This window comes from Rhodamnia argentea, chromosome 9, assembly GCF_020921035.1.
Source record: "Rhodamnia argentea isolate NSW1041297 chromosome 9, ASM2092103v1, whole genome shotgun sequence".
Lineage (NCBI taxonomy): Eukaryota > Viridiplantae > Streptophyta > Magnoliopsida > Myrtales > Myrtaceae > Rhodamnia > Rhodamnia argentea.
The window spans coordinates 27,010,440-27,143,310 of record NC_063158.1 but is presented as its reverse complement, the minus strand read 5'-3'; the positions used below and the strand labels follow the sequence as shown (position 1 = coordinate 27,143,310).

Below are 132,871 nucleotides of genomic sequence, written 5' to 3'. Positions count from 1 at the left end.
GGAAAATCCGACTAAAACCAAAAAATAATCACTTTGTTGAAGGGAGAGTTGCTCCATGATCAGTTAAATACTATTTATAGAGTATATATATACACCTGTCTAAGGTAGTCTTTCTCTTCATAGTAAAACACCATAAATACAAAATGTAATCAAATCCTAAACCTTTTAGTTGACGTGATTAAGCCTTAAACTTTTTATAAAAAGTTATGGTCATTTTGGTCATCACTTCAGTGGATTCGCCTATGTTAGTTACTACTCACATGATCATTTCCCAGCTATAACCTAAACCATTTCAAGTGAAAGGATTAAATCGCACTTTTGAAATAGACTCAGGACTTCATTAAATCGGGTAGAATGATTGTATTCAATAAGTAAGGTTAAATAAACCTCTTCCCCTCTCGTACATCGGCCGTTGCATCACTACGCTAGCATCATCAAACTCCAATAGACATATGGCCATGAGCTCATTTTGTGTACGATAGTAAAGCTTGTGACAAAGCAGGGACTGAAATTGAAGGGAACCGTGTACTTTAATTTCTTTCCCTTTGCAATATTTTTTCCAGATCATCAAGCTGTTGATTGGGTACACGGCTGTAAAAGCGAAGAACTTCCGGGGGCAAGACCGCTCTGGACATCTTCCAAGAGAATCCTAGCGGCGATCAAGATCTAGCGAATAGGTCACGCCGTCTAGGACGTCGGGCAATTACTCCTACCCTCTCTCTATCACAGTTTTTTAGCAAGGAACTAACTTCCTTTGAGAAGTGCGCAAATTTTTCAGAATCCCAGATGAATCCGCCCGCAACATAATCCTCATAGTGTCTTCCTTAATCGCGGCTGCCACTTACCAAGCTGCTCTCACTCCTCCAGGAGGATACTTGCAGGATTCCTCTTCAAATCCCACAGCAAATTCCACTGTCATTAACGCCAATTCCAGCAGCATGGCTACCGGGAAAACACATGGAGCCAGAGATAGTATCCGGACAGGTTCAAGACTCTATGGGTACGCGATGCTCAATAGCCTGGCCTTTTTCACCTCCATCGCCACAATCTGGGCTACCACTTTTACTGTAGAGGCCAACGCTCTGTTTCACATCCCTATACCCCTTCTCTGCCTTGCTTACTCTGTTTCTCGTATTGTCCAAATTCCGCAAGACCGTGAGGTGGAAGCAATTTACCTACTTGTACTTGCTGTGTTCTGTTTGATCGCCGTGTTTTGTGTCCCCGTGCTCTGGAGGGTAGCGTACACAAGAGTTCGGCGACGAATCGATGCCACAAGGGGATGCGTCGCAACTTTCGACGATCGAAAGATTCAACGTACTTGGCAAGCATTACTTATTTTCATAATTCTTGTCACGCTAGTTGCTGTTTAGTTGCATGTAATGGACTGCTATATTAATTCCTTGGTCACCGAAGACCTTTAATCATGCTTGAATTCGATGCTTTCCGAATAGCCTTTTTCTTAATCCAGCTTGTGAAAACGAAAAGCACCGAGCCGCAACTCGCAAAGACGGACGCCAGAAGTGCGTACGCACCAAAACGCGAAGAGCGGAATCTCTCGATTTCCTGCATTTCTGCAAAAGACGCAAACTGAGTGACCTGACAAAACACAACAACTAAGCACAGTTGCAACCCTTTTCCAAAAATTTACAAATCAAAAGTAGAAATACTGAGAAAGACAAGACATCTTAACGCATTTAAAATGTTAAAACAATAGAAACAGATAATTCAAATATTCTATACCAAATGAATGCCCTAAATTTTATAAAATAAAAAATATCGAGATTCAAAATCCTATCTTCATCAAATGAAAGATGTAAATCCAAACTTGAGGTGCCCCCACATCATTCTCACATCATTGAAAAAAAAAAAAACCTCAACCTCGAGTTTTTGATTTTAGAATGTCGGGTTATTTGATAAAGCATATGTTTTAAAATCCTCTTGGAATTTGGAACCATATCTTTAAAATCAATCAATTTCTTGCTTTAAGAAAAGATCCCCACCAAACTTCAAGATCGATCTATCAATTGATTCTTTAAATAGCCATGATGCTAAAGTGCGTAAAAATGTAAGAGATCGAGTTTCCTCTACCAAAATTCATACCTTCCTAGATGAATGTTGTATTGGCTACTATATGGAGACTTCTTATCTCCATCTTTTCGAATTATTAGCTCCTTTTGTAATGCTAGGGATGCCCCTATACTGTTGTACTTCATCTGTTTTAGGTAAATTTCAAATATGGAGCTGAAGAGGAGTTGTTTTCTCAAAAGAAAATCCAAAATGGATGTTATCTCAAATAAGAACCTGAAGTGGTTAACTAAGTCGGAAAGAATTACTTGGAGAGGGGTCACTTAATTGCGACCACCACTTACCAAGCCACCCTCGGTCCTCCGAGAGTATATTGGCAAGACTCCTTTGCTAATCTCCCGGCGAATTCAACTGTAGTTACCGCCAATAATTCCAGCAACATTGCCATTGGGAGACCTCGTTAAGCCGAAACATGATCCCCGAACATTTGGGAGCTATTCGGGTTCACCATCCTCAACAACACCACTTTTTTACGCCTCCATCGGCACACCCGGGTCACCGCTCTTTCACTAATTCCCGACACTTTGATGGTTCACTTCTCTATATCATTTCTCAGCCTTGCCTACATTTTTTTCCCTTGCGATCGATTACCTGCAATCCAACCCGGCCAAGGAATTTTCCTAAGGTCATTTTGTTACTCCTCGGTGATAGTCGTGTTTTGTCTCCCCTTGTTCGTGGCTATATCATATGGTATCTTCCAATCAAAGATGAGATACCCTAGCACATATAAAAACAACTAGATCCTGTAAATAGCAGGAATATTAGCTCAATATAACTCTCAATAAGGTTTTACTTTTTCTTTTATGTTCATAAGCTAAAATATGCTTAAATGGAACTATCACAATATTAATAAAGATAAAAAAAAGGGTAATAAAGTAGTAAAAAGAATACATAATTGTTTTCATCTATGAAATAGGTTGAGATGAAAATATATTCACACATATGAACAACAAAGTGAAAAACTTGTGAATAGTAGTGGGGGCAGATTTGAGTTTGTTATGAAAAGTTAAGGAACTAAATTGAACAAATTGAAAGTTGATGGACTAGATTGAATATTTAGAAATAGTTAAAAGATTGTATTGAACATATCAAAAGTTCAAAATCACGTTACACGCTGCGCCAAAATTTATGAATTATTAGCATCGTTTTCTAAAAGGAAAATACTGAAGGGCCAATCTTCTTTTGGGTGTTGTTAATGAGGATAATATGAAACTAGCCTGTTGACACACCAGCTCCATCATCAGATCCACGAAAATCGCCGCCTTAATAGCTTTGGCCTTTTATGTTTACATGCTCTTTTCTGCTCAATTTGCACTTGATTCCACAAAAGAAAAACACAGCATCTCCCTACAATCCGCGAGCTAAGAAGAGATTTGCTTGACGATACTTGATATACGTGCAATGGAAGAGATGATCTACATCTGCAATAACATTTTTCAGGTTCAAACATTAATTTAAAACTGAAAACCTTGCAGCGAATTTATGTAACTCTCTCAGACAGCAACAATGGCCACAATTCTTGGCGGCAATCTACATGACATGCTCTAGCATGTCGACCATTCGCGTATCGTAATGATCGTCACGTGCAAATTAATCGAAATCCGAAATCTACCAATGATGGTAAATTTTCAAATTTTCCAATGACTACACCATATAGATTGGCATGAAAATTACGGGGTGGCCATGCACAATGCACAACTCTGCTGCTTCCAGTTTTTGCTTGTGAATGTTATGTCATCAACCGATTTTAGTATAGGTAGAGTCATTCTCTATGCATATCAATAGAGCGTGAACGACCGTCAGCATAGTGTGTACGTGGTGCGGAAATATACTATCCGGCTATTCAGTAGTTTTTGCCTTTTCTTTGGCATACGTAATGCACCTTTGATTGTTCTTAGCAATCCTATCTTTTGAAACTTTAAAATTCCATTTATTTCGCGAAAAATAAATAATCTAGAAAAGATTTTCCTCAAAATATTTACTTGCATCGTTTGACCTAATTAGCCAATAAAAATTTGTTAATTATTGCCAACAATTTCTATCTAAATATTTTCATGAACAATGAAAATATTTCTTTTTTGCACGTATTTTCATAAGCGATATAAGCGATTAATTCTAGAAGATTGTTGTCCAAATTATTGATCTCGTGACCTGTCTTTCTTGCCCGGTTGCATCTTGGAATCAGGCATAGTGTCATAGACTCCGGCAACCTCTTGAGTAGAATTTTCTTCTTACCTTGTTATTTCTCTTGCAGCATGTTTGTCAAAGATAATAAATGATGAGTACGGTGACGTCCTGCCTCCACCGTCATAGTGACGACCCGATTAAAAATGAAGGAAAAGTCCACTATTACGCACCCCAAAGAATGACTTTTCCACGTGGCGAGATATCATAAGCGAATCGAAAGATTCGGAATTGGTCCTGTTTTTCCGCTTATTTTTCGGAGACTGAGAAGGGATTTTGTTAGATTGAAAAAAAAAATCATTTTTTTATATGATTACCGTCAAGATTGTTGCGTATAATTAAGGGTGAGAGAGTTGCAGAAGGAAACAAAGCAAACTTGTAGGGTACAATCTTAAACAAAGTAAAAAAATTAAACCGCTAATGAACTCCATTGGCCTTGTCTAGTGAGAGAGAAGGCTCTGCTTTGAATTCGTCTTCCTCATTTTGAAACAGCAGCTCTGAGGAACAACCTGCGGGACGGAGGTGACCTCTGCATGCTTGGAGAACTACCAATAATTTATGGACCCAAAATATATTATGTATGAGCGTCACAATAGCTGTTCATGGGCTTCAGCTCAAACTACCAATAACATATGGACCCAAAATATATAAGTAGTAGAGGAGCAAGACTCTCGTACCTTCCTGTCGATGGAGAGAATGAACCGTACCCCAACACTGGTTCTATACCTAAGAGCTATCCTCTCCCAATTAAGATTTGGGAGTTCAATAATGTTCTAGGGATTCGATGCCCATATGCTCTGGCTTTGTTTTGTAATATTCTGTGTTTTGCTTCGCTTCAATTTGTTTTGCATGACGATGGAGAGACGATTTTGACACTTTTATAGTTCCCGTTGATAATGTTGTTGTTTAGCCTCGAGAGCAAGGAGTTTAAGTTTCTGAATTTCCTTTTCAAAATTGGAGGATTTTGAGCTTGAAGAAGAATACGAGGCTGAGCATGTTTTCCATGACGAGGGAGACTCTCCTGTTGATATGGATTTAGATGAGGAAAATTGTCAAAAAAAATCTAAATCTTTTGCATTTTCATCAATTCATTCTTAAACCTTTTAACTTTGTCTATTTAGTTATAAGATTTTTTCATTTTATGTCAATTCAGTCCTATTGTCTGGAAATCACTAATGTGGATGCCGATAATCCTACGTGGCACCCCTAGTGTTGACATGGATACTTTTTAATAATTTTACAAAAAAAATTGAATTCTTCTTAATCATTTTTCTTTCTATTTTTATTATTATTTTTGGGTTTAGAGGCCGGTAGCCCTTGCCCATGGAGGGGCGAGGGTTGCCTGCCCCCGCCCGCCTATAAAACCATGGCGAGGCCATCAATGACCAGATCTGGCTACAACAAGGGCCAAGCAAGGGCCGTGATCCCCTTGCTGTGGCCCGCAAGGGCTTCCCAACCCTTGCCCAATGTCCAGCAGGGCTCGCTGACTCATGCCTAGGGGCCGACGATACCTACCGGCGAGGCGTCGGCCTCCGCACCTAGAAATAAAAGAGCAAAAAAATATATAAAATAATAAATGAGAAAAAATCATTTAAAAAACTACAAATTGTCCATGTCAAGCTGGTGATGCCACATAGGATGGTTGGCATCCACATCAGCAATTTCCGACCAATAGAAATGAATCAACAAAAAATGAAAATGTTTAAGACTAAATCGGCAAACTTAAAAGGTATAAAATTGAATTGGCACAAGTGCAAAGTGTTTAAGACTTTTTGTGACAATTGTCCTGATTTAGATTCATATGAGAGTCGGTTGGAGACATTTGAAGCGATAGTAAAGGGAAAGAACAACGGGTAATCGAAAATAGATTTATTACACAAGGGAACTTAAACAATCAATCGATAGATCGGTCTTGAAGTTTGGTTGGAATATTTTCTTGATGCGAGAAATTGATTGCTTTTGCAGATGTGGTTCCAAATTCCAAAGAGGATTGTAGCACGTATTCTTTATCACATAACCCGACATTCGAAAAACTCGAGGCTGAGTTTTTTTTCTATTAGATGGCATGAGAATGATGTGTGGCACCTCAAGTTTGGATTTACATTTTTTTTTTTGTTGATGAATTCAGGATTTTAAAATTCGATATTCCCTTCTTCAACAAAATTTAGGACATTCGTTCATGTTATTTTGATCTAATTAAATGTGTTAAGATATGTTACCTTTGATATGAAGATGTCATAAGATGTAGCTGTTCTTTTACGTTTTAGATAGGCTATTCAAAGTCCCCGCATTCAAGCAAGATTAAAGTTCTTCTTCAGTGGCGAAGGAATTAATGGATAAATGCAGCTAATAAAAATGAGTTTGGTTCTCTTCTTGCGAGCCTTAAGACAAGAAACATAGATCAGATGCAGCCCCGATAACAATAGTTAAAAGTACATAAATAAAATGTGAGCCACATTGAGGCAATCGAGGCGAAAAAAGCCATGCTATTGCAGATCGTGTACACAACTAGAGCCAATCCGCTCAGGATGATGTTTCCGGCGCGATGTGGTTTTGCAAGAGCAATCGCGATTTAGTCCTTTCACCTAGAAATTATTTAACGTGCTAGCTAGAACTTGCGAATATGAGTCGTAACATAAGGGAATTCACAAAAGCAATGACCCAAATGACTATGATGTTTCACAAAAGTTAGGACTTAATCACATCAAATAGAAGGTTTAGGATTTAATCATATTTTGTATTTGTGGTTTTTTGCTATGAACATAAAGACTACATTAGACAGGTATGGAGTAATTTTCCCATCCAGAAAGTGATTATATTATGGTTGGGTCGGATCGTCCCTTGTTAGGATCCATTTCACTAACTTCCATCTCGCACGACATTGTTGTAGTTGTTGTTGTCGTTTTTTTTTTCTTTTGGGGGCAGCTGCTTGAGAAGTACTCTAGTAGCCCGACTGCAATAACCAGAGCCGAGCAGGTCTTGCCGGTCTCGAGCAAGGGCGAGGATCGCCTCACCGGCATGGAGTGAGGCCTCGCATTCCCTAGCCCGTGGCCGGCGACATGCAGAGAAAAACAGAAAAGAAAAAATGAAAAATATTATAAAAGAACATAAAATTCGTGAATTAAAACAAAGAAATAAAAAAAATGATGAAGAATAATTAAAAAAGAAAAGGGATGTGAAGGAGTGGAGGGAAAATATTTTCCTCTTTGAAAGAGGAAACCACATCTACCACAGTTTTGAATGAGCTCTTTTAATAGACTAAAAATATTTTCTTTGATTAACTTATTTTCCGTGAAATAAATGTCGGAAAATAAAAATAAAAAGGTTTTTCCCAAAAAAATATTTGCAGCGAAGAGAACGGAGCTTTAAACTAGAGAGTGACATCCCTTGTAAGTGTTGGGGATAGTATGGTTCAAATCATATTTTCAATTTTTTTATGAACTTTTTTTCTTTTCCATTTTTCCCCTTTGCCGGACCACCTCAAGCGAGGGCTGTCCTTGGGCGACCTCGTTGAGGACGGCGGTGGCCGGGCCAACGGGGCAGATGATTCCAACTTCAAGTAAGCCTATTAGAAAAGTTCAAGATTAAAAAAAATTAAAAAAATCGAAAAGTGCATCAAAGCGCCATGTGGAAAGGTCATGTACTATATTGCCCACTACTCGTTAACGTGGTCGATTCTCCATTATTTTGACCGGACAAATATGGACATATTTATATTGCTCATTATGTCACTCTCTGGTCATTAATGAGAGAGTGACATTCCTAATAACTGGAGCTGGGGATAGTATGGTCGGAGCCATATTTTCCAACTTTTTTTTATCAATTCTTTCCTTTTTTTTCTTCTTTTTTCCCTTCGCCCCATCGCCCACCTCGACAGAGGTCGACCATCTCAGGCGAGGGCTGTCCTCGCCTGCCTCGGGCTACCTTGTTGAGGAAGCCGGCGATGGCAATGGCAATGGCGATGACGAGGATGATGTTCTCATGCAAGGAGAAGAAACAGACAACGTAGGCGCAGCGGAGGACGATGAGAACAACACAGAAGAGGAGCGCCCCCACAAGGATGTTCCTGAGGAAGCTCGATTTGGCCTAAGATGGCTCCATCACCGGAGAGATTGCGATCTTAGAGCAGCCATCTTAGAGCTAGATCTGAGAGAGAGAGAGATGTGGAGATTATCGAGAGCAGAAGCGAGCGGAGGTGTGGTTGGTTTGGCTCCGACGACGGTTGCCACATCGTCACCAAGCATCAAACTGCTCTTTGAAATCAAACAGCAGAGTCAAAGACTTTGCATTGCAAAGCTCATTACATAGCTGGATGGTAACAAAAGGGAAAAAGATAACTGCTGGCCAGGAAAGGGCGGCTCGAACCAAAATTCGACCGTTGCCAAAGTTCATTACATTGCTCAAGGATAATAAAAAAGAAAATAAAAAAAAATACCTACTGGCCAGGAAAGCGGACGACTAAATTGACCTTGTCGAACCCAAATCCGACCGATTCCAGATAGGAAATTATCTTCTTGGCGGTACACTTGCTAACGTACGCTTCGATTTTCAAGCAATCCATATTGCCGCGATCAAGTAAGTGTGGATTCATCAACGCTGCCAACGTCTTCGCCTGCTCCAGCGAAGACAGCAGCAATACTTGACCATCCTTGATTAGATCGATGATCTCGATGAGTTCATCTAGGAATATATCTCGTGTGAGGAGATACTCGTCACGTTGGTCCTTACTGAAGACCCAAAAAAGAAAAAAGAAAAAAATTGAGAGCCCGGAAAATAAAAGAACAAAAAAGGAAAATTTGCGATAGAGTCACCTGATATTTGCCCTAGATCGATATTTCTGCCAATCCTGCTCCGCGGTTATGTAGGTATTGTATCTTTGACAGAGAAGCGCAGCGCTGCTCAATGGAGAAGACATTGCGAAGAAGAGATATGTCAGTGGTGTTCTACAAGAAAGAGAGAACAATTCTTATGGTGGTCTCTTTATGTGTGAGACACTCAACCAAATATTACAGAATCAATTACAATCGATTAGAATGATATCCAGACTATTATACGTCCTTAGAATATCATAATTTATCTAACATAATCTAAATATATCCAACATAATATCCTACTATCATAATATACGTAATATTATCGAAATTTATCTAGCAGAATATAAAAGCAATAAAATTTATCTAACGGAACAAGTCCTCAGAATATCATTGGATTGCTTCAGTCTCGGGTATGTCTTGCGTCCCATATGAGCATTGTTCAGATTACACATGGACCGTCTTTATACACGGCGTTTTCAAAGATGATGGAGAACATCAGTTCTCCCCAGTTCCATATTAATGTGATGAAAGCAACTTCAAAGTCCAGCTTTCCCCATCGAATGATAGAGATTTTTAAGTACATTGTAGTACTGAACAAACTTTATATGATCTAATATAGACTCCTTGTCTCTACTACCATAAGCATGTACTCTGTTATAATTTAAATCGGTACATTCATCTATAGAGAAAGCTATCGAGAATAATTCATTACAAATGGAGAATCGGATTTACAATCGCTCGTATGCTCTCGTGTTTCTCATGCCTAGATTATACCTAAGCTCAATATATTTACAAATAAAATAACTCGATCAGATATTAAAACTCACAGCTCAAATCAATGGTGTTCAAGTCCAGGCAAAGCTCGATGTACGGCTTCTTCTCGAAAACGTTACGTACGTTTTCTCCTCATACGACTTCTGCTCTTCGCTATGCGGCAATTTAGAACAAGAGAGGAGGGGGCCTACAAGTCTTCCTTCTCTTATGCGTCAGGCGGCTACTGCAGGGGATAGAAATAAAAAGCCAAAAACCCTAATCTAAGTCATTTGTTTCTTTCCTCGCGAAAGACTTCTCTACCCCCAAATAATGAATACATATATCTATAACATGTGCCTCTTAATTTGTCCTGTAGTGTCCAATATTCCCCTTCCGCTGAACAGTGAACACATCTTCCACTGTACGAGATTTAAAGAACTTATTTCTTGATCGGTCAAATTGTATGTATTTAACGAACCGATATATACCGGATTCAAACTTGAGACATAAATTTAACTTATTAAATATTAACTCCACAAAAATATTTGTGATTGGCGACGACCGACAAACAGAGGGCGGGGGTGGCGATTGGCGGGCTATGGCGGTTGGCAGGGGACGGTAGGCGGATGTCGGTGAGGGACGGCGGTTGACGACGACCGACAAAGGGAGGGTGACAGAGAGAGTGGGATGAGGACTTGAGAAAAAACAAAAGGCTTTGATGGATTATTTCTCATTTCTATTTCTAGAATAAAGAAGTTACAATTTTTAGTTTCTCATTTATCTTTCAAATCTATTTCTCAAACAAAAAATTGTTTTAGAAATAGAAAAAATAGAATCATGCCAAAGATTTAGAATTTTTTTGACAATTTTCCTCATCTAAATCCATATCAACAGGAAAGGGGCTTTTCCCCAAAATCATCTCTCAATAAGGTTTTACTTTTTCTGTTGTAAAAATCATAAGCTAAAATCGGCTTGAATGGAACTATCGCAATATTTAAAAAGATAAAAAAGGTAATAAAGAAAAAAAAGATTGCATTTTTTTTCATTTAGCAAATAGGTTGAAATTAATATATATATATATATATATATAATATGGACAACAATATAATTATAAAAACTTGTGAATAGTATTGGAGAACTTATTCGAGTTTGTTATGGAAAGTTGAGAGACTATATTTAAACAAATTGAAAGCTGATAGACTAGATTGAATATTTAAAAGTATTTTAAAGATCATATTAAACATATCAAAAATTCAAAATTATGTTACACATTAGATCAAAATTTACGAGGAAAAATTTACAAAAAAGGGGCCCGAAGTACCTTTATTTTCTCAAATAAGAGCCCGAAGTTGTCCTTGTTTCAAAGAAGGACCTAAAATGCCATCATTGTCTCAAATAAGGATCTAAAGAAGATATTGCTTCAAATAAGGATCCGAAGTGGTCATATAGTCTCAAAAAAGAGCTTGAGCTCACTAGTTGGTAGGTGCATTTTCGTAATTTAATTATTTTTTTAATTTTTATTATTTTTTTTCCTTTTTTATGTTTTTAAAAATTCAAAAAAAAAACTAAAAGTTAAAAAAAAATGACAAAAACCAAGCGGGAGGGCAGCCCTCCCGCTTGCGACTGCCGCCCCAACGCTAGTGGAGCAACGGCGATGGCTACCGGGGTCACCAACGCCTTGATGACCTCACCAACTAGAGCCGAGAGCGGGGAGAGGGTCGTTGGCCCTCACCCAAGTCCGGGGGGAGGGTCACGACCCTCTGCCGGATCAGGGCAATGGTCGCCGCCAAGATGCCAACGACCCAACCTGCCATCGCTACTGCCCCACCGGCAATGGGGCGACCATAGGCAACAGGCAGCCCCTCCGACTTGGATACACTTCTATTTTTTTTTTTCTTTTAGTTTTTTATTTTTAATTTAATTTAATTAAAAATTCGGTTAAAATTGTAAATTGACAACAACAAAAAAAGCCCTTGATAGGCCGAAGTATTAGGTCGGTTGGCCAGCCAGCAAATCAGTCCTTTATCTAAAACAATTACGATCACTTCAGGTCCTTATTTGAGACAATGAGGGAACTTCAGGTCCTTCTTTGAAACAAAGTCAACTTTAGGCCCATATTTGAAAAATTAAGAGCACTTGGGGCCTTTATATGGAATTTTCCCAATTTAGGAATTACTAGCATCATTTTTGCAAAAAGGAATTTCAAATTATTTGACTTCTTGCTCTTGAGGCGCATCAACTATCTTATGAAAGGAAACTATTAAAGCGTCAATCTTCTTTTGGGTGTTGTTACCAAGGATAATAAGAAACTTCAATTTTGGCACCTCAGCTCGATCATCAATCCACGAAAATCACGACCTTAATAGATTTGGCATTTTATGTTTATGACACGGGCTGAGGTTTTCATGCCCCAACCGGTCGAGTCGACCCTCAACTCTAGGCTCGTGACAATTACCTGCTATTTTCTGCTTAACTTGCACTTGATCCCACAAAAAACAGAGCATCTCCCTTCATCCTTAACAAGAAGAGATCCAAGCATTCCCTCTGGCGAGCCAATCCCATGCATTCAGTAAGGTTTAGAATGCTGTCGATGATTGTTCTCCACGGCCATCAATTTATCACATGAATCCCAGAAAGATATGTAATTCCATTCACCTTAGGAATCTGATCATGCAATGATTTTTTTTTATATTTTAAATAATTTTTATAAAAACCAAAAAATGCTTAAAAAATTATTTGAAATATTAGAATAATATGAAAAAATGTCCAAGTTAGCGTCAGCCTTGCCACGTAGGACAGTCGACGTTCATGTCAGCGATTTTCAGTCAAAATTGGCCGGATTAACTCAATTGGTATAAATGCAAAAGGTTTAAGACTTAATTAATACTAATACAATAAGTTTAGGACTTTTTTGACACTCCTCCCCGCACGGAAACCAGACTTATACTCCAAATTAGACAAGAACCGCCACCAATTGTACCAAATTCTAGCTACGGTCTCACAGTATGGAGTCTTCGCCGTAAGAAGACACCGAATTCCAATTTGCTCGCCCCTACTCGTGGCCCACCTCACCTTAAAAAGCCAAAAAACAGAAAAAGCAAAAGAGAAAAGAGAGCATTGTGAGGTATGAAAAGCCTATTTTCACTCCTCAAAAGCCAATCTCTCTTAAAGTCAGCGTTCAAGTGGCAGGAGTTCTTCAGCTTTCGAAGAAACCTTTCGAGGCTAAATAAAATCTTGACCTTACCACCCGCCACACTAGTGCTCCTCACACGCAGTCAGGGGATTATCCCGTAGATGGCGGAGGAAATTTAGTTCAGATGCCATTCCACGAGGAATTCGAAAACGAAATCAATGTAGAAAGCACCTCGGAGTGGAGAGGAGAGTGGCTAATCTCAATCGAAGTCGAGATCGAGCCGCTGAAAAGGAAGAGTGAGTAACTGAGAGAGAGAGAGTCGGCAAGGCATCTAATAAAAGTTAGAAAGTACCAACACTCTCCCGGGGTCAACGTATCGTGTCCGACACTCTTCGACATGTGACCAACATGTGGTCGGCACTCCGGACACGCTAACGACACGCGAGTCCAACATTCCGACACACCATTTCAACACGTAAGATGTCAATTTTAAACATTTTCATTAAGTTAAGGGTGAAAATGTAAATTTGTTAAAAATATATATATACTTAGGTCATATACCCAGCCATCCCCAACATTAATATACCCAGCTATCCCAATAAAACTTAATTGTGAATCCCTAATAAAAAAAGAATAAGAAGGAACTCACCATTTATTTTTTTATAAGTACATGTCGTGTTGCGCGTTGTGTGTCAGTGTCAATACTACTTAGGATAAAAGAGTAAAAAGATTACTTGGGATTAGTAGAAAACCCGTCTGCAAGGCCAATTTTTTCGGTAAAATCCATCGGATATAGAATCGGCCAATCTTTTTATCCAGAAATTGAACCGATTCCTGTGTGAACCGACTTGCCACCGCTAAGGCTGGCTTGGGCTGGTTCCTGGATTGAACAGATTTGATCGCTCACTCCTAATGGCATTCGTCTGATTTATGATTATTGAAAACTCTATTGCCAATAGCATTAAAGAGGAACAAGTGATGAAGAACCCACAAATGACTCATCAGGTTGTAGATATGGATTTTCTGACCAAAAGAAAAGTAGATATTGAGTTAATCTTCTTGACAATGGGGATAAGTTTGGACATTTAGTCAATTGAAGAGTTAAAGTTTTATTGAGAAGCTCTAATGAGATTATCGAGTTTGCCGTTAGTGGGATTCGAGCAATGAAGATTACACGGTTTTAAGCAGATACCATCTTTGCGATTCGTCAAGACAGCCTCGGCTGCTACTCGGTCCTCCCCACAACTTCCAAGTAGTTGCGGAGAAATGACACCCAACGACAAAAAAACAACAGGAAAAATCAGACTACAATATTAATTGCGAAACTTCGCATGTAAGTTCTCTAAAGAGAAATATCCCCCGACCAATTGACTGCGTTCACTATGGCCCTATTTATGACTTGGCATGCTCGCCACTCCTTCCATCCATCATCAAACCAGCAAAGCCCCTCTTCTCCTGCAATTTCCCTCCTCAAAACAATGAGCCTTCAAGAAGCAATAGCAGCTGATAGTGTCAATGAGCTCCATAGCTTAATTGAGGAGGACGAAAATCTCTTAGATCATGGATCCCAGGGCCCCTTCCCAAATACTCCATTACACGTTGCCGCAGAGCAGGGGAAAACTAAAGTGGCCATGGAGATAGCCACCTTGAAGCCGCCGTTCACTCGAAAGCTGAATCGAGGGGGTCACAGCCCCATGCACTTGGCTTTGCAAAAGAAGCATTATCGCATTGTGAGGGCACTGATGACCCTCAACCCTGAATTGGTTAGAGTCCGAGGAAGGGGCGGGATCACCCCTTTGCATTTTGTAGCCGGGGAAAAAGGAGACAATGGGTGGGACAGCGTGGAGCTTCTGGAACTCCTGGCCGAATTCTTGTCTGCTTGCAAATCATCCATCGAAGACTTGACGAACCAATGCGAGACTGCGGTTCATGTTGCCGCCAGGACCGGCAACAACGAAGCATTCAAGGTTTTGTTTGGATGGCTTAAGCGAGTCCATCTCACACGAATCTTGGAATGGAAAGACCAAAACGGTGACACCGTCTTACACATTGCTGCATCCGAAAAGCAGCCCGAGGTATAGTTTATCGGTTTTTTGGTTATTCGTGCTTTTGTTTTCAGATCCTTCAATTCAAGACAATCTTATCCAGGAACAATGTTTTGGTTGGAGGATATAGAGAAAAAGGAAGGAAAGAAAAGTAGTGTTGTAGAGAGATCCACCCTGTTCTAAGTTGAGAAAAAAGTTATGATCAAAATTGTTTCCCTTAGAACTCCTATAAAACTCAGTTTTTAGTGATCTCTAAATCTTTCTATGTTGGATGATTTCGGATAAATAATTTCCTTTCGACTCTTGACATCACAATCGCTTCCACAGGACACAACAATAGCTTAGTTTATTCTTTTCTATTCTTTCATTTTTGCCTATTGATTAGCAAAATCTCCTTCCTTCTTTCGATATCAGTCCATCCGAACATACTGTACGAGATAGAAGCTAGTCAATGGATGCTAACCAAGGACAATCCGACGAAAGCCATAAAATAATCAGTTTGTTAAAGGGAGAATTGCTCCATGATCAGTTGAATACTATGCATAGAGTATATATATACACCTGTCTTAGGTAGTCTTTCTCTTCATAGTAAAACACCATAAATACAAAATGTAATCAAATACTAAACCTTTTAGTTGACATGATTAAGTCCTAAATTTTTTTATAAAAAGTTATGGTCATTTCAGTCATCACTTCAACGCATTCGCCTATGTTATTTGCTACTCGCATGATCACTTCCTAGCTATCACCTAAACCATTTCAAGTGAAATGACTAAATCGCACTTTTTGAAATAGACTCAGGACTTCATTAAATCGGGTAGAATGATTGTATTTAATAAGTAAGGTTAAATAAACCTCTTCCCTCCGTACATCGGCCGTTGCATCGCTACACTAGCATCATCACACTAGCATCATCAAACTCCTATAGACATATGGCCATGAGCTCATTTTGTGTACGATAGTAAAGCTTGTGACAAAGCAGCGATTGAAATTGAAGGGAACCTTTGTTGACACCTGAATTTTTAGTCGGTTTTCCTTTAGTTTTATTTTCCAAAATTCATTAAAAAATTCACAAAAAATCAAAAAATTAAAAAAATCAACATTGGAAGCCTTGGCCAAGCTTAAGGAACCAATTTGGAACAAAAAATAATTTTTCATATTTTTCGCATTTTTTTTAATATTTTAGGAAAATAAGAAAATACTTGAAAAATCATAAAAAATACTTTTCGAGGTCACAAAAATACAGAAAAATGTCCAATATTTCTCTTTTAATTCCCTTTCTATATTGATCTCAAGAAAAATTGAAAATTGAGTTCAATTTTAGGTGTTTCTTCACAATGCCTAAGGTTGAATTTGCACAAAAAATACCAATTGAGTCTTTTTATTTGTAATTTTTGCACATTTTAAGTCTAGACATTCAATTGTGGTCCCTTTGAACTTCAATTTGATCAATTGCACCCTAAATTGCGCGAATTGCACAAATTAGGCAAAATCCCCAAATTATTTGCAATTAAGTCCCTCAACTTTGCAATTTTTGAAATTAATTTCAATTGAGCAATTTTCTATACACAATTGGATCACCCCTAGGGTTTTAACACATTCTGAATCTATTGGCATAGGTCTCATAGTCCAATTTTATCAATTAGACGTCCAATTGAGTTTTTCCCCAATTTGCCGATTTAGAAAAATTTGGGGATTTCATATAAATCGATGGGAAATTTTGGGCAAAATTGCATTTCCAGATAATATCTAGGCCCCTAAGTCCAATTTTGTGGTTTAATTGCAAAAATTCCCACTCAATTTCGTTTAATTTTGAAAATTGTAAAATTCCATTGTGCGAGCCTGGGTTCGGACCGGTCACCATTGGTCGGACCGGTCGAACCGGTCCAAACAAATGCCTTCTTCAACCTCTCGGCCGCGCCATTTTGCAGATTTGGAAGTGGATTTTGATCACCAAATTGAGAGCCAATTCGACTCTAGTTCGTTCAATTGATAGAGGGCTTTGGTTGTCCGGGTCGAAGAGCGTCGATTGGCGCCGGTGGCGAGCCAATCATCGCCGGAGCACGGCTGAATCTCCGGTCAAAGGTTCAGCGCCGGCGGAAAGTCAACATTTTGCAAAACGCCCAAATTGAAGCTCAATTCGCGCACGGAGTGTCAAACGGACTTGGACGGAACACTGCCCGTTCCGTCACCGTTCAACTCACTTCGCACGCGTGGGCACGTGCGAAGTGAGTCGGCGAAGCCTTCACCGTGCGCGCCAAACTTTGAAAATCGAGTATAAAAGCCAAGGAAGATTCCGGACTAGAGGGAGAGGTTCATTTGCTCGCCTAGGCAAACGAAATAGAGAGAGAAAGAGAGAGATTAAGAGAGAGAAGCTCTCGCGAGTGTTGAGTTGGCTTCGCTTGGAGCTCCGATCGTGAGTCACTCGTCCGGCCGATTCAGACCAACTCGAGCTGAGAAACCACTTCCCGAAGCTCACCTGAAGATCAAGGAAGTAATCGCGCCGCCTGGATTGACCTGCAACGTCCAAAAACGGTGAGTTCGACTTCAAGCTTTGTTCTTGTGCAACTATGGCATCACTCGCTCTCGAGTATAATCTTTGAAATTGATGTGTGCCTTTTACCTTCGAACCTCACTAACCACAATCGCATTGTTCTTTCGCATTGATTTTGCCCGATCGAGTCGAATCAAACCTCCAACCAACCTCGTCCCGGTCGGACTTCGGCCAGGCGTATCTAGCAACTCCGGGCTCGATCGGAGCCCGAGGTAAGTGTCCTTAACTCTATATTAACGTGTTTAAAGCTTGAATTCCATTGTTATGCTCTGTGTTGCTTGATTGAAGTACTTGTGTTGCCGTAATCGTGATTAGCTCGATTCTCACGTTTTAGCCGTTGAAATTGCTTGATCTTAGAGTATGTTAATCCGGATGTGAAAGCGAGTAAATTAGCGTTGGTTTGAGGTTGATCGGCCGAGGTTTCACCGTTGGATCTCGCCGGGAAACCTCGGCCGTTCGTCGCGTCGTCGTGAGGTTGAAGACGACAAGGCGACGTGTCGAGTCAAACAGGGTCAATGAGCTGACGTGGCGTCCTCCCCGGGTTGGACCAGGCTCACGTCCGAGTCGGCTCGGCCGTTGGCGCGAGCGAGCGACTCGGACTCGATCCGACGGCCGGGATTATTATATGAGTTTGATCTCGTGGCCGTCGGATCTTGCTTTTTGTATTTTCGGATATTAGATATATTAGGTAAATAATTCAATAAATCAAAACGGTGCCGTTTGTTAGAGTCTTGGCGACGTCGTTTAGAGTAGATAGGGAGTGGACGGCCAGGATTGCATCTAGGATTGATCGCAGCCGTTCAAGGTATTAAGGCGTGCGACGTCGTTTTGTCTAAGGGAGAGACGAACGGCTCGGATTAGATCTAGGTTAGATCGTGGCCGTCCGTCCATTTAACCGATTCGGCGTCGTTTAGAGCGTGTAGGGAACGAGCGGCTCGGATTCAATCTAGGTTAGATCGTGGCCGTCCGTTCGTTAGTCCGGCGGCGGCGTCGTTTTGTTTAATTGTGAGTTGACGGCCGAGATCGATTCACGGGATTGATCTCGGCCGTCCATTTATTTCTTAGATTTTCGAATATTAGAAATTAGTTTTAGAAAATCAAAAATAAATAGATAAATACGTATACGGTGTCGTATAGGTGTAGAGTAAGTTTACGGGCGGTCGGACCGGATTGACCGGCCGTTGACCGGGTTGACCCGGTCCGGTTCTTTAATAAAAAATAATAAAAAAATAAAAAGAAAATTTCCAAAAATCCAAAAAAAATTGTAAAAATACTTAGAAAATTCATAAAAATTCCCGGATTTTCATAAAAAAATTTCTAAAAATTTGTAGATCGATTCGGGACTCATAAAGTCTGGATCGAAAATTTTTGAGACTTCGAGGGTTGATTAATTTCGATCCGGAAAATTCCAAATATTTTTAGAAAATAAATGAAAATTCCAAAAAATAGAAAAAATTAGAAAAATTCCATAAAATCACAAAAAAATAGGAAATGGCCACATTCAACCGGCCCGACCCTAATTTTGTGATTTTTGGGTCCCGAACTCCCAAAAATGACCATTCTACCCTTACGGGCCTTCCGCCCCAAATTTTTACCAAATCACCCCGATACCCAAAATTGATTTTTGTGTGGGCCGATAGGGCCATTTTAGACATATTGAACTTTGATTGATTGATTTGATCGATTGTAATGATTTTGATTGCGTATTAATTCCTCTGATTGTGATTGATTAGGATAGAAAATTCCCATCCGCATGAATACTCGGATTTCTTTTAGGACCTACCTCATCCGATATCGCATCCGCACGAAATCTTAGGTTAGAAAAAAACAATCAACATCGGTAACCGAAAGGGCGTCAAATATGAAACTTGGCGTAACCAAATCCCCGGACCCAAAATCTACGGTTTTCGCGGAACCGAACGGTTTCTCCCGACCGCTCGGTAAGGTTTTCCGATCGTACCTTCCAATAAATCGATCGGTGGCGACTCCAAATTGCATGTACATCTCGCACATGCCACCCGACCACACAAGGTCAATTTCGATATTTGAAAAATTTTACCCGACATCGCGATTCGAGTAATGGGTCTTGGGAGAGACTCGCGATCCCCCATATATATATATGCCTATAAAAAGGAGGGATCGGCTCGTTAGCCCTATTCCACCCCCGGGAAATGAGGAAATTCCAGGAGGAGGGTCGCGACAGACCGGCGACTCCACTGGGGAATACTTTAAGAGGATTTAAGCCGATAAAAATGCTGATTGTTTTCTAACCTCGTTTTACGGAGATGCTCTTGAAGATGAGGTACGTCCACTAACAAAAAAAGTGTTAAATGTTGATGCGAGATGGGAGTTATAAGGGGTGGCGTACGTGCTAACCATTTTTGATGCGAGATATGGAGTTTTGGATTGTTTGTTTATTTATGCAAATTTTGAAGCGGTGTTTTGAATATAAATTGTGGTGCATGTCTTGCATATTTCGAGGATCACGACACTGCACACACAAGCGCCTAAACCCGAGCCGCGAAATCACCTTTTAGGTCGCCATAGATAGGGATCGGTATGCGAAGCTCTTGTGTTTGATTGCACTTGGGTTGACCATATTTGATCCCGCTCGCTATGCAAGATTGATGGTCCTACCCACTTGTTGTTTGATTGCGCTTGTGGGCGGCCCATCGATTTGTATAGCGGGAGCCTTTTGAGGTCCATACCCGAGCCTTTTTGATTTCTTTAGAGTTAAACCTCACTTGTCTCTCATGCGCATGTGAAATGGATGGTTGGTATACCTAAAACCAAAAACCAAAAAAAGAGTAACATCGGTTGGTAAGGCTTTCTACCCTTTTTATTTTGAACTTGTAAATTTAAATTTTGCATATCATACATTTCCACTACATATCATCACAATTTGTAAGATCGTTTAAGTGATCGGGGTTGAAAGTCAAATTTTCCTTTTTAGGATAGATGGCGCCCCAAAGTCGTGTTGATGCACCCGATGTATTCACATGGGAGCGGAGGACCATTCGACGCGAGGACCGAGTACCCGCTACATTCCGAGTTTTCGGATTTGTTCACGGACGAGAGCTCAACGGACGGAACCGCATCCGTAGCGAGAGTTGCGATTATACCCGATGTGGACGATATTTGGAGCTCGAGCGCGAGAAAGAAAGAATCGGGAATTGTACATGAAGTTGGCGAGGAAGCCTCATGCTACCAAGACGGCCCCAAAACATTCTCCGATTAAGAAGAAGGAAATTATCACCATATCCTCCGATAATGAAGAAGATATCAAGCTTCCCGAGATAGTAGAGATTTCATCGGACGAGGATACCATTCCCACCGTCTAGATTAGTACGACTTTGGGGCATTTTCTAGGTTTCATTATATTTTGAGTCTATTATGTACTTTCATCGACATTTATTGTCCGAACATCTCTGGATATTATCATGTTCTATCTTTTTTACTTTATTAGACTTGTAAATTTCATGAGTTGTCAATTTGTGAACGACCTTTTACCCCGATTACGCTTAAACGATCCTAATCAAATTACATGCCATCTTTGGGTGAGATTTGGTCCATAATTACCCTATTTGGCTTATTTGGGTCAAGTGGGAGTAGTTGACCCTCATGTTACCAAAAGATGACATGGAATTTGGTTAGCACATTTGCATCACATTACATGCATATGCATATTAAACTGTGGTAATTGACTTTAGGATCATCATTTTTGCATTCTTAGATCATGGGGAATGGAGACATCAAAGTCATCCCAATACCGCGCAAGGAACTCGCTATATGGTGGGATCGCCTCGACATCGTCAACAAAGCCTATGTGGAAGGACGTTTGGGACGACTTGTAGATTTGATCAAAGTGGAATACCAACCGGCGCTCATTCAAGCACTAGCCAAGGCATGGGACGCGCGAACAATGACGTTCAACTTTCGAGGATTGGAATTGACCCCTACGCTTGAGGAGTATACCGCTATTATCGGGGCCAAATTTGAAGAACGTATAGCTCAACCCCCTTTGGACATGGATTCCACTCGTTCGTTATCGAGTTTCCTTCGCCTTAAAACTTCCGAAATTGAAAAAGTTTACAAGTCCAATTCCAACAAGTTCACATTCTCGTTCCTTTTCGATAATTATTCCTCTCTACCCACCGAAACCGGTCATAAATCGGGAAAGGTGTTCATTTTGGCTTTCTTTGCATTCGTTCTATTCCCGACTTCTAGAACTACTTTTGACCCCTCCATAACCCATATAGCCAGACAAGCGTGTTGTCACCGGGATTATTCGTACATGATCTTAGCTGAGACTTTTCTCTCCCCGAATCGTTCCAAATCTTCAAAAAGGCTGTTTTCCAAGCGTCTAGCGGATTACTCCACTTGTGGTTCACCTCTCATATAAAGACTTTCCAACTCCGGGTGGGGTGTTATGAGATCAATGAGCACGTTCACCCCCTTAGATCCTTCCTTAAGTGTCAATCCCTTGTACCCAAATACTCATTCAAAAAGTGGGTTGAGCTATTGGACAATTTGAAACCCGAGCATATTAGATGGCGTTTGACTTGGCCCAAGATCGTAGAAGCTCGCATTTCGGGTATTGAAGATAACCCTATCCCCTTATTGGGATGTACCGGCGCTGTGGCATATTACCCCATTCGAGTGGTGAGGCAATTTGGAGTTCTACAAGAGATACCACCGGATGTTTGTCCCGGATCTTCTCATTCGATATGATACGAGGAAAGCTCACTAAGGAAACAAAGGAGTTGTATCGGGCCGGATCAAGCTTATTCTTCACGCTTTGAAGAATTCCCCACTGCAACAAGTTGAATGGCCGGACTATTTGGACGATGAGATGAACGTTCACGGGGCCTCCAAGGAGTATATCCGAGAAGTTTAAGGAGTATCGCCAATCAATGGTAGAGCCATATGTACCGAGTGCGTATCTCCTCGGATTGAAGAAGTAGAGTCATATGAGCCGGAGTACATAGTACCATATGTACCGGGAGTAGAACCGTACATTCCCGAAGATCCGGAGCAGTGGATATCGAAGAGGGAGGAGACCCATACTTATGGGATTCCGATGGATCGAAGAGCAAGAAGAGTGGAAGCGCCCCGACTTGGATAGATCCATTCCCCCATTTAGATTTTACATATTTGTTATCTTTTAGATACTTTTGAACAATTTGGTTTGTAATGAATACATACTATTTCTTTTATGAGCATTTCATGCATACATATAGAAAAGTCAATTACCACGGATCAATGTCTCCAATCCTTTAATATTTCCCATACTCGATTTGATATTCTGAAAATAGGTGAGTGATAAATACGAGGACTCGTAGTAAAACGCGCAAGTTAAGGATGGAACAAGAAGAGCTCGCACCTCGTGTGGGTAATCCGGAGAATCAAATGAATGTGATCGCCACAATGGTGGCGGAGATGAAGGCAATGATGATTGCAAGCCGGGGAGATACCCGTTGACCTTAATTCTCAAGCTCCGCGGGGCCATCCGATGGAGCAAACGCTAATCCGGCGCCCGCCGCTAATCCAACTCCGAATCCGGAAAGACCGCCTAAGGATCCTCCCATTGTGATTGACCCGGAGAAAAAGGAGAAGCAAGTCCTCAAAATGGAAGAGGAAATTAAGAGGCTCGCTAAGATCGAAGAGTGTTTGGCGAGTCAAGGTTATGAGCTCTCGAGATTCGACAAGGTTGCACCGTTCGAAAAGATAGAGGTTCTCGCTGATTACAAGGAGCCGGACTTTGTAAGAAGATATAATGGGACCGGGTGTCCCAAGGCGCACTTGAAGTATTACTTGCGTCGAATGTCGCAGTTCTCCGACAACATTCCACTCTTGGTTAACACTTTCCGGGAAAGCCTATCCCGGGGCAGCCCTAGCGTGGTTCATTGAATTGGAGCCGAGAGAGGCTCGCCGATTGGGATAAACGCGCGGACGAGTTCCTTCGGCAATACAAGTTTAACACTTTGACCGCCCTAACTAGAGAGGACCTTTTAAGGACAGGTAAAAGGAAAGAGCGAGGCCGTTCGCGCCTACGCCCGAGAGATGGAGAGCATTTGGCTGTGCAAGTAAAACCGCCCGTCCCGGAAGATGAACTAATAGATCTGTTTCTCAAGGCCCTTCCGTTTGAATTTTTCGACAAGTGAACACCTGCGGGTGTCGGACATTTGCACACCCAATCAAGGTGGCAGAGCGTCATGAGTGGGCACCAGAGAGAAGAAGATACCCGAGGCGCCTTTCAAACGCCAATACCCTTTGAGAAGGGATATTAGGGAGCAAACTGGAGAAGTAGCTTTTGTCCCTAATCCGCCAAAGCCCGAAATTTCTCGCCTTCAATTCCTACCCAAGGAACGTCCTCCTGGACCGCTTCCAAACCACCGGAATTCAGAAAGAAAAACCCAGTTGTTTTCACCCCACTACCCCGACCCTTATCCAAATTGTTACCCATGCTTTTGGAGAATCGTTTAGTTGCAAAAGAACCACCTCGAGCTCACCCGCCAAGATTTCCTGGGTATGATGAGACCCCGGACGTGCGTATACCATATGGGAGAAAGGGGGCATAACGCGGATAACTGTCTCGCTCCCGAAATTCAAGGTGCAAGCATTGATCGACGGAAAAGTTACGGAATTTGATAAAGCCGAACCGAATGTGCAGCGGAACCCGCTACACGAGCATCGTGAGGTGAACGCGATCTTTGGAGATGAAGAGGAAGAGGTTACGGAGTTCATAGTGAATATGGATAAAATGCGGGATGTCTTGACATTAGCCTCGCAATACCCGGAAGGAGAGAGTATTTCCCGAGAGCAAAAAGAGGCTTGCTTGGAAAAATTGATTAGCTTGGGTGTCATAGGAAGAATGGAAAATGTCGCTTTCAAGGGAACCTACGTGGCGGTAAACATGCTTTGTCGAGGAGTTCGCAATGAAACCTACGAGGGAGCTCTTTTGAAAATACCCTCGGGATATTTGATGAGCGTCAAAGATGGTCAAGAAATTGAAGAGATAGACGAATATGAAGTCCGTCTGGATAAGGCCCGCCGAGGCGACAGGAGATTTTTGCGAAAGCCCTAGAGAGGGGCGAAATAGTTGATAACACTGGGGAAGATAGTGGTGGGTACAACTTTAAAGTGCTATATTCGGCGCCCCAGAGTTTCTTTGTCAATTCTGGAGATGTAGTCCCCGATGGGTGGGGTGGAATGGATGACCCCACAAGTGACGAATTTGTGGGAACGATCGATGAAGTTAAGGACCAAGCGGCTCCTCGGAATGAACAGGAGAATCGAGAGGTCGATATGCGACTTTCTAATGCGGGAGACGCATATGTGTCATTTAACAACTATGGTAGCGAGATTTGTCGCAATCGACAACCAAAAGGAATACTATGGCGATAGAAGAAAGCATGCGGTTACGGAGATACGGCGGACCATGGAGACACGAGAATCGAAAGATCGCTCTACTTCAAGAGCAAGGAGATGACGTGTCGAGGAAAATGGATGAGTTGAAGGAGCTGATTACGCCACTTACTCAAGCAAGAAACGTCCCGCCTCAAGGTGTGAACCCGAGAGTGGTCTTCCGCACGAAGTATAATGGCGCCCGGGTGTCCTACGGCGCATGTCTCATACTATCTTCGCCAAATGGTTGGCCACCAAGAAGATGACGAAACAACGATTCGGAACTTTGGACAAAGTTTAACGGGCCTCGCTGGTATGGTTTCAATCAATCGATCTAGGCCGGGTCCCGAGTGGGAGGATTTATCGAAGCACTTCATACGACACTTTGAAGCTGGAATCGGAGGTTATTTCACTAAGGCTAATCTGTTGAATATCCGGAAAGGTGAAGATGAGAGTTTTGAGCTCTTTGCAAGAAGGTGGAAGAAACACGCCGTGATGGTGCAACCGCCGTTGTCGGAGAGAGAAATGCTGGAGTTTGTACTAAAGTCACTTCCGGCGGAATACTTTGATCGCATGTATGCATACACGTACTCATCGTTCCAACATCTGGTGGAGATTGGCATGAGGATTGAAGGGATCATCCCGAGAGTCGAAGAGAAAGGCGAGAGGGATTTCGATAAAGGAAATGCCACGCCGGTAAGGCCAGGTCTAGAACATAACCACGATGACGTTCATGAGGATGGGATGATTGGGATGATAGATGCCCCAATTCGTTTCGTGATTGATTTGAACAAAGTTGATAGGCGGGAGTTAGAAGCTTCTAGTTCGGAAAAACCATCAACATCCGAATCACTACCGAGAAAAGATCATACCGGTGAGGATTAAATTACCGCTTTGTGGAAGAGTACAACTCAAGGGCGGTTCATTGGGATTATGGAACGGGCGAGATTGACGCCATAATGAGATCCGGAAGATGTTATCCCCGAGAGAAGTGGATTACGAAAGAGAATCCCAAGCTGCGGAAGAGGTTGAGAAGTTGCAATCGGTCGTGAGGACCGGTGAATATGATGTCGTTGACCAAGCTGCGGAAGATGCCCGCATGATTTCCTTTCTTGGATCTCTTCAAAAATTCTGAAAAGCACAAAGACGCCCTTTTGAAGGTGCTTGGATGAGGTGCATGTTCCGAGAGACAATTAACGAAGTGCAATTGGGAGACTTTGTGGGTGCTATCCTTCGAAGGACGAGATATCCTTCTCGGACGAAGACTTCCCGAAAGAAGGGCGGGTCCACAACAAAGCCCTTTACATAGGCGTGAGGTGTCACGGAAAAGAGGTGCCTCACGTCTTAATTGATAATGGTTCCGCTTTCAACTTTGTGTCCACTAAGCACTTTGAGAAGCTTGGGGATCAATGAAGATTTTGTGAAGACATCCAAGGCCACCATCCGATCATTTGATGGAGTCTCCAAGAATGTTGTGGGAGAGATTGAGCTGGACATTGACATTGGACCGGTAACTTTCTCTATACCGTTCCAAGTGTTGGATATTCAAGCGCCTTCACCACTGCTCACGGGAAGACCGTGGATTCATGTGTGCGGAGCGGTACCTTCCTCTCTGCATCAAAAGTTAAAATTTGTGGTCAAGGGTCGAGTTGATCACCGTCCATGGCGAGACGGGACATCGAGCGACTTTAAAAGGGATGGTCCCTTACATTGAACCCTCAAAAGAGGAGGAGCTGAGTTATCACACCTTTGACATTGTATCTGTCATGCATGTGTCACCAAATGCAAAGGTGGCTATACCGAGCTTTCGAGACACGCAACTATGGCGGGAAAAGTGCTACTCTCGAATGGATTTATTCAGGTCTTTGGATTAGGGAAATATGGTCGGGGAATTCGTAACCCTTTGAATTTGGGCTCAAATGACCACAAGGTTGGTGCAGGTTATAGCGGAATAGCGGAAAATAACATAGGTCGAGGCCGAGGTCGAAACAATCGTTATGGAGACCGTGGACGCCGTGGGCGCCAAGGTGGCCGTTTCATAGGTACCGATGTATGGAAAGCTAGAGGAAAAATGCTCCTAAACCCTTTATTCGAGGTATTCTCTAAGGGAGGCAAATGGCTGGAAGATAAAGACATCTCCGAGGATGCGAGCCGGACTTATTCAACCCGTTCCTGGATAATCGGGTGAACGTGATAATTGAGTGGCTGGACGATGATTTCCCCACCCCCGAGTAAAAGGCTCTTTCCGAACTTTATCTTTTAATGCATTTTGATTACTGCACTTGCTTTAAAGCTTTTTGATGTTTTAGCACCCTTTGGGTCACATGCTTTGTGATCCGGAAGTGCGATCTTGTATTGTTCTTAGTTGCATTTATTAATGAAAAACATTTCAAATTTGATTACGAGACATGTGGAGCAACGGATTGGTCCGATGATGACAATTGATTCTACCATGAAACTTGAGGCACGATCCGCCATATGATCTAGGATTTTAAACGGCTTTTGAGAACCGGGATGTCCGGAAGATCGTGGACTAGTTCTCCTTTCCTTATCTAAGAAAATTGAAATTTGAAAAATGTTTTCATGATAGGAATCATGCACCCTTCAATTTTATCATCTTTGAATACTAACCTTTCATGGTGCATTTCGGGCATGTCATCCCACCCATACATAACAGGTTAATATGTGACTCATATCAGCTCGATGACTATGCATGCGAAGTTGATATAGACGAGGTTGATGTGAGCGATATCAAGAAAGAATGGGATTGTTTCGAAGAATCTAAGCCTCCTATTTCGAAGAACCTATCATCATTAATTTGGGAGATTCATTGCGTCAAGGAAGTGAAAATAGGAGGACACTGTCGGCGGCGGATATTTTAAGAATGACGGTGTTACTCAAGGAATATCAAGATATCTTCGCCCGGTCGTATCTTGACATGCCGGGTCTAGATCGTGAGATTGTGGAGCATGCTTTGCCCACAGATCCTTCTTGCACACCGATAAATCAATCACCCGAGGAAGAATGAATCTCGAGGCGGCGGATAAAATCAAGGAAGAGGTGATGAAGCTCCTTAAAGTTGGATTTATCGAGGCTGTCCCATATGCTGATTGGGTCGCCAATATCGTACCGATTAAGAAGAAGGATGGGAGAATTAGAATATGCGTGGATTATCGGGACTTGAACAAAGCTAGTCCCAAGGATGATTTTCCCCTACCGCACATTGATGTGCTCGTCGGCAAGTCTTGCGGGTTTTGAATTGTTCTCCTTTATGGATGGATTCTCGGGATATAATCGGATCATCTTTGAAGGAAAAAGATAAGATCAAGACCTCATTCACTACACAATGGGGAACTTTTTGTTACAAGGTGATGCCATTTGGGTTGAAAAATGCAGGTGCAACATATCGAGAGGGCTATGGTGACCCTTTTTCATGATATGATACATAAGGAGATCGAGGTCTATGTGGATGATATGATTGCCAAGTCCAAGCCCGGAGAAGACCATGTTAAAGTGCTTTGAAGAAGTTATTTGATCGATTGAGAAAGTATAAGCTCAAGTTGAATCCTGCGAAATGCGTATTTGGCGCAAGATCCGGAAAGGCTGCTAGGGTTTGTGGTGAGCAGCCGTGGTATTGAAATTGACCCTTCCAAGATTAAAGCCATATGGGAAATAGGAACTCCTATTCATGTTAAAGAAGTAAGGGGGTTTCTTGGGAAGATTGAATTATATATCGATTCATATCCCAACTATCGAAAACGGCAAAACCCTTCTTCAAGTTGCTAAAGAAAGGTACAAAGGTGAAATGGGATGCGGAATGCCAACAAGCATTTGAGAAGATCAAGGAATATCCGGTACAACCTCCGATATTGGTACCTCCTATCCACGACGTTCCTTTAACTCTATATCGATTGTTAATGATGAGTCCTTGGGAGCTTTACTTGCCCAAACTAACCCCAAGGATCGTAAAGAGCGGGCCATATATTATTTGAGCAAAAAGTTTACAACATCGAAGTCAAATACCCAACGTGGGAAAGGACTTGCGTAGCATTGGTTTGGGTCCTCCACAGATTGAGGCGATATACACTTGCATTATCATATAGAGCTGGTCATCGAAAATGATCCCATCAAATACCTTTTGGAGAAGCCAACATTGTTGGGAAAGATGGCTAAATGGCAAATACTTGCTTTCGAGTTCGATATCAAAACCTCTCCCCAAAAATCTGTCAAGGGAAGAGCGATTGCTGATATGCTAGGCGAGAACCCTCCTAAGGAGGTTTTGAGCAAAACAAGGGAGGTCAAATCCTCGAATATATCTCGAAGACAAATGGACAATGTACTTCGACGGCGCGGTGAACCTCATTGGATCGAGTGCTTGGGGCGATTTTGATATCCCCGAAGATCAACATTATCCAGTTTCAGCCAAGTTGGTATTCCCTGTACCAACAACATTTCGAATATGAAGCTTGCATACTAGGATTACAATTGGCCATCTCATTAAAGGTGAAGAAGCTACTGGTATATGGAGATTCCATGCTAATCATTTTACAAACTCAAGGGAGTGGAAGACAAAGGATCCCAAGCTTATTCCTTATCATAAATACCTCGAAGAGGCGATCCAACACTTTGAGGAGATTACTTTCGAATATCCGCGAGAACTCGAGAACCATTTTGCTGATGCTTTGGCCACATTATCAGCCATGTTACAAGTGCAAAATGGTCTTGAGATAGAACCGTTAAGGATTGACATCCTTGAGCAACCCGCATCTTGCATGGTCATTGAAGAAGAACCGATGAGGAACCGTGGTATCATGACATCAAGAATTACCTACTTGAAGGGCGAATTCCCTTGAGCAGAGTCAACCGAGAAGATAAAAAGTACATAAGCAAGATGGCATCTAAATTTTTCCTCGGCGGACGGATCCTATACAAGAGATCCTTTGACTCGATCCTGCTGAGGTGCGTGAATTCCAAAGAAGCAAATCTCATTATGAAAGAGATTCATGAAGGGGAATGTGGACCGCATATGAATGGCCACCTCCTCGCCAAGAAGATTATGAGACTCGGGTATTCTTGGTTGACTATCGAGTCGGATTGCAACCAGCATGTTAGATCCTGTCATCAATGCCGGGTATACGGCGACGGGATAAATGCGCCGCCAACCGAGCTACATCAAATGTCAGAGCCATGGCCATTCTGCATGTGGGGAATTGATATGATTGGCCCTATCAACCCAAAGGCCTCAAACGGACATCGCTTTATTTTGGTGGCTATTGACTACTTCACTAAATGGATTGAAGCCAGCTCATATGCCAATGTCACTGCGAATAGTGTGGCTAAGTTTATCAAGCGAGATATCATCTCAAGATATGGAGTGCCAAGAGCCATCATTACGAGACAATGGCTCAAATTTGAACAACAAGGTTGTCGATCAACTATTGGAACAATTTAAGGTACGACACCTTAATTCTTCGCCTTACCGCCCGCAAATGAATGGAGCTGTGGAAGCGGCAAACAAGAACATCAAGAAGATATTGGCCAAAACTGCTGAGAAATATCGAGATTGGCACGAAAGATTGCCATATGCTCTCATGGCCTACCGAACTTCAATTCGTACTTCAACCGGGGCAACTCCTTACTCTTTGGTATACGGTATGGAAGCAGTCCTACCGGTAGAGGTGGAAATCCCCTCTTTAAAGATTCTGTCTCAAGTAGGGCTCACGAGAAGATGAATGGAGTCGACGGAGACACGAACAATTGAATTTGATTGACGGAGCGATTAAGGGCTATCTGTCATGGTCAAAGTTATCGGAAGAAAGTGGCCGAGCTTTTAACAAGAAGGTTAAACCTAGAAGTTTTGAAGCGGGGGATGCTAGTTGTGAAGAAAATGCTCCCAAACGCACAACACCCGGGAGGCAAATTCATGCCAAATTATGAAGGCCCCTATGTGATTCGAAGGTCTTATCCGGGGGAGCTCTTATACTTGTAAACATGGATGGAGAAGAATTGGCAAGTCCAGGTGAATTCGGATGCCGTGAAGAGATATTTTCCTTGAAATAAATTGAGCTTCGGAGCGGTTGATGAGCGAGATATGAGTCACATGAAAATTTTGCATTTGCATGACATCTGCATACATGCATTTGCATACGTTTGTATTTTGTAGGTGGACCGGGAATCATGAAGAACTTTGCGAGCAACCGGTCAAAACAGGGAAGTTATACGTTACTTTGGATCACGGATTTTGAATATCTTGGACTAATTGTTTCCTTTGTTCTTTACGGGAAACGGAGTCGATACCCGAAAGAGGAGACAGGAGTCAACATCCGAAGGAGACAAGAAGAAATCACTTCGGGATTTGAAAATTTGAATATCTTGGACTGATTGTTTCCTTTTGTTTTTACGGGAGACAGGAGTCAACGTCCGAAGGAGACGAGAAGAAATCGCTTGAACTTAAAATTTTGAATACCTTGAGCTGATTGTTTCCTTTTGTTTTTACGGGGACGAAGCCAATATTTGAAGAAGACGAGGTTTGAGGTTCTCTTTCTTTACAAAAGAATTTTCATACGCCGTCGTGCTTGAAATTAAAAAAACTTGGAATTATAGAGCCACAAGGCCCTTTCAAAGAAATATTCCTTACAAATTACGAAACATCTTTTGAATATTATCTTTGATGAGAACATTTGGCAAACGATGAATTTTGATGACAAACGCCCGAGTTTCTATAAAAGGGCATGCTTTGAAAGCTTTTCAAAAGAATGATCCTTCAAATGAAAAGAGGCAAACTTTGTCCTTAAACACGTCCACGACACACTTGAGTGATGAGTGAGAGTGATAGAGCGAAAGAGCTTAATTTTGGGACGTAGGGATCATTCGCGGTGATTACATGGATTTAAATGATGAAAGGCATTTCCATTTCAAAATTATCCATACACATTTGTATCCCTTGATAACCACTACGAGCCGAAAGGGAGAATTTTATGAATATAACCCTGTCAAGAACCACCCCACAATGGGGCATATTTGGAGGTTCATTGGATGATTCCTTGGAGAAAAGGTCGGGTAAGACTTTATTGTCCTGACCTGCATCAATCTTTTAGTGATTAGCTTCAGGTGATTTACGGCAAAGACTTGGAACACCTCAAAGTGAAGAAAAGCATTTCATTTCTATATCCCAAACACTTACCCTTTGAAAAGCCAATTTGAGCCTTTGAATATTCATTTCTAAACCCTTGTTGGTGATCACCCCCCACACCTGGGGCAAAGCAAAGGAATTACCAACAATGAATCAAAAAGCATGATCGGAAGAATTTTGATACTTGGTCTCAAAAGAGCCGGTCAGTGCGAAAATGATGAAGAATGAAAGGGCTAGAAAAAGCAAAGTGCCTGGTAAAAGCAAGGCCAAAGCCCATGAAAAGAGCATCCCGAAAAGGGGCAAATCCTAAAGAAAAATCATTAAGATGAAAAGAGGAAAATCCTCAAAATCAATTGGAAAAAGAATGATTGTGAATTTTACGCAAAAGGCAAATGAAAGCTGGAGAAATGTCAAGGTGATCACCAAAGTTCACCCTCTTTTGAAAATATGGCCGTTCTTAAAGAGCCCACCTTAAACCAAAATACAACCTGTCACCAAAACTTTTCCGATCTAAGAGGTGTTTCAGTCGATGCAAGAAATCATACGGGAAGCTACCGCTTAAAGGGGTAAGTACAATCCTGTCTTATCATGACTTCAGGGTTCTTGACTTGTAGACCCGAAGAAACTATTGTTGATCAAAATTCATTTCTAAACTTCAAAATGAATATCCTTTGAAAAGCCTTTGACCCGGCCTGAATTACGGTCCCTTTTAAAATGCCTTCTCGATTAGTCGGATTGTATGAATCTCGAATGATCCCGAAACCTCGAGGTTAGGTTTCTGTGAGCAGATTTGAATTTTAAGAAAAAGCCTTTCCAAAACGGTGAGAAGCCCTCTTGGATGAAGGAAAATCCTTTTGAAAATTTTTTAAAACAACCTTTTTGAAGAACACTCGGGATGTGTCATTCAAAATCCATCCCAATGGAGATTTGAAATTGTGATTGGAGACATTTCCCTCACAAATACACTTTGAAAATTTGTCTAGAATTCTTGATTTTTTTTTCCAAGAACTTAAAGTTGTCATACTAATGATGTTTGATTGAACTTTCTGCGGGTTCCCTGGTGACCCCAAATCCTCGGAAAAGTTGCATTTTAAAGATTTGATTAACTTGGATTTTCTGCGGGTCTTTTGGCATCCCCGGGTCCTCGGATCCTCTGCTTATTTGAAAATTTGAAATAGGGTTTGAGCTCCGTAGGTACACTAGTCAACCTAGGTCCTCGAGATGGCACCCTCTCGGACGGTTAGTAGCTGGAGAGACGAAAACCGATCTGCTTATTTGAAAATTTGAAATAGGGTTTGAGCTCCGTAGGTACACTAGTCAACCTAGGTCCTCGGATGGCACCCTCTCGGACGGTTAGTAGCTTGGAGAGACGAAAACCGATCTGCTTATTTGAAAATTTGAAATAGGGTTTGAGCTCTGTAGGTACACTAGTCAACCTAGGTCCTCGAGATGGCACCCTCTCGGACGGTTAGTAGCTTTGGAGAGACGAAAACCGATCCGCTTATTTGAAAATTTGAAATAGGGTTTGAGCTCTGTAGGTACACTAGTCAACCTAGGTCCTCAGATGGCACCCTCTCGGACGGTTAGTAGCTGGAGAGACGAAAACCGATCTGCTTTTTAGATGGTGAGTCCCCGCATGGAGGATAGCCAATCTTTTTTAAATAGGTGAAACCCCTTTGTTACAAGGGTGAACCTCCCCCTTTCGGACGGTTAGTAGCTGGAGAGACGAAAGCCGATCCGCTTTTTAGATGGTGAATCCCCGCATGGAGGATAGCCAATCTCTTTTAAATAGGTGAAACCCCTTTGTTACAAGGGTGAACCTCCCCCTCGGACGGTTAGTAGACTGGAGAGACGAAAGCCGATCCGCTTTTTAGATGGTGAGTCCCCGCATGGAGGATAGCCAATCTTTTTAAATAGGTGAAACCCCTTTGTTACAAGGGTGAACCTCCCCTTTCGAGACGGTGAGTAGTTGGAGAGACGAAAGCCGATCTGCCCCCTTTTTAAATGATGAATCCCTAGTGGATAGTCAAACCCATTTTAAATAGGTGAAACCCCTTTGTTACAAGGGTGAACCTCCCTTTCAGACGGTGAGTAGCTGGAGAGACGAAAGCCGATCCGCCCCCCTTTTTAAATGATGAATCCCTAGTGGATAGTCAAACCCATTTTAAATAGGTGAAACCCCTTTGTTACAAGGGTGAACCTTCCTTCCAAATCTTCAAATCACCACTCGACACCGGACGGACGCCGACCATTGCAAAATCGCGCCAAACCGTCCACGAGTAATTCCATACACTGAATCTTTCAACCTCGGATCGACAAATCTCAAACCATAGACAGGTGAGCTACGGGTAAGTCTCTCTCTTCTCATTTCTCTTTCACATAAAATGAGCATGAACTGAAATAATTCCCCACGGAGTCAGAGCTTAAACTGCGAAGGTAAAGCAATCGAATGTCAAAGACTTATTTTCTTTAGATTTTTCCCCAACAGAGTCGATTAAGGATCCAGGTGTCACCTTGTCTTTGAAAGCAACCTCTAACCGAGATTACTTTCAAAGAGGGGCGGTATTGACACCCGAATTTTTAGTCGAGTTTTCCTTTAGTTTTATTTTCCAAAATTCATTAAAAAATTCACAAAAAATCAAAAAATTAAAAAAATCAACATTGGAAGCCTTGGCCAAGCTTAAGGAACCAATTTGGAACAAAAAATAATTTTTCATATTTTTCGCATTTTTTTTAATATTTTAGGAAAATAAGAAAATACTTGAAAAATCATAAAAAATACTTTTCGAGGTCACAAAAATACAGAAAAATGTCCAATATTTCTCTTTTAATTCCCTTTCTATATTGATCTCAAGAAAAATTGAAAATTGAGTTCAATTTTAGGTGTTTCTTCACAATGCCTAAGGTTGAATTTGCACAAAAAATACCAATTGAGTCTTTTTATTTGTAATTTTTGCACATTTTAAGTCTAGACATTCAATTGTGGTCCCTTTGAACTTCAATTTGATCAATTGCACCCTAAATTGCGCGAATTGCACAAATTAGGCAAAATCCCCAAATTATTTGCAATTAAGTCCCTCAACTTTGCAATTTTTGAAATTAATTTCAATTGAGCAATTTTCTATACACAATTGGATCACCCCTAGGGTTTTAACACATTCTGAATCTATTGGCATAGGTCTCATAGTCCAATTTTATCAATTAGACGTCCAATTGAGTTTTTCCCCAATTTGCCGATTTAGAAAAATTTGGGGATTTCATATAAATCGATGGGAAATTTTGGGCAAAATTGCATTTCCAGATAATATCTAGGCCCCTAAGTCCAATTTTGTGGTTTAATTGCAAAAATTCCCACTCAATTTCGTTTAATTTTGAAAATTGTAAAAATTCCACCGTTCGAACCGGTCCCGAAAGCTGCCTTCTTCAACCTCTCGGCCGCGCCATTTTGCAGATTTGGAAGTGGATTTTGATCACCAAATTGAGAGCCAATTCGACTCTAGTTCGTTCAATTGATAGAGGGCTTTGGTTGTCCAGGTCGAAGAGCGTCGATTGACGCCGGTGGCAGAGCCAATCATCGCCGAAGCACGGCTGAATCTCCGGTCAAAGGTTCAGCGCCGGCGGAAAGTCAACATTTTGCAAAACGCCCAAATTGAAGCTCAATTCGCGTACGCCGGAGTGTCAAACGGACTTGGACGGAACACTGTCCCGTTCCGTCACCGTTCAACTCACTTCGCACGCGTGGGCACGTGCGAAGTGAGTCGGCGAAGCCTTCACCGTGCGCGCCAAACTTTGAAAATCGAGTATAAAAGCCAAGGAAGATTCCAGACTAGAGGGAGAGGTTCATTTGCTCGCCTAGGCAACAGAATAGAGAGAGAAAGAGAGAGATTAAGAGAGAGAAGCTCTCGCGAGTGTTGAGTTGGCTTCGCCGGAGCTCCGACTGTGAGTCACTCGTCCGGCCGATTCGGACCAACTCGAGGCGAGAAACCACTTCCCGAAGCTCACCTGAAGATCAAGGAAGTAATCGCGCCGCCCGGATTGACTCGCAACGTCCAAAAACGGTGAGTTCGACTTCAAGCTTTGTTACTGTGCAACTATGGCATCACTCGCTCTCGAGTATAATCCGTGAAATTGATGTGTGCCTTTTACCTTCTGAACCTCACTAACCACAATCGCATTGTTCTTTCGCATTGATTTTGCCCGATCGAGTCGAATCAAACCTCCAACCAACCTCGTCCCGGTCGGACTTCGGCCAGGCGTATCTAGCAACTCCGGGCTCGATCGGAGCCCGAGGTAAGTGTCCTTAACTCTATATTAACGTGTTTAAAGCTTGAATTCCATTGTTATGCTCTGTGTTGCTTGATTGAAGTCCGTGTTGCCGTAATTGTGATTAGCTCGATTCTCACGTTTTAGCCGTTGAAATTGCTTGATCTTAGAGTATGTTAATCTGGATGTGAAAGCGAGTAAATTAGCGTTGGTTTGAGGTTGATCGGCCGAGGTTTCACCGTTGGATCTCGCCGGGAAACCTCGGCCGTTCGTCGCGTCGTCGTGAGGTTGAAGACGACAAGGCGACGTGTCGAGTCAAACAGGTCAATGAGCCGACGTGGCGTCCTCTGGTTGGACCAGCTCACGTCCGAGTCAGCTCGGCCGTTGGCGCGAGCGAGCCGACTCGGACTCGATCCGACGGCCAGGATTATTATATGAGTTTGATGCGTGGCCGTCGGATCTTGCTTTTTGTATTTTCGGATATTAGATATATTAGGTAAATAATTCAATAAATCAAAAACGGTGCCGTTTGTTAGAGTCTTGGCGACGTCGTTTAGAGTAGATAGGGAGTGGACGGCCAGGATTGCATCTAGGATTGATCGCAGCCGTTCAAGGTATTAAGGCGTGCGACGTCGTTTTGTCTAAGGGAGAGACGAACGGCTCAGATTAGATCTAGGTTAGATCGTGGCCGTCCGTCCATTTAACCGATTCGGCGTCGTTTAGAGCGTGTAGGGAACGAGCGGCTCAGATTCAATCTAGGTTAGATCGTGGCCGTCCGTTCGTTAGTCCGAAGCGGCGTCGTTTTGTTTAATTGTGAGTTGACGGCCGAGATCGATTCCAGGATTGATCTCAGCCGTCCATTTATTTCTTAGATTTCTGAATATTAGAAATTAGTTTTAGAAAATCAAAAATAAATAGATAAATACGTATACGGTGTCGTATAGGTGTAGAGTAAGTTTACGGGCGGTCGGACCGGATTGACCGGCCGTTGACCGGGTTGACCCGGTCCGGTTCTTTAATAAAAAATAATAAAAAAATAAAAAGAAAATTTCCAAAAATCCAAAAAAAATTGTAAAAATACTTAGAAAATTCATAAAAATTCCCAGATTTTCATAAAAAAATTTCTAAAAATTTGTAGATCGATTCGGGACTCATAAAGTCTGGATCGAAAATTTTTGAGACTTCGAGGGTTGATTAATTTCGATCCGGAAAATTCCAAATATTTTTAGAAAATAAATGAAAATTCAAAAAATAGAAAAAATTAGAAAAATTCCATAAAATCACAAAAAAATAGGAAATGGCCACATTCAACTCGGCCCGACCCTAATTTTGTGATTTTTGGGTCCCGAACTCCCAAAAAATGACCATTCTACCCTTCCGGGCCTTCCGCCCCAAATTTTTACCAAATCACCCCGATACCCAAAATTGATTTTTGTGTGGGCCGATAGGGCCATTTTAGACATATTGAACTTTGATTGATTGATTTGATCGATTGTAATGATTTTGATTGCGTATTAATTCCTCTGATTGTGATTGATTAGGATAGAAAATTCCCATCTGCATGAATACTCAGATTTCTTTTAGGACCTACCTCATCCGATATCGCATCCGCACGAAATCTTAGGTTAGAAAAAAACAATCAACATCGGTAACCGAAAGGGCGTCAAATATGAAACTTGGCGTAACCAAATCCCCGGACCCAAAATCTCCGGTTTTCGCGGAACCGAACGGTTTCTCCCGACCGCTCGGTAAGGTTTTCCGATCGTACCTTCCAATAAATCGATCGGTGGCGACTCCAAATTGCATGTACATCTCGCACATGCCACTCGACCACACAAGGTCAATTTCGATATTTGAAAAATTTTACCCGACATCGCGATTCGAGTAATGGGTCTTGGGAGAGACTCGCGATCCCCCATATATATATATGCCTATAAAAAGGAGGGATCGGCTCGTTAGCCCTATTCCACCCCCGGGAAATGAGGAAATTCCAGGAGGAGGGTCGCGACAACCTTGTGCTTTAATTTCTTTTCCTTTGCAATTTTTTTTCCAGATCATCAAGCTGTTGATTGGGTACACGGCTGTAAAAGCGAAGAACTTCCAAGGTAAGACGGCTCTGGACATCTTCCAAGAGAATCCTAGCGGCGATCAAGATCTAGCGAATTGGTCACGCTGTCTAGGACGTCGGGCAATTACTCCTACCCTCTCTCTATCACAGTTTTTTGGCGAGGAACTAACTTCCTTTGAGAAGTGCGCAAATTTTTTCAGAATTCCAGATGAATCCGCTCGCAACATAATCCTTGTAGTGTCTACCTTAATCGCGGCTGCCACTTACCAAGCCGCTCTCACTCCTCCAGGAGGATACTGGCAGGATTCCTCTTCAAATGCCACCACCAACTCCACTGTCGTTATCACCAATTCCAGCAGCATTGATTCCGGAAAAACACATCTAGCCGGAGATATTATCCTGAGAGGTTGGGGATTCACTGTGTACACGATCCACAATAGCATGGCCTTCTTCGCCTCCATCACCACAATCTGGGCTACCACTTTTACTGTAGAGGCCAACCCTTTGCTTCACATCCCTATACCCCTTCTCTGCCTCGCTTACTATTGCTCTCTTGGTATCCAAATTCCGCAAGACTGTGAGGTGGCAGGCTTTTACCTACTTGGACTTTTTGGGTTCTGTTTGATCGCCGTGTTTGTCGTCCCCGTCTTCTGGAGGACAAAGTACGCAAGAGCTCGACGACGAATCGATGCCACAAGGGGATGCGTCGCAACTTTCGACGATCGAAGGATTCAACGTACTTGGCAAGCATTACTTATTGTCACAATTCTTGTCGTGCTAACTTTTCGAATTTAAGGTTTTCAAGAAACTGACTCTTCATATTAGTTGCATGTAATGGACTGCTACATTAATTCCTTGGTCACCAAAGACCTTATAATCATGCTTGAATTCGAAACTTTCGAATAGCCTTTTTCTTAATTCCATCTTTACAAAATGAAGCACTGAAAACGAAAAGCTTTCCGAGTCGCAACTCGCAAAGACGAATGCTAGGAGTTTATATGCGACATCCCGAAAATTCAACATTTGTAAGATAAATGAATTCGATGGATTTTAACCACAAATTTCAGTCCGGTTGATAATATTGGATTTTCGAGAATTAAGGGACAATCGTTTGATGTTGATTTATTGAACTAAGAAGGGTATTGGGTAACCTTAAGGCATCCGTCAAAGAAAATCAAGTCCGGACAGTCGAACCATCGAACTAAAGTATCGAGACCATTCGCGCTCGAGCGTAGTCCCGGCCGAACTTTAGAAATGAATTTACCGTTTTGCCATTAAATGGTAAATTTACTGTTTTTTCCTTTAGCTTTGAAATGGCCATTCCATTCCTTTGCGAAATTACAATTTTACCTATGGTGAGAAATTACCTTACTGCCCTTTGCAAAAAGACTAACCTACCTTGCGTGTAAAATTACATTTTTACCCTTAGCATTTATGACAATGTGACAAAAGCCATTAATGCAATTAATGACTTGGACCCCACCTTTTCTTCTTCCTTCTCTTCTTTTCTTCCCCATTTGGCCGGCCATTTCCCCTCCTTCCCCACTTGGCCATCTCTTTTCCCTATCTCCATTGTCGTCGGCCACTTCAAGCTTCCTCGTCATCGTTCGCCATTCGTCGTTAGTTGTCGTCACCGTGCACCACCCTCCTACCGACCTGCTCGTGCGCCGCCCTGGAACTCCTGGCCGAATTCCTATCTGCTTGCAAATCGCCCATCGAAGACTTGACGAACCAATGTGAAACTGCGGTTCACGTCGCCGTCAGGACGGGCAACAGCAAAGCATTCAAGGTTTTGTTTGGATGGCTTAAGTGAGTCCATCCGACGTGAATCTTGGACTGGAAAGACCAACATGGTAACACCGTCTTACATATTGCTGCATCCGAAAAGCAGCCCGAGGTATAGTTCATAGGTGTCATGGTTATCCGCGCTTTTGTTTTGGGATCCTTCAATTCAAGCATAATATTATCCAGGAACAATGTTTTGGTTGGAGGATATAGAGAAAAAGGAAGGAAACAAAAGGAATGTTATAGGGAGATGCACCCTGTTCTAAGTTGAAAAAAAAGTCAAAATTGTTTCCCTCAGAACTCCTGCAAACTCAGTTTTCGACTCTTTACATCACAATCACTTCTACAGAACACAACAATAACTTAATTGATTCTTTTCTATTCTTTCATTTTTCCTTTTGATTAGCAAAATCTTTTTACTTCTTTCAATATCAGTCCATCCGAACATATTATACGAGATATAAGCAAGTCAAACGAATGCTGACAAAGGACAATCCGACAAAAATCATAAAATAATCACCTTGTGGAAGGGAGAATTGTTCCCGGATCAGTTGAACACTATGCATAGAGGATATATATATACACACCTGTCTTAGGTAGTCTTTCTCTTCATAGCAAAAGACCTAAGGTACAAAATATAATCAAATCCTAAACCTTTTAGTTGAAGTGATTAAGTCCTAAAATTTTTATAAAAAGTTATGATCATTTCGGTCATCACTTTAGTGGATTCGCCTATGTTATTTACTACTCGCATGGTCACTTACTAGGTATCACCTCGACCATTTCTAGTAAAAGGACTAAATCGCACTTGTTAAAATAGACTCGGGATTTCATTACATTGGGTGGAATGATTGTATTTAATAAGTAAGGTTAAATAAACTTATTCCCTTTGTACATCGGCCGTTGCATCACCACACTAGCATCATCAAACTCCAATAGACATATGGCCATGAGCTCATTTTGTGGACGATAGTAAAGGTTGTGACAAAGCAGCGATTGAAATTGAAGGGAACCGTGTACTTTAATTTCTTTTCCTTTGCAATTTTTTTTTCCAGATCATCAAGCTGTTGATTGGGTACACGGCTGTAAAAGCGAAGAACTTCCGGGGTAGGACGGCTCTGGACATCTTCCAAGAGAATCCTAGCGGCAACCAAGATCTAGCGAATAGGTCACGCCGTCTAGGACGTCGGGCAATTACTCCTACCCTCTCTCTATCACAGTTTTTTAGCAAGGAACTAACTTCCTTTGAGAAGTGCGCAAATTTTTTCAGAATCCCAGATGAATCCGCTCTCGACGTAATCCTCGTAGTGTCTACCTTAATCGCGGCTACCACTTACCAAGCTACTCTCACTCCTCCAGGAGGATACTGGCAGGATTCCTCTTCAAATCCCACAGCCAATTCCACTGTCGTTACCGCCAATTCCAGCAGCATTGCTACCGGAAAAACACATGAAGCCGGAGATATTATCCTGAGAGGTAAGGGATTCTATGCGTACGCGATGCACAATAGGATGGCCTTTTTTGCCTCGATCGCCACAATCTGGGCTACCACTTTTGCTGTAGAGGTCAACCCTCTGTTTCACATCCCTATACCCCTTCTCTGCCTTGCTTACACTTCTTTGCTCTTCATCCAAATTCCGCAAGACTGTGAGGCGGTAGCAATTTACGTATTTGTACTTGTTGTGTTCTGTTTGATCGCCGTGTTTTGTGTCCCCGTGCTCTGGAGGGTAGCGCATGCAAGAGCTCGGCGACGAATCGATGCCACAAGGGGATGCGTATCAACTTTCGACGATCGAAGGATTCAACGTACTTGGTAAGCATTACTTATTGTCACAACTCTTGTCGTGCTAGCTTTTGTAAGTAAAGGTTTGCAAGAAACAGACTCTTCATATTAGTTGCATGTAATAGACTGCTGCATTAATTCCTTGGTCACCGAAGACATTATTGCTGCATCCGAAAAGCAGCCCGAGGTATAGTTCATCGGTTTCATGGATATTTGTGCTTTTGTTTTTGGATCCTTCCATTCAACACAATCTTATCCGGGAGCAATGTTTTGGTTGGAGGATATAGAGAAAAAGTAAGGAAAGAAAAAGAGTGTTATAGAGAGATCACCTGTTCTAGGTGGATCCTATAAAACTCAGTTCTTAGTGAGCTCTAAAACTTTCTAAGTTGGATGATTTAGGATAAATAATTTCCTTTCGACTCTTTACATCACAATCACTTCCACAGAACACAACAATAACTTAGTTTATTCTTTTCTATTCTTTCATTTTTCCTATTGATTCCGAACATATTGTACGAGATAGAAGCTAGTCAAATGGATGCTAACAGAGGACAATCCGACAAAAACCATAAAATAATTACTTTGTGGAAGGGAGAATTGCTCCCTAATCAGTTGAATAATATGCATACAGGATTATATATACACCTGTCTAAGGTAGTCTTTCTCTTCGTAGCAAAAGACCATAAATACAAAATTTAATTAAATCCTAAACCTTTTAGTTGACGTGATTAAGTCATAAAACTTTTTATAAAAAAAATTAAGGTCATTTCGGTCATCACTTCAGTGGATTTGCCTATGTTACTACTTGCATGAGCAATTCCTAGCTATCATGTAAATTATTTCAAGGGAAATAACTAAATCGCACTTTTTGAAATAGACTCGGGATTTTCAAAAGTGCTTGTATGAGCATATATTGTATATCAAGTCAAGCACTAACGGTGACATCTTAATTGTGTGCATTTATGTTGATAACTTGACATTTACAGGAAGTGATGAAAAAATGTTTGCTGAATTCAAGGAGGCTATGACTAGCCAGTTCGAGATCAGAGATTTAGTATTGATGTCCTATTTTCTTGACCTTGAAGTGAAGTAAGCACGTGATGGCTTATTTATTTCACATCAAAAATATGCAAATGATATTTTGAAGCGGTTGAAAATGGAATCGCTTAAACCAATTCATACTCCCGTAGTAGAATGGTTGATGCTACAAAATGAAGGCACATGTGAACTGATAAATCCCATTTATTTCAAAAGCATTATTGGGAGTTTCAAATACTTGGCTTCTACTAGGCCAGATATTGCCTATGGAGTGAGAATTATTAGCAGGTTTATGGAAAAATCCTATCAATCACATTTGCATGCAATAAAAAGAATTTTACGGTATGCAGTTGGAACTTGTGACCACGAAATTTTATATTCTTGTACTGAAATTTCAGTTTATCGGAGTACACAGACAGTGATTGGTACCGAGAATCGGAAGAGTACTTTTTGATATGCTTTTTTCCTTGGATCAGGAGTGATTTATTGGTCTTCAAAAAAACAGCAAGTTGTTGCACTCTCGACAGCCCAAGCAAACTACATGACGTTAGCTTCAACGGCTTATTAGGCGATATGGCTTCATAGGATGCTGAATGAACTAATGCATGAACAAAAAGGTCCCCAAAAGCCATTGAATTTTTCATGGGAAGATACGCATGTTTTCTGATGGCTTGGATAGTGTTTTGGCCTTTTTTGGACTTCTATTGTGTGAAGGCTACGGATGGTTCAAGAGCATTAATTGTGTGGATTTTTGGTTGCTTTATGATTGTAAGAAGATATGGGCGATTGTTCAGCACTGTAATCAAGCCATAGAACTCCATGTGAGCTTCGAGTTGTAGAACGTAGTACGAGTATTTTGCATTCCAATGAAGAATTTCTCTCTCCGATTTGTTTTTGTTTCCTTCTTTTAAATTTCCAAAGTCACAATTATTGTTTTGGTTCCAACAGTTTTGAGCAGATACCATCTTTGCGAGCCGGGTGGGTGGGACACCCTCCGCTGCTACTCAGCACTCCCCACAACTCGCAAAGTAGTGGCTGAGAAATGGCACCCAACAATTAATTAAAAAAAAAAGGGAAAATTCAGACCACAATTAATTTCGGAACTTCGCATGTAAGTTCTCTAAAGAGAAAAATCCCCGACCGATTGAACCATGAACAATGACTGCGTTGACTTTGGCCCCATTTATGACTTCGCATGTCCGCCACTCCTGCTTCCATCCATCATCAACGAGCCAAGGCCCCTCTTCTCCTACATTTCCCTTCTCAAACAATGAGCCTTCAAGAAGCAATAGCAGCCGATAGTGTCAATGAGCTCTACAGCTCAATTGAGCAGGACGAAAACATCCTAGATCATGGATCCCAGAGCCCCTTCCCAAATACTCCACTGCACGTTGCCGCGGAGCAGGGGAAAACTAAAGTGGCCATGGAGATAGCCACCTTGAAGCCGCCGTTCGCTCGAAAGCTGAATCGAGGGGGTTACAGCCCCATGCACTTGGCTTTGCAAAAGAAGCATTATCGCACCGTGAGGACACTCATGACCCTCGACCCTGAATTGGTTCGAGTCCGAGGAAGAGGCGGGATCACCCCTTTGCATTTTGTAGCCGGGGAAAGAGGCGACAATGGGTGGGACAACGTGGAGCTCTTGGAACTCCTGGCCGAGTTTCTATCTGCTTGCAAATTGTCCATTGAAGACTTGACGAACCAATGCGAGACTGCGGTTCACGTCGCCGTCGGGACGGGCAACAGTGAAGCATTCAAGGTTTTGTTTGGATGGCTTAAGCGAGTCCATCTGACGCGAATCTTGGACTGGAAAGACCAACATGGTGACACCGTCTTACATATTGCTGCATCCGAAAAGCAGCCCGAGGTATACTTCATCGATTTCATGGTTATTCGTGCTTTTGTTTTGGAATCCTTCAATTCAAGCATAATCTTATCTAGGAACAATGTTTTGGTTGGAGGATACAGAGAAAAAGGAAGGAAAGAAAAGGAATGTTATAGAGAGATCCACCCTGTTCTAAGTTGAGAAAAAAAGTTATGATCAAAATTGTTTCCCTCGGAACTCCTACCAACTCAGTTTTCGACTCTTTACATCACCATCACTTCTACAGAACACAACAATAACTTAATTGATTCTTTTCTTTTCTTTCATTTTTCCTTTTGATTAGCAAAATCTCTTTCCTTCTTTCGATATCAGTCCATCCGAACATATCGTACGAGATATAAGCTAGTCAAACGGATGCTAACAAAGGACAATCCGACAAAAACCATAAAATAATCACGTTGTGGAAGGGAGAATTGCTCCCGGATCAGTTGAACACTATGCGTAGAGGATATATGTATATATACACACACCTGTCTTAGGTAGTCTTTCTCTTCATAGCAAAAGACCTAAGGTACAAAATGTAATTAAATCCTAAACATTTTAGTTGAAGTGATTAAGTCCTAAAATTTTTATAAAAAGTTTTGGTCATTTCGGTCATCACTTCAGTGGATTGGTCTATGTTATTTACTACTCGCATGATCACTTACTAGGTATCACCTCGACCATTTCTAATAAAAGGACTAAATCTCACTTTTTAAAATGGACTCGGGATTTCATTACATTGGGTGGAATGATTGTATTTAATAAGTAAGGTTAAATAAACTTATTCCCATTGTACAGCGGCCGTTGCATCACTACACTAGCATCATCGAACTCCAATAGACATATGGCCATGAGCTCATTTTGTGTACGATAGTAAAGCTTGTGACAAAGCAGTGATTGAAATTGACGGGAACCGTGTACTTTAATTTCTTTTCCTTTGCGATTTTTTTCCCAGATCATGAAGCTGTTGATTGGGTACACGGCTGTAAAAGCGAAGAACTTCCGGGGTAGGACGGCTCTGGACATCTTCCAAGAGAATCCTAGCGGCGACCAAGATCTAGCGAATAGGTCACGCTGTCTAGGACGTCGGGCAATTACTCCTACCCTCTCTCTATCACAGTTTTTTAGCAAGGAACTAACTTCCTTTGAGAAGTGCGCAAATTTTTTCAGAATCCCAGATGAATCCGCTCGCAACATAATCCTCTTAGTGTCTTCCTTAATCGCGGCTGCCACTTACCAAGCTGCTCTCACTCCTCCAGGAGGATACTTGCAGGATTCCTCTTCAAATCCCACAGCAAATTCCACCGTTGTTACCGCCAATTCCAGCAGCGTGGCTACCGGAAAAACACATGGAGCCAGAGATAGTATCCGGAGACGTTCGGGACTCTATGAGTACGCAATGCTCAATAGCCTGGCCTTTTTCGCCTCCATCGCCACAATCTGGGCTACCACTTTTACTGTAGAGGCCAACCCTCTGTTTCACATCCCTATACCCCTGCTCTGCCTTGCTTACTCTGTTTCTCTTATTGTCCAAACTCCGCAAGACCGTGAGGTGGTAGCAATTTACCTACTTGTACTTGCTGTGTTCTGTTTGATCGCCGTGTTTGGTGTCCCCGTGCTCTGGAGGGTAGCGTACACAAGAGTTCGGCGTCGAATTGATGCCACAAGGGGAGGCGTCGCAACTTTCGACGACCGAAAGATTCAACATACTTGGCAAGCATTACTTATTTTCATAATTCTTGTCACGCTAGTTTATTTTTAGTTGCATGTAATGGACTGCTGTATTAATTCCTTGGTCACCGAAGGCCCGTAATCATGCTTGAATTCGATGCTTTCCGAATAGCCTTTTTCCTAATCCAGCTTGTGAAAACGAAAAGCACTGAGCGGTAACTCGCAAAGACGGACGCCAGAAGTGCGTACGCACCAAAACGCGAAGAGTGGAATCTCTCGATTTCTTGTATTTCTGCAAAAGACGCAAACTGAGTGATCTGACAAAACACAACAACTAAGCACAGTTGCAATCCTAGATAAACGTAAAAGAACTACTGGATCTTATTATATCACCCAATCAAAGACAAGATATCTTAACGCATTTAAAATGTTAAAACAATAGAAACAGAAAATTCAAATGTTCTATACCAAATGAATGCCCTAAATTTTATAAAATAAAAAATATCGAGATTCAAAATCCTATCTTCATCAAAATGAAAGATGTAAATCCAAACTTGAGGTGCCCCCACATCGTTCTCACATCATTGGAAAAAAAAAACTCAGCCTCCAGTTTTTGATTTGAGAATGTCGGGTTATTTGATAAAGCATATGTTTTAAAATCCTCTTGGAATTTGGAACCATATCTCTAAAATCAATCAATTGCTTGCTTTAAGAAAAGATCCCCACCAAACTTCAAGATCGATCTATCAATTGATTCTTTAAATAGCCATGATGCTAAAATGCGTAAAAATGTAAGAGATTGAGTTTCCTCTATCAAAAATTCGTACCTTCCCAAACGAATGTTGTATTGGCTACTATATGAAGGCTTCCTATCTCCATCTTTTCGAATTATTAGCTCCTTTTGTAATGCTAGGGATGCCCCTATATTGTTGTACTTCATCTGTTTTAAGGTAAATTTCAAACAAGGAGCCAAAGAGGAATTGCTTTCTCAAAAGAGAACCCAAAATGTATATTTTCTCAAATAAGAACCTAAAGTAGTTAACTAAATCTTAAAGAAGGACTTGGAAAGGGGTCACTTAATCACGATCGCCACTTACCAAGCCACCCTCGATCCTCCGAGAGAATATTGGCGGGACTCCTCTGCAAATCTCCCGGCAAATTCAACTGTAGTTACCGCCAATAATTCCGGCAGCATTGCCATTGGGAGGCCTCATTAAGCCGGAAACATGATCCTGAACAGTTGGGAGCTATTCGGGTTCACCGTCCTCAACAGCACCACTTTTTTAAGCCTCCATCGGCACAATCTAGGTCACCGCTCTTTCACTAATTCCCGACACTTTGATGGTTCACTTCGCTATATCATTTCTCAGCCTTGCCTACATTTTTTTCCCTTGCGATCAATTACCCGCAATCCAACCCGGCCGCAGGAATTTTCCTAAGGTCTTTTTGTTACTCCTCGGTGATAGTCGTGTTTTGTCTCCCCTTGTTCGTGGCTATATCATATGGTATCTTCCAATCAAAGATGAGATACCCTAGCACATATAAAAACAACTAGATCCTGTAAATAGCAGGAATATTAGCTCAATATAACTCTCAATAAGGTTTTACTTTTTCTTTTATGTTCATAAGCTAAAATATGCTTAAATGGAACTATTGCAATATTAATAAAGATTAAAAAAAAAAGGTAATAAAGTAGTAAAAAGAATACATAATTGTTTTCATCTATGAAATAGGTTGAGATGAAAATATATTCACACATATGAACAATAAAGTGTAAAACTTGTGAATAGTAGTAGAGGGTTGATTTGAGTTTGTTATGAAAAGTTGATGAACTAAATTGAACAAATTGAAAGTTGATGGACTAGATTGAATATTTAGAAATAGTTAAAAGATTGTATTGAACATATCAAAAGTTCAAAATCACGCTGCGCCAAAATTTATGGATTATTAGCATCGTTTTCTAAAAGGAAAATACTAAAGGGTCAATCTTCTTTTGGGTGTTGTTAATGAGGATAATATGAAACTAGCCTGTTGACACACCAGCTCCATCATCAGATCCACGAAAATCGCCGCCTTAATAGCTTTGGCCTTTTATGTTTACATGCTCTTTTCTGCTCAATTTGCACTTGATTCCACAAAAGAAAAACACAGCATCTCCCTACAATCCGCAAGCTAAGAAGAGATTTGCTTGACGATACTTGATATATGTGGAATGGAAGAGATGATCTACATCTGCAATAACATCTTTCAGGTTCAAACATCAATTTAAAACTTCAAACCTTGCAGCGAATTTATGTAACTCTCTCTGACAGCGACAATGGCCACAATTCTTGGCGGCAATCTACATGACATGCTCTAGCATGTCGACCATTCAAGTATCGTAATGATCGTCATGTGCAAATTAATCGAAATCCGAAATCTACCAACGATGGTAAATTTTCAAATTTTCCAATGACTACACCATATAGATTGGCATGAAAATTACGTATGGCCATGCACAATACACAACTCTGCTGCTTGAAGTTTTTGCTTGTGAATGTTATGTCATCAACCGATTTTAGTATAGGTAGAGTCATTATCTATGCTACTATGCATATCAATAGAGCATGAATGACCCTCAGCATAGTGTGTACGTAGTGCGTAAATATACTATCCGGCTATTCAGTAGTTTTTGCCTTTTCTTTGGCATACAGAATGCACCTTTGATTGTTCTTAGCAATCCTATCTTTTGAAACTTTAAAATTTCATTTATTTCGCGAAAAATAAATAATCTAGAAAATATTTTCCTCAAAATATTTACTTGCATCGTTTGACCTAATTAGCCAATAAAAATTTGTTAATTATTGCCAACAATTTCTATCTAAATATTTTCATGAACAATGAAAATATTTCTTTTTTACACGTATTTTTGTAAGCGATATAAGCGATTAATTCTAGGAGAATGTTGTCCAAATTATTGATCTCGTGACCTGTCTTTCTTGCCCGGTTGCATCTTGGAATCAGGCATACTGTCATAGACTCCGGCAACCTCTTGACTAGGATTTTCTTCTTCCCTTGATAGTTCTCTTGCAGCATGTTTGTCAAAGATAATAAATGATGAGTACGGTGACGTCCTGCCTCCATCGTCATAGCGACGACCCGATTAAAAATGAAGGAAAAGTCCACTATTACCCACCCCAAAGAATGACATTTTCCATGTGGCGAGATATCATAAGCGAATCGAAAGATACGGAACTGGTCTTGTTTTTCCGCTTTTTTTTCGGCGACTGAGAAGGGATTTTGTTAGGTTGAAAAAAAAAATCATGTTCTTATATGATTAACGTCAAGATTGTTGCGTATAATTAAGGGTGAGAGAGTTGCAGAAGGAAGCAAAGCAAACTTGTAGTGTACAATCTTAAACAAAGTAAAAAAAAAATTAAACCGCTAATGAACTCCATTGGCCTTGTCTAGTGAGAGAGAAGGCTCTGCTTTGAATTCGTCTTCCTCATTTTGAAACAGCAGCTCTGAGGAACAACCTGCGGGAGGGAGGTGATCTCTGCATGCTTGGAGAACTGAGGTTGGATTTTTCGATTTTCACTCCCCCTCATCGTTTTATGCAATCAAGGCTCACCATGTTCTGATTTATGGATTGAATTTAGTTTTCGAAATTTCTCTTTTTGCCTGCTTCCCGTCAATCTTTTGGTCAACTAGTAGAACATCTGATGATTGTCTGCCAATAGGGTTTGCATTTTTTTTCTCAATCTCGTTGTTTCCTGGGAAGCTTACAGGGAAGCTGTTTGTGAAGTACAGAGCTTTTCAAGAGTCAAGCCTCTGACTTTTATTGGGTGCCTTCACCAGTTTTTCTCAAGAAATGGGTTTTTAATAATAGTATGGGCACAGCTTTTAGGTGGGGCGTTGTTGTCGACCGTAATTTCCGTGAAGAACTGATCAGCTCAAGGGGCGCTCCGCATCAGTTTTGAAGCTTCAACCCCTTCGTTTTTGCCTTAATTTTCTTTGTTGGTGATGGCGTTGACTTTATATTTTATCGAGAGTTCAAACACTCCTACATCCCTATATAGTATGGATGAAAACCTCTTCTTTCCTGCAGAGCATTTGTTCTGAGACCTTGTGATTGTGAGAGCCTCTTCTTTCTTTGCTTTTTGTTTTCACCTGGCATGGAGGTAAACAAAATCTGTTTGTGTTGTCTATGATGTCCAGAGAGTCATGATATGATCTCTGGTTTTAGTTTGTCTCTCTCAGATTGTATCTGTTGCTGAATTAGCTGGATCATGAATCCTCTGCGTGTTTCTGTGAAAGGATCGCAATTTTCAGGGAAAAGAGTGACAGAATTTGGTTGCATTTAGCATTTGTTTCCTCTGTTTTTCACCTGTTGCTCGAGTCACTGTGCTACTGGTAGAAGTGGATGAAAGCGATTTCGCAGCTTATGTAGAATACCCTTCAGGTCATGCACAATCCACCGTAATTTTTGAAAGTGGTGTGGTTAGGAAACTGTACAATGAAATGCCTTGTTTGATAGGGATCTGCATATGTTTTGTCTGTGGTTTTTTATCAAGCCAATGAGTTCATAGTATTACATGTTGCAACAATGTTCTATTTACTTAATTCTGTGTACTTGACATGCTTACAATTATGATGGTTTTGTTGGTTACAGAACACCTTGACATCCCCAAGGTGGAATCTTCTCCAAGTCTTCGTTGAACATTCCTCAATTCAAATCAAACTTCCATCAGAAGCTATCTTGACCGCCGCTTAGGATTTTGGTTTTACCTGCAAAGAAAAGAAAGAAACTTTTCTCTTCTCTTTTGTAAGCACCATGTAAGTACTTTCATTGAGATTGCTAGACTTTTTGCGGGGACTTGCCAAGAAACCTTCGTTGGAAATTACCTAGACGCCTGGATCTTCGTGCATGGTTGTTCAAAGTTCTTGACCCTATTGGTGAGGCGGTGGTCAAAAAGAAAGCCTCAGTCTTCTCCGTCTCTCTCACCTTTTTCACGCTTTCTCCACCTCCTGTCTTTTTCTATGGCCGTGAACCTGTATTGTGGCCGTCAGAATTCTCTCTAGCCGTGTATGACAATTGTGTGGCCTCCATTTTGTGAACCCTAGACATGCTTATTTATAGAGACAGATTTAGGATTACAAATTACCAAATTATTGCCCAAGTTTTCTTTTAATAAATCAATTTTCCTACTTGGCACTTTTATTTACAATTTTCGGCTCCCTATTGATAGTTATGGACTTTGTCCAAATTTGATGCTTTTGTGGGCTCAATCCAAATAATGCAATTGATTCAATTAAGCCCAAAATCTCGAAATAAGTCCATCAACTACCGATCCAATCAAATGCAAAATGTAATGCAATGGTTGCTAAAAATAAATATGAAAGATGATTTTGTTATTTTTATTTAGAACTAAAATCAGTTCTAATTTTTTATGCAGAAATGACTGAAAAAGATTAATCAAAATTTAGGTGTCAACGGGATACTGAATGAACTAATGCATGAACAAAAAGGTCCCCAAGAGCCATTGAATTTTTCATGGGAAGATACGCATGTTTTCTGATGGCTTGAATAGTGTTTTGGCCTTTTTTTAACTTTTATTGTGTGAAGGCTACGGATGGTTCAAGAGCAATAATTGTGTGGATTTTTTTGTTGCTTTATGAATGTAAGAAGATATGGGCGATTGTTCAGCACTGTAATCAAGCCATAGAACTCCAAGTGAGCTTCGAGTTGTAGTACGTAGTACGAGTATTTTGCATTCCGATGAAGAATTTCTCTCTCCGATTTGTATTTGTCTCCTTGTTTTAAATTTCCAAAGTCACAATTATTGTTTTGAGCAGATACCATCTTTGCGAGCCGCGTGGGTGGGACACCCTCCGCTGCTACTCAGTACTCCCCACAACTCGCAAGTAGTGGCTGAGAAATGGCACCCAACAATTAATTTAAAAAAAAAAAAAGAGGGAAAATTCAGACCACAATTAATTTCGGAACTTCGCATGTAAGTTCTCTAAAGAGAAAAATCCACCGACCGATTGAATGATGAACAATGACTGCGTTGACTATGGCCCTATTTATGACTTCTCATGTCCGCCACTCCGGCTTCCATCTATCATCAACGAGCCAAGGCCCCTCTTCTCCTACATTTCCCTCCTCAAACAATGAGCCTTCAAGAAGCAATAGCAGCCGATAGTGTCAATGAGCTCTACAGCTTAATTGAGAGGGACGAAAACATCTTAGATCATGGATCCCAGGGCCCCTTCCCCAATACTCCACTACACGTTGCCGCAGAGCAGGGGAAAACTAAAGTGGCCATGGAGATAGCCACCTTGAAGCCGCCGTTCGCTCGAAAGCTGAATCGAGGGGGTTACAGCCCCATGCACTTGGCTTTGCAAAAGAAGCATTATGGCACTGTGAGGGCACTGATGACCCTCAACCCCGAGTTGGTCCGAGTCCGAGGACGAGGCGGGATCACCCCTTTTCATTTCGTTGCCGGGGAAAAAGGAGACAACGCAAATGAGAATGTCGAGCTCCTAGAACTCCTGGCCGAATTCCTATGGGCTAAGTCGTCCATCGAAGACTTGACGAACCAATGCGAGATTGCGGTTCACGTTGCCCTCAAGAACCACAACCTCGAAGGATTCAAGGTTTTGTTTGGATGGCTTAAGCGAGTCAATCTAACAGAAATCTTAGACTGGAAAGACCAAGATGGTAACACTGTCTTACATATTGCTATTTTAAAAAGGCAGCCCGAGGTATGGTTCTTCAATTTCATGGATGTGTTTGCTTTTATTATTTGATCCTTCGATTTGACGTAATATACTCCTCGAACAAATGTTATGATAATGAAATACCGGGGATTGAAAGTACATGGATTGAGAAACATTGATAGAGAGGAGATTTGAACTAAGTTTTGGGTAACTTTATATTATTTAATATTATCACTTTACGTTGACATTTGACGCTTGACGATTGACGCTTGACGATTGACACTTGACGCTTGACGTTGTACGGCATGGTGTTGTAAACTGTAGTAATATCCATAATTTACATGCTAGGAGTGGTCCAATGGAAACACAAGAAAATCATCAACAAAAATGATTTATCAAATGACATGATATATTATTGGTGATTATTGTGATAATCGGACCATATTGAAGCCTCCACAAGTAAGAAATCTAACACATCCTATTATAAATCAATTGTGATCACTAATGATCTCTTTGTTAACGGGAGAATTTGATCCCTGATTAGATTGAATCTTATGCATAAAGGATATAAATATACCTGTCTAGGATAGTCCTCCTTTTCATAGCAAAAGAACTCACGTACAACATGTAATTGAATCCTAAACCTTTCGGTTGACTTGATCGGGTCCTAAACTTCTATGAGAAATCATAGTCATTCCGTTCAGTAGTTTTGCGAATTTGTCAAAATGCTACAACTCACACGCCTAGCTATCATTCATATAATTTCAGGTAAGATGACTATATATCACCTTTTGAATACATTTGGGATGTCATTACATGGGTTGAAATGATTGGATTTGACAAATAAGGTTTTAGTAAACTTTTTCCATGGTACATCGGTCCATGCATCACTAGTATGCCCAAACTCACATGGCATGAGCTCACTTTGTGCACGACAGTAAAAACGATTGGGATTGAAGGGATGGATACTTCATTTTGTTCCCTCTGCATTTCTTCCAGATCATCAACCTGTTGATTGGGCATGTCAAAGTAAATGTGAAGAACTTCCAGGGTGAGACGGCTCTAGATATCTTCCGAGCGAATCCTACCAGCGATCAAGATCTGGCGAAGAAGTTACAAGATCCTACTCTCAGTAAAAACATCTGTTTATCAGAGTTTTTAAGAAGTCGACTAACACCGTACGAGCGGATCGTATTTGAACTCGGCTTCAGAGATGAATCCGTTCGCGACATAGTCCTTATAGTGGCTGCCTTAATTACGACTGCCACATACCAAGCCATGCTCACTCCTCCAGGAGGATACTGGCAGGATGACTCTTCAAATCTCCCGGCCAATTCCAGCGGCATCCCCGCTGGAAAACCACATCGAGCTGGAAGCATTATCTTGAGCGGCGCATATCTGTACGCGTTCACGACCCTCAACAGTTTTGTTTTCTTTGCCTCCATTGGCACAATCTGTATGATGGCTTTTCCCCTACTACCCCACGCTTCCCTGGTTTACTCGTTAGCGGTTTATGTTGGTTTTGCCTACTTTGCTACCCTTATGATCGAATTCACGAGATCGGATGCGGTCGTGGGAATCGTCATAACGGCATGTGTTTTTAGCTTGCTGCTGGTCTTGTTGGCGGCCCAGTGGAAGGCGTGGTCAAAGCACAACCGGCTCCTATGCGGAATCGATGCCACAGGGAGACGCATCGGCCATTTCCCAAAACTGAAGCATGGAAAATAGTTTGCAAGTGTTCTTCTCGTGTGTGCAATATGATACCTATGTTTCTAGTCCCCAGGTTTGTAAAAGCTAAGACTCTTCTTATTACTGCAATATAGCGTTATTCTCACAGTCACCCAAAAACTGTTACACTAACAACGTCCTTCTCTAAAATATTATGACTGTGAAAAGTAGAGGGAGTGAAAAATCTTCTTTTTCTCTTTTCCTATTTCCATATTGTTAAAGATCTCTTCCATTTCACTCCCTCCGCTTTTCTCTTCCATCTATTTATTTCTATTGTACTATGTAGTTGTCCTTCTCAAATCCTTTTGAGTTCAAAGGTACCAGTTGTGTTCCTTCCATCTAGTTATTTCTATTGTACTATGCACTTTAAGGGTTAGTGTCATATTTTATTGAAGCTACAGTGTATCGTTAGATTTAGTCTACTTTTATTTTATTCATCGCAATCTAACATGCTTATCTATAAATTCGTATATATAAAATTTCTTTTTTTTAAAAAATTTCTTCATTAAAAATTCTTTTTTGTATTGATTCTCTTTCTCATCTTAATAATTTCGATTACATCCTACCTTGAAGCGATATGCTTCAATTTATTTATAAACTTACCGACTTATGATGAAGTAATGCCATTTCTTCTCTTAGATATATTCTATATCACGAAAAGTTAATTGCTAGTTAGATGCTAAGCGCGCCTCAACTTGATCAATGAGCGGGCACCAAACTTGTCCCAATGTGAACTTGCTTGGAATGAGACAGGTAAGACTTGTTCGGGTCGATTTTCGAGTTAAATGGGCTCCGTTGCTCACCTCTAAATTTGATTAGATAAATTGAAAACAAGGGGACCTAACTAGAAAAGCGATGAAAGGGTTGAAAAGTAAAACTTAACCTACTTTTTATGTGGGGATTACATTGGGGTTTTTATATTCGTTTTGAGTGGGGAGTTTAAAATGTGCACTACTAATTAAGAATCAGACTGCAAATAAAGAACTTTGGTTTTAGCTTTTTTCATATGCGAATTAGTTATAATCTATGCAACTTTAGCAGAGATGCGAAGATCAATCGTATATAAGCTTGTTGAGAACAAGCTTCTAAAAGGACATCATTAGTCAACCTGAAGATATGTGGACTGGCATTACAATTATGTTACTTAACAACTAGCCTTCACGATCTTCCTCCATGCACAGGTAGAATTACTGCTGGGTGTCGCAGACCACGATCATTTGATTTGCTTGATTTAAGATGATGCCATCCCTGTGACGTAGTTGGATTAATTCGTAGGCCAGTCAATCTGGACTCAATCGAGAGAGATTTCTAGAGTACATGACGTTTATGGAGAAAATGAAAAGGAGAAAAGGCTCGATTGAGAACAAATTCCTAAAGCATGCGACGTCTACTCAAAAAATCAAAAGTATAAGGGCTTGGCTAACCCAAAACAAAAGTTCGGTGGCTATATTGGACTTTTTCCCCCAATAATATCCACACGTAAGAAAATTACTGTTCCAATTTGGACTCAGGCACGCTAACATCTGAATTTTTGTCAACAATTCAAAGTCTTATTCTTAATAACAAAGCACGATATATAGTTAAGGACACACTCTCATCCCTCAATACAGATCTAACATCGTAAATATTCGGCGGCCAATCACCACTAGATTCAGTGATTAGCATAGCCGAGATTTCCCTCTCTATTTGCAATGACTTGCGGTGCGTGTCTAAGATCAATGTCCTAATTACCATCGCCATGCAGAATCACCAATAAATGTTGAAAGAACACGGATCAAATACGTGTAAGGAACTACCAAATATATATATATATATATATATATATATATATATATATATATATATATAAATCTAGTTTGAGAGAGTAAAACCCTCAAATTTGACCTAAATCTAAATCGAAGGGAGAGAGCGGACTAATCTCGGAAGCATTGTAGAGCCACATCATGAGCATCCTCCTCGGTAACTGCTCACTGGACGAATGGCCAAACTAGTCTCCACGTACATTCAAGATCACCTGCATAAATTTATTCGCGCACATAAACTCCCAGAACATATCAGAAAAGAAAAGAAAGACAAAAGGGAGAAAAGGGAGAGGGGTGAGGAGGGAGAGAAGGTCCTCTCTCTCCCTTAGTGTTGGCACTTCAGCGGTGGCTTCTGCTAGGGAAAAGGAGAGAAACCCTAAGGAGAACAGGGGAGATAGTCTATTTGGGATTTGCTAGACTTGAAAATTTTTTATGTATCTCAAGAACTCATTGAGTTTTATTCTAATATATGAATGAATTCTTTCCGACAAAAAAAAAAAGCAAAGAAAGAGATCTTATTCTTAATAAAAATTAGAAAATAGCTAAAAGAAGAAGAAGAAAGAAACACTAGCTGAAAACTAAAAAAAATAATAATAAAGAAAGAAAGAAAGAAAGAGTCGTTCAAATTTCTTAATAAAAAGGCCGGCCCAGATTGCGCAGCCCAATTTGGCCAACTCCCCATTTTTTTTTTTATTGATTTGGGCCTGGTTTGATGATATTGTGGATGTCTGGTTTTAAATTTCTCGATCACTAAACTGAGTTGCTTGTCATGTGTTCGTCGAAATGCCTGAGTGAAACTCGTGTGCAAATCTGAGGAGTGTTATCATGCTTGGCATCTGGATTGGTTGTTGTTCGGTACAGACGTTTAAAACTCCCGTCATGTGTAATGTTGTTTAACTGGGTATGTCATCGAAGCATGTTCCCGGGATTGAAGTTTGTTTCTGCTGGTTGTCGAAGAAGTTGAGAGAGGTCTTGAGTGAATTTACCTGTAAAAAGTTTTTTTGATGATTTTTTTTGTAGTAAGATGTATGAGCGTGAGGGCCCAAAACATTCTGCATTGCTTATTTCGCAACTTAAGGTTGAATTTGAAGTCGATTTCGATATTCGCTTGAAAAAGTGATCGGGATTGAAAACTATTTTTCACTGATAGGAATTAAACCTTTTCTAGAAGCCTCTGGATTAACATGTTGCATTATAGAGTCATTTTCCTAGATGCTCACCACTTGTTCGACGAAATGCATAAGTCAGATTCGTGATTGTTAGCTTGTGTTATGGATGGTTTGCAAAGCAATCCGTTATGTCTCAGATGGTTTTGTTCAAAAAAACTAACTAGTTGCGGTGTCTGCTAGTCCATTTCCTGTCAACCGAGATTTTCCTTCGCTTATTGATGGTCTGATTTTATTGTCTCTGAGTACTTTACTGACCGCCCCTTTCTGCTATCTTATGCATTCTATGTGACTCAATGGTGATTAGCAGAGGTTCCCGGTGAAAAATATGGTTTCAAATCACTGACGCACATGATGATTTTCCGGTAAATTTCACTAGCCGAATTCCAGTTTTACGCTATCTTCCTATGCATATTGGTACTGTTTGATTCATATTTGTGAAACCTTTAGTGGTTAGTGGTGGTGGAAGTGAGGGTTAACGGTAGTGGCCGAAGATGATAGTTCACTGGGGTTATCCGGTGACACAGGAACGTGCTATGGTCGGTTCACTATAAATATTAATTCGGACATAATGCTCCACATTGATGGGCCCAAAAGTTGCTGAAAATAAGCCTGACTTTTCTCGTCGTGATTTGAGGATCTCTGTGTGACAAAAACTTCATGCAAATATGATGCCACTTTGATATGTCTGCATATACTTTTGTATGCTGAGTCGAAAGACGAAATTCTTGTTAATAATGCTGTACTTGTTAGGAATTTGTTGGGATCATGGCTGTCAGAGCGGCGTATGTCTTGAATTCGCTTGTTTCATAGTTTAAAGTGTCATACATGATCAAGATCTGTTGGATACCTGACTGTAAACGTTACCATTGACTGAAATTTGCAGGAACTCCATTGGAATTTGATGGCTGTGACCCTCGAGCTTCAATTTAACCTCAATTTGATCCTAATTTGAGACTATACTCATCATAAGAGCTTACACACACGTGAGAAGATATTGCATCATTGCTGATTTGATTTTTGCCAAATGCTTGTATTTCGGGTCTTGTGTACTCTGTTTCAGTACTGATCGTAACTCGTAAGAGCTTACAACACGACGTTACGACTACCCTCTGCTTTTGTGCTTGATCACCTCCTATTGGGCTGGCAATCAAAGCTAGCAGGCCGCCCGGTTCCTCCTGATCAGCAACTCACATGTTTCTCCTTAAAAAGACAACTGACAAATCCTAAGTGAAATATCTGAACTGACTTTTGCTGATGTATTTTGCGTTTTGGAATTGCCGTTTTGTTGTGCTTTTCTTTGGCAAGCAGTGAACATGGTCGCCACTCAGATTGAGCAGCCAAAGCTCACAAACACAATCATAAGGTCAGTCTCACTGTTCTCCATCGGACTTCATGTATTAAGCTCGTTCTGCACTTCTCAGACTTTGCTGGTTTGTATCTGGTTTGATTTTCCGCTCGAATTTGGGAGTCCTATTTTCTTGGCCTTGAAGTGAAGCAAGCATATGATGGCATATTTATTTCACATCAAAAATATGGGAATGATATTTTGAAGTAATTGAAAATGGAATCACTCAAACCAATTCATACTCCCGTAGTAGAACGGTTGATGCTACGAATGAAGGCACAGGTGAACTGATAAATCCCATTTATTTCAAAAGCACTATTGGGAGTTTCATATATTTGGCTTCTACTTGGGCCGATATTGCCTATGGAGTGAGAATTATTAGCAGGTTTATGGGAAAACCCTATCAATCACATTTGCATGCAGTAAAAGAATTTTACGGTATGTCGATGGAACTTGTAACCACGAAATTCTACATTCTTGTACTGAAGATTTCAGTTTATCGGGGTACACAAACAGTGATTGGTACCGAGAATCGGAAGAGTACTTTTTGATATGCTTTTTTCCTCGGATCGGGAGTGATTTCTTGGTCCTAAAAAAAAAACAGCAAGTTGTTGCACTCTCGACAGCCGAAGCAAAATACATGACGTTAGCTTCAGCGGCTTATTAGGCGATATGGCTTCATAGGGTGCTGAATGAACTAATGCATGAACAAAAAGGTCCCCAAAAGCCATTGAATTTTTCATGGGAAGATACGCATGTTTTCTGATGGCTTGGACAGTGTTTTGGCCTTTTTTGGACTTTTATTGTGTGAAGGCTACGGATGGTTCAAGAGCAATAATCGTGTGGATTTTTTGTTGCTTTATGATTGTAAGAAGGTATGGGCGATTGTTCAGCACTGTAATCAAGCCATAGAACTCCAAGTGAGCTTCGAGTTGTAGTACGTAGTACGAGTATTTTGCATTCCAATGAAGAATTTCTCTCTCCGATTTGTTTTTGTTTCCTTCTTTTAAATTTCCAAAGTCACAATTATTGTTTTGGTTCCGACAGTTTTGAGCAGATACCATCTTTGGGAGCCGGGTGGGTGGGGACACCCTCCGCTGCTACTCAGTACTCCCCACAACATGCAAGTAGTGGCTGAGAAATGGCACCCAACAATTAATTTTTAAAAAAAAAAAGAGGGAAAATTCAGACCACAATTAGTTACGAAACTTCGCATGTAAGTTCTCTAAAGAGAAAAATTCCCCGACCGATTGAATCATGAACAATGACTGCGTCGACTATGGCCCTACTTATGACTTCGCATGTCCGCCACTCCTGCTTCCATCCATCATCAACGAGCCAAAGCCCCTCTACATTTCCCTCCTCAAAACAATGAGCCTTCAAGAAGCAATAGCAGCTGATAGTGTTAATGAGCTCTACAGCTCAATTGAGCAGGACGAAAACATCTTAGATCATGGATCCCAGGGCCCCTTCCCAAATACTCCACTACACGTTGCTGCGGAGCAAGGGAAAACTAAAGTGGCCATGGAGATAGCCACCTTGAAGCCGCAGTTCGCTCGGAAGCTGAATCGAGGGGGTTACAGCCCCATGCACTTGGCTTTGCAAAAGAAGCATTATCGCACCGTGAGGGCACCGATGACCCTCGACCCTGAATTGGTTCGAGTCCGAGGAAGAGGCGGGATCACCCCTTTGCATTTTGTAGCCGGGGAAAGAGGAGACAATGGGTGGGACAACGTGGAGCTCCTAGAACTCCTGGCTGAATTCCTATCTGCTTGCAAATTGTCCATTGAAGATTTGACGAACCAATGCGAGACTGCGGTTCATGTCGCCGTCGGGACGGGCAATAGCGAAGCATTCAAGGTTTTGTTTGGATGGCTTAAGCGAGTCCATCTGACGCGAATCTTGGACTGAAAAGACCAACATGGTGACACCGTCTTACATATTGCTGCATCAGAAAAGCAGCCCGAGGTATACTTCATCGGTTTCATGGTTATTCGCGCTTTTGTTTTGGGATCCTTCAATTCAAGCATAATCTTATCTAGGAACAATGTTTTGGTTGGAGGATACAGAGAAAAAGGAAGGAAAGAAAAGGAATGTTATAGAGAGATCCACCCTGTTCTAAGTTGAGAAAAAAAGTTATGATCAAAATTGTTTCCCTCGGAACTCCTACAAACTCAGCTTTCGACTCTTTACATCACCATCACTTCTACAGAACACAACAATAACTTAATGATTCTTTTCGTTTCTTTCATTTTTCCTTTTGATTAGCAAAATCTCTTTCCTTCTTTCGATATCAGTCCATCCGAACATATCGTACGAGATATAAGCTAGTCAAACGGATGCTAACAAAGGACAATCCGACAAAAACCATAAAATAATCACGTTGTGGAAGGGAGAATTGCTCCCGAATCAGTTGAACACCATGCATAGAGGATATATATATATATATATACACACACACACACCTGTCTTAGGTAGTCTTTCTCTTCATAGCAAAAGACCTAAGGTACAAAATGTAATTAAATCCTAAACATTTTAGTTGAAGTGATTAAGTCCTAAAATTTTTATAAAAACTTTTGGTCATTTCGGCCATCACTTCAGTGGATTGGCCAATGTTATTTACTACTCGCATGATCACTTACTAGGTATCACCTCGACCATTTCTAGTAAAAGGACTAAATCTCACTTTTTAAAATAGACTCGGGATTTCATTACATTGGGCGGAATGATTGTATTTAATAAGTAAGGTTAAATAAACTTATTCCCATTGTACAGCGGCCGTTGCATCACTACACTAGCATCATCGAACTCCAATAGACATATGGCCATGAGCTCATTTTGTGTACGATAGTAAAGCTTGTGACAAAGCAGTGATTGAAATTGACGGGAACCGTGTACTTTAATTTCTTTTCCTCCGCAATTTTTTTTCCAGATCATGAAGCTGTTGATTGGGTACACGGCTGTAAAAGCGAAGAACTTCCGGGGTAAGACGGCTCTGGACATCTTCCAAGAGAATCCTAGCGGCGACCAAGATCTAGCGAATAGGTCACGCCGTCTAGGACGTCGGGCAATTACTCCTACCCTCTCTCTATCACAGTTTTTTAGCAAGGAACTAACTTCCTTTGAGAAGTGCGCAAATTTTTTCAGAATCCCAGATGAATCCGCTCGCAACATAATCCTCTTAGTGTCTTCCTTAATCGCGGCTGCCACTTACCAAGCTGCTCTCACTCCTCCAGGAGGATACTTGCAGGATTCCTCTTCAAATCCCACAGCAAATTCCACCGTTGTTACCGCCAATTCCAGCAGCGTGGCTACCGGAAAAACACATGGAGCCAGAGATAGTATCCGGAGACGTTCGGGACTCTATGAGTACGCAATGCTCAATAGCCTGGCCTTTTTCGCCTCCATCGCCACAATCTGGGCTACCACTTTTACTGTAGAGGCCAACCCTCTGTTTCACATCCCTATACCCCTGCTCTGCCTTGCTTACTCTGTTTCTCTTATTGTCCAAACTCCGCAAGACCGTGAGGTGGTAGCAATTTACCTACTTGTACTTGCTGTGTTCTGTTTGATCGCCGTGTTTGGTGTCCCCGTGCTCTGGAGGGTAGCGTACACAAGAGTTCGGCGTCGAATCGATGCCACAAGGGGAGGCGTCGCAACTTTCGACGACCGAAAGATTCAACATACTTGGCAAGCATTACTTATTTTCATAATTCTTGTCACGCTAGTTTATTTTTAGTTGCATGTAATGGACTGCTGTATTAATTCCTTGGTCACCGAATGCCCGTAATCATGCTTGAATTCGATGCTTTCCGAATAGCCTTTTTCCTAATCCAGCTTGTGAAAACGAAAAGCACTGAGCGGTAACTCGCAAAGACGGACGCCAGAAGTGCGTACGCACCAAATCGCGAAGAGTGGAATCTCTCGATTTCTTGTATTTCTGCAAAAGACGCAAACTGAGTGATCTGACAAAACACAACAACTAAGCACAGTTGCAATCCTAGATAAACGTAAAAGAACTACTGGATCTTATTATATCACCCAATCAAAGACAAGATATCTTAACGCATTTAAAATGTTAAAACAATAGAAACAGAAAATTCAAATGTTCTATACCAAATGAATGCCCTAAATTTTATAAAATAAAAAATATCGAGATTCAAAATCCTATCTTCATCAAAATGAAAGATGTAAATCCAAACTTGAGGTGCCCCCACATCGTTCTCACATCATTGGAAAAAAAACTCAGCCTCCAGTTTTTGATTTAAGAATGTCGGGTTATTTGATAAAGCATATGTTTTAAAATCCTCTTGGAATTTGGAACCATATCTCTAAAATCAATCAATTGCTTGCTTTAAGAAAAGATCCCCACCAAACTTCAAGATCGATCTATCAATTGATTCTTTAAATAGCCATGATGCTAAAATGCGTAAAAATGTAAGAGATTGAGTTTCCTCTATCAAAAATTCGTACCTTCCTGTTGTATTGGCTACTATATGAAGGCTTCCTATCTCCATCTTTTCGAATTATTAGCTCCTTTTGTAATGCTAGGGATGCCTCTACATTGTTGTACTTCATCTATTTTAAGATAAATTTCAAACAAGGAGCCAAAGAGGAATTGCTTTCTCAAAAGAGAACCCAAAATGTATATTATCTCAAATAAGAACCCGAAGTAGTTAACTAAATCTTAAAGAAGGACTTGGAAAGGGGTCACTTAATCACGACTGCCACTTACCAAGCCACCCTCGGTCCTCCGAGAGAATATTGGCGGGACTCCTCCGCAAATCTCCCGGCAAATTCAACTATAGTTACCGCCAATAATTCCGGCAGCATTGCCATTGGGAGGCCTCATTAAGCCGGAAACATGATCCTGAATAGTTGGGAGCTATTCGGGTTCACCGTCCTCAACAGCACCACTTTTTACGCCTCCATCGGCACAACTGGGTCACCGCTCTTTCACTAATTCCCGACACTTTGATGGTTCACTTCTCTATATCATTTCTCAGCCTTGCCTACATTTTTTTCCCTTGCGATCGATTACCCGCAATACAACCCGGCCGCAGGAATTTTCTTAAGGTCTTTTTGTTACTCCTCGGTGATAGTCGTGTTTTGTCTCCCCTCGTTCGTGGCTATATCATATGGTATCTTCCAATCAAAGATGAGATACCCTAGCACATATAAAAACAACTAGATCCTGTAAATAGCAGGAATATTAGCTCAATATAACGCTCAATAAGGTTTTACTTTTTCTTTTACGTTCATACGCTAAAATATGCTTAAATGGAACTATCGCAATATTAATAAAGATAAAAAAAAAAAAAGGGGGTAATAAAGTAGTAAAAAGAATACATAATTGTTTTCATCTATGAAATAGGTTGAGATGAAAATATATTCACACATATGAACAATAAAGTGTAAAACTTGTGAATAGTAGTGGAGGGTTGATTTGAGTTTGTTATGAAAAGTTGATGAACTAAATTGAACAAATTGAAAGTTGATGGACTAGATTGAATATTTAGAAATAGTTAAAAGATTGTATTGAACATATCAAAAGTTCAAAATCACGCTGCGCCAAAATTTATGGATTATTAGCATCGTTTTCCGAAAGGAAAATACTAAAGGGTCAATCTTCTTTTGGGTGTTGTTAATGAGGATAATATGAAACTAGTCTGTTGACACACCAGCTCCATCATCAGATCCACGAAAATCGCCGCCTTAATAGCTTTGGCCTTTTATGTTTACATGCTCTTTTCTGCTCAATTTGCTCTTGATTCCACAAAAGAAAAACACAGCATCTCCCTACAATCCGCAAGCTAAGAAGAGATTTGCTTGACGATACTTGATATACGTGTAATGGAAGAGATGATCTACATCTGCAATAACATCTTTCAAGTTCAAACATCAATTTAAAACTGAAAACCTTGCAGCGAATTTATGTAACTCTCTCAGACAGCAACAATGGCCACAATTCTTGGCAGCAATCTACATGACATGCTCTAGCATGTCGACCATTCGCGTATCGTAATGATCGTCATGTGCAAATTAATCGAAATCCGAAATCCACCAACGATGGTAAATTTTCAAATTTTCCAATGACTACACCATATAGATTGGCATGAAAATTACGTATGGCCATGCACAATGCACAACTCTGCTGCTTCCAGTTTTTGCTTGTGAATGTTATGTCATCAACCGATGTTAGTATAGGTAAAGTCATTTTCTATGCATATCACTAGAGCGTGAACGACCCTCAGCATAGTGTGTACGTGGTGCGGAAATATACTATCCGGCTATTCAGTAGTTTTTGGCTTTTCTTTGGCATACAGAATGCACCTTTCATTGTTCTTAGCAATCCTATCTTTTGTAACTTTAAAATTCCATTTATTTCACAAAAAATAAATAATCTAGAAAATATTTCCTCAAAATATTTACTTGCATCGTTTGACCTAATTAGCCAATAAAAATTTGTTAATTACTGCCAACAATTTCTATCTAAATATTTTCATGAACAATGAAAATATTTCTTTTTTGCACGTATTTTCGTAAGCGATATAAGCGATTAATTCTAGAAGAATGTTGTCCAAATTATTGATCTCGTGACCTGTCTTTCTTGCCCGGTTGCATCTTGGAATCAGGCATAGTGTCACAGACTCCGGCAACCTCTTGACTAGAATTTTCTTCTTCCCTTGTTATTTCTCTTGCAGCATGTTTGTCAAAGATAATAAATGATGAGTACGGTGACGTCCTGCCTCCACCGTCACAGCGACGACCAGACTAAAAATGAAGGAAAAGTCCACTATTACGCACCCAAAGAATGACATTTTCCACGTGGCGAGATATCATAAGCGAATCGAAAGATACGAAACTGGTCTTGTTTTTCCGCTTATTTTTTGGCGACTGAGAAGGGATTTTGTTAGATTGAAAAAAAAAATCATGTTCTTATATGATTAACGTCAAGATTGTTGCGTATAATTAAGGGTGAGAGAGTTGCAGAAGGAAGCAAAGCAAACTTGTAGTGTACAATCTTAAACAAAGTAGAAAAAAAATTAAACCGCTAATGAACTCCATTGGCCTTGTCTAGTGAGAGAGAAGGCTCTGCTTTTAATTCGTCCTCCTCATTTTGAAACAGCAGCTCTGAGGAACAACCTGCGGGAGGGAGGTGATCTCTGCATGCTTGGAGAACTGAGGTTGGATTTTTCGATTTTCATTCCCCCTCATCGTTTTATGCAATCAAGGCTCACCATGTTCTGATTTATGGATTGAATTTAGTTTTCGAAATTTCTCTTTTTGCCTGCTTCCCGTCGCTCTTTGGTTAACTAGTAGAACATCTAATGATTGTCTGCCAAGAGGGTTAGCAGTTTTTTTGCTCAATCTCGTTGTTTCCTGGGAAGTTTACAGGGAAGCTGTTTGTGAAGTACAGAGCTTTTCAAGAGTCAAGTCTCTGACTTTTATTGGGTGCCTTCACCAGTTTTTCTCAAGAAATGGGTTTTTAATAATAGTATGAGCACAGCTTTTAGGTGGGGCGTTGTTGTCGACCGTAATTTCCGTGAAGAACTGATCAGCTCAAGTGGCGCTCCGCATCAGTTTTGAAGCTTCAACCCCTTCGCTTTTGCCTTAATTTTCTTTGTTGATGATGGCGTTGACTTTATATTTTATCGAGAGTTCAAACGCTCCTACATCCCTATATAGTCTGGATGAAAACCGCTTCTTTCCTGCAGCGCATTTGTTCTGAGACTTTGTGATTGTGATAGCCTTTTCTTTCTTTGCTTTTCGTTTTCACCTGTCTATGATGTCCAGAGAGTTATGATATGATCTCTGGTTTTAGTTTGTCTCTAGTAGATTGTATCTGTTGCTGAATTAGCTGGATCATGAATCCTCTGCGTGTTTCTGTGAAAGGATCGCATTTTCAGGGAAAAGAGTGACAGAATTTGGTTGCATTTAGCATTTGTTTCCTCTGTTTTTCACATGTTGCTTGAGTCACTGTGCTACTGGTAGAAGTGGATGAAAGCGATTTCGCAGCTTATGTAGAGTACCCTTCAAGTCATCCACAATCCACCGTAATTTTTGAAAGTGGTGTGGTTAGGAAACTGTACAATGAAATGCCTTGTTTGATAGTGATCTGCATATGTTTTGTCTGGTTTTTTATCAAGCCAATGAGTTCATATGTGTTGTCTGTGGTTTTTTATCAAGCCAATGAGTTCATAGTATTACATGTTGCGACAATGTTCTATTTACTTAATTCTGTGTACTTGACATGCTTACAATTATGATGGTATTGTTGGTTACAGAGCACTTTCTGGTAGCAGATTAGTGGTGTGAGGCTTGTAATCTTCGTTGAAAACGAGGCTATTGGCAACTGAGAAAGGCGGGACGTGAATATGGGGAATAAAGAATCGAGAAGTAACAGCGGCTACTACTATGATTCGCGCAGTTATGACTCCCGATCATTTCGAAGCTCATCCGATCGCTCTTCATTTTCTGAGAATTACCATGATCATGAAAGAAAAGGCGTGGTACAGTCAAAATACTCCAAAATCGGTGATGATTACAGCTCGCTGGAACAGGTATCTCAACTCTATGTTCTACCTTTCAAGCTTATTTACATTTTGAAAATTAAAGAACACTAGTTTCAGGCTTAATTCATTGAATAAATGCGGAAATACTTTGCATTTGTAGTCTGAGCTATTCCAAAAATATAAAGCACTAGGTTCAAGCTTAATTCACTGAATAAATGTGGAACTGCAGGTCACAAATGCTCTTGCTCAAGCTGGCCTCGAGTCTTCCAATCTTATTGTGGGTATCGATTTCACAAAAAGCAATGAATGGACAGGTGCGCGATCATTCAACCGCAAGAGCCTACATCACCTTGGGCATACCCCTAATCCGTATGAACAGGCAATATCTATAATTGGGAGGACGCTCTCAAGTTTCGATGAAGACAATCTCATTCCTTGTTTCGGTTTTGGCGATGGTCAGTACTTGCGGATGTTGTTACTAGAGGTAACACTAACTGAAAGAGTCGCTAATTACTGGATGGTTGGAATTCCATTGGTTTTGCAGCTACATCATGCGACGGATATATTTTAAAAAATATGACAATCAAGCAAAATAAAGAAAGTAAATATGCCAATCTATATCAATCAAGAAAGTGGATATATCAATCAATTTTTGAAAAGATTTCCTAAATATTTGAATCCACTTTTTAATTCGTAATCTTACGATTAACGATTGAACTCAAATCCTTGCCTAATCGAGTATTCCATCAATAATCCTAATTCTCGATTGTTTGGTAAGTTGCGGATTAGGAAAATTTCCTAATCAACCTGTATTTTAAAAGATATCCACTTTGATGCAAGATACAAGATATGCTCAAATATGCAAACATAAGATATGCAAATATATTCAAGATAGGCAATAAAAATATTTAAAATCATAATTTTACCTATCTTGCAGATATCTTTTCCAATTCGAATTGGATCGAATTGCTTGAGATCGCTTACGGATTGGACCGGCAGAGCTCACATGCACACGGATGATCACGGCGGAGGGACTTTCGATGGGACACTTTGGCAAGTACAACAACACCTGTAGATTTAATAACTTAAACCAGAGCCAAGCCAATAACTAGTGGACTCCTTGAATGTGGTCGCAAGTCAGAGGACTCCACCGAGAATTAAATAAACAATCAAGTAGATGACAAACGCTTGGGCATGATGAAGATGTCGTCTTTGCTCCCAATGAACGAAAGCAAACCTACATGAAAATAAAGTATCGATGCAACAAGGACTTGAACATCTCTGATGGGTTTTACTTGAAGACGACACGTCCACAACTGGGTGAGACCGAATGAGAACCTGCAACAAAAAGAAAGTGGGAAGCTTTCTGGTTCTGGAATTGATAGAACTTAATAACAATAAAAATCTAATGGAGTCAAACAGATTGTTAGAGAAAAAACTTCCCTTTTGATGTCTGAGACTTGAGTCGTTCAACACGTAAATACCTCGACTTATGTAAGTGAATGTCTCTCCATCCCCAAGGTGGAATCTTCTCCAAGTCTTCGTTGAACATTCCTCAATTCAAATCAAATTTCTATCAGAAGCTATCTTGGCCGCCGCTTAGGATTTTGGTTTTACCTGCAAAGAAAAGAAAGAAACTTTTCTCTTCTCTTTTGAAAGCTCTTTTTTTTAATGTGAATTTTCTGTCATGTATTCCTATGTGCGCTCCTTTTCTCCCTACAAGTTTTCTTCATGATTAGTGGGTAAACATGAGAAAACAATAAAGAATTCAAAGTAGAGGCATGAATCCGTAGTGTTTCATAAGATAACGATGGTGAATATCCGAAGGCAAGGATCTTGTCTGGAATTTGTCCACTGATTACGGTGTCTTCGGGAGCACCGTGTAAGTACTTTCATTGAGATTGCTAGACTTTTTGCAGGGACTTGCCAAGAAACCTTCATTGGAAATTACCTAGACGCCTGGATCTTCGTGGATGGTTGTTCAAAGTTCTTGACCCTATTGGTGAAGCCGTGGTCAAAAAGAAAGCCTCAGTCTTCTCCGTCTCTCTCACCTTTTTCACGCTTTCTCCACCTCCTGTCTTTTTCTATGGCCGTGAACCTGTATTGTGGCCGTCAGAATTCTCTCTAGCCGTGTATGACAATTGTGTGGCCTCCATTTTGTGAACCCTAGACATGCTTATTTATAGAGACAGATTTAGGATTACAAATTACCAAATTATTGCCCAAGTTTTCTTTTAATAAATCAATTTTCCTACTTAGCACTTTTATTACCAATTTTCGGCTCCCTATTGATAGTTATGAACTTTGCCCGAATTTGATGCTTTTGTGGGCTCAATCCAAATAATGCAATTGATTCAATTAAGCCCAAAATCTCAAAATAAGTCCATCCACTACCGATCCAATTAAATGCAAAATGTAATGCAATGGATGCTAAAAATAAATATAAAAGATGATTTTGTTATTTTTATTTAGAACTAAAATCAGTTCTAATTTTTTATGCAGAAATTACTGAAAAAGATTAATCAAAATTTAGGTGTCAACGGGATACTGAATGAACTAATGCATGAACAAAAAGGTCCCCAAGAGCCATTGAATTTTTCATGGGAAGATACGCATGTTTTCTGATGGCTTGAATAGTGTTTTGGCCTTTTTTTAACTTTTATTGTGTGAAGGCTACGGATGGTTCAAGAGCAATAATTGTGTGGATTTTTTTGTTGCTTTATGAATGTAAGAAGATATGGGCGATTGTTCAGCACTGTAATCAAGCCATAGAACTCCAAGTGAGCTTCGAGTTGTAGTACGTAGTACGAGTATTTTGCATTCCAATGAAGAATTTCTCTCTCCGATTTGTATTTGTTTCCTTGTTTTAAATTTCCAAAGTCACAATTATTGTTTTGGTTCCAACAGTTTTGAGCAGATACCATCTTTGCGAGCCGGGTGGGTGGGACACCCTCCGCTGCTACTCAGTACTCCCCACAACTCGCAAGTAGTGGCTGAGAAATGGCACCCAACAATTAATTAAAAAAAAAGAGGGAAAATTCAGACCACAATCAATTACGGAACTTCGCATGTAAGTTCTCTAAAGAGAAAAATCCCCCGACCGATTGAATGATTAACAATGACTCCGTTGACTATGGCCCTATTTATGACTTCGCGTGTCCGCCGCTCCTGCTTCCATCCATCATCAACGAGCCAAGGCCCCTCTTCTCCTACATTTCCCTCCTCAAACAATGAGCCTTCAAGAAGCAATAGCAGCTGATAGTGTCAATGAGCTCTACAGCTTAATTGAGCGGCACGAAAACATCTTAGATCATGGATCCCAAGGCCCCTTCCCAAATACTCCACTACACGTTGCCGCGGAGTAGGGGAAAACTAAAGTGGCCATGGAGATAGCCACCTTGAAGCCACAGTTCGCTCGAAAGCTGAATCGAGGGGGTTACAGTCCCATGCACTTGGCTTTGCAAAAGAAGCATTATCGCACCGTGAGGGCACTGATGACCCTCGACCCTGAATTGGTTCGAGTCCGAGGAAGAGGCGGGATCACCCCTTTGCATTTTGGAGCCGGGGAAAGAGGAGACAATGGGTGGGACAACATGGAGCTCCTGGAACTCCTGGCCGAGTTTCTATCTGCTTGCAAATCGTCCATTGAAGACTTGACGAACCAATGCGAGACTGCGGTTCATGTCGCCATTAGGACGGGCAACAGCGAAGCATTCAAGGTTTTGTTTGGATGGCTTAAGCGAGTCCATCTGACGCGAATCTTGGACTGGAAAGACCAAAACGGTGACACCGTCCTACACATTGCTGCAGCCGAAAAGCAACCCGAGGTATAGTTCATTGGTTTTTCAGTTATTCGCACTTTTGTTTTTGGATCCTTCAATTCAAGACAATCTTATCCAGGAACAATGTTTTGGTTGGAGGACACAGAGAAAAAGGAAGGAAAGAAAAGTAATGTTGTAGAGAGATCCACCCTGTTCTAAGTTGAGAAAAAAGTTATGATCAAAATTGTTTCCCACAGAATTCCTATAAAACTCAGTTTTTAGTGAGCTCTAAATCTTTCTATGTTGGATTATTTCGGATAAATAATTTCTTTTCGACTCTTGACATCACAATCGCTTCCACAGAACACAACAATAGCTTAGTTTATTCTTTTCTATTCTTTCATTTTTGCCTATTGATTAGCAGAATCTCTTTCCTTCTTTCGATATCAGTCCATCCGAACATACTGTACGAGATAGAAGCTAGTCAAATGGATGCTAACAAAGGACAATCTGACAAAAGCCATAAAATAATCAGTTTGTTGAAGGGAGAATTGCTCCATGATCAGTTGAATACTATGCATAGAGTATATATATACACCTGTCTAAAGGTAGACTTTCTCTTCAAGTAAAACACCGTAAATACAAAATGTAATCAAATCCTAAATCTTTTAGTTAATGTGATTAAGTCTTAAACTTTTTTATAAAAAGTTATGGTCATTTCGGTCATCATTTCGGTGGATTGGCCTATGTTATTTACCACTCGCATGATCATTTCTCAGCTATCATCTAAACCATTTCAAGTGAAAGGACTAAATTGCACTTTTTGAAATTGACTCGGGACTTCATTAAATCGGGTAGAATGATTGTATTCAATAAGTAAGGTTAAATAAACCTCTTCCCTCTGTACATCGGCCGTTGCATCACTACACTAGCATCATCAAACTCCAATAGACATAAGGCCATGAGCTCATTTTGTGTACGATAGTAAAGCTTGTGACAAAGCAGTGGTTGAAATTGAAGGGAACCGTGTACTTTAATTTCTTTTCCTTTGCAATTTTTTTTCCAGATCATCAAGCGGTTGATTGGGTACACAGCTGCAAAAGCGAAGAACTTCCGGGGCAAGACCGCTCTGGACATCTTCCAAGAGAATCCTAGCGGCGATCAAGATCTAGTGAATAGGTCACGCCGTCTAGGACGTCGGGCAATTACTCCTACCCTCTCTCTATCACAGTTTTTTAGCAAGGAACTAACTTACTTTGAGAAGTGCGCAAATTTTTTCAGAATCCCAGATGAATCCGCTCGCAACATAATCCTTGTAGTGTCTACCTTAATCGCGGCTGCCACTTACCAAGCCGCTCTCACTCCCCCAGGAGGATACTGGCAGGATTCCTCTTCAAATGCCACCACCAATTCTACTGTCGTTATCACCAATTCCAGCAGCATTGATTCCGGAAAAACACATCGAGCCGGAGATACTATCCTGAGAGGTTGGGGATTCACTGTGTACACGATCCACAATAGCATGGCCTTCTTCGCCTCCATCACCACAATCTGGGCTACCACTTTTACTGTAGAGGCCAACCCTTTGCTTCACATCCCAATACCCCTTCTCTGCCTTGCTTACTATTGGTCTCTTGGTATCCAAATTCCGCAAGACTGTGAGGCGGCAGACTTTTACCTACTTGGACTTTTTGGGTTCTGTTTGATCGCCGTGTTTGGTGCTCCCGTGCTCTGGAAGATAAAGTACGAAAGAGCTCGACGACGAATCGATGCCACAAGGGGATGCGTCGTAACTTTTGACGATCGAAGGATTCGATGTGCTTGGCAAGCATTCCTTATTGTCATAATTCTTGTCATGCTAGCTTTTTTAAATTAAGGTTTGCAAGAAACGCTCTTCATGTAATGAACTGCTACATTAATTCCTTGGTCACCAAAGACCTTATAATCATGCTTGAATTCGAAACTTTCGAATAGCCTTTTTCTTAATTCCAGCTTTACAAAATGAAGCACTGAAAACGAAAAGCTTTCCGAGTCGCAACTCGCAAAGACTAACGCTAGAAGTTTATACGCCCAAAATGCGAACAAAGAGTGGAATCTCTTGATTTTCTGTATTGTCGCAAACTGAGTGATCTGATAAAATACAACAAATATGCACAGTTGCAACCCTTTTTCCTGAAAAACACAACTCAAAAGTAGAAACACTGAGAATGTAACCAAATCCTAGCTAAACGTAAAAGAACTACTAGAACTTTTTATTAATTATTATTGATGTTTGTCGAGGATAACCTGAATTTGGCTTGCCGGCACATTAGCGCTATCATCAATCCAAGAAAATGCAGGCGAGGAAACTTTTGATGATTTCCCGAAGGAAGTCAAATTACCATGCCACTTTTTAAACCAATTTTATCAATCAATCTCGACATGAAATCCTGAATGACATGAATGAATCGAGAAACCTCCTGCACCGATCAGGTTTAACATTCTGAATCGATCAAAACACCGCCAAGGCAGTGCAAACAAAAGACTTCCAACTTTCTCACTCTTTTCTTGACTAACATTCAATGCCATCACTGATCACGAATAAAACAAACCAGCAGTGGAATTCCAGAAATCACGCCTTCAAACATCACAGGAAGTTGAAACAGCATCCTGACCTTCTACTATGTTTGCTCGATCGATGTCGTGTCTAGAAATCTAGACGACCAAACGCAGCCAGTGTCTACCTTAATCGCGACCGCCACTTACAAAGCCACCCTCAGTCCTCCGAGAGGATATTGGCAGGACTTTTCGTCAAATCTCCCAGCCAATTCAACTGTCCTTACCGCCAATAATTCCTGAAGCATTGCTGTTGGGAGACCTCATCAAGCCGGAAACATGATCCTGGACGGTTGGGAGCTATTCGGATTCATCGTCCTCAACAGCACCACCTCTTTTATGCCTCCATCAGTACAATCTGGGTCACCGCTCTTAAACTAATTCCCGACAATTTGATGGTTCACTTCTCTATATCATTTTTCAGCCTTGCCTACATTTTTTTTCCCTTGCAATCGATTACCCACAATCCAGCCCGGCCGCAGGAATTTTCCTAGGGTCATTTTGTTACTCCTCTGTCGTCGTCGTGTTTTGTCTCCCCTTGTTTGTGGCTATATCATGTGGTATCTTCCATTCAAAGATGAGATATCTTCCATTCAAAGATGAGATACCCTAACTCATATAAAAACGACTAGGTCCTGTAGATAGCAAGAATATTAGCTCAATATAACTCTCAATTTATGTTCATAAGCTAAAAAATGCTTAAATGGAACTATCAATTAGGTTGAAATGAAAATATATTCACACATATGATGAGCAATAGAGCGAAAAACTTGTGAATAGTCGTGGAGGACTGATTTCAGTTTGTTATAAAAAGTTGAGGAACTGAATTGAACAAATTGAAAGTCAATGGACTAGATTAAATATTTAGCAATAGTTAAAAGATTGTATTAAACATATCAAAAGTTCAAAATCACATTACACACTAAGCCAAAATCTATGGATTATTAACATCGTTTTATCAAAGAGAAATTCGAAAACTTTGACTTTTTGCTCTTGAGGCTCAGCAACTATCTTTATCAAAGGAAAATACTAAAGTGTCAATCTTCTTTTGGGTGTTGTTATTGAGGATAATAGGAAACTAGCCTGTTGACACATCAGCTCTATCATCAAATCCACGAAAATTGCCGCCTTGATAGATTTGGCCTTTTATGTTTACCTGCTCTTTTCTGTTCAACTTGTACATGATTCCACCAAAAAAAAAAAAATAATAATAATAATAATAGCATCTCCCTACAATCTACAAGCTAAGAAGGGATTTGCTTGATGATACTTGATGTACGTGCAATGGAAGAGATGATCTATACCTGCAATAACATCTTTCAGGTTCAAATATCAATTTAAAACTGAAAACTTTACAGCGAATTCATGTAACTCTCTCAAACAGCCGCGATGGGCATAATTCTTGGCAGCGATCTACATGACACGCTCCACCATGTCGACCATCCGCGTATCGTAATGATCGACTTGTACAAATTACCCTTCATCCGACGAAATCCAAAATCTACCGATGATGGTAAATTTTCAAATTTTCCAATGCCTACACCATATAGATTCGCATGAAAATTACGTATGGCCATACACAACTCTGCTGCTTCAAGTTGTTGCTTCTGAATATTATGACATCAACCGATTTTAGTGTAGGTAGAACCATTCCCTAGGCATATCAATAGAGCGTGAACGACCTTCAGCATAGTGTGTACGTAGGGCGGAAATATACTATCCAGCTACTCAATAGTTTTGCCTTTTCTTTGGTATACATAATGCATTTTTCTTATTGTTCTTAGCAATTCTATCTTTTGAAATTTTAAGGCTCTATTTGTTTCGCAAAAAATGAATGACTCAGAAAATATTTTCCTCAAAATATTTACTTACATCGTTTGACCTAAATAGCCAATAAAAATTTGTTAATTACTGTCAATAATTTATATTTAAATATTTTCATGAACGATAAAAATATTTTTTTACACGTGTTTTCATAAATGATAAAAGCGATTAATTCTAGAAGAATATTATCCAAATTATTGATCTCGTGACCTGTCTTTCTTGCCCGGTTGCATCTTGGAATCAGGCATAGTGTCATAGACTCCGGCAACCTCTTGACTAGAATTTTCTTCTTACCTTGTTATTTCTCTTGCAGCATGTTTGTCAAAGATAATAAATGATGAGTACGGTGACGTCCTGCCTCCACCGTCATAGCGACGACCCGATTAAAAATGAAGGAAAAGTCCACTATTACGCACCCCAAAGAATGACATTTTCCACGTGGCGAGATACCATAAGCGTATCGAAAGATACGAAACTGGTCTTGTTTTTCCGCTTTTTTTTCGGCGACTGAGAAGGGATTTTGTTAGATTGAAAAAAAAAATCATCTTTTTATATGATTAACGTCAAGATTGTTGCGTATAATTAAGGGTGAGAGAGTTGCAGAAGGAAGCAAAGCAAACTTGTAGTGTACAATCTTAAACAAAGTAAAAAAAAAATTAAACCGCTAATGAACTCCATTGGCCTTGTCTAGTGAGAGAGAAGGCTCTGCTTTGAATTCGTCTTCCTCATTTTGAAACAGCAGCTCTGAGGAACAACCTGCGGGAGGGAGGTGATCTCTGCATGCTTGGAGAACTGAGGTTGGATTTTTCGATTTTCATTCCCCCTCATCGTTTTATGCAATCAAGGCTCACCATGTTCTGATTTATGGATTGAATTTAGTTTTCGAAATTTCTCTTTTTGCCTGCTTCCCGTCGCTCTTTTGGCCAACTAGTAGAACATCTAATGATTGTCTGCCAAGAGGGTTAGCAGTTTTTTTGCTCAATCTCGTTGTTTCCTGGGAAGTTTACAGGGAAGCTGTTTGTGAAGTACAGAGCTTTTCAAGAGTCAAGTCTCTGACTTTTATTGGGTGCCTTCACCAGTTTTTCTCAAGAAATGGGTTTTTAATAATAGTATGAGCACAGCTTTTAGGTGGGGCGTTGTTGTCGACCGTAATTTCCGTGAAGAACTGATCAGCTCAAGTGGCGCTCCGCATCAGTTTTGAAGCTTCAACCCCTTCGCTTTTGCCTTAATTTTCTTTGTTGATGATGGCGTTGACTTTATATTTTATCGAGAGTTCAAACGCTCCTACATCCCTATATAGTCTGGATGAAAACCGCTTCTTTCCTGCAGCGCATTTGTTCTGAGACTTTGTGATTGTGATAGCCTTTTCTTTCTTTGCTTTTCGTTTTCACCTGTCTATGATGTCCAGAGAGTTATGATATGATCTCTGGTTTTAGTTTGTCTCTAGTAGATTGTATCTGTTGCTGAATTAGCTGGATCATGAATCCTCTGCGTGTTTCTGTGAAAGGATCGCATTTTCAGGGAAAAGAGTGACAGAATTTGGTTGCATTTAGCATTTGTTTCCTCTGTTTTTCACATGTTGCTTGAGTCACTGTGCTACTGGTAGAAGTGGATGAAAGCGATTTCGCAGCTTATGTAGAGTACCCTTCAAGTCATCCACAATCCACCGTAATTTTTGAAAGTGGTGTGGTTAGGAAACTGTACAATGAAATGCCTTGTTTGATAGTGATCTGCATATGTTTTGTCTGGTTTTTTATCAAGCCAATGAGTTCATATGTGTTGTCTGTGGTTTTTTATCAAGCCAATGAGTTCATAGTATTACATGTTGCGACAATGTTCTATTTACTTAATTCTGTGTACTTGACATGCTTACAATTATGATGGTATTGTTGGTTACAGAGCACTTTCTGGTAGCAGATTAGTGGTGTGAGGCTTGTAATCTTCGTTGAAAACGAGGCTATTGGCAACTGAGAAAGGCGGGACGTGAATATGGGGAATAAAGAATCGAGAAGTAACAGCGGCTACTACTATGATTCGCGCAGTTATGACTCCCGATCATTTCGAAGCTCATCCGATCGCTCTTCATTTTCTGAGAATTACCATGATCATGAAAGAAAAGGCGTGGTACAGTCAAAATACTCCAAAATCGGTGATGATTACAGCTCGCTGGAACAGGTATCTCAACTCTATGTTCTACCTTTCAAGCTTATTTACATTTTGAAAATTAAAGAACACTAGTTTCAGGCTTAATTCATTGAATAAATGCGGAAATACTTTGCATTTGTAGTCTGAGCTATTCCAAAAATATAAAGCACTAGGTTCAAGCTTAATTCACTGAATAAATGTGGAACTGCAGGTCACAAATGCTCTTGCTCAAGCTGGCCTCGAGTCTTCCAATCTTATTGTGGGTATCGATTTCACAAAAAGCAATGAATGGACAGGTGCGCGATCATTCAACCGCAAGAGCCTACATCACCTTGGGCATACCCCTAATCCGTATGAACAGGCAATATCTATAATTGGGAGGACGCTCTCAAGTTTCGATGAAGACAATCTCATTCCTTGTTTCGGTTTTGGCGATGGTCAGTACTTGCGGATGTTGTTACTAGAGGTAACACTAACTGAAAGAGTCGCTAATTACTGGATGGTTGGAATTCCATTGGTTTTGCAGCTACATCATGCGACGGATATATTTTAAAAAATATGACAATCAAGCAAAATAAAGAAAGTAAATATGCCAATCTATATCAATCAAGAAAGTGGATATATCAATCAATTTTTGAAAAGATTTCCTAAATATTTGAATCCACTTTTTAATTCGTAATCTTACGATTAACGATTGAACTCAAATCCTTGCCTAATCGAGTATTCCATCAATAATCCTAATTCTCGATTGTTTGGTAAGTTGCGGATTAGGAAAATTTCCTAATCAACCTGTATTTTAAAAGATATCCACTTTGATGCAAGATACAAGATATGCTCAAATATGCAAACATAAGATATGCAAATATATTCAAGATAGGCAATAAAAATATTTAAAATCATAATTTTACCTATCTTGCAGATATCTTTTCCAATTCGAATTGGATCGAATTGCTTGAGATCGCTTACGGATTGGACCGGCAGAGCTCACATGCACACGGATGATCACGGCGGAGGGACTTTCGATGGGACACTTTGGCAAGTACAACAACACCTGTAGATTTAATAACTTAAACCAGAGCCAAGCCAATAACTAGTGGACTCCTTGAATGTGGTCGCAAGTCAGAGGACTCCACCGAGAATTAAATAAACAATCAAGTAGATGACAAACGCTTGGGCATGATGAAGATGTCGTCTTTGCTCCCAATGAACGAAAGCAAACCTACATGAAAATAAAGTATCGATGCAACAAGGACTTGAACATCTCTGATGGGTTTTACTTGAAGACGACACGTCCACAACTGGGTGAGACCGAATGAGAACCTGCAACAAAAAGAAAGTGGGAAGCTTTCTGGTTCTGGAATTGATAGAACTTAATAACAATAAAAATCTAATGGAGTCAAACAGATTGTTAGAGAAAAAACTTCCCTTTTGATGTCTGAGACTTGAGTCGTTCAACACGTAAATACCTCGACTTATGTAAGTGAATGTCTCTCCATCCCCAAGGTGGAATCTTCTCCAAGTCTTCGTTGAACATTCCTCAATTCAAATCAAATTTCTATCAGAAGCTATCTTGGCCGCCGCTTAGGATTTTGGTTTTACCTGCAAAGAAAAGAAAGAAACTTTTCTCTTCTCTTTTGAAAGCTCTTTTTTTTAATGTGAATTTTCTGTCATGTATTCCTATGTGCGCTCCTTTTCTCCCTACAAGTTTTCTTCATGATTAGTGGGTAAACATGAGAAAACAATAAAGAATTCAAAGTAGAGGCATGAATCCGTAGTGTTTCATAAGATAACGATGGTGAATATCCGAAGGCAAGGGTCTTGTCTGGAATTTGTCCACTGATTACGGTGTCTTCGGGAGCACCATGTAAGTACTTTCATTGAGATTGCTAGACTTTTTGCAGGGACTTGCCAAGAAACCTTCGTTGGAAATTACCTAGACGCCTGGATCTTCGTGGATGGTTGTTCAAAGTTCTTGACCCTATTGGTGAAGCGGTGGTAAAAAAGAAAGCCTCAGTCTTCTCCGTCTCTCTCACGCTTTCTCCACCTCCTGTCTTTCTCTATGGCCGTGAGCATGTGTTGTGGCCGTCAAAATTCTCTCTAGCCGTGAATGACAATTGTGTGGCCTCCATTTTGCGAACCCTAGGCATGCTTATTTATAGAGACAGATTTAGGGTTTCAAATTACCAAATTATTGCCCAAGTTTTCTTTTAATAAATCAAATTTCCTACTTGGCACTTTTATTTACAATTTTCGGCTCCCTATTGATAGTTATGGACTTTGCCCCAATTTGGTGCTCTTGTGGGCTCAATCCAAATAATTCAATTGATTCAATTAAGCCCAAAATCTCGAAATAAGTTCATCCACTGCCGATCCAATCAAATGCAAAATGTAATGTAATGAATGCTAAAAATAAATATGAAAGATGATTTTGTTATTTTTATTTAGAACTAAAATCAGTTCTAATTTTTATGCGAGAAATGACTAAAAAGGATTAATCAAAATTTAGGTATCAACAGGATGCTGAATGAACAAATGCATGAACAAAAAGGTCCCCAAGAGCCATTGCATTTTTCATGGAAAGATAAGCATGTTTTCTGATGTCTTGGATAGTGTTTTGGCCTTTTTTTTACTTTTATTGTGTGAAGGCTAGGGATGGTTCAAGAGCAATAATTGTGTGGACTTTTTGTTGCTTTATGATTGTAAGAAGGTATGGGCGATTGTTCAGCACTGTAATCAAGCCATAGAACTCCAAGTGAGCTTCGAGTTGTAGTACGTAGTACGAGTATTTTGCATTCCAATGAAGAATTTCTCTCTCCGATTTGTATTTGTTTCCTTGTTTTAAATTTCCAAAGTCACAATTATTGTTTTGGTTCCAACAGTATCGAGCAGATACCATCTTTGCGAGCCGGGTGGGTGGGACACCCTCCGCTACTACTCAGTACTCCCCACAACTCGCAAAGTAGTGGCGGAGAAATGGCACCCAACAATTAATTAAAAAAAAAAAAGAGAGAGGGAAAATTCAGACCACAATTAATTACGGAACTTCGCATGTAAGTTCTCTAAAGAGAAAAATCCCCCGACCGATTGAATCATGAACAATGACTGCGTTGGCTATGGCCCTGTTTATGACTTCGCATGTCCGCCACTCCTGCTTCCATCCATCATCAACGAGCCGAAGCCCCCCTTCTCCTACATCTCCCTCCTCAAAACAATGAGCCTTCAAGAAGCAATAGCAGCTGATAGTGTCAATGAGCTCTACAGCTTAATTGAGCAGGACGAAAACATCTTAGATCATGGATCCGAGGGACCCTTCCCAAATACTCCACTACACGTTGCCGCAGGGCAGGGGAAAACTAAAGTGGCCACGGAGATAGCCACCTTGAAGCCGCCATTCGCTCGGAAGCTGAATCGAGGGGGTTATAGCCCCATACACTTGGCTTTGCAAAAGAAGCATTATCGCACTGTGAGGGCACTGATGACCCTCAACCCTGAATTGGTTCGAGTCCGAGGAAGAGGCGGGATCACCCCTTTGCATTTTGTAGCCGGGGAAAGAGGAGACAATGGGTGGGACAACGTGGAGCTCTTGGAACTCCTGGCCGAGTTTCTATCTGCTTGCAAATCGTCCATTGAAGACTTGACGAACCAATGCGAGACTGCGGTTCATGTCGCCGTTAGGACGGGCAACAGCGAAGCATTCAAGGTTTTGTTTGGATGGCTTAAGCGAGTCCATCTGACGCGAATCTTGGACTGGAAAGACCAAAACGGTGACACCGTCCTACACATTGCTGCAGCCGAAAGGCAACCCGAGGTATAGTTCATCGATTTTTCAGTTATTCGCACTTTTGTTTTTGGATCCTTCGATTCAAGACAATCTTATCCAAGAACAACGTTTTGGTTGGAGGATACAGAGAAAAAGGAAGGAAAGAAAAGTAGTGCTGTAGAGAGATCCACCCTGTTCTAAGTTGAGAAAAAAGTTATGATCAAAATTGTTTCCCTTAGAATTCCTATAAAACTCAGTTTTTAGTGAGCTCTAAATCTTTCTATGTTGGATTATTTTGGATAAATAATTTCTTTTCGACTCTTGACATCACAATCGCTTCCACAGAACGCAACAATAGCTTAGTTTATTCTTTTCTTTTCTTTCATTTTTGCCTATTGATTAGCAGAATCTCTTTCCTTCTTTCGATATCAGTCCATCCGAACATACTGTACGAGATAGAAGCTAGTCAAATGGATGCTAACAAAGGACAATCCGACAAAAGCCATAAAATAATCAGTTTGTTGAAGGGAGAATTGCTCCATGATCAGTTGAATACTATGCATAGAGTATATATATACACCTGTCTAAAGGTAGACTTTCTCTTCAAGTAAAACACCGTAAATACAAAATGTAATCAAATCCTAAATCTTTTAGTTAATGTGATTAAGTCTTCAACTTTTTTATAAAAAGTTATGGTCATTTCGGTCATCACTTCGGTGGATTGGCTTATGTTATTTACTACTCGCATGATCATTTCTCAGCTATCATCTAAACCATTTCAAGTGAAAGGACTAAATTGCACTTTTTGAAATTGACTCGGGACTTCATTAAATCGGGTAGAATGATTGTATTCAATAAGTAAGGTTAAATAAACCTCTTCCCTCTGTACATCGGCCGTTGCATCACTACACTAGCATCATCAAACTCCAATAGACATATGGCCATGAGCTCATTTTGTGTACGATAGTAAAGCTTGTGACAAAGCAGTGATCGAAATTGAAGGGAACCGTGTACTTTAATTTCTTTTCCTTTGCAATTTTTTTTCCAGATCATCAAGCGGTTGATTGGGTACACAGCTGTAAAAGCGAAGAACTTCCAGGGCAAGACCGCTCTGGACATCTTCCAAGAGAATCCTAGCGGCGATCAAGATCTAGCGAATAGGTCACGCCGTCTAGGACGTCGGGCAATTACTCCTACCCTCTCTCTATCACAGTTTTTTAGCAAGGAACTAACTTACTTTGAGAAGTGCGCAAATTTTTTCAGAATCCCAGATGAATCCGCTCGCAACATAATCCTCATAGTGTCTTCCTTAATCGCGGCTGCCACTTACCAAGCTGCTCTCACTCCTCCAGGAGGATACTTGCAGGATTCCCCTTCAAATCCCACAGCAAATTCCACCTTCGTTACCGCCAATTCCAGCAGCATGGCTACCGGAAAAACACATGGAGCCAGAGATAGTATCCGGAGAGGTTCGGGACTCTATGAGTACGCGATGCTCAATAGCCTGACCTTTTTCGCCTCCATCGCCACAATCTGGGCCACCACTTTCACTGCGGAGGCCAACCCTCTGTTTCACATCCCTATACCCCTTCTCTGCCTTGCTTACTCTGTTTCTCTTATTGTCCAAACTCCGCAACACCCTGAGGTGGTAGCAATTTACCTACGTGTACTTGCTGGGTTCTGTTTGATCGCCGTGTTTTGTGTCCCCGTGCTCTGGAGGGTAGCGTACACAAGAGTTCGGCGACGAATCGATGCCACAAGGGGATGCGTCGCAACTTTCGACGATCGAATGACTCAACGTACTTGGCTAGCATTACTTATTTTCATAATTCTTGTCACGATATATTAATTCCTTGGTCACCGGAGACCTTTAATCATGCTTGAATTCGGTGCTTTCCGAACAGCTTTTTCTTAATCCAGCTTGTGAAAACGAAAAGCACCGAGCTGCAACTCGCAAAGACGGACGCCAGAAGTGCGTGCGCCCCAAAACGCGAAATGTGGAATCTCTTGATTTCCTGGATTTCTGCAAAGACGCAAACTGAGTGATCTGACAAAACACAACAACTAAGCACAGCTGCAACCCTTTTCCAAAAATTTACAAATCAAAAGTAGAAATACTGAGAAAGACAAGATATCTTAACGCATTTAAAATGTTAAAACAATAGAAACAGAAAATTCAAATATTCTATACCAATTGAATGCTCTAAATTTTATTAAATAAGAAAATATCGAACTTCAAAAGCCTATCTTTATCAAATGAAAGATGTAAATCCAAGCTTGAGGTGCCCCACATCGTTCTCACATCATTGGAAAAAAAAAAAAAACAACAACTCGACCTCGAGTTTTTGATTTTAGAATGTCGGGTTATTTGATAAAGCATATGTTTTAAAATCCTCTTGGAATTTGGAACCATATCTCTAAAATCAATCAATTTCTTGCTTAAGAAAAGATCCCCACCAAACTTCAAGATCGATCTATCAATTGATTCTTTAAATAGCGATGATGCTAAAGTGCGTAAAAATGTAAGACATCAAGTTTCCTCTATCAAAAATTCGTACCTTCCCAAACGAATGTTGTATTGGCTACTATATGGAGGCTTTCTATCTCCATCTTTTCGCATTATTAGCTCCTTTTGTAATGCTAGGGATGCCCCTATACTGTTGTACTTCATCTGTTTTAGGGTAAATTTCAAATAAGGAACCGAAGAGGAGTTGCTTTCTCAAAAGAGAACCCAAAATGGACATTATATCAAATAAGAACCCGAAGTGGTTAACTAAGTCTCAAAGAAGGATTTGGAGAGGGGTCACTTAATCGCGACCGCCACTTACCAAGCCACCCTCAATCCTCCGAGAGAATATTGGCGGGACTCCTCTGCAAATCTCCCGACGAATTCAACCGTAGTTACCGCCAATAATTCTAGCAGCATTGCCATTGGGAGGCCTCGTTAAGCCGGAAACATGATCCTCAATAATTGGGAGCTATTCGGGTTCACCGTCCTCAACAACACCACTTTTTTACGCCTCCATCGGCACAATCTGGGTCACCGCTCTTTCACTAATTCCCGACACTTTGATGGTTCACTTCTCTCTATCATTTCTCAGCCTTGCCCACATTTTTTCCCCTTGCGATCGATTACCTGCAATCCAACCCGGCCGCAGGAATTTTCCCAAGGTCATTTTGTTACTCCTCGGTGATAGTCGTGTTTTGTCTCCCCTTGTTCGTGGCTATATCATATGGTATCTTCCAATCAAAGATGAGATACCCTAGCACATATAAAAACAACTAGATCCTGTAAATAGCAGGAATATTAGCTCAATATAACTCTCAATAAGGTTTTACTTTTTCTTTTATGTTCATAAGCTAAAATATGCTTAAATGGAACTATCACAATATTAATAAAGATAAAAAAAAAAAAAGGGTAATAAAGTAGTAAAAAGAATACATAATTGTTTTCATCTATGAAATAGGTTGAGATGAAAATATATTCACACATATGAACAACAAAGTGAAAAACTTGTGAATAGTAGTGGAGGGCTGATTTGAGTGTTATGAAAAGTGAATGAACTAAATTGAACAAATTGAAAGTTGATGGACTAGATTGAATATTTAGAAATAGTTAAAAGATTGTATTGAACATATCAAAAGTTCAAAATCACGTTACACGCTGCGCCAAAATTTATGAATTATTAGCATCGTTTTCCGAAAGGAAAATACTAAAGGGTCAATCTTCTTTTGGGTGTTGTTAATGAGGATAATATGAAACTAGCCTATTGACACACCAGCTCCATCATCAGATCCACGAAAATTGCCGCCTTAATAGCTTTGGCCTTTTATGTTTACATGCTCTTTTCTGCTCAATTTGCACTTGATTCCACAAAAGAAAAACACAGCATCTCCCTACAATCCGCAAGCTAAGAAGAGATTTGCTTGACGATACTTGATATACGTGCAATGGAAGAGATGATCTACATCTGCAATAACATCTTTCAGGTTCAAACATCAATTTAAAACTAAAAACCTTGTAGCGAATTTATGTAACTCTCTCAGACAACAACAATGGCCACAATTCTTGGCGGCAATCTACATGACATGCTCTAGCATGTCGACCATTCGCATATCGTAATGATTGTCATGTGCAAATTAATCGAAATCCGAAATCTACCATCGATGGTAAATTTTCAAATTTTCCAATGACTACACGATATAGATTCGCATGAAAATTACGTATGGCCATGCACAATGCACAACTCTGCTAGGGGTGAGCAAAAAAGACTGCCCGGACCGGGACCGCCCGGACCGGACCGGGACCGATGGTCCGGTTCCCGGTTTTAGGGGGATCCGGTCCGGTTCCCGGTTCCTAAAATTGGAACCGGTGACCGGGCGGTCCGGTTCCCGGTTCCAAGGCCTAGGACCGGACCGGTCCTCTTTTTGAAATTTTTTTTAAAAGATAAACTTAACGTTTACTTGTTGTTTAGGTTTAGGTCCTTTAGGATTTCTTTGCTTTACTTTAATGTAGTGACGCAAACATTTTTTCTTACCTTTCCACTGTCCAATCTCCACTTATTTCGTTACACACGACGAGTTTTGAGTCATCCTACCGTTTGTCTCCTCTCAAACTTCATTGGCACCGCCTACAAAGTGTGCATCTATTTTTCGGAACCGCGGACCGGAAATTCTTGGAACCGCCTAGGAACCGGACCGGACCGACGGTCCGGTCCGGTTCCCGGTTCCAAGGTTGGCCGGTCCGGTCCGCGGTTCCGAAAAGTGGGAACAGGGAACACCGGTCCGGTTCCCGGTTTTTGATGGGAACCGGACCGGACCGGAGACCGCTCACCCCTAAACTCTGCTGCTTCAAGTTTTTGCTTGTGAATGTTATGTCATAAATCGATTTTAGTACAGGTAGAGTCATTCTCTATGCATATCAATAGAGCGTGAACGACCCTTAGCATAGTGTGTACGTAGTGCGGAAACATACTATCCGGCTATTCAGTAGTTTTTGCCTTTTCTTTGGCATACGTAATGCATCTTTAATTGTTCTTAGCAATCCTATCTTTTGAAACTTTAAGGCTCCATTTGTTTCGCGAAAAATAAATAATTTAGAAAATATTTTCTTCAAAATATTTACTTGCATCGTTTGACCTAATTAGCCAATAAAAATTTATTAATTACTACCAATAATTTATGTCTAAATATTTTCATGAACGATGAAAATATTTCTTTTTTGCACGTATTTTTGTAGGCGATATAAGCTATTAATTCTAGAAGAATATTGTCCAAATTATTGATCTCGTGACCTGTCTTTCTTGCCCGGTTGCACCTTGGAATCAGGCATAGTGTCGTAGACTCCGGCAACCTCTTAACTAGAATTTTCTTCTTCCCTTGATAGTTCTCTTGCAGCATGTTTGTCAAAGATAATAAATGATGAGTACGGTGACGTCCTGCCTCCACCGTCATAGCGACGACCCGATTAAAAATGAAGGAAAAGTCCGCTATTACACACCCCAAAGAATGACATTTTCCACGTGGCGAGATATCATAAGCGAATCGAAAGATTCGGAATTGGTCTTGTTTTTCCGCTTTTTTTTCGGCGACTGAGAAGGGATTTTGTTAGATTGAAAAAAAAAATCATCTTTTTATATGATTAACGTCAAGATTGTTGCGTATAATTAAGGGTGAGAGAGATGCAGAAGGAAACAAAGCAAACTTGTAGTGTATAATCTTAAACAAAGTAAAAAAAAATTAAACCGCTAATGAACTCCATTGGCCTTGTCTAGCGAGAGAGAAGGCTCTGCTTTGAATTCGTCTTCCTCATTTTGAAACAGCAGCTCTGAGGAACAACCTGCGGGAGGGAGGTGATCTCTGCATGCTTGGAGAACTGAGGTTGGATTTTTCGATTTTCACTCCCCCTCATCGTTTTATGCAATCAAGGCTCACCATGTTCTGATTTATGGATTGAATTTAGTTTTCGCAATTTCTCTTTTTGCCTGCTTCCCGTCAATCTTTTGGTCAACTAGTAGAACATCTGATGATTGTCTGCCAATAGGGTTTGCATTTTTTTTCTCAATCTCGTTGTTTCCTGGGAAGTTTGCAGGGAAGCTGTTTGTGAAGTACAGAGCTTTTCAAGAGTCAAGCCTCTGACTTTTATTGGGTGCCTTCACCAGTTTTTCTCAAGAAATGGGTTTTTAATAATAGTATGAGCACAGCTTTTAGGTGGGGCGTTGTTGTCGACCGTAATTTCCGTGAAGAACTGATCAGCTCAAGTGGCGCTCCGCATCAGTTTTGAAGCTTCAACCCCTTCGTTTTTGCCTTAATTTTCTTTGTTGATGATGGCGTTGACTTTATATTTTATCGAGAGTTCCAACACTCCTACATCCCTATATAGTCTGGATGAAAACCTCTTCTTTCCTGCAGAGCATTTGTTCTGAGACCTTGTGATTGTGAGAGCCTTTTCTTTCTTTGCTTTTTGTTTTCACCTGGCATGGAGGTAAACAAAATCTGTTTGTGTTGTCTATGATGTCCAGAGAGTTATGATATGATCTCTGGTATTAGTTTGTCTCTCTCAGTTTGTATCTGTTGCTGAATTAGCTGGAATCCAATCATGAATCCTCTACGTGTTTCTGTGAAAGGATCGCAATTTTCAGTGAAAATAGTGACAGAATCTGGTTGCATTTAGCATTTGTTTCCTCTGTTTTTCGCATGTTGCTCGAGTCACTGTGCTACTGGTAGAAGTGGATGAAAGCGATTTCGCAGCTTATGTAGAATACCCTTCAGGTCATGCACAATCCACCATAATTTTTTAAAGTGGTGTGGTTAGGAAACTGTACAATGAAATGCCTTGTTTGATAGTGATCTGCATATGTTTTGTCTGTGGTTTTTTATCAAGCCAATGAGTTCATAGTATTACATGTTGCGACAATGTTCTACTTACTTAATTCTGTGTACTTGACATGCTTACAATTATGATGGTATTGTTGGTTACAGAGCACTTTCTGGTAGCAGATTAGTGGTGTGAGGCTTGTAATCTTCGGTGAAAACGAGGCTATTGGCAACTGAGAAAGGCGGGACGTGAATATGGGGAATAAAGAATCGAGAAGTAACAGCGGCTACTACTATGATTCGCGCAGTTATGACTCCCGATCATTTCGAAGCTCATCCAATCGCTCTTCATTTTCTGAGAATTACCATGATCATGAAAGAAAAGGCAAGGTACAGTCAAAATACTCCAAAATCGGTGATGATTACAGCTCGCTGGAACAGGTATCTCAACTCTATGTTCTACCTTTCAAGCTTATTTACATTTCGCAAATTAAAGAACACTAGTTTCAAGCTTAATTCACTGAATAAATGCGGAAATGCAGGTCACAAATGCTCTTGCTCAAGCTGGCCTCGAGTCTTCCAATCTTATTGTGGGTATCGATTTCACAAAAAGCAATGAATGGACAGGTGCGCGATCATTCAACCGCAAGAGCCTACATCACCTTGCGGATACCCCTAATCCGTATGAACAGGCAATATCTATAATTGGGAGGACGCTCTCAAGTTTCGATGAAGACAATCTCATTCCTTGTTTCGGTTTTGGCGATGGTCAGTACTTGCAGATGTTGTTACTAGAGGTAACACTAACTGAAAGAGTTGCTAATTACTGGATGGTTGGAATTCCATTGGTTTTGCAGCTACAACGCATGATCAGGAAGTCTTTAGCTTTTATGCCGACAATAGACCATGCGAGGGCTTTGAGGAAGTTCTTTCCCGTTACAGAGATCTAGTTCCGGATGTACACTTGTCTGGTTAGTTTTAAACAATTAGCAAATATGTTACAGATTTTGTTTATGGAACTATTGAAATGACAAAGTACCTATGTTTACCAAAATAACAGGACCGACATCATTTGCTCCGATAATTGACACTGCCATTGAAATAGTGGATAGCAGTGGTGGACAGTATCATGTCCTTGTGATCATCGCCGATGGACAGGTCAGTTTATAAAGAGCTCTTGTTTATGCAGTAACTGCAGCCCTAATCTTTTTATGTCTCTCCCATATGAGGAATTTCTCAGCATAAATTATTCGGTTTAACTTCATTTGCAAGGTTACAAGAAGCGTTGACACGGGTCATGGCCATTTGAGCCCCCAAGAGCAGAACACAATAGATGCTATCGTGAAAGCAAGGTTTGGATATCCATTTTACTAGATCTGATGCATCTACTGCATAAATCACAATCCTGAACCTACATTTCCATTTTTTCAGCGAGTATCCATTGTCCATCGTGTTGGTTGGAGTCGGGGATGGACCGTGGGATATGATGCACAAGTTTGATGACAACATTCCTTACCGAGCTTTTGACAACTTCCAGGTTAACAGACTGAGCTACAATGATTATAGAACTTGCTTGTATAATGAGACTTCGACTTGGTGTGACCGAACTCTTTTTCTGTCTTGTAGTTTGTAAATTTTACCGACATTATGTTGAAGTACATGCCCACATCCAAGAAGGAGACAGAGTTCGCCCTTGCGGCATTGATGGAAATACCAACACAATACAAAGCTACACTCGATCTCCAACTTCTTGGGTAACACTTGAGTATACACTTTAAAGTGTAGTTTAAATTAGCAATTTATAAACATAGGATTTGTACTTATAATTTCAGATGTCGAAGAGGAACTCCAGGAAGGTTTCCTCTACCTCCACCAAAGCAGATCCGTTCTGCAAAATCTTACCCGAAGCGCATGCCCTCAAGCACTAACGAACACAGGAGTGGTTTCTCTTACGCTTCTACTCCTACTGAAAGTCCTTCTCACAAGGTGACTTTTTTTCCTCAAATGCAGAGCTCAACTCAAGTAAATGTCGTGACCGATACAGAAATGAATGTTCGCTAGCTTGATGTACTTTCATGTGATGTCCCATTCCTTGATCTTTAACACAAGTCTCCGATCACTTGTAAACCTCGGTGGTTCTTGTTTTCTTTTTCCAGAATTGTCCCGTGTGCTTGTGGAGTAAGAAGGATCTTGCATTTGGATGCGGGCATCAGGTAAAAGAACACCAGATTTATTTGCTGTTACGTCTCTACAGGATCCGTTACATCTCAGTGTCACTTTTGCAGACCTGCTATGAGTGCGGAACGGACTTGACCTCGTGTCCAATCTGTCGCACATTCATAACTACCAGGATAAAGCTTTACGACTGAACATCGGAACCAAGTAGATGGATAAAGCGGTAGATGAGTTTCGTGATTTACTGGTGGATTCTTTTGGCTCCGGTGCGGGTCTCTTCGAGTTTGTGAGCCTTTGCGGACATGTAGTTGACATATGTTGTTTGCTGTAACCAGTTCTGTTTTCGGTTTCTTCGCTCTTTGTTTTGCTATTTGCCGTTGATGTAAATTCTACCTCTGTTCTGCCTTGTTTACATCATACTCCAACATTCTACAACACCATCTAATTACTTACAGGTTCTTTTTGGCACGAAAGGTTGGATGCAATCACTCCATAATTTTACTTTGAATCTTACTGCATTGTGCAATCGCCCCACAATTTCGCACATGGAGATGTTCTTTTTATTGAAAGCACGATGTTCAAGCAAATTTCTGGTACGGAAATCTTAAGGACATAATCATAAGATATACTATGCCAATGTCAATGTAATAATCAATGGTTCTCAACTCACTACATAACTTCACTCTCTCTGACAACTACAAAGGGCCTACATATGCTAAGATAATCCTGCGTATGTCTAAGTATAGTGACCTGACTTCTATGACTATCGGTTTCACTTTCAGAAGAGGGGAGCAACAAAAACCCCAAGTAAGAAATTTCACACTTCAAACACCCAGACACCCCACAAAACCAAAACCCAAACAAGGACCCCTCTCCAATGTGTCCCAATTGCAGCAGAACTAGCATCAGTTACCCCGACCAGAAACCTACATTCACCGACCGACGGATCCAGGAAAGTAACCATCCCTAGCCCATCGAATTCACAGCTCTGTGATTTCTGCTTCTGCAATTGATAGTAACTGTTGAATGCATATGAGATGTTTCCCTTTGCTCCTAGACTGTTGCACGATCCACCGTAGTTGAGCGTAGTGCAATCCGCAACACTACAAGCAAGCTTCATGTGATTCGTGACGGCTGAAAGATCCTTTGATGGGTCCACCACACACCACCTAGACGGGAGATACTGCACACTCCTCGCGTTCCTTAGCAACCTGTTGCCCATACCGAGATTCAAGGCATATTTAGCCTGGCCGTCAAAAGAGAAAATTCCCCAGTGCCTCTCAAAGTTCCCAGGAAGTACACTCTTGGCGCCTTCATCGAGTAGACTGAAGAGATACACATCCATTGGAGGGACTCCAGGTCTCAACGGAGTTCCTCTGTTGCTAAGTACATGATTAATAAGGCCTTGATTAAATGCCCGAGCAGCAGTGAGATTCGCACTCACAGCTCCGTCTGTTGGCCAGCCCACCTCCCCGATAACTATGGGCATCTGACCATAACCTAATTTGGTAAGTGCTGCAACTAAAGTATCAAAATTCCCATCGAATGCATTAGTGTATACATTGACCCCATCTGTCACAGCATGAGTAGTTCCCTCAAAAAATGCATAGTCTTGAGGAAAATCCGAGCTCCCATACAGGCTTAGGAATGGATAAATGTTCACTACAAAAGGGGAACCATTCGAATTCAGGAAAGAGACGAGTTGCGTCATGATTTCTGTAAGTTCAGGACGAAATGCCCCTTGAGAAGGAAGGTCCGCTTCATATGCATCAGCATTGCAAGGGACCACCAGCTTCACGTAGCCAGCAAGATTGGCTTTGGCCAATGACTGCTGCAGATTGAGGAGGGCTGGCATAACATAGTTCTGAAACTGACCCGCATAGCTTGAGAGGAAGGGCTCATTGCCTACCGCAACATACCTGTCATTTTGTCATTTGATAGTCAAGAAGAATTGAATCTACACATCGACACGTTAAAGTTCATTGCCATGTCATAACCCACAGATGCAGAATGAAGAAACTTCTTGGGAAGCAGGCATAATGATATTTAAGCAGGAAAGGACACTGGCAGGGCCTTAGGAGTTAACCGTTACGCATATATCTTCCGTTGCTAGATATATACTAAAGAAACATCGAGTCTAGACTAGTTTTGGTCCTTCTGATTACTAGAGACAGGTTTAAGTAAGCCATAAACTTCCCTCTCACCCGCTGTATTGAGATGAGAAGAGATCCTCCACCCTGTGTAAGACTATAATCGGCCATACAACCACCTCCCCACCATCTCAAACCAATGACTTGGGACGATTCAATTAAAAGGTGCTACATTTAAGTTACTCTCTCTACTTCAAATATAATGTGAAGGAGGGAATGCCAGAAAAAAGGCCGTATCTCCACTCTTCCACTTTAGAGAAGTGTCCAACTTAATCTCACTAGCCCCCACTTTAGATTCATCTAACAACCAAAGATTATCATCCGACAAGAAAGCAAAATTTAGCTCTCAATCAAGCAATTAATCAATCAATCGTGCACAAACCAAACCCCAGACAAAGGGAAAAAAAATGCAAAAACAAGAACCTGTTACATCATACCTGATGGCAACACCGCCTTTACCCACAAAACTAGACACATTCTGGCGAACCCAGAGATCAGAGGCAACACTCGAAGATCCCAACACGGCCAGCATCTCATTGGGTATCCCCAACATCACCTCAATCCCGCTCCCTTCGAGAGCCCTGAGCGAGCCCGGGTCCGCATCGAACAGCTTCACCTTCTGTACCTTGTTCTGCTGCAAGAGATCCACCACCGCGGATGGCCTCAGCCTGTGGAAGGAGATAGTGCCCCAGTTCACTCCAATGGCGGATTCCGTGGCCGGGAGCGAGGGCGAGAGCACCAAGAAGAGCGAAAAGATTGCAACATTGGTCCTGGGTTGCAACATTTCCGGGTTTCAAGATTGGTCATTCAGGTGAGAGATGGGTAGGAGCTCCTGATCGCATAAAGGAGTGATTTTTAGTGCTCTGGAGGGGCAAGGCGGTGGTGGGTCGATTCGGATTGGAGCTGCCAAGGAGCAGCAGTGTGTGTAACCGTCTATAAAGAAGAAGGGCCGACGAAAGAAGAGAGGTTGCAGAAGCTGCCAGTGCCAGTGACGGAGATCTTTTGGTTCATTTTTGCTTATTCTTTTGAGCTGCTTATTAGCGCGTGGCAAGTGGAGATTATCGAGTCCCGCTTGGTAATCTTGCTGGGGCCCTCCTCTTAGACGTCCATAATTTAGTTCGACAGACAGAAGGAAAGAACGGAAGGAAAACCATCCTTCTGTCATTATTTGGAGGATGGAGGCCATGGGGGTCCTTCTGCAAATGATGTGACCGAACAACTAAGATCATGATTAGAATGTATGAAAATACTCTACAAGCTCATGAAATTATACGTATTTCGTTTACCCTTTAATCCAACAATCATGTGCCATTAGCAGCGTTTGTGAGTTTATTTCAAAGGGTTTAATATCATGAATGATGCATTTGATAAATTTATCTCGAATTAATTTTTTTACCACAAAAAATCCCAAACTGATGAGACTTGGGATAAATTTACCTCAAAATAATTTTTTGACACCAAAAACCTCAAATTGATACAATTGTGACGAATTTACCTTCCGTTAAACTAAATTAATAATACGAAAAATCCAAAATCGATACACATGTGACAAACGAAGGGTAAAAATTTAAACTTGTACACACGTCGGCTACCATATGACATCTCTTCTCAATACATGGGAATACAACCTTTTTTATGTCTAAAGTGGGAGCTGGTGAGATTAAGTTGGACACAGAACTACGATTTTACCTAATTGGCTATGTAATCTCCCAAAAACTCTTTGGATTCAAGTCCTTTGTATTCGAACTCTTTGAGTTAGTTTATGAATATCATACTTTTCCGACAAAAAAAAAACTATCACGTAACATCCAAGAGTAAAAATTAACATAAATTAACAGAGGGTTGATTTGTCACAAACGTATTAGCTTTGAATTTTTTTATGATTAAAAATTAATTCGAGATAAATTTATCATATTTGTACTAGTTTAAAATTTTCATGATATTAATCCTATTTCAAAATGAAAAGCTTTACACCGGTCATTTAAACGATACTCCAATGTATGCAGAAAACCTTTGTCATGAGTGTCAGAAAACGAACTGGAGAACATTAATGAGAGAGATGAAGCCTTTGCAGAGGCCGTGTGTGGCTGCAGACACCAACGAGTGGCGCCTGATAAAACTCAATTGGTTAGAAGCCCTGAGTCCTGATGTTGTCCTTTTGCTTGAGCAGTTTTGATAGCACTACCGAGTTTCACGTGAAGATGAGATTTCTTGTCCTATCCATCTCATCGCAATGCGTCTATTTTATTAGGAAAGGAAAAACTGACAAGAAAAATACTCTTATGCCCCAGGCAGATTCTGCCATTGATCTTTCGGCAGCTTAGCCCTGAAAAATTCAAACTTTGCTGCACATAAACCAGGACAGGGACATAACTATTTTGTGACTGAACCGAGCCTGAGTTCGAGCGTTTCTTTCATGAGCCTTTTCAGATGAGTATTTGAATAACCACCATTCGATTTCGGAAATATAGGTTATGTTCGCCCATCCTACTAATCTCCATATTCGACCAAACATATTCTTCATAATTTTTTCAAATTGTTCAATCTCGTCTCCGTCCTTTTTTTTTTTTTTAGCAAACATGATCCTTGAACCATGCTTCTTTTTATTTAAGTTAGTCTTCTGTCAACAATGCAAACGAAAGCATTAATGCTTCTTCTTCTTTTTTTTTTTTTGGTTAGTGACCTCGACAAGTCTTCACCGGGGTCAACTCGGCCCCGATCGCCGCCAAACTGTGGCCGTCGCTGCAGAAAGTAGCATTGATGCTTATAGGGTTGCAATCTATTTTTTTTTTCAAACCGGTGCCATTATCCTGAAAATCCATCATTCAGACAAAATTCCTAAGTTGTTCAAAATAGGAACTCAAATCTCTTTTCAATCGGCTGCATATACAATTCTGATCAACTATTGTCGGTTGCTATGGAGTAGAGACCAAAAAAGGAGAAAGTTTTACCATGGTAATTCTTCATAAGAAGCAATCACGCGATCTTGAACACCGATTAAAACATGCCATTCTAACTTGTCTGGAATCTACTGAATGATTTAAAAAGAACACCCCAGAAAAATGAGCACCAACCAGGGTACTACTTTTTGGGTATTTTCCCATTTCAAACATCGGATGAAAGCTGACAAAGTATTCCCTCAGGACATATGCTCGACTCAAAGTGACTGGCAAACGACAAAATTCACATGCGACGAAGCAGACTAGGACAGTTGTAACATTCCAAGCACTTCTTTTTCCGATGGTAACATGTGTGGGAAGCTGGTTTGGCACCTAAATTGCACAAAAAAAAGTCCACCTTATGATTCCATGGGCTCGGTTCATGAGCTTTTGCGTTTTTCCTTAAATCTGTCTTTGGGCAGTCGTTCCCCTTGGAGACTTTGCTTTGTATGCTGATAAGGTTTTGTAGCTTTCGGGAAAGTTGCATTCCACAAAAGTTGCAATTCTCATTCTCATCTTTTACTTTTGAGAAAAGAACCACGAAAGCATCGCCAATTCTCTCCCGAAACAAAGAAAAATTGGCTATTTAGGGACCCCAAAACAGAGCTTGTCTGAAACTTTTCATGTGAACATTACATCTTCAGTGCTCAATCATAACGCATCTTTTCACTTTGCGGTTTTGCAAAGATTTCACAAAGGCCAGATGAGACATATTGGCCCCACATTCCATTCCCGCATTCCAAAGCAAAAGACCAAAGAAAGAAAACACACGATTGTCCACAAATAATTGCACCTAAACTTTGTCAAACAACAAAGAAAGTAGAGAAAGGGGAAACCCACGACCGACATAAATTTCACAACACCATCAAAGCTAAGACAACTTCGAATACCATGAAATATGTATCAGCTGATTTATGTTTCCAAGTTCTTGTTCTGGCAAAAAAACAAAAAATGTGTGTACTTCAACTGATTATAAAGCACATTAATCAGCGCTTTTATTCACTACCATATCGGGCGACTCCGACGTTTCCAATCACCCCGGAATGCGGAGCTGATAGGATCACAGCATGCTCATAAAACGAGCACCGCAAAATTTGGCATCGGACATCTAGCTCCTCACAAAATCAGGCTGATTGGTTACTGACCTGACCCACGCCCACTTATGGTCCTGCGTGTTGACCACGTTCTTGGCCTTGGCCACATCGTCGAGAGGTATGTACGCGTAGGTTCCATTTATAGGACCACAGACGAAGCCAGTATAACCAGCCATGAGTCCATGAATTCCTGAGTGAGCCAAAAGAGTGCAGTACAGATTGTCGGTGGCGTTCGCCGGGACTGCCCGGATCATATAGGTAGGATCGATGTACTTGACTGTGAACAGCTCGTTCGGATGATCCCGGTCCCACCATTTCTTCAGCTCTGACTTCAACCACCCACCAACGTCCAAGAACACGGGATTTCCCGATTCATCCCTCTCTTCCTTCTGTGATTCGGTTCGCGGTATAATAGACTGTCCCGCGCCCTCAGCAACCACTAGCACCGCATGTCCATTCTCTTTCAGTCTCCTGTCAAGAAACTCGAGCAGTCCACCTTTCCCTTCCAAGAAGAACTCGACTTCAGGAATCAAGCAGCAGTCGACATCACGATTACTGAGCGTTGCATGAAGAGCAATGTGGCCCGTACTTCGGCCCATCAGTTTCACAAGCCCAATTCCATTAACTGCACTTTCAGCCTCCACATGCGCAGCATTGATTGCTTGTTGCGCCATTTCGACCGCCGTCTGGAAGCCAAATGACCTATCAATAATGCCAATGTCGTTATCAACAGTTTTGGGAATTCCAACTACAGCTATTTTTAATTTCCGGCGACGTATTTCCTCAAATATCTTTACTGCGCCCCTCATTGTGCCGTCGCCACCAATGATGTACACCTGCACTGTACTAAAATTAGATATCGAACAAACAGTATAAAATTAGCAGCAATCTTCAAACTAGAATGGTGATGGCAGAAAAGGTCCCAACAAAAAAAAAATGCACATTATAATAACCACTCTTTGAATCCATGGCCTAAGTCCATGGTATTTAATATTGGACTTGAATGGTCAAGTTCTTCAAGATCAATAAACTTCTCCTCTCTCTCTCTCCATCACTTCATACAAGCTCTCCTTTATGAACATCTTACCTGAGCTTATCAGATCCAAAATTTTTGGAAACAACTTCCTCACTGTATGTTAGTAAAGGCGTGCCGACGAGTAGTCAGTCCATATACCTGTAATTACCCCCATTATTGTGCTTGCTTAGCTCCTCAAGCAAGTCTCGAGAATAAGGTCATTTTTCCCATAATTACACCATTCAGATGTTCACCTCATACCTAAAGCAAGTCCAAGATAAGATCACAGTTTCAAACTTGACAATTGCAAACGAAAACTCCATAAACAATGAAGGATGCTCACGACCCTGTCCCTGTACTCCATGACAAACATCACCCCAATCTTCTTTGGCTAGTAAAAAACTCAACATCATAACAGAGAGAAAAGCACATGTACTTGCTAAAGTGCTTCAGACTGTGGTTTTCTAGAGATAGGTTACTGAATGCCAATTTGGTAATACAGCACAAACTTTAGATGAACATAATAGGTTAAGCTATCTAGATAAAACAGAAAATTCATTTGCAGTAGCAAAGGAAAACGCAGGACTCATCTTAAGCCAATAAACATTTACAAGTATGCTAAGCTAAGAAATCGGTCTTCGAATGACGTTTTTTTGGCTTACCGGATCTCAGAAACAGGAAGAAATTCCTCTTTTCAGCTCAGATTCTTATCAAGAAAAGTTCAAAGTTCATCAAGCAGCATTGAGTTTTTGAAAAGATTAACCACGTTGAAATTGACTATTAGCAGAACTTCTATTTAAAACCAACTCTGCAACCCAAATTTCCCAAAGATAAAGTGTAGTCAAGTAGTATGTCCCATATTAATATGGTTAAGCCCAGAGTTCATGCATGATTTCATTGAACAAACTGCATGGTGGGGACAGCCCCAGAAATTGATAACTCTCGTCATACCATAAAATGACCAGGTTGTGTGAATGTACAAACTATTAAGAAGCATGGGCAACACAACTAAGACTCCATATGAAATCATAGGCAAAGACCAGCACCACCTCATCCAATTGAGAGCCACTTCAACCAACAACAGCTGACCTTTCAGCAACATGAGGACAGTCAGCCGTAAATCAAACTCATATTGACATATCACAGATGAAAAGTTAAGGTAAAATTAATGTTAAACCAGATCCAGTCAGAACTCCACTAGTAATATGGCAAATTAGTGCATCCTAAGTAAAAGAGACCAAGATTGGACTATATCTGGTTCATCACCGACTTGCTAGAAAATGAGCAAGCTAATGTCCTGCTCACAATCTAATCCCCAACGCTACAACAGAAGAGAATCGCTAAAATACGAACCTGATTAAACCCCTTCTCTTCAATAGCATTGACAATCTTTTCGAGATCAAAGCCACCCCTTGAGGTCTCGAGTGCGGTGCCGCCCCTCTTGTGCCACCCGTGCACCATCTTGGGACTCAACTTCACTGGCTCACACGAGTAAAACCCTCTGTACCCTGCCGTAATCCCATATATCTCACGGACGTCATACAACTCCCACAGCCCCACTACAAGCTCTCTGATCACTGTGTTCAGCCCCGGGCACAGCCCTCCGCATGTGACGATTGCCGCCCGTACTTCAGAGGGCTCAAAGAACACGCGCTCGCGCGGGCCTGCCCTGTGGTAGGCCAGGTGTGGCGCCGGCGGAGAAAACATACCTGTCCCAAAAGATTACATACCCAAAAGCTCGAATTAACATACTGTTAACAGACAGTGTCACGATTTCACAACTTTGGAAGGCACCTATTATAATATCCATTCCACGAGAGCTCAAAATACGAAGTTACTAGCTTAGAAAGTAACATAATACTAGATTAACAGAATAAGACTGCTAAATTTAAGCTGAATTTCAAGGAGAATCACCAAACTCGCATTGATCAGTATTCAAGAAACCAGTAATCATGCACTGCCCACATGTAAAAAAAAAAAGAGAGAACTTTCAGACATGAATAAGACTAAGGAGTACCAGAGAGATCATAGACGATCTGACGGAGGATGACGTCGCAGGGGTAGATGTAGAAGCCGTCGATCGGATGGAAGAAGCGGTTGCTATCGAGCGGGTTGGGCAGAGTTTGGAGGTTCTGGAGGTAATCGGCGAGGTGGGGGAGTCTCTGGAGGCTCACTGGAGCGAATGAGAAGGTGTCGAGCGACTGATCTTGCCGCTGCCGTTGCTGTTCGCTCGGTGACTGTGTGTCGGCAGAAGTGGTGAGGTTGGCGGTGACTTCTGGGCATGAGACCGCCATCTCCGACGACGAAGAGGACGGTGAGGTGATGATACGAGCGAGAGGGACGAGGGGTTTCTGCTCCGGGCAAGAACTTTCCCGGGAAGGGAGGGAGTTGCAGAGGATTGTGGGTTCCTCGAGAGCTCTTGGATGCTGACACGATTGACGAGTTACGTGGGTGAAGCAGAGGATCTGTGGAAGACGACACGTGTGCTTGGACGACTGCCTGCTTGGGAGCACAAGATGATGAAACTTCACGCAACCATTTGTCCACCGGACCGCTCTGTTTTTTGCGGTTCTTTCGCAGTTAATAACCATGGAATCGTCGAAACTGTCGTAAAATAATTTTATGTGTTGCGATATGCCTTAATATTGTACGATATATTTAAGATACTGTAGAAAATGCCAAGAGAATATAGGTCTAGTAGAGAGCCCCGGGATTCAAAGTGAATTTTTTTTTTAAATCCGACAAAATATGACAACTTTAATGGTCAATGGAGAACAAGCAAACAAGGATAAATTTTTTATATCGGCTTGTGCACTGATAACGGGTGTGATCTACAAAAATCGTATTTTGAAAGCGCTCAAAAATCTTTGTACGCATAAAAATCATCTCCTTCAAATTTAAAGGGTCTGATAGAAAAATTGGCATCGATCGGATGGTTTTGAAATTAGCATATTAAAGTCAATATCCTTCGGTTATTCTTTGTTCTGGAAGAAAAAAAGAAAGGAACTATTCTTTGTTCATTCTTTGACTTTTTGAGAAAATGTAGACTCCAGCCTATCAAGGCCAAGAATCAAAGACATCAATCAGAACAGACTTTAAGTGAAAATGTAAAACACTATTAGGTAAAGTTTAATGTTTGACTGGTCCTGAAACACGGATGTTCAGGGATGATTTCGACCGGAAAAAAAACACAGAGCTTTCTAGCATTTGACCGGTCCCGGAACACGAATGTTCAGGAATGCTCGATATAGGCAGGATGAAGTCAAAGGTGAGAAAAAAGAAAAACCAGATCGCAAAATGTCTGGATGCGGAAGGTCGCAAGGCGGCCTTTTTATGGGACTTGAGACCTGTACACGTACGCATCGCACACTTGTACTCCCGCGCATGTCCGCACCCCGAACAAAGACGCGCTGAGTGGACCGCGTGATATAACCTTTCCCCTTTGCTAGATCGCGGAAGAGAGAGAAGGACGCAGAGGACACACCTTTGACTCTCTTCCCCTTCTTTCCCTTGTGAAGGCGAAAGCCTCCCTCTCTTTTTGAGATTTCGATCGGTTTCTGTCCGATTTCGTCGGGGAGTTCTTTGCTTAGGGACGAACCGAATCGGAACCGGATCGAATCTCTGTCCCGTCGTGTCCAGTTTCGATCGGAGGATGTCGTACGCTTACCTCTTCAAGTACATCATCATCGGCGATACAGGTACTCCTCCTGAATACCCAATTGGTTTTGCGCTGTTGGGCAGCTTGGATTCTGGCACCCCTTTTCGAGTCTTGGGAAATAGTTGTTGATATGATCACCTTCCTTGTTTTGTCGATTCGGATGATTGATCTTTTCGAGGAGCTTACGGCTCGGGTTGGGTGATTCGTTATTGGAATTTCATTGTCCCAACTTGCTTTTTTCGATGTGTTTGTCGCGTGCTGAGGCTTGAACGAGCTTTTCAATGGCGCCTCCGATGCATCGATCCTCAAAATGAGTCGCCCGAGTTCTAAATTTTGGATTTTTAGTTTTCGGTTTTATGGAAATTGGTGCTGTTGATGTGAGCTTGGGATGAGCTATCGGCAATGTTTCGCGAATTGGACGTAACGAGTGTGACCTGAGCTTGGCTGCTCTTCCTCTGTAGGAGTTGGAAAATCATGTCTTCTTCTTCAATTCACCGACAAGAGGTTCCAGCCGGTGCATGACTTGACAATTGGTGTTGAATTCGGGGCCAGGATGATCACCATTGACAACAAGCCAATCAAGCTTCAGATTTGGGACACGGTTTGTGTTCTCTCCTCAAACTTGTGTAACAGACAGCCCTATGTGGATTGGACATCCTTAGCTTTATGAGTCTTTTCTCTTAGTATATGAGGAAACTGGTTGGACTTTGCTGGAGCATTGGTATTTCGTAGTTTAAATATGACAATTCTCTTGTTCTTTGTGGCACCTTTTGAAGCTGAAGTTTGTGTTATATATGCCAGGCTGGTCAAGAATCCTTCAGATCCATCACTAGGTCTTACTACAGAGGAGCTGCTGGTGCATTGCTTGTTTATGATATTACAAGGTACATTTTCCCCTGCTGTTGTATATGTTGTTTCAATCATGAGGCGGTTTGCTTTTGAATTCAGAGGCTTCTTTTTAATCCTTAAAGCGAGTAGCTGATGTTCTCCAATCAGATGTCTCCATATGGCAGTGTGGAAAGTACAGTATTCACTTATTGCTATTGTTGCATCTGAAAGTTGCTACATAGACCAAGTCCGGTCTTGATGGTTTAATGTGGAGATATGGTGTTTTTTAGATCATTTGAATAGTAAACCATGATGTCATGAAGCAACTTAACCTTTTAGAATAGTTGACAATGGTCTACAAAATTTTACATGGTACAAAGCAGGAGTTCAAATTTTTCCGGGCCCTTTTTTGCCTTTATTTCCCACCTACACGTGAGAGAAAATGTTAGAATATTCTAACACTCAACCACACCTCATCTAACAGTTTAAACTTTTAAAATAGTTATCGGTGGTCCCTTGAACTTTCGCAAATGTTCAATTCAGATTTTACATGGTTGGCTCTTCTTTTTCTAGGAGAGAGACTTTTAATCATCTGGCTAGCTGGCTAGAAGACGCAAGACAGCATGCAAACGCAAACATGACTATTATGCTCATTGGCAATAAGTGTGATCTTGCTCATAGAAGAGCTGTAAGCACAGAGGAAGGGGAGCAGTTTGCAAAGGAGCATGGTTTAATCTTCATGGAGGCTTCTGCAAAGACTGCTCAGAATGTGGAAGAGGTGACGAATCTAAGATTTAAGATGAAGATTTCTTGTAATGCAATTACTTCTTGGCCCTCATAGTTTCCTTGGATTTATCTTAACTGATGGAAGAAGCTCTCCTGACAGGCATTTATCAAGACAGCGGCAACTATATACAAGAAAATTCAGGATGGAGTATTTGATGTGTCAAATGAGGTAGGTTCTGGGTTTTGTCATTCCTTGACATTTATTTTCTGCAGATGGGATTATATGATGTATGTTAGGTGTTTGGGATCAGAGACTGGTACAAAGATATTCTGTTATTATGCTTAAGTCCGTTTCTTTCAATTTGCTTATAATTAAGTTTGAGAATAGTTCCCATTTTGCATGTGGTCTTTTGTTGGAGGCGATCATGTCTTCTTGCAGTTACCCTTAGAATTTAGTTATTCTGTAAGACAGGCGCATGTTTGTAAATGTGGTAGTTTCTTTTTTCCAGGCTCACGTTTTAAAGTGATAATATAGGACAAGATAAGTAGGTAAGTGATCTGTATAGTGATGTCCCGTTGTATTGTTCACCTTTGTTAATAGGATCACCGTTGAATCGATTGAGTCCATATTAGTAGATGGTCGTATCGAGTATCTGTTTCATTGACCGATATGATCAGGGTTTACATACTAGAATATGGTTAGCATTGTTTACACTTTTCTAACGTATGTCCGGGGCCGTCTGTTGCAGTCTTACGGAATAAAAGTGGGATACGGTGGAATTCCTGGTCCGTCAGGAGGCAGAGATGGCGGTGCTTCTCAATCAGGAGGATGTTGCAGCTAGACCTGAAGTGGATCTTCACTTCCCTCAAGATACTTTGACTTTGCTTTATCTCTTATTTGCAGTCTGAATTGTGAGTTATTATTTGTAAGTGAAAAAATTCTACACTTGACATGCCTGGACTTCTTTTGGTGATCTTGATTGTAAAGTCAGCAGTGTGTTCAGTTTCATCTGTAAGTGGTCTGGGAACAATCACAAGTTGTTGGAATACAAGGAAAAGAGGCCATTCTTTTTGTATGTCCTATTGACTTTTTCTGTACTCAAAAGTCCATCCTGTCTCTGGATGACTCGGGCCAATTCAAGATGGTTGAACTAGATATAAGTTCATTGTACCTCGTCAGCCTATGTAGACACGCACCGTCATATTATGGGAATCTAATGAGAAGTTGTTAGCAGATTTCTTGCGAATGTTTCTTCTGTGTTCATCGAACTTAGTTGGCACTATATGTCAGGCAATGGTTTTTCCTGTTCTTGGTATTAGGGAACATCAGTAGTACTTCAGAGTTTCAGCTACGTTATGAAAGGAAGCGTAGAAATCTGATTTCTGGTTAGAACCGCCGCCCTGCTCTGAAACTTGGAAAATCAGATTGGACAACCACTTACAAAACAATGATGAGCCAAAAAAGAAAACATGGTTTTGATGTCCATACTGTCGTAGCTACCAGCATTGATCTGTTTCCCATCTTCTGTTTGACCGGGGCGCCATGCTCGAGCATCTAGAACTACAATGTAACCGCATGGACAGATCATAGCGAGCTCTGGCTGTTGGATCAGATAACATGGCGTAGGCATTATGAATTTCGATGAAGTCGCCCTCGTCTCCATTTGTCAAAGCCGAGTCCGGGTGGTAGAGCTTCGCCAATCTACGGTAAGCGGCCTTGATCTCTGCCTGCGAAGCGGAAGGCTTGACGCGGAGCACTTGGTACGGCGTGGCTGACGAGTCTCTGACAATCGGGACAGCCTCAACAGTAGCCGTGGCAGCTGCCGAGATAACATTGAACTTCTTGGGATGTGATTTTCCGAAACTGGAAGGAAGATGTGGGAGCGGAAGAGACAGGAGTTTCGACATATCGCGGAAGAGAGACAATACAAAGGTGAGTTGAAAGGCAAAGAGCTTCTCAGCTGTCAAGGACTGATCGTGTGGGAAGAGAGGAATTGTGTGCGGAGGATGGAGGATGTGGCGATGGGTGTTAAATGAGTTGCAGGAGAAGGGATGCAGTGGGCGCCAACCATTTTCTTGAAATGGTGTGTTTCGGCAGTTTTTTTTTGCTGTTCCTGGTTTGTTTTTGCACATGGTTCGATGAAAGTGTCTTTTGCTTCATTTGGAGATCATCAACGGCCAGCCAGCAATCCACGTCACGCTCTTGTATTCCAGGAAAACGGCTTGTGTTAACTTAGAAAAAAGGGGATCGTCACGTGGACGATGCCACCTTAAGCATTCCTGATCACAGACAAAGTAGTGGCATCACGCACAAAGCGGAAACTGCCGAGGCCTGTCCGGAAGAGCTGAGTTTTCTATGGACGCGTCAAACTGCGGCTCGGACGTCACTGCTCATCGCGTCATGGAGCCGAGGGCTAGAGGTCAATTGAAGTGGGAATTAGACACGGTGATGAACCCGACCGTCCGGGTACACAGTGTAACAGACCAAATATATTCGGACAAACGGATTGGAATTCGGTATAACATGATTGACTTGCCGTGGCACATCCTTTCGAATGCCAAAAACACGCTGATTAGAGATTAGTGATTTCAAGTTCCATACATGTTCCACCTAAAACTTGAAACTTACTTGTCGGAACAGATTTCTTATTTTTTGGAATTTAGAACCTATGTAGGTTCCAAGGTCAATACGAAGGTCTACCCAGGTTCTATTGTTTTGGCTAAGCCTAATACATATAGGGAGCGAATAGGTGTTTTTAATTTAACTCAGATAAATAATGCATAATTAAAATAATCAAGAATCTTGTAATGCTTATACTAAATAGTAAATATAGGTGAGTAGATAGTAGAAGACAATGCACAAGAAATTATAGTGGTTTGGCTTTTAGTAAGCCTACGTCCACTCTCCCACACTAGCAACCTACTAGTTGTATTCTATTAAGTAATCGGATGAGAGATTACGGAAAAATGTGATCGCTTAATCATAAACACTTCCAACAGAAGGGAGTTGTCTTGGTCATCTCACTCTACACACTTAATCCTGTATCATACCTCTCATAAGATTTCAAGTAAACGCTTAAGTAGACAATTTTATCAAATAAAACTCTCTTGGAATAAGGATAATGAATTCTTGATCTCTCTTCTTGGTTTTCGAGCTTTGTGCTCTTTACACTCCTCATCTTTCATAGCTCCCGCTGGACGGAACCACTCCGAGGATCAACATCCAAAAACTAGCCGTTGGTTGATTGATAAAAATCACGAACCGTTAAGGTGAGAACAATCGAAATTTTGAGATGATTTGTTCACCCATACAAATAAATCCTAGAATCCTTAAACTAAGCATCTAATAAATATAATTGTCTAACAAGTGGTTGCCAATCAATCAAGACTCATTGAATGGATAGTCTCAAGAATATCTTTGAGATTGATTAGTCAATCAATTTAACTTAGGAACGCAATCCTAACTAGATAATTGACCATTAGCGGGGAAATTTAATCTGCTAAAATAAGCAAGAATAAGATTGATTAAACAATGAGGATAAAATTAGGGATCAAAATATATCTCGTCATGATTCTCGTATCAGTCTGCATCAGCCACAAATCCCGCTTCTATCAGAATAGAAGCATTAGGCAAATTAAGTCTTTAAAGACGTTGAGATATATTCAAAGAGAATCCTAAAAGCATAAATCAAAATCTTTTCAACAGAGTGTGGTAGTTTTGTTTCCTTCAAAATTAAACTTCCCGATAGGTTTGTCCTATATTTTTAATTGAACGATTGTAGTGAATTATCACTTTTAATGACCATCAATGGTCATTACAATCTATTGATCATAATTCATATTTAAACACATGAATAAATATGAAATATTAATAAAGTAAAAGTCGCTATCATAAATATCGCTAGAAAAGGAAGCTCAAATTAGTGGTATCGAATCATGCACTCATCATCGGACATCATGGAATACGGCAAGATTGTCGGAAATGGAACTTGAAACCTATTTGTGGAAACAGATTCCTCAATTTTTGAAATATAAAACTACCTTATATATCTTGAAACCTATAACCGGACCGATTCTCCATCGGCCCGATTCCAGGTTCCAGGGGTTATTAGAGCCATGCTCACACCTAACACTAATATTTTTGTTGTGCGATAGCCCGCAGAAATGTAAGGGTAAACGTTACATTTAGGAAAAAGCATTCAGGGAATTACCTTGGAAAGCACCATAGTATGAAGGTCGCCAACCATGGTGAGGGGCTCACCCAGATCCGGGGGAGGGTGTTGACCCTCTCCTGCCATAGCTATAAAAAAAAAGGGGGGGAAAAGCCACTAAAAACCCTAAACTATGCTTTTTGTGACACATTTACCCCAAACTTTTCTTTGTGACGCAAAAAACCTTAAACTTATATGCATGTGACACATTTACCTCAAACTTATGCTCGTGTGACACATTTACCCCAAACTTTTTGTTGTGACATTAAAAACTCCAAACTTATATTAGTGTGACACATTTACCTCAAAATTTTGAGGTAAATGTGTTACACGAATATAAGTTTAGGATTTTTTATGTCACAAAAAAATATTTTGGGGTAAATATATCACACGGGTATAAGTTTAGGGTTTTCAATGTCACAAGAAAAAGTTTGGGGTAAATGTGTCTCATGAGTAAAAATTTGGGATTTTTGGTGTCACAAAAAAAAGTTTAGGGTAAATGTGTCACGATTGGCATAGTTAAGGGTTTTTGGTAGTTTTTCCCCCAAAAAAAAAGGAAAAAACAAAATAGAAAATTTCAAAAAATTGTTAATTTTTTTTTTAAAAAAAATTGCTCACTCGAGCATTGGTCGTGCCACGAAGAATGACCAACATCTACAACAAGAATTTCAGGCCAAAATTAACCGAATGGACTCAATTGGTAAAACGTGAAAATGTTTAAAACTCAATTGTCACAATTAAAAGATTTAGGACTAAATTAACAAAATTGCAATAGATTTACGACTTTTTAGACATTTTTTCCATTTATTCTTTATATGTTCTTCCCTAATTAGTTCAAGAACTAATTCTTCTAAATAATCAATCAGGAGAAATTGCATGGCCTTGAGAAATTAGTTAAATCATCGCTTAAAAGAATTCATGTATTTCGATTTCTTTTTCTTTCTTTTTTTGGGTCAAAATATTTAGATTTCTTCAATTTGCATTACTTTTTGGAGTCTACAGAATTAGTTGACCCATAAATGTCAACGTTATGGTGATATAATTCTTGTAGCCTGCGCAATCAAACAGAAACTGGGCAAGACATAAAGCCGAGCCGACGCCATATCGGGTTGATACGGTCGCATCCAATTCCATGTTCCCTCGGTGCGTTCTTTGCCTTCTCGTGATGAAGATGCAAACTTGGTGTCGCAAAACTGTTTCCTTCGCTTGTAACAAGTACGTGATTGCTGGATCAGTCGTCTCAAGGCCCGTTACCTCCTCCGCGACTCATGCAGCCGTCTCGGACCCAGATGCGTCAGAACCTGAGAGCTCGAATGAACCTTGTGTCATACAATCCAAGGACCTTCTTCGCAGAAGCTCAGGTCCTGGGACTGGGCTTCACGTCCTCGACTTATTCGATCGCGGTATGTTGCAGCCTGATCGAGCTCTTTACAACAGCATGCTCAGGAGATGTACCCAGTTGAAGAAGCTCAAAGAGGGGAAGTTGGTCAGTGCCCACGTTCTCAAGTCGATATTCAAGCATGATAGGCTGCTCCATAATACAATCCTCAATATGTATGCCAAGTGCGGCCTCATGGATGAAGCTCGGCAGTTGTTCGATGAAATGCCCGTGAGGGATGTGGTTACTTGGACTACTATGATAACTGGGTATTCCCAGAACAACCAGTCTGATGGGGCGGTTGCTTTGTTTCCGCAGATGCTTTGGATGGGTTTGCAGCCAAATGAGTTTACATTGTCAAGCCTTCTCAAGGCTCTTGGGTTCTGGCCTAGCGATGAGTGCGGTAGGCAGCTTCATGCCTATTGTTTGAAATATGGATATTGCTCGAATCTTTATGTTGGTAGTGCTTTGGTTGACATGTATGTTAGGCATGACCGGATTGACAAAGCCCAGTCAATTTTCTGTCTGCTAGTGAACAAGAATGAGGTATCGTGGAATGCTTTGATTGCTGGATATGCTAGGAAAGGCGAGGGCGAGCGCGCTCTTTTTATGCTCCAGGAGATGCTGAGGGCTGGTTTCGAACCCACTCATTTCACGTACTCCAGTGCGTTTGGTGCCTTATCGGCTACCGGATCTTTGGAGCAGGGAAAATGGGTTCATGCACATATGATCAAATCAGGGGGTCAGCTTATTGAATTTGTGGGAAATGCTCTCCTCGACATGTATGCGAAGTCCGGTAGCATTGAGGATGCTGAAAAAGTTTTTTATAGGTTGTTGAGACAGGATTTAGTTTCTTGGAATTCACTGCTCACTGGATATGCTAAACATGGGCGTGGGAGGGAATGTGTGAGCAAATTTGAAGAAATGCGGAGGATAGGAATTCAACCGAATAACATAACCTTCCTCTGTGTTCTGAATGCTTGTAGTCATGCTGGACTTTTGGACGAAGGGCAGTACTATTTCCATTTGATGAAGAAATATAATGTGGAGGCACGCATTGTGCATCATGTGACGATAGTTGATCTTCTGGGTCGAGCGGGTCTTTTGGATCGAGCGAAAAAGTTCATAGAGGAGATGCCTATTGAACCTACTGCGGAAATTTGGGGGGCATTGCTTGGTGCTTGTAGGATGCATAAAGACATGAAGTTGGGTGCATATGCGGCGGAGCGGGTTTTCGAGCTCAATCCCAATGATTCGGGGCCCCTCGTGTTGTTGTCTAACATATATGCCTCAGCGGGTAGATGGGGCGATGTGGTTAAAGTGAGAAGGATGATGCAGAAGAGTGGGGTGAAAAAGGAGCCCGCATGTAGTTGGGTGGATATTGAGAACAAGGTCCATATGTTTGTGGCTAATGATGATTCTCATCCACATGGAAAAGAAATCCGAAAGATGTGGGAAGAAGTCAGTGCAAAGATCAAGGAGATGGGTTATGTTCCAGACACTAGCCATGTGCTTTTCTTTGCGGACGAACAAGAGAGGGAATCGAGATTGCAACACCATAGTGAGAAGCTTGCTCTGGCATTTGCAATTCTAAGTACACCCCCTGGATCTACCATCCGGATCAAGAAGAACATCAGAGTTTGTGGTGATTGTCACTCAGCATTTAAGTTGGCATCTAAGGTGTTGGATAGAGAAATCATCCTTAGAGATACCAATAGATTTCATCATTTCCATGATGGCTCCTGTTCTTGTGGGGACTATTGGTAATGCAAGCTAGAATGCATAACCCTATAAGGTTGACTGGTTATTAGTGATTCTATTGCTTACTTACCTGCTGCTTTCATCGGCCATAAATTCGAATCAATGGCTTCGCCTGCTTGGCGCGCCCCCAAGCAGGTGTTTTGCCCTGCAATAGTTGTAATGAAGGGTCTGGGGAGTTGGTGGAATAAGAGAGCCCCCTTAGGCAGCTCCAAAAAAGAAGGTCGGCATGTGGAAATGTTGGATTTTTTAAGGACCAAGGCTATGGTGAATCTTGGAAAGCCAGAGAGTAGAGTTTTTGCGATTGTGGTAATCAATCAGCCCACCAACTATTTATTGAGCTTTGTGATATGGCAGCAAAGAAAAGGATTATCAGCCTGGTTGCATGGTATGTTGATTGTCATCTTGGATCAAGCGATAGTCCATTTTGCATCAATATCTAAGGGATTCTTTGGTTTGGGCCGATGAAGCTTCAACAGGAAACACACAAGGTTAGGATGGTATCCCGATTGATGGTTTGCATGCTCATTGCAGATACAAAAGTTATAGCTTGTGCATGCTCATACCGAACTTAGATTTTATACGTCTGGATTGACTTGAATCTCAGTTGAGAGCCTATTCTTTTGTTAATTTTTGTTCACTCAGACAAGGCGATCAAGTGGTGAAGCTTGATATGAAGCAGAAGACGATTCTCATGCTAGAAAAGCATGGTCTTTTCTATCAAAGGCATGAATCAATCCAAAGGAAATCATAAGTGAAGATTGGGTTGAAAGCGGATAACAAGGAAGCAAGGAGCAACCTTCTGAGGTTGGCCAGACGTATGCCCATTTAGTTGCCATTAGAATTAGCAACTCTTTTTTGTTAATTGCCCATGTCAAATGGACAGCTTTCCCATGTCAATGGACAGTGTTCACGCATATCACAGAGTAGGCATTCAAATGTCGAATTTGACGGAACTGAGGCCTCGCAAGCTGCATGTTGTTTCAAGGTTCAAGGTTGAACGGTACTGAATCTCCCTAGGTCAAATTTAGGTGCCCGATAGGAAATGTGTCTTCTGCATCATGTGAGACAGTGGGTGATGTATCTTGTATCTCGTTCAGTTTCAATTTTGATCCGCTTCATTGTTCAGCAGTGTAAAACCATAGAATCAATTATTTGCAATTTCGTATCTCTCCTCCTCCCTCCCTGATCTCTTCATTTAAGCATAGCTTCCCTGTGTTTCACCATGGTTTCATTTACATAGGCTTGGTACCGAGGGCCGAATGGCGGCAAAATGAGGGTGAATTTAAAGAGGTAAAATTCACATCATTTAGTTCTTGATTCTCATCTTTCTGTCTTTTACTGGAGTCATTTTCAAGGGTCTTGGACATTGTCCGTATAGTTGCCCAAATTCGGACATTTCATAACAATTAAAACGCATACACAGTAGTATGTTTCATGCCTTGCTGTTGCATGAAAAGTGCCAGATACAGGGTTTGTTGGTAAATCGGCTTTTTCTCCTTTCTCCCTCTTACAAAGTGAAGAAAAAGACAAATGGACAAAGGCGGTTTCGCACCCGAAAAAGCTCGTCTCTCGCTCATCATCCGGCCATGAATTAACAATGAATTGACAGAGAGATTAAGGACAAAAGGTTGAGCTTTAAACTAGGGCTTTTCGAGTGATGGTTACGTTGGATTTACCTAGACAAGTCAATCATCAAGCTCTTTCTTAGCCCCCCAAAACTGTTCCGAAGGCTGTGCTCTCAAGGCATGCCTTTCCTCCAACGGCTAACTCGACGGGGACTTGCTTTCCTAAAGAGATTTCTTTTGATATAAATTCCGTGAAAGCTCTCGTACCATATCGATCGGTCAGGCTACGAAAACATGCACCTGACATTACATAGCATGTTAGAAGATTGAATCTTGCATTGGAATGTTCAAATTTACATTCATCCTAGGGAAATGAAGGGTTATGGTTGACGATGAAAAAAATATAGGAAAATACGAAAGGAAGTTTCAGGTGAGGTTGTGTGTGGGTGTGGCTGTAGGGGAGAGAGAGAGAGGGAGAGAGAGAGAAGAAGGAGGTGACCCTTGGCAACTGCGTGGCAAGAAAAGAGCAGAAGGTGTGCCTTGGTGGACTGCGAGGCAACCAAGGGAACGAGAAACGCTCTTGCATGGTGGTGTCTTCACCTTCACTAATTTTAGTCCCCCCCTCGCAAAAAACACCAACACCAACAAAAAAAGAAAGATTTAAGCAGCGTCAGGCGTTTCAAATCCCCCCCGCAAAAACAGCAACCACCTTCACCTTCTCCTTCATCCTTCCTTGCTGCACCCAAAAAAAAAAAAAAGGAAAAAAAAAGTTTATATAAAGGTACGTGTGTTAGCTGTACATCTATGTCTCTCTGTTGAGATAACAATTCAAGTTGGAGCTGGTGACGAAGGAAGAGCAACTGCTGCATTGACAGGTTTGGCTACAAAAAAGCCTGAATCTTGTTCATCTGAATTCTGGGTCTTGATTGTTTATCCATCTTTTTTCTGCCCACTCGAGTAATGTTGTCCACTGGTTTGAAGTTGTGTAAATTCTTTCTTTTGCCATTCATGGTTGTGCAAGAATCATGTTTTGGCTTGCAATGATTTGCTTTCTACCTTCACAAATTTCACTGCCAACTCATTCTATGCATATCCATACCAGATCAATGTTCTTTTGATGGGTCTCATCTTGCATGGATTTTGATTGGGTGCCGGTAAATTGTTTTCTTGACAGAAAGCTGAGTGAAAATGATGGAGCCGCAGAGCAGGAAAAGAGGGAGGGAAGGAGATATGGAAGACAAGAAGATTGACACCTCAGACAACTCCTCGAGGAGGCAATTAGGTGGTGTTAGTTATGAGCACAGCAACAATCACGAGGATCACAGAGACAAAAAGCTAGAGGATAAGAGTAATTGCCATGATGAAGCTTTGGACGAGTGGGATTATTGCATGTCCTCCTTGGGAGTGTTTGATTTCCCATGGCTGAGGGAAGGCGATGGCATGATCTTCGGGTCGGAGGAGGACGGCGAGAGCAGAGTCGAGGACGCGTTCGCGTTCTCGCTCTCGCTGTCTTTGACGGCTGACCATGGCATGGAGTTCTGCGAGCCATTGTCGTGCCAGAACTCGGCCTTTTTGCTAGATTCACCTGGCGACTCACCGGGCGACGATCATGACATGTCATCCCCGGAACAACAACAGATATCGGCGCAAGGCGGTGATGATTTGGAGGGGCTGGATTGCATTTGGAGCTCCGTCCTCAATCAGCCGCTTCAAGGAGGGTTCTGAATCAACTCGACATTGCAATCCTCGACATATATCATCCAATTTTCACTTTTCATATAGTCTTCTTTTTCCCTTTGTTTGCTTGTTCTTGTTTACATTAATACTCCATCTGCATAGTTAACAAATGGACTTTTCAATAGTTCTTCAAGAAAAAACGTGACAATTCTCAAATTTGTCAGAAGTTAAATCAGTTTTGAGAGGAGTCTAATTGACAGTCTTCAATATGGACCGACAATTCATGTTGTGAATCTCACCAGAGAAGGAAGCCAATTAATGCTTGATATAGTTCCAAGGACAATGACTATGAGCAACTACATCTGGAGTAGAACTTTATTCAGGCTCCATTTATTTCATAAAAAATATTTTTTTGAGAATATATTTTTATTTTTCGGCATTTGTATCGATGGAATTTTTTTTTTAGTGAATATTAAAATTTTTCCTACCAAAGCTTAAATTTTGACAAATAATTTTCTCTTTAAAAAATCGGAAATCATTCTTTAGACTTAAACTAAAAACCCCGCGTTTGAGCACGGAAACCTCAACGCTCATTCTTGAGCTCTTGGCAACGGGGCTGATTTCTCGTCACTTGGGCTCGGGTCTATCGAGGCTGGGCCCGGGACTTTGGCACCCTAGTTCGGGTCCATCTAGGCTACTGTCGAGACCCCGGCCATCGCACCTTGGGTCCATTGAGGTCAAGCCCAAGAAACTAGTGTCCATACTAGAGACGCTAGACCTGATAATATCGAGACCAAGCCCTAGTCCTCGAGCTCATTCCCAGATCCATTGAGGTCAAATTTTTTGTAAATTGTTTAAATTTTTGAATGGTTTATTTTTATTTTCTTTATTTCTTTTCCTTTTTCATTCTTCCTCACCCGATTGCTGAGCTTAGCAACCAACCACAAACACAAGCCGGAGAGCTCGAGCTCGCGAGATCCCGATGAGGTCGGCCCTCGCCTATGGCCTATCACCTGCCGTCGCCAAGGCCGATGACCAATGGAGGAAAGAGGAAAAGGGAAAAAAAAGGAAAAGAAATTTCAAAAACCTCAATTTAAAAAAAAATTAGAAAATTATTCACATTAGCGCTGGTTGTGCCATGTAAGAATGCTAGGTCAATATCAGCGATTTCCGACCAAACCACAAAGAAAAAAATTAAATGAGATTTTTCTTATCAAATGATAAAAAAATATTTTTCTCTTCATTTTCAAATCTTAGCCAAATATTGAAAAATATTATCATTTTTCTGAAAAATAATTTTCAAAAATAATTTCCAAAAAAGTCATAATTTTCACAAAATAAATGGAGCCTAAAGATTACATGAGCATATGATTAAATGTAAAGTCATTTTCCTAAAACTTTGTGTATAGAGTGAGGGTTTTTTTTTTTTTTTTTTCTATAGACTGAGCTTGCTAGTCCCAACGTATACCGATTTAAGATTTTGGGCCTCCTTGTCAAGTTGGGCTCGATTTAGGCCTCCAAGCTTAAAAGGCCAACCTTACCTACTATAAAGATTTTGATCTACTGTTACCATCTATGTTTTGATTTTCTTGGAGATGCTATTTGTGACTGAAATTTTTAAGAATCTTCATCCCTATTATGTTTTTGTACTGGTGATTACATTAGCATATGATTGGGATTTGCAGGTTTTGATTTTAAAAGTAAGATATATCACTTAATTTAGGAGGCGAATCTTTTGTTTGAAAACTCGACCCGAACCAAACCAAACCAAACGGAACAATTTTCCCATGATCCGGACCGAGCTTCCTCATCAAGTTCCGAGGCTTTGGATCCACTAAATTTGGGCTGGGCCTAAACTTTGAACTTGCCTGTCTCATGGTTCCTGTTTAGATCCCAATCACACGGCATTTCTCAGCAAAAGACTTCAAACCAACTAAACTAAACATCTCCTCCATGTGTCCCACCCCCACATGTTGAAAATGCCATTTGCAGATACCATAATGCTGATGACATCCATTCTGGTTTGCAAACTTGATTTTTAAAGTAATATATCTGACCAAAAAAAAAAAAACTTGATTTTTTAAGTAACATGACGAGTTCTTATTCAGTATCGCATATGACTTCAGGATTCGACTAACAGTTACGATAAACTGAATTTGTAAACGTGCAAAATAAAGTGAGAAAAAGAAAAGGGAACGACGAGGTGAATATAGTCCGATGCGTTGAATACTGAACTTGTGTTGGTTTCGAGAAAAATTTCACAATAAAGGAAAATACTTTTCAAAAAAAATATTTTTTAGGAAAATGTTTTTGCTTCTTAAAGTTTGGGAATTCTTTTTTTTCTTTCACTGTGAATAATTTTTAGTTGACTGATCATTTTTAACAAACCAAATATGTCAAAATTAAGAGTGAGCATGGTTCTATGATAGCACCGTGAACCGAAGAATCGAACAAGTAGAAACAAGATAGGTTTCGGGTTCGAAATATTGGGGAATCAATTTTAATAGGCGGGTTACTAGATTTCGGATCGAAACCTAGAACAAGTCTTTATGTTTTTTTCTTATTTAGGAAAATGCTTCATTGACGATCTTGTCAATTATTTCCGACCATAGATCCACACATCATCACCGCGTATTTTGCATAAAACACTCACTAATTGAAAGATCGCAGGATTAGAAATAATGACAGTACTATCATATTATCGGTGAATCATTAGTCCGAGCTTTTATTTACGGCGATATTCATAGCTAAGACTTTTACTTTGCTAATGTTTCATATTCTTCGTGTATCTAAATATGAGTTGCGGTAAGTGGATTGCAACATCAAACGATAGTCATTAAAGGTGATACTTCGCTGCAATCGTTCAATTAAAAAAACACGTGAAACCTAGATAGACTTTGGAATCAACCTTAAAACCTGTGATACGATAGGTTCATAATTCCAATAAACGGGGAACCACTTCCGACCGATAAGTTTCATGTTCCGGGTGAAATCTAAAAAAAAAAACAAAAAACCTGAAATCGTTCTCCCTCGGTGAAAGTTCATGGTACTATTTCGCAGAGGATTCTTTCATTCAAATAAGACCCCTGGAAACAATTCTCGCTAAAGGACATGAGTAATATAGGCACAGAGGAGAGCAACTCCAATGGTGACTGACTGCTCAGTGCTCACCCTAAGAGAGAGAGAGAGAGAGAGAGAGAGAGAGAGAACTAACAAGCATGATGTGATTTAATGTTTGTGGGGTTTTGGTTTTGGGGGGTGGGCTTTTCCTCAACGGCATTGCACGAACAGACAGCCTCTGCCACACAGCCGTTGTGCCGACACTATCGGTCCTAGCGCCCTTCTCCTTCATTATCATTCCCTATTCCTTCTCAACAATTATTTTATTCTTCATTTTTTAAATAATAATTTATTAGTTTAATTTTTTTGCTAAAAGAGGGTGTCAATTTAGAAAAAAAAAGAAGAAGAAAAAAAAAGAAACGGGGTCTTGTCCTATAAACGACTGGTCGTTTTCTAATTATGCAGGCTTCCAATCCAGATGCCTAGGGTTGGTTGGGAGAATGCATGCATGCATTAGTCCCTATCTTAGTTGCCATATACTCGACAAATATAATAATGTAGTTCGTTAAAATTTTTATTTTTGTCTCTATAGAGTGCTAGTTTCAGCTTTGCCTATGTCCTAAGTTAACACTAATATGGCTGTTGGACCATGTGGGGATACATCATTTGAGCACTTAGTTCAGGTGCCCTAGGCTTTTGAATTGATCTCTTGCCCTCGCCACATTCAAAGATTGACGTGAATGTTACCAAGACGGTGCCGTTTTGAGTCTTAATAAAAACCACAATGCCTATGATCTGATATACATCAATTGCCACAGTGCTTTTTTTTTTTTTTTTTAAGTTTTAGGAGTTAAATAATCGCTCAAGAAGTTATCTGATCAAACTCTACTGGAATAATATGAAAAATATAATATGTGTAAAAGAACAAATATTTTCAAATGGACACGAAACACGGCGCGTCGGTACGCTCTAAGCTAACGTTGGAAGACAATAAGAAATTTCATAATGCTTGTGTTGTTATACAATGATTGAATTGCTCATTTATCTTTTGGATCGAGAAACTAAAAACCTTAAATTCCTTAGTTCATTTACCTGTTCACAAATAGGCATTTATCACGATCGCTATCTTTCATTTGTATTATGGGAAAATTACCAAAAAAAAGTTATAAGCTTATTAGACTCGTACCAATTCAATCATAAACCTTTTAATTGTGCCAATTTTTCTTGATCGAAAATTGTGTCAATTGAACTACAAGCGTTTTCACATTTTTTTCAATTGAGTTAATCTGACCAATTTTGATCGAAAATCACCGACGTGAAAAACGTTGTAAATGAACAATTAGCATAATTAAAAGGTATAAGATCAAATTGGACTTCTTTAGTAATTGTCCCTCTATATTAGGGGCAAGAAATTTTTTAAGTTGGCAGCTGGTGAGCAATTTCACTGTAGCAGAAAACCCTGTAAAATGAACCCTTTGCAAAGCATGGAAAGATAGGAGTTCCGTTGCTGCTATTCTAGAAAGAGACCCAAACAAAATAGACCGCTTGCAAAAGAAGAAAAGCTCCAAACGCCACAAGCCACTTGGGCATTGGCAGCAAGTAAAAAAAAAATAATGCTGGGGATTAGTTACAAGGGTTAACATTATTAGAAATCTTAAATCGATATCTTATCACACATTTTCTCAAAATCAATATTCGTCTCATAAAAAATCCCAAATCAGTACTCTTACGACACATTTATCTCCGAATAACATTTCGTCTGTTTCTTCGAAAAATTTTAAACCGGTGCTTCATAAAATGTTTATCACTAATTAACACTGAAATTCTCAACTGGAGGTGGATTCCTACATGATAGATAGATTATGAAATAAAGTGACAACCTTTTATTACTCATAAGATAGATTTCGCTAGTGTTATGGTGATATTTTTCCTTTCTAAGCAAAAATAAAATAAAATGAAATCACAAAATGACAAACTTTCCATTTTTCATTTTTGAGCAGTGTGTTCATTCAACGCGCGTGCTTCTCACTCGTGAACTTATCGCGTCTTTTCCGCGTAATATTCCTTTCCCGTTTTTCATTTTCTTTATCCCTTTTGGTGGTTCATCGAAAGAGATGATAATATCAGCAACACGAAAAGCTTTGAAAATGGTGGAATATTGAAAAACCCACAATCAAGAATCCATCTCTCTCTCTCTCTCTCTTCCTAGCCATTATCAACGCCTCGCTTTACTTTCCCAGTTACATAAAGCAGAGAACCAGACACGCCCTCTCGCGCGAGAATTCTCGATCCCAACAGCAAGCCAGTGCTTTTTACATGGCGTTTCTTCAATGTGACTTCAGATTCGAGTTTTCAAGAGCTTAGCTTCGAGAAGCCGTCATCTGGGTCTTTGCGCTAGACCTCAAGGAAGGAGCTTTTTGGGTTTTTTCCTTCCTTTCCTTTTCGTTTGCGATTCTGGGTTTGGAAAATTCTTGGGTTGCGAAAGGGACGAAAGGGAAAGATGTTGGTGAGGAATGTGGTGGTGTTGATGCTGTTGGTGACGGTTGTTGCTCCGATTATTCTCTACACTGATAGAATCGGCACTTTCAAATCTGCCTCTTGTAAGTTTCCTTTTAGCTTTTTATGATTTCTTACGCAAGTTCTTTCAAGAAATGAATCTTGCCTCGAAATGTCAGATTGATTGATTCCTCTCTCTCTCCATCTCTCTCACTCTCTGTCTTACGTGTATTGGTTTTTTGCCTCTTTGTCTATTTCTTGCAGCTAGGAATGAATTCATAGAGGAAGGCACATCCTTTGTACGTTTTTTCCACTTATAGATTTATTTCACGAGCACCCAAGACGATTAATTACTGATTTTTGGTGATTTTGCTTGGTGTTGATACTCAGACTTTTAGTGGTGATACAGGGCGTTTGAACGTGCTTCCACAGGTATGTTTAGTCCTGGGTTTTAATTGTTTCTTCTATTGCTTTTTTTTTTCTCTTTTTCTGTGGTTGTTTTTGCTGTTAACTGAGATCTCGCTCTCACCCCCCTTGTTTTGAATGCAGGAATCATCAGCAACTCTTAAAGAGCCGATTGGATTAGTGTACACAGATAATACAACTAAAGGTGCTCTTTTTGGATCGATTTATCTGTTTGATTTGTTTTTGGATTTGCTTTTGCTGTTTCCGCTCCACATCAAATTGTACGGTACAAGTCGTGAATCTCATCCCAGAAAAAAATGGTCAATCGGTGGAAATTTTTGTTGATTTTTTTTTTTGTAATTTATTCAATTTTTATTTTGTTGATATTGTAAATTAGATTTGCAAAAACAAGAGGGAATAGAGCATAAATCTGCAAGAGTATTGTCAGCAACGGCTGATGACGGTCAAGCTCAAAAGGAGAACCCCATCAGACAGGTAACTGATGGGAAAAATCAAGAAATGCAGAGTGGAATTTCGGGAAAGTCTACTGTGGCAGGGGACAATGAAGTTAGGAGAGAAGGGAAAATTCCCAAGGACAAGGATGGGAAAGCTAAAGTTTCCAGGCGGTCATCATCAGATAATGTTGCACAGAATGTGGTAAATTCATCTCGACCTTGACTAGTTTTCATGTGGCGGGTTGGCTTATTAAATCTCTTAGTTGTTGGAAATATGGTGCAGTAAAGGCTTGTTTCGTGCTTTTGTTCTTGGTCCTAAATTAATACAACTTGCAGGCAGGTCTTGTGTTGAAATTGATGGTAAGGAGTTCCTTTAGTTGCTTTTAGTGATTTTTTACAAGGGTCGGAGTAATTTTCATAATGCATATAGAGTTGGGTATTGGTTGTGACTTTAGAATTTGACAATCAAACTTAATTGCTTATGAGAATCTTCTTTTGTCCTTCCTTTCTTATTTGTCAAGGTAGAGAACACAGTCGACTGATTGATTTTATCCATCAGTTGTGTTGTTTAGGTCCCCAACTTGTATGCACATTTTTTGGTTGATTTCTTGAATGTTTCAATTGAATTTGACAATCCATGAGAAATGAATGAACTTTTAGGTCTCAGAGAGTGTAATTCGACTCCATATAATTAGGATTTCACAATTCTTCTTCAGGAAGTGAAAGCCGAAGACCGGTCTCCTAAGACTCCTGTCATCCGTGGAAAACAAGAGACTGCAAAATCTGTGGAGGGACAGAATGAGCAAACGGCAATGCCCGATGCTCGTGTCCGGCAGCTTAAAGATCAGTTGATCAGGGCCAAAGTTTACTTATCTCTACCAGCCACTAAGAACAATCCTCATTTTACTAGAGAGCTTCGACAGCGGATCAAGGAAGTTCAACGAGTGGTTGGGGCAGCAGTTAAAGATTCCGATCTGCCGAGGAAGTAAGTTCATGTGTCTCTACTGCTAAGATCACAAGTTGCATACTCTCATATGCATGTGAGTCTATATTAATATCTTGATTGGCACATACAGACGTATGGTCGTAAATGTGATTCATTTTCTCATCTTGTTTAGCTATGAGAACTGACAGAGAGTGCCATAAAATGTGCAGCTCAAATGACCGGTTGAAAGCTATGGAGCAAACATTGGCCAAAGGCAAGCAAATTCAAGATGACTGCGCTGCTATTGTACGGAAACTTAGGGCTATGCTCCATTCGACAGAAGAGCAGCTTCGAGTGCACAAGAAGCAGACGCTGTTCTTGACACAGTTGACTGCAAAAACCCTTCCAAAGGGTCTTCATTGTCTTCCTTTACGCCTTACTAGCGAGTACTATGCCCTGAATTCTACCCAACAGCACTTCCCAAACCAAGAGAAATTGGAGGACCCCCGGCTGTTCCATTATGCACTGTTCTCTGACAACGTGTTGGCAGCAGCTGTTGTCGTGAACTCAACAATCACCCATGCGAAGGTATCTTTGTTTGCCTGTAAAGATTAACTCTATTGAGATTGGCTTCTAAGAAGAAAGTAAATGGTCGAAAACTTAGTGACTAGGGAAAATGATAATGTTGTGATGCTTCTGCTTTTCTTTTTGGCTTGACTTCTTGTTTATTTCTTTCGGGATCATGGACAGGAACCCTCGAAACACGTCTTCCACGTTGTTACAGACCGGCTCAACTATGCAGCAATGAGGATGTGGTTCTTAGTAAATCCTCTGGGGAAAGCCACTATTCAAGTTCAGAACATAGAAGAATATACCTGGTTAAACTCGAGTTACAGTCCAGTGCTCAAGCAGTTGGGTTCTCCATCCATGATTGATTATTACTTCAGGACTCATCGTGCGAATTCTGATTCAAGTCTGAAGTACAGGAACCCTAAGTACTTATCTATTTTGAACCATCTTCGATTTTACCTACCGGAGATCTTCCCCAAGCTGGATAAGGTGCTGTTTTTAGATGATGATATAGTGGTACAAAAGGACCTCACTGGTCTGTGGTCCCTAAATTTGAAGGGAAAGGTCAATGGTGCTGTGGAGACTTGTGGGGAAAGCTTCCATCGCTTTGATCGCTATCTCAATTTCTCTAATCCTCTCATCTCAAAGAATTTCAATCCCCATGCTTGTGGCTGGGCCTATGGCATGAACGTCTTTGACTTGAAGGAATGGAAGAAGCAAAACATCACTGGAGTGTACCACAATTGGCAGAAACTTGTAAGTAGTCATTGGGACGTTCTTATATTCAGTTCAACACATCTTTCATTGTTTGGTCATACAGTCTATTTAGTACAAGTGAAGCTACATGTTTTAAAGCATGAATAGAATGCCGAACTTACTTATATACCCCACCATGGTGGACGGATTTGGAACTAAAGTATCAGGTGGTCAATGCTTTTTGAACTCAACTATTGTGCTTATCTCATGATACTATTTTAAAGCAATAGCCTCAGGCAGAAAATTTCATTGTCCGATCAGTCAATTTAAATCATGTCCACGAGGCCTGAAATGCTTAAATCACTGAAAAGCATTTGTTTTTGCAGAATCATGATAGACAACTGTGGAAGTTGGGGACCCTGCCACCTGGCTTGATTACATTCTGGAATCGTACTTATCCACTTGATCGGTCGTGGCATGTGCTGGGACTAGGTTATAATCCTAATGTCAACCAGAGGGAGATAGAGCGGGCTGCCGTCATTCACTACAACGGCAACATGAAACCGTGGCTTGAGATTGGCATGCCCAAGTACCGGAACTATTGGACAAAGTATGTTGATTACGATCATGTCTATCTGCGGGAGTGCAACATTAATCCATAAACCAACTCTGGATTCGCCCGTCGGTGACTTTCCCCGAGCATCAAGATACCTATTCTTACAGGTCCACATCACTCTCCATGTAGGCACTTGTTTTTTGTCAGGAATTAACGCTCTCCGATTCTTTCTGTACACATTTCAGTTTTCCCCTTTCTTTTCTTTTTTCTTGGTTCATTTTTGGGCATAGTAGATTTGGTTCGAGAATGAGTTATGCAATGCTCTGTTCCTTATAGCAAAATTTGCAGGTGAATTTGTAAATGAATGAAGCTAGCAGTTTTTCTTTTTTCCCTTTGCCGGCCGTGTCATTAGAATCAATGTCAATCTTTTAAGAGCGTGATTCTCCTCTCCTTGACATTCGACTCGTTTGCTCATGCCAATGGACTTATTGCCTGAACGTGTAGGGTTTTCTATTTGAGTTCCTGACCATAACATTTTGTTCACCTACGGATGAAGGGTTGTTCTGGTGCCCATTTTGGGTGAATGTTCTAAACGGGGAGCTTACTGTCAGACATATTCCTTCTTTCAAAAGGACAAAGAAAGAGGGTTGTGAATCTTTTACATTGTCCAACCAAAGTAAAGCCGGTGTGGATCATTTGTCCTTTGTTGTTGCCCACTGCCGACCATTAGTGAAATATATAGCAAAGTATTGATTTTTGAGTAGCTTTTGTTTGGGACTTTGTTGGAGTTTCCTTCTTCTGCTCTTTTGTATTTGTTCTATATATGTGTGTGTGTGTGTAATACGATGTTAGGTAAGGATGATGATGAAAGGTGTGAGCTTTGCTGTGAAGTTGGGAAGGGAAATAGCTGTCAAATGTGGGTATGCAGTGATGATGCTCTGAGAGTGAGATCTGGGTGAGGCCAGTGCGCAACCCCACATGTGGTTGGTCGAGTATGAAATATTAATTGGTTGAGACTTGTCACATGCAAACCTGTTCTTGGTGTTTGAAAAAAATTGCATGTTTGGTATTCTATTATTCATTATTTATCATCTGGGAGTCATTTGCCCTTCAATTACGGTTGGAGATGGAGATGAGTGAATGAGGGTGGTGGTGGTGGTTGTCAAAGCAAATCATTTGGGTCCTCCCCCCACCTTTCGGCCAGTTCTTTTAGTGGGGGGTTGGCCCCCATGCCTTTCTCCTTTTGAATTGTATTCTCGCTTTATGTGGAGAAGGAAAATTTAAGTGGACTGATGAACGTTCGGTGAGTGGGGTGCTAATCTGGAGCGTTGGTTTGGTGGGGGCAGTGTACAGCTGTCATCATTTTGGTGAATTTTGCTATTGAATTATTGAATCTATTTGAAATTAATGCACCGGAATCGCACCAATTTCAATGACCTAAAGTCCACTAACTGTGTTAATACTTAAATGGAAAGACGACAAAGGGCCACGTCGGGTGCTCTTTGAAGTAAACTCATACACTTGACCATAGAAGAAGATTACTGCGTATATATATCTGGGTAAAAATGCCCTGTTGCACTTTTTAAGTTACGTTAATGTCAGGCTTGAAATTTTGAATGGCAAGGAAAAATTGAGTATATGCAACTTACTAAGATATAAATGACCGGAACAAGCGGGATGTGCCTATACAGTCGCACTGCCCGTGCCGCCGGATTGTCCGGAACATTAGCTCCTCTGGTCGTGACAATTGGATCTCTTTGTTGTTCGGGAAGTTGTGAAGGATTGCTGGTTTGGTTTGGTCATTTGGTGAATGGTCTTTGATAGCTTCCGTTGTACGCATGGGGGATTGTTTCTTCATTAACTTTGCATCTGCATGGTTGGTTGCCTCATATTCGGGCTGATTGAAGCAAGCTGCAAAGCTCTTGCACATGTCGTTCATGGCATGTCGTCTTTGTCGCTGTACACTCGGGTATCTTTAAAATAACCTCCTCCTTGTCATAGAGGTTTAGTCGCATGCAGGGACGTAATCTCTATGCTCACTTGCACATTTGTCTTGACTCCTACACAAACCTCGGAGCGTTTTAATGATCCTGCCGTGGCCTGCATCGGTCCGGACATGGAAGTAATCACAAAGAAATGGACTACGTGAGTTCATGACCATTTCTGGGAGCGGAGTGAAGTATCGTACGGCACGGATATGGTTTTGCTGCATTACAAGTGAAGTGGGGCTTTGACGAAGACATGTCTCCTGAGGAAATTTTTGGCATTTTTCCTACGGTGGCTTGTTCTCCAAGGGTTCATTCATATGTCTTGTCAGAGAGATTATGCTGGTGCATCGCCTATTTCACAATCCAACATTGTAACAAGATACAGAGATTGACAAAATATGCAGAGTTCTAGCAGTTTGAAAATTTCACGACACGTTTTGAGTCCTCCAATCTATTTTGACGATCTTGCAAGCAAGAATTGCTATCTAGAGTGGTTCGGTCCCTTTTCTCGAGTAATTCCAGTTCCGTTTGTGCGGCGTGCTAATCTGGACTTGACAGGAGCTGCTTGCGGGGCATCAGGTCTAGTGCACTGGCGCTTATGACGCCCTTTGACAGAAGCTGTTCATTCCAGATTCAAGACGTGGACATCTTCTAGTTTATCTGGTCGATCACCTTAGAGCCATCTGGGTAGTCGTTGCAACATGATGCTCCATGCCTAAATGTGTGAGAGCTATCGTACATATGGCTTGGCATAGTGCCTACTATTATTCGACTCTTTTCCTGATCCATCTGAAAGTTCAGATAATGCATTCTAGTATGTGACTTTGAAAGAGTGTAATGCCGAAATGAGCTTGCTTTGATTTCTCTCTCTTTTTGTTTTCCCATCACTGAAGAGATGCTTATCAAATTATCAATGTAATGAATACCGTTACCATCAAGTCATGTGAAGTCTTCTTCTTGTTTCCTCTGTGACATATGACATGATTTCCATCTTGAGTAAGTCTGTCTGATCTTGTCCACGAATCCTTTCATCGTTACGCTCATTAATCTATATTTTGTCCTGGCCAATTCCGCTGTATATGATACGGTCAGATTTTAGTGTTTCAATGCTTCATAAATTTTTAAGGGAAAGCAAAAACCGGCGTATTTGCCCCGTCGCACTTCATTGCACATTGGATCATTCTGATTTCCAATGAATGTCACTTTCGATCTTGTTCACCTTTTATGGCCAGGTTGGCTTTCATTTCCAGAGGTTGCTTCTCGATTGTTTTCCCAGCATTGGATGATCACTCTTCATCATTTCCAGTGTGCTCGTAGTTGTTACTGAATCGGACAATAGGTGTCTTAAGAGTTAGAAATGTCTGCTGTAGCACTTGAAGGGTGAAAGACAGGAGATAGTATCATAGTAAAGACAGTTGCAGCATGTTTGTCCCTTGTATGAATTGCATTGCTGAGCACGAAGGACAGGTTACTGGATTTGATAAAATGAGGTAACTTTGAGCCGACTTGTCGATGATTACTGGTAAGGGCCCGGCGATTGCAAACCAGCCTCCAGTAGAACGCCTTCATCAGTGTCCTATGAGAATAGGGATCTTTACGGCCTCTCGGAAACATGTGTTGCTGTTGGTCCATCACTTTAGGCGCATGCGATGATGACTAAACCAATAGCCTATGATTGGCGTTCTTCGTCACAACTAGAGGTGTCAAACGGGTGGAGCGGGTCGAATATGATCCAACTCATATTGACCCATTTCATCCATTTTGATCCATTTTTATGCAGTGCAAATCTAACGGTCCATATCCGACTCAACCCATATTCGACCCGACTCGTATTACTTAAGAACTTTTATATTTGACCGAATCATGGAATATTTATTTTTTATAATTTGTTAAGAAAGATGATATTGCTAAAACACTTTAATGCAATATAAATATAGCGAACTTTTTCTTGAATTTTTTGTTCAAAAAATTATTTTTTATTTTATTTTTTGTTATGTTTTCTTTTCCTTTTTTTACTATTTTATTTGTTAAAAACAATTTTATTTTATACTTTCTTTTCATTTTTTCCCTTTGAAATCCGATGGGGGCGACCGGCGGCGGACGGCAGCTGGCGACCTCCCACCTCTTGACAGTTCTTATATTTTTTAACTCTATTTTTCTTTCTTTCTTTTACTTATGAAAAATAGAAATTAAAAATAAAAAAAATATAAACTAATGTACTTGAGGCCCATTTACAACAGGTGCTTGCGAAAGCCGCAGGTCACGCCCATTTTTGATGGGTCGAAAATGGTTTCAAATGTGTAATCCATTTTTCATCCTTCCAATTCAATTTCAACTTTTTGGGCTCATTTTCACTCCGCCCTTTAAAAACTTATGATCCGTATAGATCCCATTTGTACAAAATATGAGTCAGCTCAAATACTCATATTGACAGCGCTAGTCACAACGGAATCAACTCGAGCTCGTATAATTGATGAATTGGCTTTACCATATAAATGTGCTTAGATAGCAATTGATTATGGTCTTGCTATAGATCGACTAGATGACAAAAGGCTAGCTGATGTGCACCTAAATCTTCCTTCCTTGACTAATACCTTAATTAAGCGATGCTAATGAGTATAGTACAGATATAGTAAACAATATCTTGCCAGCTCATTTTGGTACTAAAATCAGGATCCCATTCATTTACTATAGTGGGAATCCATTTCTATCCTTTCCATTTAAATTTATGTTGCAGAATCCTCCATGTCGCAAAATAAAGCTGCAATTAATTGATACATTCCTGTTAAACCTGGGAATTTTACATCTCTCGTTCCTACTTAAGCAGAGATTAACTAGGCTCCTATAAGCATGATTCAACCATTCCTCCAAGTTCAGATAGAGGAAAGAAAACGATGGCGACATCTTATGCTCTTTGTCTCTTCTGCAATCTCACATTCTTCACCTGTCTTGCATCGATCATGATTGGATCCTCGGTCATCACCGCCGATTCCGACCTAGTCGAGCGAATGTGCGGCCGGAGCTGCAGCCGGGCAACGTCCTCTGACAAGTTTTGCAAGGACGCTCTCAACTCTGATTGGCGCACACCGGGTGCTGATGCGACTATACTAGCCTATGTGGCCTTCGGTTTGGCGCATCTCAACGCTTCGAGCACCCAAGACCAGATAACTTCGCTGCTAAGTAACTCGACTGGTCCGGTGCGCCAGCACCTCGAGCAATGCCTCCTAGATTATGCAACAGCCTTAAATAACACTGAAGAGGCTTTAACCGACTTGGATTGGGAGGAATTTGGCAGATTGACCTCCTTTGCTGCTACGGCATGGGAGCAAGCGAAGAACTGCGAATCGGCCTTTAATGGAACAAAATCTCCATTGACTGATAACAACAACAATCTGTTCGGGCTTTCAGAGATTTGTGTTTGTATTTCGCAGCAGCTCATTGTCTGACCTAGAATTTTTGTACCTAAAAATTGCATAACTTCACTAATAAAACATTTGTTTATCAAGTTGTCATGTTGTTGGTTCTTGGAGCATGGAGATTCGAGTCCTCTTCAAAGCATAATATTGAGAGATCATGGTTTGATTTTTTATGGGTATGAATTTTTTTTTCCCTTTTTTGGTGAAAGAGGCTTCAAAGCCGTTTCGGCCTTAGAATCGCGAATGGAACTATCCTCGGGCAGATTCTATGTTTGCGGACTCGGAAATAGTAGCAGCTTCCCAAAATAGGTTAAATCTAGTTCTCGGATTGAACCAGAGGCAATGCTCGCCCCTATAGTCAGTGCTGTAGTTTGTTCTCATTTATCGCGAGTTTCGCTTCAATCTCTCGATCCGATTCACATTCCAAAAGTGACGCATGGACCAAGTTTCGTTGCACGGGTATGTTTGGATCTCGAATGCATTTAATGAAAAGAAACTAACATCTGGCTCACTAGCTCAGATTCAGGACTGATTTCCTGCCTCTGAATAGCTGCTACGAAAATTCAACAGGTGATGCAAGCATTTAGTGTCGGCATCATGCGTCAACTCCATATGGCTTTGGTCAAGAAAAAGCAGATAACATTCACTTAAGAGTGTTTTGTGAACACACATCCAAAGCATCGGAGTAAAATAAATCCCAAAAGACTTGAGGGGATAGAGGTTCCGATTGCTAGGTAGGTTTCTTTTTCTTTGGGCCTTTGCAACTTTGTAAGTCTCTCTATTGCAATGAGCCAACTTTGTATCCATCTACTTTGGACAGCCGATGCACCAAGCAACTTTGTATCCATCTACTTCAAAAATACTAGTAACTGAAGCTTGTGCCTCTGCGATACTCCTCATCAATTAACATGGAGTAACAACAATAGTAGCAGTATAGAAAGCATGCTTCTTTCTATCTACTACTTTGATAAACATATCAGCTGGATTCTTTGATCATCAATCTTTTGTAACTTTAATTCATTATCTTTTAATTATGGCCTGATGAAGTAATAACGTTCCTTGATATGTCTAATCATTGATTGATAAGCTGCATTCTTTGCTAAGTGTACTGCACTTTGACTATCACTCCATAGTATGCTCACTGACTGTTTTTGATATAGCTCCTCCATGTAATCTTGTAAAAACATGATTTCCTTGGAGGCTTCTGTGATCGCCATGTACTTCGCTTCTATCGTCATAGAGCCACTACTTTCTATAGTTGAGATGTCTAACTCACTGATGTACATGTAACTGTAAAGACATATCTAGTGGTGCTCTTACCACTATCTCAATTACTTAAGTGATCTGCATCTACATAACTCTGCAACTCTATAGATGTAACTCAATAACAAAGAGCGTAATTTGATATACCTGCTAGATATCTTAATATCCATTTTACTTGATTCCAATGCTCTCTTCTCGGGTTCTGCAAATATCGACTCACAACTTCCATTGCTTATGCAACGTCTAGTCTCATGCCCACCATGTCATACATCAAACTTCGCATTGCTGATGCATATGAAAGTATTGCCATCTCATCTTTCAAAGCTTGAATACTCCGACACATAAACTTAGATAGTTTGAAGTGACGCAAGAGATGCTTGTCAAATTATCAATGTAAGGAATACCGTTACCATCAAGTCAAGTGAAGTCATCTTCTTGTTTCCTCAGCAACATATCCCATGGTTTTCATAATAAGCAAGTCTGTCTGATCTTATCCGTGAATCCCTTCATCATTATGCTCATTCATCTAAATTCCGTCATGCCCAATTCTGCTGTCAATGGTACGGTTAGATTTTGGTGTTTCAATGCTTCAAGAAATCCTAAGAAAAAGCAAAAACCGGTACGTTTGCCTGTCGCACTTCATTGCACATTGGATCACTCTGATTCCCAATGAATTTCGCTATCGTTCTTGTTCACCTTTGGTTGACAATTTCTGTTTTCATTTCCAGAGGGTGCTTCTCGATTTCTTTCCACGCATTGGATGATCACTCTATTTATCATTTCCAGTGTGCCCGTAGTTGTTACCGAATCGGACAATAATTATGTTAAGAGTTGCGATGGAGAAATGTCTGGTTGTAGCACCTGAAGGGTGAAAGACAGAGAAGATAGTAAGACAATTGCAGCATGTTTGTCCCTTGTATGAATTGCATTGCTGAGCACGAATATCAGTTGACTGGATTTGATAAAATGTGGTAGCTTAGAGCTGACTTGGCCACGATTGCTGGTAAGGGCACGGGCGATCGCAAATCGGCCTTGAGGAGAACGCCTTTATTAATTTCCGATAATCATAGGGATCTCTACTGCCTCTCGGAAACATGTGTTGCTGTCGCTAACTTCTTTCCCACACAAGATTGATCACTGTCGGTCCATCACTTTAGGCATGCGATGCTGACTAGACCAATAGTCTATTGTCGGTGTTCTTCGTCATAGCTAGAGGTGTCAAACAGGTTAAATGAGTTGAATATGGTCTGACCCGTATTGACTCATTTTCATACTGTACAAATCTAACAACCTATACCCGACCCGAACCGTATTACTTAAACATGTCTATACTTAACCAAATCATGAAATTTTTGTTTCTTATAATTTGTAAAGAAAAATGATTTGCTAAAACACTTTAATGCAATACAAATGTGGGGAATTTTTTTTAAAATTTTTTTGTTAAAAGATTATTTTAAAATAATACTTTCTATTTTATATTTATTTTACATTTTATTTTCCTTTTTTCCCTTCGAAATTTGGTGGCGGCGTCCGACGGCAAATGATGGCAGGTGGTGGTCGAGGGTAGCGGATGGAGGCAATCGGGGGCTGCTGGTGGCGACGATGGATGGAGGCGATAGGGGGCTGCTAGCGGAGGCGGCTAACTGCGGTCGGCAACATTCCATTCCATCTCTTGAATAGTTATATTTTTAGCTTTATTTTTCTTTCTTGTAATTATGAAAAATTAAAATTAAAAAATAAAAGACATAAACTAATATACTCGAGGCACATTTACAACTGGTGCTTGTGAAAGCTTCAGGCCACGCCCATTTATGATGGCTCGAAAATGAGTTCAATAGCGGTAACCCATTTTTCACCTATTTGATTCAGTTTTAACTTTGCGGCCCCATTTTCACTCTGCCCTTTAGAAACTTATAGCCCATTTGTCCAAAACATGGGTCAGAAAATGGGTCATGGATCCATATTGATGGCTTTAGTCACAACGGAATCGACTCCCCGCTCGTGTAATTTATGAATTGGCTTTATCATATAATGTGCTTAGATAGCAACTGACTATGGTCTAACTATAGATCGAGTAGATGGCAAAAGACTCGCTGATATGCACCTAAATCTTCCTTCCTTGACTAATACCTTAATTAGGTGATGCTGATGAGAATAGGACAGATATAATAAACAACATCTTGCCAGCTCATTTTGGTACTAAAATCAGGATCCCATTCATTTACTATAATGGGAATCTATTTCTATCCTTTCCATTTAAATTTATGTTGCAGAAGCCTCCATGTCGCAAAAATAAAGCTGCAATTAATTGATACATTCCTGTTAAACCTGGGAATTTTACATCTCTCGTTCCTACTTAAGCAGAGATTAACAGGGCTCCTGTAGGCACGATTCAACAACCATCCCCCAAAATTCAGATCAGAGAAAAGAGAACGATGGCAACATCTTATGCTCTTCTTCTCTTCTGCAATCACCATTGGATCTTTGCTCGTCGCCGCCGATTCCAAGCTAGTGGAGCGGATATGCAACCAAACAACACCCTATTACAAGTTTTTCAAGGACGCTCTCAACTCTGATCCGCGCACATTGGGCGCTGATGGGGCCAAACTAGCCTATGTTGCCTTCAGTTTGGCGAATCGCAACGCTTCGAGCACCCAAGACCAGATAACTGCCCTACAAAGTAACTGTTAATGCTGATTAAGGATCAGCTATCACAATTTTCTGCACTTGCATAGAGAGAGATGGAATAGAAGACCAGAAACCTTAACTTTGAAAACTGTCAAGTACAAGCTTAATAGGAACCTGTTTTGAACTGCACACAAACGTGCAAAAAACTGACTTGTTCCACTTCCTAGAAAATAGCTAACAAACTACCTAACAAATCAAACTTGACTGCAAAACAGAAAAAAAAGAACTAAAACAACAAGAAAAACAGCAGCAGCACTGGGACACAGCTCCAACAAACTCCTCCTTGGATCAGTTGCTGCTGCAAACTCCAATTTTCTTCCTTAACAGCTCAAATCTTTCAACCTGAAGTGGCTTTGTGAACATGTCTGCAAGCTGATCTTCTGATTTGCAATAAACCAACTTAACTTCACCACTTTGTTGCACTTCACGTA

General features: G+C 40.8%; 15 protein-coding genes and 2 pseudogenes across 18 annotated transcripts; 14 read left to right on the top strand and 3 right to left on the bottom strand.

The window, feature by feature from the left end:
* Window positions 1-14,447: 14,447 nt before the first annotated feature.
* LOC115732960 (ankyrin repeat-containing protein BDA1-like) lies at window positions 14,448-43,099 on the top strand. Its single transcript, XM_048284865.1, has 5 exons — window positions 14,448-15,044; window positions 38,424-39,020; window positions 41,279-41,391; window positions 41,494-41,699; window positions 42,993-43,099. The coding sequence occupies exons 1-5, from the start codon at window positions 14,448-14,450 to the stop codon at window positions 43,097-43,099; spliced, it is 1,620 nt and encodes a 539-aa protein (XP_048140822.1).
* A 1,215-nt stretch (window positions 43,100-44,314) lies between these two features.
* On the top strand, window positions 44,315-46,673 carry LOC125316507 (ankyrin repeat-containing protein BDA1-like). The gene is made up of 2 exons (XM_048284864.1): window positions 44,315-44,911; window positions 45,867-46,673. Exons 1-2 carry the CDS (start codon window positions 44,315-44,317, stop codon window positions 46,671-46,673), a joined length of 1,404 nt encoding a protein of 467 aa, XP_048140821.1.
* A 6,062-nt stretch (window positions 46,674-52,735) lies between these two features.
* Window positions 52,736-55,062, top strand: LOC125316514 (ankyrin repeat-containing protein BDA1-like). The gene is made up of 2 exons (XM_048284920.1): window positions 52,736-53,329; window positions 54,284-55,062. Exons 1-2 carry the CDS (start codon window positions 52,736-52,738, stop codon window positions 55,010-55,012), a joined length of 1,323 nt encoding a protein of 440 aa, XP_048140877.1. The 3' UTR covers window positions 55,013-55,062.
* Window positions 55,063-60,699: 5,637 nt separating this feature from the next.
* LOC125316506 lies at window positions 60,700-63,067 on the top strand (annotated as a pseudogene).
* A 4,597-nt stretch (window positions 63,068-67,664) lies between these two features.
* Window positions 67,665-68,415, top strand: LOC125316505 (E3 ubiquitin-protein ligase RGLG2-like). Its single transcript, XM_048284863.1, has 2 exons — window positions 67,665-67,892; window positions 68,074-68,415. Exons 1-2 carry the CDS (start codon window positions 67,707-67,709, stop codon window positions 68,413-68,415), a joined length of 528 nt encoding a protein of 175 aa, XP_048140820.1. The 5' UTR covers window positions 67,665-67,706.
* Window positions 68,416-71,074: 2,659 nt separating this feature from the next.
* Window positions 71,075-77,557, top strand: LOC125316504 (annotated as a pseudogene).
* On the top strand, window positions 76,664-78,722 carry LOC125316503 (E3 ubiquitin-protein ligase RGLG2-like). The gene is made up of 3 exons (XM_048284862.1): window positions 76,664-76,821; window positions 77,924-78,199; window positions 78,381-78,722. The coding sequence occupies exons 2-3, from the start codon at window positions 78,014-78,016 to the stop codon at window positions 78,720-78,722; spliced, it is 528 nt and encodes a 175-aa protein (XP_048140819.1). The 5' UTR covers window positions 76,664-76,821; window positions 77,924-78,013.
* Window positions 78,723-81,380: 2,658 nt separating this feature from the next.
* Window positions 81,381-83,971, top strand: LOC125316502 (ankyrin repeat-containing protein BDA1-like). Its single transcript, XM_048284861.1, has 3 exons — window positions 81,381-81,977; window positions 82,978-83,649; window positions 83,834-83,971. Exons 1-3 carry the CDS (start codon window positions 81,381-81,383, stop codon window positions 83,969-83,971), a joined length of 1,407 nt encoding a protein of 468 aa, XP_048140818.1.
* Window positions 83,972-87,607: 3,636 nt separating this feature from the next.
* Window positions 87,608-91,353, top strand: LOC115755437 (E3 ubiquitin-protein ligase RGLG2-like). Of its 4 annotated transcripts, none has more exons than XM_048284922.1 (11): window positions 87,608-87,809; window positions 88,911-89,186; window positions 89,288-89,513; window positions 89,603-89,716; window positions 89,806-89,903; window positions 90,018-90,097; window positions 90,177-90,282; window positions 90,372-90,499; window positions 90,578-90,731; window positions 90,902-90,958; window positions 91,031-91,353. In XM_048284922.1, exons 2-11 carry the CDS (start codon window positions 89,001-89,003, stop codon window positions 91,112-91,114), a joined length of 1,233 nt encoding a protein of 410 aa, XP_048140879.1. In that variant the 5' UTR covers window positions 87,608-87,809; window positions 88,911-89,000; the 3' UTR covers window positions 91,115-91,353. The 4 variants fall into 4 exon arrangements, with proteins under 4 accessions (XP_048140879.1, XP_048140881.1, XP_048140878.1 ...); XM_048284924.1 differs by lacking the exon at window positions 87,608-87,809 and adding an exon at window positions 87,954-88,205; XM_048284921.1 differs by lacking the exon at window positions 87,608-87,809 and adding an exon at window positions 87,954-88,413.
* A 171-nt stretch (window positions 91,354-91,524) lies between these two features.
* Window positions 91,525-94,054, bottom strand: LOC115755436 (glucan endo-1,3-beta-glucosidase 5). The gene is made up of 2 exons (XM_030694841.2): window positions 93,508-94,054; window positions 91,525-92,839 (listed from the first exon to the last, which is right to left on the bottom strand). Exons 1-2 carry the CDS (start codon window positions 93,852-93,854, stop codon window positions 91,738-91,740), a joined length of 1,449 nt encoding a protein of 482 aa, XP_030550701.1. The 5' UTR covers window positions 93,855-94,054; the 3' UTR covers window positions 91,525-91,737.
* A 2,714-nt stretch (window positions 94,055-96,768) lies between these two features.
* On the bottom strand, window positions 96,769-100,562 carry LOC115755435 (ATP-dependent 6-phosphofructokinase 2). Its single transcript, XM_030694840.2, has 3 exons — window positions 100,136-100,562; window positions 99,472-99,827; window positions 96,769-97,939 (listed from the first exon to the last, which is right to left on the bottom strand). The coding sequence occupies exons 1-3, from the start codon at window positions 100,410-100,412 to the stop codon at window positions 97,118-97,120; spliced, it is 1,455 nt and encodes a 484-aa protein (XP_030550700.1). The 5' UTR covers window positions 100,413-100,562; the 3' UTR covers window positions 96,769-97,117.
* A 1,005-nt stretch (window positions 100,563-101,567) lies between these two features.
* On the top strand, window positions 101,568-104,405 carry LOC125316657 (ras-related protein RABB1c). Its single transcript, XM_048285518.1, has 6 exons — window positions 101,568-101,816; window positions 102,238-102,377; window positions 102,578-102,660; window positions 103,178-103,382; window positions 103,491-103,559; window positions 104,080-104,405. Exons 1-6 carry the CDS (start codon window positions 101,771-101,773, stop codon window positions 104,170-104,172), a joined length of 636 nt encoding a protein of 211 aa, XP_048141475.1. The 5' UTR covers window positions 101,568-101,770; the 3' UTR covers window positions 104,173-104,405.
* A 251-nt stretch (window positions 104,406-104,656) lies between these two features.
* Window positions 104,657-105,238, bottom strand: LOC125316501 (chaperone protein DnaJ-like). The gene is made up of 2 exons (XM_048284860.1): window positions 104,896-105,238; window positions 104,657-104,742 (listed from the first exon to the last, which is right to left on the bottom strand). Exons 1-2 carry the CDS (start codon window positions 105,236-105,238, stop codon window positions 104,657-104,659), a joined length of 429 nt encoding a protein of 142 aa, XP_048140817.1.
* A 3,340-nt stretch (window positions 105,239-108,578) lies between these two features.
* On the top strand, window positions 108,579-111,816 carry LOC115755434 (pentatricopeptide repeat-containing protein At3g24000, mitochondrial-like). The gene has a single exon (XM_048285546.1). It carries the CDS (start codon window positions 108,674-108,676, stop codon window positions 110,684-110,686), a length of 2,013 nt encoding a protein of 670 aa, XP_048141503.1. The 5' UTR covers window positions 108,579-108,673; the 3' UTR covers window positions 110,687-111,816.
* A 1,200-nt stretch (window positions 111,817-113,016) lies between these two features.
* LOC115755440 lies at window positions 113,017-114,228 on the top strand. Its single transcript, XM_030694845.2, has 2 exons — window positions 113,017-113,120; window positions 113,420-114,228. The coding sequence occupies exon 2, from the start codon at window positions 113,434-113,436 to the stop codon at window positions 113,968-113,970; it is 537 nt and encodes a 178-aa protein (XP_030550705.1). The 5' UTR covers window positions 113,017-113,120; window positions 113,420-113,433; the 3' UTR covers window positions 113,971-114,228.
* Window positions 114,229-119,133: 4,905 nt separating this feature from the next.
* Window positions 119,134-124,473, top strand: LOC115755394 (probable galacturonosyltransferase 4). Its single transcript, XM_030694769.2, has 9 exons — window positions 119,134-119,582; window positions 119,743-119,777; window positions 119,869-119,910; window positions 120,028-120,088; window positions 120,281-120,540; window positions 121,055-121,323; window positions 121,494-121,851; window positions 122,014-122,589; window positions 122,916-124,473. Exons 1-9 carry the CDS (start codon window positions 119,483-119,485, stop codon window positions 123,189-123,191), a joined length of 1,977 nt encoding a protein of 658 aa, XP_030550629.1. The 5' UTR covers window positions 119,134-119,482; the 3' UTR covers window positions 123,192-124,473.
* A 3,494-nt stretch (window positions 124,474-127,967) lies between these two features.
* LOC125316500 lies at window positions 127,968-128,519 on the top strand. The gene has a single exon (XM_048284859.1). The coding sequence runs from the start codon at window positions 127,968-127,970 to the stop codon at window positions 128,517-128,519; it is 552 nt and encodes a 183-aa protein (XP_048140816.1).
* The last annotated feature ends 4,352 nt before the right edge of the window (window positions 128,520-132,871 follow it).

Excerpts from the sequence above, each read along its gene's own strand:
- LOC115755436 (XM_030694841.2), bottom strand. The coding sequence starts at position 93,854 with ATGTTGCAACCCAGGACCAATGTTGCAATCTTTTCGCTCTTCTTGGTG. Across the intron at positions 92,840-93,507 it reads AAAGGCGGTGTTGCCATCAG|GTATGTTGCGGTAGGCAATG; the intron begins GTATGATGTAAC and ends ACAAAATGACAG.
- LOC115755435 (XM_030694840.2), bottom strand. The coding sequence starts at position 100,412 with ATGGCGGTCTCATGCCCAGAAGTCACCGCCAACCTCACCACTTCTGCC. Across the intron at positions 99,828-100,135 it reads GATCGTCTATGATCTCTCTG|GTATGTTTTCTCCGCCGGCG; the intron begins GTACTCCTTAGT and ends CTTTTGGGACAG. Across the intron at positions 97,940-99,471 it reads AAGAGAAGGGGTTTAATCAG|GTGTACATCATTGGTGGCGA; the intron begins GTTCGTATTTTA and ends AGTACAGTGCAG.
- LOC125316507 (XM_048284864.1), top strand. The coding sequence starts at position 44,315 with ATGAGCCTTCAAGAAGCAATAGCAGCCGATAGTGTCAATGAGCTCTAC. Across the intron at positions 44,912-45,866 it reads CATCCGAAAAGCAGCCCGAG|ATCATGAAGCTGTTGATTGG; the intron begins GTATACTTCATC and ends TTTTTTTCCCAG.
- LOC125316501 (XM_048284860.1), bottom strand. The coding sequence starts at position 105,238 with ATGTCGAAACTCCTGTCTCTTCCGCTCCCACATCTTCCTTCCAGTTTC. Across the intron at positions 104,743-104,895 it reads TCTGTCCATGCGGTTACATT|TTTCAGAGCAGGGCGGCGGT; the intron begins GTAGTTCTAGAT and ends TGATTTTCCAAG.
- LOC125316502 (XM_048284861.1), top strand. The coding sequence starts at position 81,381 with ATGAGCCTTCAAGAAGCAATAGCAGCTGATAGTGTCAATGAGCTCTAC. Across the intron at positions 81,978-82,977 it reads CAGCCGAAAGGCAACCCGAG|ATCATCAAGCGGTTGATTGG; the intron begins GTATAGTTCATC and ends TTTTTTTTCCAG. Across the intron at positions 83,650-83,833 it reads GTGTCCCCGTGCTCTGGAGG|CTTTTTCTTAATCCAGCTTG; the intron begins GTAGCGTACACA and ends CTTTCCGAACAG.
- LOC115732960 (XM_048284865.1), top strand. The coding sequence starts at position 14,448 with ATGAGCCTTCAAGAAGCAATAGCAGCTGATAGTGTCAATGAGCTCCAT. Across the intron at positions 39,021-41,278 it reads AAATTCCGCAAGACTGTGAG|ATCATCAAGCTGTTGATTGG; the intron begins GTGGCAGGCTTT and ends TTTTTTTTCCAG. Across the intron at positions 41,700-42,992 it reads CGGAGATATTATCCTGAGAG|GAAGTGATGAAAAAATGTTT; the intron begins GTAAGGGATTCT and ends TGACATTTACAG.
- LOC115755437 (XM_048284922.1), top strand. The coding sequence starts at position 89,001 with ATGGGGAATAAAGAATCGAGAAGTAACAGCGGCTACTACTATGATTCG. Across the intron at positions 90,098-90,176 it reads GATGCTATCGTGAAAGCAAG|CGAGTATCCATTGTCCATCG; the intron begins GTTTGGATATCC and ends CCATTTTTTCAG. Across the intron at positions 90,283-90,371 it reads GAGCTTTTGACAACTTCCAG|TTTGTAAATTTTACCGACAT; the intron begins GTTAACAGACTG and ends TCTGTCTTGTAG.
- LOC115755394 (XM_030694769.2), top strand. The coding sequence starts at position 119,483 with ATGTTGGTGAGGAATGTGGTGGTGTTGATGCTGTTGGTGACGGTTGTT. Across the intron at positions 119,911-120,027 it reads GTTTGAACGTGCTTCCACAG|GAATCATCAGCAACTCTTAA; the intron begins GTATGTTTAGTC and ends TTTTGAATGCAG. Across the intron at positions 120,089-120,280 it reads CACAGATAATACAACTAAAG|ATTTGCAAAAACAAGAGGGA; the intron begins GTGCTCTTTTTG and ends ATTGTAAATTAG.
- LOC125316657 (XM_048285518.1), top strand. The coding sequence starts at position 101,771 with ATGTCGTACGCTTACCTCTTCAAGTACATCATCATCGGCGATACAG. Across the intron at positions 102,378-102,577 it reads AGCTTCAGATTTGGGACACG|GCTGGTCAAGAATCCTTCAG; the intron begins GTTTGTGTTCTC and ends TATATATGCCAG. Across the intron at positions 103,383-103,490 it reads CTGCTCAGAATGTGGAAGAG|GCATTTATCAAGACAGCGGC; the intron begins GTGACGAATCTA and ends CTCTCCTGACAG.
- LOC115755434 (XM_048285546.1), top strand. The coding sequence starts at position 108,674 with ATGTTCCCTCGGTGCGTTCTTTGCCTTCTCGTGATGAAGATGCAAACT.
- LOC125316514 (XM_048284920.1), top strand. The coding sequence starts at position 52,736 with ATGAGCCTTCAAGAAGCAATAGCAGCCGATAGTGTCAATGAGCTCTAC. Across the intron at positions 53,330-54,283 it reads TTTTAAAAAGGCAGCCCGAG|ATCATCAACCTGTTGATTGG; the intron begins GTATGGTTCTTC and ends CATTTCTTCCAG.
- LOC115755440 (XM_030694845.2), top strand. The coding sequence starts at position 113,434 with ATGATGGAGCCGCAGAGCAGGAAAAGAGGGAGGGAAGGAGATATGGAA.
- LOC125316500 (XM_048284859.1), top strand. The coding sequence starts at position 127,968 with ATGGCGACATCTTATGCTCTTTGTCTCTTCTGCAATCTCACATTCTTC.
- LOC125316505 (XM_048284863.1), top strand. The coding sequence starts at position 67,707 with ATGGGGAATAAAGAATCGAGAAGTAACAGCGGCTACTACTATGATTCG. Across the intron at positions 67,893-68,073 it reads ATTACAGCTCGCTGGAACAG|GTCACAAATGCTCTTGCTCA; the intron begins GTATCTCAACTC and ends GTGGAACTGCAG.
- LOC125316503 (XM_048284862.1), top strand. The coding sequence starts at position 78,014 with ATGGGGAATAAAGAATCGAGAAGTAACAGCGGCTACTACTATGATTCG. Across the intron at positions 78,200-78,380 it reads ATTACAGCTCGCTGGAACAG|GTCACAAATGCTCTTGCTCA; the intron begins GTATCTCAACTC and ends GTGGAACTGCAG.